This window comes from Borostomias antarcticus (genome assembly GCF_949987555.1).
Source record: "Borostomias antarcticus genome assembly, chromosome: 7".
NCBI lineage: Eukaryota > Metazoa > Chordata > Actinopteri > Stomiiformes > Stomiidae > Borostomias > Borostomias antarcticus.
Window position 1 is genome coordinate 20,640,676 of NC_140240.1, and position 144,179 is coordinate 20,784,854.

At 44.5% G+C, this 144,179-nt stretch overlaps 1 protein-coding gene and 1 long non-coding RNA gene across 2 annotated transcripts; one reads left to right on the forward strand and one right to left on the reverse strand.

The window, feature by feature from the left end:
- Positions 1–11,091: 11,091 nt before the first annotated feature.
- LOC311311029 (signal-induced proliferation-associated 1-like protein 2) lies at positions 11,092–118,197 on the forward strand. The gene is made up of 22 exons (XM_084440643.1): positions 11,092–11,182; positions 46,736–48,449; positions 50,511–50,638; positions 51,422–51,610; positions 54,492–54,666; positions 55,052–55,155; positions 56,866–57,023; positions 57,716–58,295; positions 60,929–61,203; positions 64,679–64,924; positions 80,916–81,047; positions 83,745–83,839; positions 84,520–84,614; positions 86,460–86,851; positions 89,821–90,045; positions 92,716–92,824; positions 94,046–94,253; positions 104,500–104,631; positions 114,364–114,417; positions 115,123–115,240; positions 115,819–115,900; positions 116,355–118,197. Exons 2-22 carry the CDS (start codon positions 47,096–47,098, stop codon positions 116,499–116,501), a joined length of 4,998 nt encoding a protein of 1,665 aa, XP_084296769.1. The 5' UTR covers positions 11,092–11,182; positions 46,736–47,095; the 3' UTR covers positions 116,502–118,197.
- Positions 15,220–16,332, reverse strand: LOC311311032. The gene is made up of 4 exons (XR_014630532.1): positions 16,279–16,332; positions 16,101–16,182; positions 15,784–15,855; positions 15,220–15,358 (listed from the first exon to the last, which is right to left on the reverse strand). It is a non-coding gene; the product is annotated as an uncharacterized lncRNA (long non-coding RNA).
- Positions 118,198–144,179: the final 25,982 nt, after the last annotated feature.

Here is a 144,179-nt window from a genome sequence, read left to right on the forward strand (position 1 = left end):
CATACCATATAGGCCTAGTGCCGTCTGAATAGGCCACGAGTAGGCCTAACGAAGCGCTCCGTTGAATGGCTATAACTTCCAGTCAGGTAAGGGCTTTTTATCGGCCTAGTGATCAAGAGATAGGCCTAATAAATGTTTTGCACTAAATTATATTTGCTGTCGTATAGGCATACAAGCAGCAGCAGTCTGGTGGATGTCTCTGAAATGTGTATCGCCACAAGAGAATATTTTTGTTTGCTATCTCAACTCAACTGAAATTGTATTTATAGAGCACATTTAAAAACGACTGTGGTCGAGCCAAAGTGCTGTATAGGTAGGTGGCAAAGCATACGTTAATACATAATAAATAAATAAATAACATAAAACATTATAAAACGAAATAAAAACAAACAATAGGCCTACAGGTGCAGAATAAAATAGCTTGCAGCAACTACAAGAAAATATTTTTTTTAAAGGATGATGAGCTATGATGATGGCTTATGATAGACCTGCGCATAGTTTACGGTGTGGATTAAGAGCATACGGGAATAGGACTAATGTTGCATATTTCTTGTAAGATAATCAACAAGGCTTCACACAGCACACATCACCAAGGCTAATATTGTTGGCAATAACCCTAGGGTTGGCACAACCCTAGACTTGTTGATTATACCTTACAAGAAATACTGTAGGCCTATAGAGTCTTAATAGGCTAACACCCCCGGAACGGTGAACGGAACGTTCTTTTTCGTTCTTAACCGGTTCAGGAACGCTATGTTGGTGGCGGAACACGAGAACCGAAATGTTAAATATGCTGGTTCTGCTCGGAGCGAACCGATTGAAAAATAATTTCGTTTTTAAGCCCTGTCTGCAACTAACGGTAACGTTGATTCTTGTAACGTTAGCTGTTTTACTGCTAATGTGAGTTTGCGTTCACCTTTGTTTATGCCTGAGAAACAGAAGTTGTACCAACAGCAGCAAAATATCTAACGTTAGAGGAATCAGTGTAAGATTAGCTAACTGCTTTAACCACCGACAGCTACCGGAAGCTACTTATGGAAGCTGCTGCTAGTTGTGAGCTCATGAGCTAACTGGCTATGACAGTCTTATTGTACTGGATTAGCTTTGGAAGCATTGGAACTGATGTGTTCAGGTGACAAGACCTATCTTAATTAAGCAAATGTTAGATTTCATGTCATTTCAGTTCACAGCTATTTCAGTGGCATGGCTAGCTGGTTCCGTCCTACTAACCAGTCCTGAAGAGAAATCAAGCCGGCATCAGCCCATAAGCCAGGCTGGACCTGGTCTAGTTAGAGAACTGCTGTGACTTACAAACACGTGACCAGATGAAACATTACTTTTCACCAGCTATGCAACCAACAAGTTACCAATTGAATATTAACCAATGATTTAAACCAAACACCAAATAAATATATACTGTATATAAATATATATATTTTTGCCCAATATTTTCCACAAAATTACATTGCTAATAAGGTTGACTCAACATGGGTGATCTCTTCAGAACAGTCTAGCATGAGCAAACTTAGTGGTAGATGGTGTTTTATGTCGATTGGAAAAATAGAATCCGCACACCAGATAGGCTCTCATGAACCTTTATTCCCTCGCCTAAGGACAACACTCCAGGCGCAAGCCCTTCTTCAGACATAAAACAGCACAGGCAAACATTTCCTTTACATACATGTATACCCAAATCAGGGTCACCTGAGAGGTCACACATGGTGTTTTATCCAACGGCAGATCACTACTGGGCCAGCGAGCGATGCGGGTTGCGTGGCCAACCCTATGGAGGAATTACTGGGCGTCCTGGAGGACCTCAGTGAAGCGGTGGAGAAAAGAGGACACGCCCTCTTTCAAAGTCCAGACATCCAAGATCTCATGTGCCAGGTACTGTAGGCGTCAGCATGGTGGGATGACACCAGAGACGACGTTTGGTGGTTTTATTGATTCTAATACTAAATCAAATTAAATCAAACTTTATTTATATAGCGAGTTTCATAGACAAAGGCAACACAATGCACTTTACAGAGAGAAAGTGTGGGGGGATGTATATAGATCCTACAGTACACCCATTTGGGCCAATATAGAACTGTAAAAGACTGACTTCTCTCAACAAGACGGTCAAGCAAGCTCCTGGAAAATGTTTAATTGTATTACTATGTCTATATTCTGTTCATGTAAGTCATTTCACACAAATTATAACATGCAGGTTCATTTTCTGCACCACGATTTGGGTTGACAAATGCATATAACTATAGCTGGGGCGGCTGGGGCTCAGTGGTAGAGGGGGTCGTCCAATGATCGTAGGGTCGGCGGTTCGAATCCTGCCTCCTCCTGTCGAAGCTGCCGTGAATGAGAGGCTATTGTAAAGCTCTATATAAGTGCAGTCCATTTACCATTGTGCAAAACTAGCAGATTTTACACCACGGATAAGCTACTGTAGATCATTGACCTAGCTAGCCAGTTTGAAACCTGGCCGTGACGTCTCCTTTCTCTCTCTATCTTTCTCCAACCCTCCCTCTCTGTCTCAGCATTCCACTGTGATGCTTCCCGTCAACCAGCTGCTGTCCAGGTGTGCGGAGCTCAGCATGGACATCCTGGACACGGAGGCAGACATGGCGGTCAGATGCGAGCCTGAGAACTGTGCCCTGGAAGGACTGCAGGAACAACAGGACGCGTTGGAGGTGCTGTGAGCGCGAACCTCCACTGTCTAATTTCTAATGTTTTTCAAACATATTTGTGACATAAGTTAATACAGCGGGGCGGCTGTGGCTCAGGAGCGGGTCGTCCAATGACAGCAGGGACACCGACATCATCACTTCTGTTTGCCAATCCTGCCAGTGAGAGCTGAGGCGGCCAGACTGTAGCTCAAGAGGTAGAGCGGGCCGTCCAATGATCTTAGGGTCATCGGTTTGAATCCCGGCTCCTCCTGTCCACATGTCGAAGTGTCCTTGGGACAAGACACCCCAAATTCCTCCCAAAGAACAGGCTTGCACCTTGCATAAATGTATGTGTGAATGGGTGAATGAGAGGCTATTGTAAAGCGCTTTGGATAAAAGCGCTATATAAAGTGCAGTCCATTTACCATTTACAGTATACGTTGAAGTGCAAATCTCAATATTTTTCAGATTGCTTGGCCTATCAGAAGTTGGATAAAAACAATTTTTCATGGAAGTGGAGAAAATCATGTGTAGGTCTTGAGTGTTTTGACCCATTTCACCTTTTTAGATGGACTATCAGGTGATCAGAGAGAAGGCCGCGGACATGGAGAGACTGGCCTCCAGACGGGCCTCACCTGAGGAGGCCGGGGTTTTGGTGGAGGACGTCCAGACCACCCTGCAGGCCCTGGAGGAGCTTGGCTGGAGCATGGCAGAGAACCAAAGCCGTCTCCGTGAATGTTGTCGCCTGCAAGACTTTTTGAAGACCTATCTGGCCATGATGTAAGTGACACAGATAGAGGCAATTCAAACGAATAGAGCGGTTGGGAAATGAAGCACTTTTATGTGTCTAGTTTTTCATGCTCTGGATGCTCTGTATGTACAGTATTTGTGTATAATATTCTGGACACATTATGAACATTAGATGTTCTCTCTGCACAGTTGTTCTGTTCTATCTACTGTACTCTAACCAACATGCCTCTGAATATTTCATATGAACTAATGTAACGTATACATAATCTACGCAGCTATAATGTAATGTATAGTCAAAGTCAATTTTATTTAGCAAATGTAGCACACAGTGCTTTACAGAATAAGAAAGATAAATAAAAACATAATTTATTGAAGCAATAACTAATGAGAGGGTGTGGTATATGGCCAATAAACCACGGGTTTTGCTGCAGTATAGGCACGAGGCGCAGCTGAGTTGACCAGCACAGTCGTGGTATATAGGCCATGTACCACAGCCCTCGAGTGAATTATTGCTTTTATACAATGGTTACATCATAAGAAAATGTATAAAATGTATATAAATAAGAAAAATGTATTAATAATCTAGCAAGCTATAACTGTGCATTTATGTCTGTGGTGTCTCGATTCCAGTTCCTGGACCGATGAAACTCGGACGTACATTTTCTCTGAGTCCTCAGCTGACCAGCGTGAAGCCACGCCGTCTGAATTAGACCTCAGGATCCAGCAGAAGTTTGAGGACCTTGACAAGTTGGCTGCAGCTGGCCAGAAGCTCATCACAGAATGCCCCCATCTGGCAGATATTGTGAGCTCCTCAGTGGAACATTTCTGATTCAGATTTTTCAGATCTTTATTTGTCACATGTAAACATACAGTGTACAATCACAGTGAAATGTTGCTGCCAGCTCCATTATGTGCTCAATTACACATAGGCCTACACAATTGACAAATTACACAATCAAATTACACATCTATACAATATGAAGCCAATAATAAGATGTAAACAGCAAACAAATAGCACAGTCTACAGGGGGTCTCAAACTCAAATTGGCTTGGGGCCACTGCTGTTATCGTCAACTCATAGGAGGGCCATGTAAACTTCAACTACTACTAACTATAAGAAAGTTAAATATTTCGGAAAATGTCATTTTTCATTTCCATAACTAGACTCACAACTCAGTCTCTAAATGTTGCATAACTATTCCATAACTAACATTTTCATCATACAAATTCAAACCGGTTTCCATTCATTTTAATATATTTTAACAGTTAGTGCTGCAAATCTTTTTTCCTTACTTTTATTTTATCTTGAATAGCCTACATTTGTACTACCGACTATTCTGTTTTAGCTGCAAAATGGATAACTACTGTAAGCCTGCCCTGGACCTGTAGCTACTTCCATTTATTAAAGTTCAAGTTTGTTTCCATTTCTTACCAGACACTTGAATACATGTGTAGGCTACTACTCTATTTCTGGCTAGACACTTATCTTGAAAGACTGAGACGTTAGCCCTCTCAGCTGTGTGCCTCGTTTTTTCCTCTCGTCTCCCTATGACACTCTTCTCCATGTTTAGTAATGAATAGCTCTTGACATTATATTCCTTTAGAACGGCGACTTTGTTCTTGCATATCAGACAGGTAGCATTTCCATTGAACTCTACAAAAATACTGCAATGTCCATCTTTCTTGAAACTGTCTGTGTTCCTAACGTTAGTTAATCATGAAAACAGCCTCTCCGTGGCGAGCTGCATTCCGTTCATAGTTCATAGTCGCGTGCGGATTGATTGCACCTGTGACTGCATCGTTCACAACGAGCGCTGCGCACAATGACAGAATTTCGCCCCACGTTTGAGCGACTTGAATTTCGCATTGTAGGCTTGCCTGCCGGCGCCGTTTACAATAAATTATTTTTCGGGCCGGATTACATTATATTTCTGACATCATGTCGCGGGCCGGATGGAGGGGTGGGGCGGGCCGAGAGTTTGAGACCCCTGGTCTACATGGAGCCGACACGATGACAAGACGACAAGATTTAGTCGCCAAAATCCAGACCAGCTGTGATGTGACTGAATCCTAACATACAATATCCAGACCAGCTGTAATCTGACTGAATCCTAACATACAATATCCAGACCAGCTGTAATCTGACTGAATCCTAACAATATCCAGACCAGCTGTGATCTGTGTGGACTGAATCCTAACATACATTACCTGTAATTATTGCCTAACAAATACCTTGTTAAAGTTATTCAGTGTATATAAATAACATATTTAACAAGGTCTTAAACACACACACATTAATATATATATATATACATGTATATATTCTACAGGTAAAGGAGAGAACTGATGAACTGCAGAGCATGCTGGGATGGATACTGGTGCACTGGAGGGCAAAGAAGGACCAGTTGAATCAACAGAAACAAAACGATTCAATGGACAATACTTCTGTACCAGATGCAACAGTAGTGTCAACATGTCACGCCCAGGTAGAACACTGATTACTTACCCATGAAGTAGCCATTTAAAAAAAAAGTTTAACCATGTTTGATGATTTATGATAGGACTTTGTGAATACAATCTTTGTCTGTTGTCCTTTGCAGAATCTTCAGACTCGGACAGAATCCAAAAGCTTGCTCTCCAAACACAAGCAGGGGACAGCAGAGGTCCGCCTCAAAGAACCAGCATCCCAGCCAGAGAGCGCTCACCCTGGACAGATCAGCTCCGTCTCCGCACCCCAGCGGGGCCCTGCGAACCTGGTCCTAGAGGAGCCACGGACCTCCGTCAACCCGCTGGGCAGCAGCATCAGCCTGGTCCTCAGCTTCGACCAGCACACGCCCACGGCCGCTCAGACACGCGCTTCACTGGAGCAGACACAGCCACAGGAGTCTGTACACAGGGTGAGGAAATGTACATTTTGGAAGTGTACTGTATCCTGTGAATTTTCTTTTTTGAATGATTCGAATGCAATGTTTATTTATTGTAGGATGTGTGGGTAGGTATGTTATTGATTACTCTAGTTAGGCCTGGTCCGGTAGGGAGAACTGATCCTCAAGGAATATTAGCACAGCTGTTTGTAGAGGAATGTACTGCTCTGAGCTCTAAAAGGTCCTACGCGCCAGACTTGGTCTCTCATCAACGTGGCTCACACTCCGTAGATTAGTCATGGTCAAGACATTGTCACTGCAGCAAACCATGTGATTTTAGACACTGACATTTTGGAGAATTGTGCCCATGTTGAGTAGCCTACCACATAAAACATTCACAAGTACAAAAATAGTTGCTCAACGTATGATTGTTGTGAGGAGCACTATTGTGCAGAAAAACTATTGTTTTATAAGATATACATACATACATACATGTTCATATTGTAATATTTTTGTTGCCACTTTTGTTATACCACATTTCTTCATCTGTTAAAGGTAAGCACCTATTTGCAAGTTACAGACGGAAACAAAGCAGAAAGTCTCAAAGAAGTGCCACCGGCGACAGCTGAGCAGATGGCCAGTGCGCCGTCCGCTCCTCAAACCAGCTCCACCACTGCAACTTTCATACCGAAGGTCAGCGCCGTCGTTCTCCCCACCACCGTACCCAGGGCCCACCTGACCTCCACCTCACACCTGAAGGAGACGTCCAGGAGGAGGAAGAAAGTCACACACAGACACACGGTGGCCGGCATGGTCGGAGTGGACAGGCTGGAGAGGGTGTCCGCTGTGCCCGCTGGGGCCACACTCAGGCCCAACACCTGGCCACTCGAGGACAAGCACGGAGGTCATGCAGTACCTAGCAGTCTGGTCAATACAGAGCTTCAGCTGTATATCAAAAATAATTCAGTTGTTACCATTGCAGGTGTGAACTCTTCAGGAACGTCAAATGTTCCTTCCATCCAAGGGCACTGTATTAAACCCTCTAGGAATAACAATGGTCCAGAAAAGAGCCACTACAGTATCCCTCTGGGGTCCATGTTGAGTTTTGACTTACCGAAGAATTGGGAGCATGTTTCACACATCAATCCCAAAGACCTCCCCCTGGGGAACGGGCATCTCAAAATGAATGGGGAGTTTGACAGTCCACAGGGCGAACCACTGAACTCACACGGGTCGCCGTGCTTGATCAATCAGACTAGCGTGTCGGTTGTCGAACCGACCGTCGGTCTGAGTGCGGAGGAAGAACGAGGGGAGAGGAACTCACAGAGGGTCTCAAATCTGTGTCTCCCACCGCCTGAGAAGGACTTCTGTCACAACCAGAACAGGGGAGGGGCAGCTGAGCACGCCGTCAAACGCAGAGACGTTCCCTCCGGTTTTACCGGCTTCAGTGACGACGCTAAGGAAGAATGTTACAGGCCAAAAGTCACGCCAGAATCTCATGAACGATGCACTGAACCTACCTGCTGCCACTCGGTTACGAAACCTGAGCACACTTGCACTGAAACATCGCAAAATCACCACCGATGTTTAAGCGTTCAGACGAAGATATGTGACCTCAACAGCCACTTATACCACCTGTCTCCGAAGAAGACACAGTTGACTCATCAAACCGGCCGCGTTGTCCCAGAGGTCAGAGGCTTCTCACCCAGGACGGAGGGCTCCAGTATGAGTAGATCTGGCCGGGTCATCATCTGCGCCGAGGAGGAGTGTAGCGTCTGCCCTGGACGTCCCCTGCCCAGGAGGACTCTGGGAAAGAACGCTTCAGCGGTGGACAGCTCGTTGGGAAGAGGGCTGGAGGCTGTTCATCCGGACCACTGGCAGTTTGAGGAGGAGGAGGAAGAGCTGGAGGACATCTGGAATGGCGCGGGCCGGGAGAGGACCCTGTGACACCTGCTCAGGAGACCGGAGGTGTGTACTGATAGGAATAAGGCGGGGATGTGCAGTAGCACAGTAGTACTGTGAGCAGCAGCACAAACAGGGATATCTGCTGAAATACAGGGAAGCGAATAGATTGAAGTGCATTTTCTGTGACAGCTGCCGCTTTGTTAACCTTTATTTTACTAGGAAGTAATTTAGTGATGATCACATTTCAAGTATGTTTCGGCCCCGGAAGAACTATAAATATTGACATGCAAATATTGAAACATTTGGAGGGTTGTAGTTATACAATATGTAATTTATACAGATTGGTTTGTAGATAAAGACTATAGGCTACTGAGAGGGGAGTAGGAAAACACAAAGTCTTATTACTGTAATCAATAGCACCACCTGTTGGATATGCTTGTAAAACAGTTGAATGGTAAATAACTTGAAAACCCATATGAGCTTAGCTTCATATATTAGTGCCCAGTGTGTACTGCCCCCATATGCACTCATTGTAATGCATTTACGTGTTTTTCAAGTTTATTCTATTAAATACATCCAATAACAATCAAGTCTTGGAAAGGCAGAGAGATTAGATAGAAACGCTAGAGGGAAAAGTAGCCAACAAATTACCCTTAATGTGATTAAAAGCATTCATTATCATTTATTCATTAAACATTTACAAAATAACAAAGTCACGTACTGTATAATATTATCAAAACTAACACTTAAATCACCACTTTTACAAAGACTTTGAGTTGAGTTTATCATATGTTGCAGGTGTCAAAACAGTTTGAAAATTAGATTAGTGCTACATCAAACATTAAAGTTAGTGTTTCATTGGAAGTTGAATGTTCTGTTTTACTCGACATGTAATTGATAGACTCTTGAAGGGTACTGTGACAATGACAGACACACCTCATGGGAGGTCCATAGCACAATAAAATACAAAATACAGAATACAGAGTTATACCATAGTATTCTTCACCTGTTGCTTGCATGTTGATGTTTTTGCAAGTGACAGAACTGAGAGTTTGCAGCCATTTTCTGCCACAGGTGTGTGCTTTGCATGAGAGCTTATGCTATGTACAGTACAGGCACGTACACACCATAGACGGAATATGAAATGATGGGCCCCTGGGCACAGACACATAAAGCTCCCCCCACCGACCCATTTCATTTATCGCTTTTTTGAATTTGCCCAATGAGACGGCATCCAAATGCAATTTGAAGATAATTAGAGAAATCTCACAATAAAAGCAGCTTTACCCAGCTTTACCCTTCAGGGACCTAGTGGGGAGGACTTGCTCTTTGGATTTCTCAGCTATGGGTCCAAAACAGTTGAAGGGCCCATATTGCAAGGAGTACTCAGCCCCTCTAAAGTACTACAGATAAACACTCATTTAAAAAGTAACATGATAGTTTCTTTCTTGTGACTTGTTATTGACATGAATGACTAAGCCCTTTGACTATACCACAAGAAAGGGCCCCCTGAGCTCTTGGGCCCCTGGGCCTGGGCCCGGTAGGCCGGTTCAGTAATATGTCTTTGGTACACACACTCTAATCTGTATTTCTGTAATCTGTCTCCTACTTTCAGTTAGTGGTGGTCACAATACTTCTCTCTTTCCCCACCAGGTGGCGCTGCAGGCTTTACTTCCACCCTGACTATCCAGCTGGAGAAACACATGCCCTCAAGCAAAGTTCAGCTCTAGAACACATCTTACTGAGTCCATATTGCAACCAATAAAATAAAAAATAAAGACCCACGATCAGTACTCTTAGACAACGCAGCCCTACGCTGCCCTGGGGGACAGACCCTGCCCTGGGGAAAGACACTGCCATGGGGGACAGACACTGCCCTGGGGGACCGACACTGCCCATGCACGCTCTTCACACAGCCGAAGACATTTTGTTATTCCCGTATATATATATATATATATATATATATATATATATATATATATATATATGTAATGAACTGTGCAGTAGTGTACTGTGGGAAAGTCCTGTCCAGTCGACTGTTATGTGACACATTTCTTGACTGGTGCATGTTTGTCTGATGAGAAATTACATTTTCTTAGGCCTAGAGTCACAGATGAACATACACTAATGAGCAAAATGCAAATGTCTTAGATGAAAATTTGACCTATTTGTAAAGGTCTGTGTATGTAATACCAATGAATATATTTGGCTGTCTTGTAGTTCTGTATTGCATGGTAAAGACTGCACATAAAGAATCGCTGCCACCTATTCCAGTTTGCTTTAGTTTACCCTGATCACTTTCCTTTTTTCATGTCAATGCATTAGTCTACTTGTCTGTTATTGTAGGCTAATAAAAAACATCTACTTGACTGACACAAAAGGCCTGTAGGATAATAAACCAACAATACACAACATAGCCTACATCCCCATTTACCCTTGGACTCTTCCTTCAATTCTAGATCCGTAACCAAAGCAACACTAAACCATGCTGCAATGATGTGATTCTACCTTGAAAGGATTATGAGCCCACATTATGCCACCTGGCCTAGCCAAATATGTTACTGTACGTAATATCTGACAACTCTCAGCTGGGATCAACTAGGCTGTGAACTAGTCTATCTAACTGTGAACTAGCCTATCTAAACTCTGATAACTCTCAGCTGGGATCAACAAGGACCATAATTTGGCCTACCTAAAGTCTCGTGTCCTACTGTTAGCGAGAGGTGATTGAAGGGAACAAGTGAACGACCACGTCAGGACGTAGGTTTGTTTAAACCAATCACCGGGTGAAAGAGGCGGGCCTTGTGTCTGGAGAGAGAGAGAGACAGAGAGAGAGACGGAGAGACTGAGACTGGTACATCGGCTGGAATAGGCTACGGCTTTGTTTATTTGCTTTCAGAATAGTGACTGTCTTGCACACTGCAGGCAGTTGTCTCTACAACTAGGATTCTGAAAGTTTAATCGTTTTGGATACCGTGGGATTGGAGGTGGATCTATTTGGAGGTAAGAGATCTCCATAGCCTACTTCAAAAGATCGTCTTGTTTTAGAAGCAGCGTAAGAACAAACTAGCCTAAGTAAAATCTCCCATTGTTGTGTAAAACTTTAAAAAGCGGGTTCCATAGCTCGCTGTTACTTGCTATTAGAACGTATCGAGTTCCAGCATTTCCGTGGCAAATGTATAAAAAGAGATGTTTGTGATCTGAGCTATGAAATATCGTCTATGTTGGCTACAGTGTAGCCAAGCTATAGTAACTTTTCAGTAGAGTAGGGGAGAGCAGGATGTCCATGCGCGTGTTTCGAGGAAAGCATGGATCACAATCCAAACTGATCATGATTTCAAATAGGCAACACGTTGTGTTGATCATCGTCCAAACTGACCTGCAGGATGACGAATAGTGATACAATTTTCACCAAAAAAGCCCATCTGCAAAAGGGAACAGGTTTCCTTACATTATAGCCTACCACTAATTTTGCCAAAACCAAAACAATTGCATTTTTTATAAAGTAGCATTCAAAGTGCCAAATGCATATTTGAGGTCATTATGTGCCAATACATGTAGACCTAATGCATTCTATAGTCTATGGATTAGAGACTGGTATTGACAATTAGTCTTGTTTTCTTTTTACCTTATGTGGCAACCCTGACAGGCCAGCTGTTACCTTCATCAGACCAGTTGGCTGATCGGCTAATCCTTGGTTATTTTTGCAGTACAGAGCGGTGCTTTTGATTTCAGGCTATTGGAGGAATTGCCGACACTTCAAACTCCACGGCGCTGTTCAGATGTCAAACTAAATGAAGACTTATTCAGTGTGCTTCATAAGCAATGGGACATTGAATGTGAAGGATGTGCACAGACACAATGTATGATTTCCCCATCGCAAAAGACGCAAGATCTTAGGCAGCGAGTGCATTACTATTATTCCAACTACAATCTCTAGCTTAGTGTTAGGCCTATTCCACTTTGTCTGTTTCCAGTCCTGCTGGATCATGAACGTATTAGTCATAAAATATAGCCTACTGCAGTAGGGTAACCTTAGGCTACTATAGAGGAACGGTCCTTACTCTCAAAATAGCCCCCCACCCCCCGTCGCAGACATGAGCGGATTGCTCCATACTGGCAAACAGTTTGACCCGCAGGCCTACCCTCCTCATACGTCTAAAATCAATAGCCTAGCCCAGTCTGTGATGCCAATTAAGCGCCAGAGACGACGAGCGGGTGATTTGCTCGGGAAGATTAGCTTCTTTTATCAAAAGTGCCTATCAGCATTGGCCCTCTCAGCGGCACGCCTTCTGTGTTCACACCGGGCGAGAAAATTTTCGCCGCCCAGTTCGCAACAATCTCGCCGCAGGATCAAATGGGTTGCCGCGCGAATCCGGAAAAAATTGAACTTTTGCGAATGTCGCTGCGCGGCGAATCCTGGCCGCCGCCCCGCCGGGTTCGCCTGATTTGTGCCGCCTGCCGCCCAGTTCGCGCGAATTGTATTGACTTTCTATGTAAACTCCCCGCGCGGCCGGAAAAAATCGAGCCCAGTGTGAACACAGCCTCATGCTGTGTTCACACCAGGCTCTGCGAGAAAATTTGCGCCGCCCAGTTAGCCCAATCTCGCCGTGGGATCAATGGGTTGCCGCGCGAATCCGCCGCAGAAAGTAAAAAAAAATTGAACTTCAGTTCAATTTTTGGAACCCGCCCGTGCTGCCCGCCGCCCTACTAACACACGCAGGTTGCGCAAACGTTCTACATACGGCCGCTATAGGTGACGATTCATCTGCGCCGCCATTTACGGAAACGCGAGATCTGCCGTTTAGTAGCCGCTACGTTAGAACGACACGTCATTCAGAAGTTGCGGCCGCGTGCAAAGAACGCACGTGATCACGTGGGCAGGAACCTCCGTTATAAACTCACTTGGCTGACACTAGATTTACAGGTATTTATATGACTTGGTCTGCACGTCTTTTTCGCACGGTGCAAATATGGTGCGGCCGCGTGCAAAAAACGTGGGCAGGAACTTCCGTAATAAACTCACTTGGCTGACAGTAGATTAACAGGTATTTATATGACTTGGTCTGCACGTCTTTTTCGCACGGTGCAAATATGGTCACTTACTGACCACTGGCTATATTTAGCATTTGCAGTACCACTGGCTATATTTAGCATTTGCAGTACCACTGGCTATATTTAGCATTTACCAGTACAAAAATGAATTAATGCTATATGGGGATATAGCAGCAAGCATTATGATACAAACCAATATAAGACTGAACACCATTAACAGTTTAGAACATTTTATTACACAAAGTACATTACAAATTAAAAGTATACATATTTACAAGGATGAGGTTTACGGTCTGTCACATTACGCATAGCCAGAAAAGCAAAAAAAAGCATGTACAAGCTCTGGCTAGCAACCCATTATCTGACAATTGCAAAAGTTCTAAAAACAAAAATGAAACAGTGCGCATTCTGTGGCAGGCAGACCGGGAACAGACCGTTGTATCCCACAAAAAAAAGGTTAAAATTTACAAAAACAATTTACAAAAAAGGCATCCATCCTGGCAGGCTGGAAAGGCAGGTTTAGGGAGACGGGCTGGGGGTCACCCACATCTGAATCGAGGGTCTGGGCAGAAGAGGTCATCCTCATCTGAATACTCCACTGTGGTCAGGGCTGGAGCTGCGGTCAGGGGCTGGGCTGGGGAGGTCAGCTGGGCTGGAGCAGATGCCTAAGGACATAATGAAATGGCTGTAAAAGCAAGTCGCATACATTCATTGGAAGCGTGCCATGTCACTGGATACGAGACAATTAACTGCCTGACATCACATACCTTTTTGCATCGAGCAGGGGCATGTTTCAGCATCTCCTGCAGCTGGGCAGACACCTCCGTCACAGTGGTGCTTGGCTTACAGGCCATAACTGCACCTTTTAACCAAAAAGGGAATGGTTTCAATGCACATGGCATGAAGCAAAGACAATGTATTATTTTGCGAAAATATGAACTATCCCCCTCTTCCCATGGACGCTGTAGACACACCACACTCTGTGTATGGCAATGGCTGACAGCACCCGCCGGACCACATCTGGCAGATCTTTGCCGCCAATGGAACTCAGATATCGTGTCTGCAAAACATAAAGACAATCATTTACTTTTACATTTCCTTAACACTTCCCTGCAAAAATAAGGAACAAAGTTCTGCCCTGAAGTTACTCACCATCTTCCTTTGATGATCCTTGTCCTTCAGCTGCTCCTCCAAGACCAGCAGCTCCTCCTCCGTTTTAGCAGGGTGCAGGTCATCCAGTACTGCTCCCCGATAGCTGTCTGCAGACTCGCCGGACAGTCTCTGATATCTGTCTCTCATATCCCTACATGCAGCATGAAGTAGTTCACAAAATTCAGCATACCAGCATCTGCAGAGCTTGATGGCAACACTGCTGGAGCTGTTGGTCTCACAGGCGATGGCATCAGAGAACTACCTGAAAACCAGAGGATAAAGGGATGAGCAGGAAACTATGGTGCTGGCGGCGTAGTGATTCTGGCATAAGGGGAAGAATCAACTCGACATGAGACATGTCAGACCCTGACCTGGTCTGGCCGGGGTGCTAATCGCTGATGCATGCTGCTCGTGCCTGGACGTCTGAAGGGCTGAAGGGCCTGGGCTCACAGCGCCTTGGCTCAAAGGACCCGGGCGATGAACATCTACTGCCGAGTAGTGAGATGTGAGAATTAGTGAACTGAGTACATGAGTCTTCAGAAAGTCCTGAGTTAACTGTAAGTGTGCAAATATGCATAGACATTTCACCAACACAAACATGCATGGATACCTGCATTGATAACTGGCAGAGCAGGCCTTCCGGCTCTGGCACCTGGCATAGCTGGTCTGGTCTGAGTTCTGCCGACCGGCTGCCTGGGCACTGGAACATATAGTAGAGGTAAATTAGCTCAGATTAGTCAACTCAAGTAGTACTCTTTTGGGACTGTTGAATGCACTTTATTATATTACCTTCGTCACTGGAGTCATAGCGTGTGTTGCGCTGTCTCTTCCTTGTGTCTTGGGAGTTAATCCATTGATGACTGCTGCTCAAACACCTTCGCCAAGGCACTGGCTACTTCATAATGCTCTGTGTGTTCCTCAGCAGAGACAGAGGTTGTCATGGCTCCTCTTGATGTGCTTGTGGAGGTAGATCTGGGAGGTATAGGAGAATGGGCACTCAGAGCAGGAGAACACCCAAGTCTTGCACAACTCTAACATCACAGCTAGGAGAGCGAATGAGAGAGACCATTAAAAAGGATTATCTCACCTGTAGTACAAGTTCAAATATAGAGTGATTATACGTCATTGTAAATGAGAGCTTACTCTCAATTGATTCACGAGGTTAAATAAAGATTGAATGAATATGTAGCTAGTGGGGGGTTACAACCACACAACTGTGGAGAGAGAATGAGACACTTGGTTCCCTCCTCTACTGGTGTTCATGGCCATGGCCACACACCTGGAATACTCCAACCCTGATTTAAAGGCATAAAAGTGGGGAACACATTCTTGAGACGGTTCCTAAAACTGGAGGGAAAAAAAACGGGAAAATGATCTTCCCTCTCCTCATCACTCACTTCTGCATGGGGCTGAGCTCTACCCTGTCAGCAGTGGAAATACATGGGATAGCGGCTCAGCACACAGGAGAACTGCACAGAGAGGAAGGAGGAGAGAGAAAACCAACAACAAAAAAGGCAAGAAGGGTTAATAACTGAGCGAATCTTGCAAGTTTGCACTACAGGGAAGCAATTGCTCAATTTCCCTGATATTGTGGCGTCACTGGCGTCAGTGATGCGTCTTATGAATCTCACATGTCTACCGCTAACATTAACTCAATATCAATATTCCCATTTGTTTATCCCGTCTATGGAAACGTATGTGCATTTGTACTTACGTGTGCCTGCCTATATTGATGATCAGGTGTTTCTCCACCTAAGGGCTGGCCAGACAGAACCATCAGAGACCATTGGGCTGAGCTGAGGAGAGAGCGACATGTTAGAGTGTATGTGTGCATATGTATATGGTGCTCTTCTGTTAATACTCATGAGGGCATTCAACTGAACATGACTCACAGAGCCTGTGGTGCTGTCCCAGGACTGCCCCTGGCCACGCCTGTCCCCGTCTTAGCGCCTCTTCCTGTCCCGCTCACCTGCTTCTTGCTCAGTTCAAACAAGAACTGGGAGGTTGGCAACTGAGAGCATGGGAGGGGAGAGAGGGAGAGAGAGAGAGAGTGGGTGGGTGACCCTCTCGTTGGCTGACATGAACACTCCACAGGACCACGTGATTTCTGACACGTTTAGAGGAACAGGGCAACATGTCTACCACCCTTCACACTCAATAAATAAATAGATTTTGCAAGACACTATATTACTAGTCCACATCATGAGTACCTATTATGCAAAATTTGGATTTGTATGTGAGTGAAAACGTAGTACACAATTCTTTACCCGTTTGACAGCATGAGCAACCATTTCAACAGTTAAGAGTAACATGAAATCACATCCCAAAACAACCAAGATGGCTGCTGTAACCAAAAAAGCCAAGATGGCTGCTATAACAAATCCTGCTAGCTAGCCTTGCTCCGTTGTTGGGGCTTCTAGTATTCTGTTAACGTTAACTTCGTAACAATGAATGCATAAAAACAAACACATACTAACGGTGTCGTGGGTTGATGCGAAATCAATGAGTAAGCTAATTATCGCATTTTATTCCAAGCGATGAAACAGTACGAACGTGCAGGAGCTCGCGCGAGCCTGCTAGACTTGAGAAGACTCCACCATTGCCCGTAATAAGGAAACAATGGCCCAGGACAACACTTCATAAAAGTTATAGTGTACACAACTGAAATATTCTCACGTTGCCAAGCCAACATTATAATTTAAGCTACAATTACACAAAAGCGAACGTTTTAACAATAATTGCGAGAGTAATTTTACGTAGGCTACTTAGCTAGCCATGTACAGAAAAAGGCTAATCACGTTAGCTGGCTAGCTAGTTAGCTAACATTGGAAAGAGAGCATCTGCATATAGATAATCATTACAAAAGGGTAGCTTGCACATAACGTTGGTGTTTTATCTGGGACGATACCAAAATACATAGTATGTATGTATACATACTAATGTATACATTGAAATTGAGATACTTACAGGATCTGTGTTGTCGCGGGGACATAGCGTGTTGGTCTTTCTCAATCGCTTCTGTTTCAAACGGAGCGGAAGTTTCCAAGTGTGTCTTCTTCTTCGCTGGGTTTAGTGGCGGATCGCAAACAACTTTAATGTGCATACAGCCACCTACTGGCACAGAGTGTGTAACTTGTTTGTCTAGTTCTTCAATTGTGTCACCTAAGAAAGTAGCGCAATGCCTTGCATTCTACGTTCACTGCTCAGCGTTCATTGCTCACATTTAGGTTGCAAAATTAGGAGTTTATTCATAGGCATATTTTTTATCATTATTTTTATTAGGCCTAGACTGCAAATCTTTAGTGTTAATATTAACTGTAAATGAGAAATTACACACAAAACAGACATGCAGGATTTCTCCTCATTATTACAATTCTGTAACTGTATGACTTCAAAATTTATTTTAAAACCTAAGTAATTTACAAATGTTCTGACCCACTGTGACACATTTCCAATAAAGTCAGATTGGGACTGTGATGTAACCACATTGTCACGTTATTTAATTACATCGTAGTTACGGATTTAAGCAGCAGTGGCGGCTACGTTCCCTTAGTGTCCTTGAGGACGGCTATTTTGGTTATTTTGCGACTGAAAAGGCAAGTGTCAGCTAGGTCCGCTGCTGGTACCGTCGCAAAGTTACCACAATTACACCAATGTGTCCCGTCAGTTTTACGTACTGTGTTTAAACCCGGTTTTCTGACCCTGGTCTTGGAATGCTAGACAGCTGAGACAAGCCAGGCTGTCCAATAGAGGGGGCGGGAAAGCAAGCATGTTGTGTAGACTACTTTGTGTCCGTGTGACGCTCTCGCCAAGGAGACCCAGTCAGGACCGTGTCAGGGTACCCGCCGGTACCGGTCCTTTCTTATCTGCGTTCCCGCTCTTGCTCCAGGCTGTGCCCGTTCAGAACTCTCTTGCTTACAGTAAGCTTAGTGCTTTGGTAGCCTCCGTTACGTTAGTTGGATCTGTCACTGGCAGGTCAGGTTTCATATTCCAACTAGACGGTAGCTCTTGATTCCCAGGTTATGTAATTACACAGTTGAAGCGTGGTTCGTCGGCATGATTTTATGGCGCGGGAGATCACGTTTGTGTGTGTGTGTGCGTGCGTGTGTGTTATTTGCATGTGGTACATGGTTGTGTATTTCACCTTTCTCAAAACACGAGAGACAAAAAAGCTCCTGCAATGGACTTCTACATGCTCTACGTCTGCAGTCTAAACAAGATCTTTGGCTATTAGGCCTACCTTGCCTCTCTTTAGCCTAGACTACATGGTCTACACAGACACTCCAAATATCTAGATTGTGGGTTTCAACCAAGTCCCCTTAACTTTGCACATCCTTAGGCCTACTCTTGGTTCTGGAGAGCCAAGACACATCCTTACTGTTGGTTCTGGAGGGTTAAAGGACACATCCTTAATATTGGTTCTGGAGGGCTAAAGGACACATCCTTAATATTGGTTCTGGAGGGCTAAAGGACACATCCTTAATGCTGATTCCTGAGGGCTAAAGGACACATCTTAGGTGGCACAGCAGAAAGAAATAGGCCGTGACTGCAGGCAAAAGCGCTTCTGTGCGTCAAACCAACTGTCGAGTGCACATGACTGCTGACTGGCCTTTGAAAGGCTGTGTTCAATCACTTGTCTTTTGAACTCAAAACTCACCTCTTCAAGAAGTACAGTACTACCAGGATCCTCCCTCATCATATTTTTAGTTTGCACTAGATTATGCTCTTAGTTACTTGTTTAGAAGCGAGCACTCTGGCGAGTAGTCATACACTGACTTGAAAATTTTTTCAAATTAAAATCGCAATTATTGTAAGTTGCTTTGGATAAAAGCGTCTGCTAAATGACTGTAATGTAGGCCTAATGTAATGAAGTGTGACAATACTCTTCAGATGGCCAGAGAGAGAGATTGAGTATGGGCTCTGGGATCTGGAATGCCAGAGGAATGTGTGGTTGCAGACTGGGTCATCGGCCTGGGCCATCTGTCTGAGGGACAGTGATAGCCAGGGTCTCGCCCCCCCGGAGGGTCTTTGCTCAAAAGTCCCTCTTGTGCTCCTGCTGCATCTGGCCTGGCCTCAGGTGTATCCATCAGAATGTTTTGCACGGACAAGAAGTGCTAAGCAAGGTTGGTGCCACGGCGGCCTCCAAGACGACCCATGAAGGGTTACGTTGCAGATCGGTGGAGGGTCGGCTCCTTCCTGTTAGCAGCAGACTGACGGCGCCTGAAGAGTGGTTGCCAGGCAGCTGGGGGGGGGGGGGGAGGGGTTGCTCTCAAGGGCACTCCACTGGCTGTGGTGACGTTCGCTTGAGTCGCCTGGTCTTAGCACCCTTCTTCTCTCAGACAGACAGACAGACAGCAGGTCTCGGGGGCTAGCCCTCAAAGAATAAAAAATTAACAGGTTTGACTAGTGTGGACAGCATTACACGGCCTGAGTTGCACATTCAGTTTAGTAGTAGTAGCTGTACAGCCAGGCAGGGCCTACAGTGCTGTCTGGGCAGGCTATGGGAGTGGGAGAGACTGGGCTGGTGTGTGAGCAGCCCTGTCAGTGCAATACAGCATCTAGATCAGCAAGGCTACTGTACAAAGGAATATCACTCAGTACTAGGGCTGCAAAATTCTGTGAATATTCACAAATTTCCCCAAAAATGTATGGGAATGAATGGGAATTAATAGGAATAAATTGGAAATTCATGGGAATTAACAGGAATAAATTCAGTTTCCCAGTTATTCCTGTTAATTCCCATAAATTCCTGTTTATTCCCAAGGGATGTTTGTGAATATTCCCAACACAAGCGTCTAGATCAGTAAGGCTACTGTACCTCGGAAGGAACGGCTACTCAGTACCAGTTCGGAGAGCTCTGCAAAATAAGGCGTACGCATCAACGGAAAAGTCCAAGTGACGATTGAACAGTAAGTTGAAGGTGAATGATCAAGATCGTGACAAGGTCAATGAAGTGGATAGACTTCTTTTAAGTGCTAGGAGATAAACCACTTAAATGCTTTGCAGAGAGTGAACCTCCTGGGTGGTGGCTACACCTCCAGGACTGTGGTGGTTGAGTCACCATGTCATTGCGTTAGCTATAAACTCTCTACAGCTATGACTGTTTAAAGCTATGACTGATATGAGGATCTTGACAAAATATGACATATTTATTCTTATGTCAGGATAAATCTGTACAGCTACATAAATATGAGGTTCTATGTAAAACATCTATTATAGCTACATAAAGATGAGGTTATGTGTGATAAATCTATTATAACTACAGTAGGACCCCACTCATCCGAACTTCAGAGATCCGAACCTCCAGGTCTACCGGACAGGCTTAAAAAACGTTTTCTTTTTTGCCTGCTATCTGGTTACTGGTGGGATTTTCATTACAGTACTGTATCCTACTGTGAAAAAAATAGAACTGTATGTAGACCTACATGTTGCCTGTAGGCTGTAGCCTACTGTCACGTTTCATTTCTTTGTTACTCTAATGTCGAGCGCAAAACGCAAACGAGTCTGCTGCGCGAGAGCTGCATGCCTTGGTAGCCAGAAAGCGCGTCAGCAACCTGAAGCAGCATCGAGTCATTTTTCGTTCCCAGTTAATGGACTTCAGGAACACAGACGTGTTGTGGGCATGTAGATTAGCCTACTAGACCTACTGTATTTGTTAAATAATAGCCTACATCCCACGTTAGCCTACATCGGTTGACTTGGAGACACGACAACTTGTCTGTCATTTCATTTATTTCTTGAATATCATTTGCTCTAATTGTTCTAATGTTGGGTTGTTTTTAGGCTATACCATTTTGTTCTGCGAATACAGTAGCCTATCGATGCAGCGTAGGCCTCATTTGAGAATAAAGTACTGTATTTGATCAAAGCACGCACTCAAGTGGAAATTCGGTTATTTTATTATAGGCTACTGTAGGTCTATTATAGGCTAGGCTATATGAGTTAAGTTGGCTATTTGATTGCAATTTTGATGCATTTTCACAAGTAATTAAGGGTATTTATTGGTCTATTATGAGTCTATATAAAACAAGTATACCACTTATTGAATTTGGTGCATTTTAACATAAGTTTCAGTCATCCGGACATTTCAGAGATACGAACGACCTTCGGTCCCGTTGGGTTCGGATAAGTGGGGTCCTACTGTACATAAAGATTAGGTTCTGTGTGATAAATCTATTATAGCTATAGCCTATACTGTAAAGATGATGTTCTGTGTGATAAATCTATTATAGCTACATAAAGAAGAGGTTCTGTGTCTGTTTCCCAGTCCTTGAATCTATGGATCCTCTGAAATGTTCTCTCCCAGTCACTCTCTACCCAACACTAGTCTCCCAGTCACTCTCTACTCAACACTAGTCTCCCAGTCACTCGCGACTCAACACTACAGTCTCTGTCACTCTCTACTCAACACTAGTCTCCCAGTCACTCTCTACTAGGGCTGGGATAAATGATTATTTTGGTATTCGACTAATCTAACGATTATTTTTTCGATTAGTCACGATCGGTCATTTGTTCCGGTCATGCCTTGAATCTCTGCTTTCTTCCGGCCTCTAGATGGAGTATTCCTTCAATAATTCACTTAATTGGTTATCTTATCTACAATCTACACCATCCATGAATTATGTTTTTAACTTTTAACCATTAAATGCAATATCAATTATTCCTTTTTACTATTTTCAGTCATGATATTTGATATTTATCATGATATTTATTGAAGCCTAATCATTTATTGTGCACTGAGATAACCTGTGCTACAATCTGCTTTTGTTTACTTGGACTAAAAATAGGGAAAGATACAAACAGAAAAATGTATTAAATATCTAAGGTATGCTAGAGTATTCCTTCTATAATTCACTGTGCTGCACTGTACTCTCCTACAATTACTTATCATAGAGAGTCTACCTACATCTTTTCAGCATATGTACATATTTAGTTATATAAAAACGACCACAAATCATCACTATGAATTATGTGAAGTGTCGCCCTGTAAAAATTGCATAGCGATGCCTCGTCATTGTATGAGAATTCCATATTACGGTACCAACGTTCCTGCACATAGGAGTTGGTGAAATGGGAGTTAACGCAGCCCCCCTCCAGGATTCCAAGTCGCAGCGCTATCGTCAAAATTAGCAACTCAGTATAAAACCGACACAACGGTGCTAGATTTGAAAAACTGAATTGTTTAGAGGACACGTTGAGCTACAAAGTAAGCTCAGGTGAGCTTCTTGTCTTTGAAATTGAGAGTTTAACATGTTTTTGAAAGATTTTTCAAGTTGCCCACCCACATCATCCATTGTATGACCAAAACGGTGGTAGATCAATTATCAGACTTTCTCAAAAGTGCTAGTTTTGTCAACATTTTGATCTGAACCATTGTATATGATCATAAGTAACCTTAAAACGGCTAGGCATGCATTTTCCCTTTACTACTCCTTTAACATTAGGTACCTATTTCGCACCAGGTTCCTGCTCTGGTTGACAACCACGTTGCTCCTTGTTGATACTTTCTTCTTCTCGGTCTTAAATTAACAGTTGCGGCAGAATCGAAGCGATACTGCCTCCAGTAGCGGCCTGTGTATTTACAGGTAGCACTACCTAACTAGGTAGCTAATGTGTTGAGCGCCAGTGAAAAAAGGACATGAGAACAGACAAAATGAGGGTGAAGTCTAGTCTCCCAGTCACTCTCTACCCAACACTAGTCTCCCAGTCACTCTACCCAACACTAGTCTCCCAGTCACTCTGTACTCAACATTAGTCTCGCAGTCACTCTCTACCCAACACTAGTCTCCCAGTCACTCTACCCAACACTAGTCTCCCAGCCACTCTCTACTCAACACTACAGTCTCCCAGTCACTTTCTACCCAACACTAGTCTCCCAGTCACTCTAACCAACATTAGTCTCGCAGTCACTCTCTACCCAACACTAGTCTCCACTCTCTACTTAACACTAGTCTCCCAGTCACTCTCTACTCAACACTACAGTCTCCCAGTCACTCTCTACCCAACACTACAGTCTCCCAGTCACTCTCTACCCAACACCAGTCTCCCAGTCACTCTACCCAACACTAGTCTCCCAGTCACTCTGTACTCAACATTAGTCTCGCAGTCACTCTCTACCCAACACTAGTCTCCACTCTCTACTTAACACTAGTCTCCTAGTCACTCTCTACTCAACACTACAGTCTCCCAGTCACTTTCTACCCAACACTAGTCTCCCAGTCACTCTACCCAACACTAGTCTCCCAGTCACTCTGTACTCAACATTAGTCTCGCAGTCACTCTCTACCCAACACTAGTCTCCACTCTCTACTTAACACTAGTCTCCCAGTCACTCTCTACTCAACACTACAGTCTCCCAGTCACTCTCTACCCAACACTACAGTCTCCCAGTCACTCTCTACCCAACACCAGTCTCCCAGTCACTCTACCCAACACTAGTCTCCCAGTCACTCTGTACTCAACATTAGTCTCGCAGTCACTCTCTACCCAACACTAGTCTCCACTCTCTACTTAACACTAGTCTCCTAGTCACTCTCCACTCAACACTGCAGTCTCCCAATGGAGTGGCTCTAGTTTCTGGCAGGACCTCCCTGAACTATGCAGCCATCTGCCCCGACACCTGACACTACAGCCTGCACTTCCACCCCACTGGTGTGTCCATAGAGACACGCGTGTTCCTGATTAACAACCGCCTGAACTGAGGACCAAGCTCTCACAGGCTGGCGTCTTCGTCCATTCAGAAGAACCATACGTGCATTCCTGCCTTTCTGGGTTGAAAATAATCTCAGTTGACAAGCTGTTTAATATTTAACAATGCAAAACTATATGAATGTAGACTGATTGAGCATGCTTGGCTTCTTCTGTGGCTTGGCTCGGGCTTCTCTGAGGCGACCTCCCAGTGCACTGCAAAGTGGACACGTTGCAAATTAGATTTGACAAATGCTGTGTGTGTTTTTTGCAGACACACTACTAATATAATTTAGGACTAAGGCCTGTAAAAAATAGGATTCTCTGACACACAAAGTAGTATCATCTGATGTGTGATAAATGAAAAAAAAAAGTTTTAATGACATTCATATTTGCAATTTTAGTAAAAGAGAGCTGACAGTTGCTACTAACATCCTTGGGATTTTTTTTAACACTCTCTTCCAAATTGATGTAATATGAAGAACAGACAGAAACTGTGAGGAAATTCCTAACTGTTGCTCACTGTTAAACTTGACATTTAACAGAGAGCAGCGCACCGCAGCTTAAAACAAAGCATGTTTCTGTTTAATTAAACCGGTTAATTTCCCAGAGGTTGTGGGTGTTTTCCGGATGTCAGCAAAACCTGCAGGGTATAGAAACATGAAGGAAAGCACCCCTTGACAAGCCTCTAATTGTCAGATAGTCCTTTTCCACCCGGGGAACCACAGAATGACTAATCACACCTGACCAGCTCATGAGGGGAAGCACAATGCACAACTCAACACCTGCCCGAAGGTTGATGAAGCAACGGTGGCTGTTGTCATGGAGGTGAATCCTAGAAGAAAGCAAACAAAGGCTAAGGCGCTGTTATGAGACGTGTTCAGTTCAGGGTTCATCTCAACTGTATTGCAAATATTTTCATGTTGTACCTGAGGCAATAAGCAACAAAAGCAGTGTTATTGTTGTCCACTGAGGAGAGCAGGAACAGACTTGTCTTGACTGGTCAGTGAAAGCCGATCACGTCAGAGCGTCTTGTTTTAGTCATCTGTGGGATCTTGACGGCTGCAGACAGATTCCTTCATTCACCCCGTTTACTTTAGTCCTCGTAACAAACACACAAGACCGAGCAACGCTCATTTGAATAAAGCTTTTAATTAACTGTCCTGCAGTTAAGGGGGCTTTATCTGAAAATCTATTGTCATTATTATTATTATTTTTTATTATTATTATTATTTTTGTTCATTTGAGGTCTCATTTGTTTGTTACAGATGATATTCGTTTTTTGTAAGTAGCCTTGAGAACCAATGATTCTCAGGACATAGGGCAGGAGCATATCCCCTTATTCCTTAGTGTGAGGCAGCTTGATGTACAAGTACACCCCGAGGACATGACGCTGGTATGTCGCAGGGCCCCAATCCAACCCTTAATGCTGAGTGCCAAGTAGAGGTCTTCACGGGTCGGGTAAATCCGAGAGGACCTGAACCGGACCCGAGACCCGTACGGGTCCGGGTCCACATTTCCGCGCTTTTATTATGGTCAATTGGGTTCGGGTGGATCCGATTCTATTACCTCGGGTCCCGGGTCTGTTTTTCATTATGTGTAATACCCGAGAGAAACGCATGACGCGAATTCAGTGAGACCGCGGGTGTGACGGGAGCGGAGACACGGCAGTCACAGTAGGCTACCTTGTGAAAAATAAGATGAAAGAAAATGAATATAAAGAGGTCAAACCTAGCGGCAGCTTTGTGTAGCCTTATTTATTTACGGCCGTTTCATTTCCATGCTGCCACATCACAGCCTGACAAAACAGGGATTTTGGAACTGAACTTTTTTTTTTTTTTTTTTTTTTTTTTTTTACTAACGTTATCAACGGGAGTTACGTGAAATGTAATCACGATTTAGGGTCTGACTGCACATGAGGGCACCACGCCATGTAGTGAAGGCTAATTGGGATGCCAGGAAATTTTAATGACACAGCGGAAGAAAACACAAAAATGAAGCGAGCAAAGCGCAGTCCGGCACGGGACGTTCTTATCAATTAATCGACTATTGTTTAAGGTTAACAGTATCGATTAATGAAATTCCTTGAAATTTGTAACCCTAATCTCAGGGCGGACACTCTAACCACAAGGCCACTGGTCCACTGCTATTCGTTGTATCGCTGCATTTCATTTTCTTTTACAAAGAACATTTGGAACCTTTCAGTTTTGTTATTACAGTGACAGCATGGGAACCATTAGTATTACCATTTATCGTTTTAAGAGCCAGTAACTGTCATGCTAGACTTCCCCACCAATTAAATGTAATGACTGTGAAGACTAATGTTTTGACAATGGAGACCAAAGTATGTTAAATTTCCCCTATGATTGCAGCAAATGAGGATGTCACATGACTGCACGTGTGAATGTTAGTTATACATGCTTGAATAGTCATACATAATCCCCATTTATTATGAGTTTTGATATTGTCTTCATTGTTCCTCTCGTGGTGTTAGGAATGTGAATGTGAAGGGTGTCTTTATTGACTATGTTGATGTTCAGAGTATTTGTACACTGAGGTTGTGGTAGTGTGGGGGGCAGCTCTGACAGTGTACAGTGAAAAACACTGTGACAGTGTCCCTGTTGTTTACGACTCTAATGATAATGATATGCTAATACTGTGCAAGACAGAGATGGATGGCACAGTTTGACCCATAGTAGTGCTCATGGTATGTCAGACAGATGGACTGCTTGTTTTTTGGGGGGGGGTTTTGAGGGGGGTGGGAGGTGTTAAGGTGCAGTTCCTCTAAGGCCCTGGTTACCAAAGCCATTTATCATACCTTTATATCATCTCCCCAGTTTAATAAAAAAAGTATCTGGATTTGTTGATGTGACAGAAAGTTTTATTTTGTCAAAGTACCTGTTGGCTGCTCAACTCATCGCTGTTAAGTCGCTAGTGCTACAATACAATAGCATTGGACCTCCCAATCACTGGGTGTCTTTGCATGAGAAAAGGAGTAAAAGATTAACGCAACAACGAAAGGGACCATGCAAATGTAAGAAAATGTCGGCCTGGGTACACTTTCACTATCAAGCAGATGGAAGTGCAAGTCCTGCTTTCTAGATAGAAGGTCACAAAGGCCGGTCTCCTCCGACCTCTGTGTCCGTAACCTTTCTGGTAAGGCCACAGTTAACTTTCCTCCTCCGAGGCAGCCAGAGCTTTCGGGGGCAGGGTTGGAGAATATGTTGTCTTCCTGTTCTCAGCTCGGAAACCCAGGGTCCCCGTGGTGACGGACCTCGCCGGCCCCTGTTCCCCACACAGGAGATGAAAAGATTAGGGTCCATCGCCGCAGTCCTCCTCCCCGCTGAGGTGAAAGTGACATGTCAATAGGACGGCCTTGAGGCGAGGCTTTGACATTCCAGCACCCCCTGTTATCTGGCTGCTAGTGCGGTTCATGAATCGGATGGGAAGTCGTATTATCAAGTGGTGGAGAGTCAAGCCCAGGGTAACTGGAGGCGGACTTGGAGGGAAGATTATGGGTGTGAGAATCCTGGCAGGAAGTCGTTGACTCTAATTAAAAGGACGAGTTGCAAAATGATTTTCTGTCTCAAGTCACAGGTGAAAACCCACAGTCTGTTTTGGAAGTGAGGTAGTGTGTTTGGGAAGAGTGGGGCGGAACTGTGGACCGGTTCACTCCTGTTTGCTTGCATGTAGGCTCAAAGTTATGCAACTAATTAGAGTGTCTCTGTGTGAAAATACACTGGTTGAAATCCAATTTGATAATCTCACTGATGTTATTGATCGATGTTCAAGTTGGACCGACAGCGGGTGGCTTTGAATGAATATCAAGTTCTGTTTTTGAGTCAACTGTCCTGCAGTTAAGGGGGCTTAATGAGTCTGAAAATCAATTGTCATTATTATTTCAAATTTTTATTATTATTTTTGTACATTTGAGGTCTCATTTGTCTGTTACAGATGCTGTTCTTTGTAAGTAAGTAGCCTTGAGAACCAATGATTATCAGGACATAGGGCAGGAGCCTATTTCCTGATTCCTTAGTGTGAGGCAGCTTGATGTACAAGTACACCCCGAGGACATGACGCTGGTATGTCGCAGGGCCCCAATCCAACCGTGTAATGAGTGCCAAGTACCCAAGCAAGGAGGCATTGGGTACCATTTTTCATAGTCTTTTGTAGGGATGGGACAGCTTGAAATTTTCATATCACGGTTATAGTGACTGGTGATAAGGTACTGAAATGGTGTTGAGAGACTTTAAGATGTAATGCATCATCCCTGACATGGGCGGCAGCAGTGAGTAGGCTAAACAAAGCGGAGAGCGCCGATTCGCCGGTAGAAGAAAACAGTCGATGCGCTGTGGATATAAAACATTTAAGTGTACAAATTTGCCTTTTATTTGAAAGGTGGGGGACTACAAACTGTAGCGACTTAGGAGAAAAGGCTTTCATCTTTCCAACGATGTGTTTACTTTGGTGAGTAACGAAACGGTTTTGTCTGTAGACTCGGACGACCGGGCCGATGAAGTGCTTTCATAGGCAAATTGCATTGAGAGTAACAGGGCGTTATCTGTATAGATATCGCCCTGGACCAGGCCTAGTCTGTCTCGCACTTTGAGACTATCAAATGTAGTGCAAGTCCCAATTCTAATCTGATGGGCACCATTTAAGTTCTTTAGCATAGACGTTGTATTTCCCCCCTTGCAGGAAAAATCTTAGAGCACAAGTTGCATTTCGCCTCCTCCTTTTCTTTCACTTTTGTGAAATGTAACCACGCCTTAGATCGCTTTGTGCGCTCAGCCATTCTCTCCGCCAAAATACATCTCACTTTCTGCCATGCCGCTAGTGTTGTTGTTTTCGCCTGAAGTCTCCGCCTACGCGCTGCTACCTGCAAGCCCGATTTAATGCACGGGCTTACCGGGGCTTGAGCCCCGGGGCCCGACGGCGTAAAGGGCCCCACAGCCCGCTAGGGGCGTCCTGCGTTCCTTGGAGCGGACTCGAAGTGGCTCAAGTTCAAAGCTCCGCTAATATAAGCGCGATTCGATTGCCGATTTGATTGGCTCTGTGACTGGAGTATTTACATACCGTGATTTGATTGGCTCTGTGACTGGAGTATTTACATACCGTGATTTGATTAGCTGGTGATTTGACTGGCTGCTTGAGTGAAGTTTTGTGAGCGACTTCGACTTGAGAGACAACATAATATAGCCAAAGATGTCAATGGAAACTCAAAGAAAAGTGAAAGTGGGTCGACTAAACGTAAAAAAACAAAGAGATAAATTAGAAATGGAAACACATTTACTGACAAAAATCCCAAAGTTAACGGGGTATTTCAAAGTAGCTGCAAGTGCTGGGCCTGAGGACGAAGACCCTGCGTCAACATTGGCCGATGAGTCGCCGGCAGTTAGAGTTGAGGAGACGGGCAACATCAGCCACAAGCAGGCTAGGCCTTTTGCACACCAGATATTTTGAGCTTGTAAACGAGAATGACAAGTTTAATTAATAAGGTTGATTAACGTTCTACTCCATTGTAACAGGGCCGTAATCAAAGCTATTAATTACACCGATGTAGGCTACGCCTACGATGGATGCCCTGTCAAAGTAGCTAGCTACCTGCCTGGCTGTGCAACAGGGCTATGCTCTATAGCTAGCATAGCTTTACTCGTTTTTGAAAATGTAGCGAAAGCTTTAGCTAAATTCAGCTGCTGCAATGCTTCATAAGAAATACCATTCAGATTAATAAGAAAGATGGACCTGTCTTCAGTATTTCCAAACATGGAAGTAGCCTTAAGGATGTACTTAACTCTGCCTGTATCCAATGCCTCTCGAGAGCGCTCCTTTTCAAAACTCAGACCTCAAAAACAGACTGCGCTCTACAATGGGACAAGAAAGACTCGACCACTTGACATTGATGTCTTTGGAAAATGACATTCTGAGAGCCCTTTACTGCTCTAATTAAGAACTTTGCCAGGCGTAAAGCCAGGAAGAAGCCTTTTTAAAGGTAAGAATGCATTGAATGCAAATCAAATTTAAACCTAAGGCATTATTAGCCTACCTGCGCGTTTCTATTGATCAGTAGGCTATCTTATGCTTGCTCTACTTGTGAGTGGACAGAATGATGCGTGCAGCCAGGTTGTATGTGATGAATACATTTTTGTTCTTGATGCTCAGGGCTTGTGTTAGTGAGGGAGGGGGGTTAAAGGGAGCGTGCCTGCGTCATTAGTTCAGAGTGATGTGGCGCTAGTGTGTGGATGTTGAGTTGCTGGACCGGAGTGTGTGCGCCTGGCTTAAGAGTAGAATTGTAAATTTTGACTTATAAATATGAAACTTGGCTCAAATAATAAGCAAATTAATAATACAATATGCTGAGTTGCAGAGATTGTTACAATATAGTGAAATTGTGTGTGTGTTGGTAGCAGTGGCGGGGGTGGTGTTGCTGGTGGTGGTGAGGGTACTGTTACTGGGAGGGGGGGGGGGGGGGGGGGGGGCTAGCCCCGGGGCCCATGGGTGCCTTAATGCGGGCCTGGCTACCTGTGTGCCTTTTCCTCGGAAATTGAACGTGGATGAGGGTCAGAAAGCATTTAGCATGTTTTTCAAAGTCAGACAGCATTTAGTATGATTTTTCAGTGACGTAGTCATACACGGTTATCTTTTTTTTTTATTGTTTTTTTTATTGTTTTTATGCACTGTTATCTAGATAAATGAAAATTTAACCGGTTGTACTGTTTTCACCGCGGTTCACCGTGACACCGGAAACCGTCCCATCCCTAGTCTTTTGTATGACTCGGCCGAGGATTGAACCCCCAACCTCCCAATCTCAGGGCGGACACTCTAACACTCTAACCAAGGCCAGCGAGTGGCTTTGAATGAATATCAAGTTCCATTTTTGAGAAGCCTTGCTGATTGTGGAAGCAAGCTCTATATGTTTTGTATAATGTTTTGTTTTGTGAACACCATCTTTGTACATTTGTACTCTTTTCTCTGATCCAGTTGTTCTTTAACTCCCTGACCTCCAATCACTCCATCAAAGAGAAACAGACCCCAGAGTTACATGGATCTCATCACTGTGCCGCCACCAGACCCCTCAGAGCGCCTCAGTTGTTCAGGAGTGCTGTCCGCTGTCCTAGCCTTGTAGAGATTCCACATACTGTCTATGGACTTTGAATATATCGTGGAGGTGTTTGCCATATTCATATTGCATGCTGCGAAAGAAGCCAGCATTGTTTTATACCTACCTGCGTTGGCATTGGCACTCAGCCTCTCAATAAAAGTCAAACCTATGAACCCGGACGCCATCGATATGTGACCTCAGCCTCGGCCGTAATCACTCCAGTGGCCGTGTAATGACATAGCGCCCTAACGCATGGTGGAAGAGATGGAAAGGGAGAGATCAGTTTTTTGTCGGATGTTGGGGATTGTCCAATCACAAAGGAAGCTGACTAGATTGGTGACGACCCCGGCTTCTCAAGGTTATTTGAAATTATTGTTGTTAATCACGAGCGGAGACTCTCAACAAGATGAATTATTCTGGGTTGTGTGGCAGAGTGGGCAGTAATGAGCACTTCGCAGGAGGAACGGCCTCCCAGTACTCTTATGGCGGTCTGTTTTCCTTCATGCGCATTCTAATGACTGTCAGTCAAATGCAAAGGCAGTTCTACCTACTGTTCATTCATACCCAGTCATGATCAAACCCTGGATCAGAGATAGCTGGGCCCAGTGTTGGATCAAACCAACAGACCAGTCAGTTCTCCTCAGATAGTTAACAAAGATTCAAGATCAATATTCCTTTGTCACATGTAATGTACGGTGTACAGTCACAGTGAAATGTTGCTGCCGACTCCAAAATTATGCTCAATACAGATAAACTCCAATACTTTAGTACTTACAAATTACAAATTCACAGATTACACAATAAATACCATTTATATACAGTATAAATATAAAGGCAAGGTAAGATAGATACCGGTCTGGATGGATTATGTACATGCTACATATGGATATGAATAAATAACCCAGTTGGGTCTTCTCAGATGGCCATTAAAGATCAGTCTGTTCTCCTGCACCCACCCTCTCATTGTCTTAGCCCGTACTACCTCTCTTCATCTGTCTGCTATCTAAACGAACATACCTAACATACTATCTAAACAAAGTGTTGTGAGATCGTTATCGGTACATTTCAGGGGGGTCAAAGGTGAGCGGTCCACAGAGACTCCAGGGAGACTGCTCCAGGGGACCTTACTCCTTTACTCCTCGACCCACACACGCGCGCACACACACACACTTGAGATACCACGTTTACTGTGAGATGTGAAGAGAAAATAAAAACGCTGAATGGTGATAATTCACTCCTGCGTGTGCAGAAAGTTCTCTCCCTGTGTGCGTGTGCGCGCGTGTGTGTGATCTCTCCTGGAAAGAAAACATACTTGAGGGGGGAATTCCAAAAATCCCAATGACTCACTTGACTGTGTCAGCAGCAGTCAGCACCAGCGACGACCCCCCCTACCCACAGATACAGACTCCCCCCCCCAGATACAGACTCCCCCTCACAGATACAGACTTCCCCCCCAGATACAGACTCCCCCCCAGATACAGCCCCCCCCCCCCCCCCCCCAGATACAGACTCCCCCCCAGATACAGATTCCCCCCTCAGATACAGACTCCCCCCCCCCCCCCCTGGATACAGACTCCCCCCCAGATACAGACCGCCCCCCCCCCCCCAGATACAGACTCCCGATACAGACGAGCACTGCCCGGCCTGTCATTAGCATCTAGCCTCCCTCCTCTTCAAGGCCGAGCAGCTGTTTGGACTCAGCGAAGAGGGATGAAGAGATGCTAATTAAAGCTAGCAGCAAGTAAATTGCTTCGTGTATCCCTTGCTCGTGCGAGGTGCCGCCCCCCTGTTTGTGCGCAAGAACTAGGGAGTGGATTAGCTGCTCTAGGTAAACACAGAAATAACATTGGAAACTCAATTCCTTACTTTAGCCATAAAGGGACCAACTCCTCCATACGCATTGGAAGTCATGCAGATAGCCGTGCATTAATTTTGGAAGTTTTGCCAAAGCTTCTTATTCATTCAGATTTGCTGTGTGCGTGTGTGTGTGCGTGTGTGCGTGCGTGCGTGCGTGCGCACGTGTGTGTGTGTAGGTGCAAGTCTGCATTTGTTTGCATTTGCTCGTATAGACCGTTCCTGTGTCCATCAACATCACTCCATACAATTCTCTCTCTCTCTCTCACACACACACACACACATACACACACACACACACACACTCTCCCTTGGGCCCATGTCTGCTGGTGTGACCGACAGAAAGTCGTTTAACTTTTTACTGTCAGGCCCTCATCAGTCAATCAGAAAAGACAGTACAGTAGATGCAGACCGACTACACACACACAAACAAACACATTTTGTGATGTGGAACCCACACGCTGGTTGGGGTCGGGCGCTGTGGCCACACGATGCTTGGAGCAGCACGTCACTCCTCACCATGAGATGAGTCAGGCGTTGGGAACATCTGCCTGGCAGCTGTGCCAAGCCAACCCTCCTCCGCCGTAGTGACACACACACACACCGTTTCGCGCTCGCACACACCCGTCACCAGATGTGCTGTAGCAGCAGCACACTTTAGGCTTGAAAGAGCAAATTACAGTCTGGCCCTTAAAAGTGTTTTCCCAAACAGACCTACAGCCAAAGTAAGGGGCCCATGCGGTCAGTCAAGTCTGGCTAAAGACGCGGTGCTGCTCTCTCAGCTGAGCGCTCGATCGTTGTCACTCAAAGGGTCGTCCAACGGGGTTGGCTGTTGCCTAGTGACGGGGAGGAACACGCACACCTGGGAGCTTCCTCCGCATGGCGGCATGATGTTGGGGAAAAAAACTGACCTCATTATATTTCTTTTCTGCGATGTATGTTAGGGTTGGGTGGTGGAGGCTGGACCCAAAATGCAGGCGGCAGGCAGCGCTGGTTCAAAAGAGGGTTGATTCACAAAAATGGGCAAAGAATAAACAGAAATAAACAGGAACTACAGGAGCAATACACAATGAACCGACAGAGAACAAGGAAACAGGAGAGCATGGCTGCATTCCGAATCGCATATTTCTGCTTCTTACTACCTGTAGCTACTACAGCTGCCCTTAGAAAGTACGCACTTTGCAAGCAGTAGGCATCCAATTGGGACATACTACCTTGTCATAATTGTGCCTTGAAATTTGCCCACATCCGTGGCTGTCCATAACGCGACATTCGTCTACAGCTGTCACGACTCGCACGTATGACGCACATTTCTGCTGCGCACAGGATTGTGGGTCAGAATAGCCAGAAAAGCCTGCTGGCTTGCATACTGTAAAATACGGCCAGATGTAGTAGGACATCCTGGTATTTTTGCCATACTGCATGTAGAATACTATGTATTGGGACATACTACATCCTGTTTTGGCATACTATATAGTAGGGAAGTATGCGATTCGGAACGCAGCCCATATATACTCTGGGAGAACCATCAAGGAACAACATACAGGTGCGCAACAAGACACGAGACACAGGTGCAGACAATCACCCAGACAAGGACATGGAGGGATTCCAACAAGACACCAACACAAGGACAGAGGGAACTAGGACACATGGGAAGGGAACAGGGAACGAGGCTAGGACTGGGAATGGGACTGGGCAGGAAACTAGGGGAAACTAGAGGTGGGAGTGGTGAGGGACTGGTGTCTAGAGCTGGGGCTGGGAGGACACAAACCAACATAGAAGACAAGACGACAAACACAAGGAGGCAGACCAAAACCTAGTGACAATGTGAGCAGTGTACAAAAGTCTCTGGGTGGAGTGCAGGGGCAGTCACTGGGAGTGGAGGTGCTCAGGGTCCAGCAGGGTCCAGGGGGCACAGGAGATCAGGGTCAGGGATCCAGGCCGGGAACAGGGAGTGAGCAGGGCGAACCGGGGGTCTGGGGCGAGGGCGAGGGTCTGGACCGGGAGCAAGGAGCAAGGCGAGGGTCCAGACTGGGAGCAGGGGGCGAACCGGGCCGGACCCGGCCTGAACCATAACAATGTATATATTGCGACAGGAAAAAAAATACAGGAATTGTCACCAGATGGCTGAATAATAAAGAATGATTGTGATTGATGGTTCGCTGGGCATGTAGAGCCTCACTAGTATATCCAAGAACCCTTCAATAATAAACTGTTATCAGAGAGACTTCTCTTGTAGATTAGTCTTGGAAAATGAGAAGTATGTGAGTTCCGTGTCAATCAGCAAAAAGCTGTAGTTGTAGCACGGGAGCAGAGTGTGATGATGTGAACGCGTAACGCAAAAAAAGCGATTGTATTAACACGTGAACCGGGAGCACTTTAGTGTTCATAACGCGCAAGTTACGAACCGCCACATGGACCAGAAGCGAAGGGAACCTCAGGCGATCTGATGTGTGAACTCGGTTCGACTCGGAGGGGTCCGAGTTCGTGCCCTGAGTTCACTTAATACAGCTGAAACAGACCACGTGAAAGCACACAGTCTCACTAGTGCATTTTAAGAAAGGAATTGGGTGGGTTACCATACTTTCCCCTTAAAACTGAGGACATGTTCTGAACATGAATAGCCTGGGTGACAGCTACCTGGCATCATAGGAGAGGGCTAGGCTGAGGTCACTGGATTCAGCTGTTTCTCACACTAGAACATCAAACCAAAAGCCGGTTTGACCAGTTCTGCTAGTCACCCTGCACGCTGTCTGGGCGATGGGTTAGTCAAATAGCGGCCGCCTTGTCAAACAGTCTGGACTCGTCACAGTGTTCACGGTTGGTCTGTAGTTGTGTAAGCAGCCTGTACTGGAGCTGTGGTTTTGGGTTAGGGTCAGGGTCAGCTGTGGTTGGAGGCAAGAGGCGCTTAACCTGGAGGCTTTGTCTCTCTCTCTTTGTCTCGGTCTTTGTCTCTCTCTCCCCCTTTGTGTCCCTGGCTTTTTATTCTCCCATGTCATTCTTTCTCTCCCAAACCCCCAATCTGCCCCCCCCCCACACACACACAAACACACACCCTCTCTAGCACCCCCAACCCCCTAACCCCCCCCCCCCACACACACACACACACACAGACACCCTCTCTAGCAACCCCAACCCTAACCCCCCCCCCCCCCCCACACACACACACACCCTCTCTAGCATTGTTTACCATTCTTTATATCTCTCTTTACCTACACACACTCTTCTCTCTCTCTCTTTCTCTCTCTCACACACACACACACACACACACACTTCGATCATCCAGAGAGGGATATTTTTAAAACACGTGTCTGTTGGACAGTTTTGAATGGCATGTAGGAGAACCACTGATGATCTGTATTAGTCCAGTTGACAATTTCAATTTGAAGCACTCTGACATCACAGGCAGCACTCTGACATCACAGGCAGCACTCTGACATCACAGGCAGCACTCTGACATCACAGGCAGCTGGCATGTTTAAAGTGACTGTTAAGTGAATTCTGAGATTGGTTTCTAAAGACATGTTATGTGTTAGAAAGTAATGCTGAAAATATGTGGAAAGTGTACTGGATTGTGAAGTTAGACTGGCAAACTGTTTTTCAACTTTTTTATTTTCCAGATTTTTAAAATCCGGCCTGATGATGTCATGAGGCCCTACTGTACTTATCATGGTGAGCGTGCATTGTGATGAGTATAGTGATGCGTTGAAACTTTTTGGGCACATCTTTATAAATGGTCTAAACAGCAAAATTAGCTGTTTTTGAACTAAGTTTTCTCATAGTTATGATGTCTCTTTTCCCTCAGATTATTGTGGATGCTTAATACAACACTGAACTTCGATACCATCATATGCAATCTTTATTTATACTCAAACTACGGCTTTTGGAAGTAGGAGGAATGTGCTGAGCTGACAGAATCCCTCATTGTCAACTCCATATTCTCAGAAGTGCTCAGTGTCTATACAGTTAAGAATACTGCAGAATAGAAGAAGGGCTGCTTATTTACTCAGCCTTGTCAGTCTTGCCCGTCTTTGAGGGGCGCTACGTGTTTGTGTGTCCTGGGATTAAGAGAGAGACCATCATGCTTTGTGGCAGGCGTTGATGGGGTTTCTCCATAAATGCTTTATTGTTGAGCCCAGATTATCTCTGCTCAGACTTGGTAATCTACAACCAAAAGACAAAAAAGAAAGGAAGAGCAGACAAATACTCACAAGCACACACACACACACGCACACACACACACACACACACACACACACACACACACACACACACACACACACACTTGCCAGAGTGCCAGACTATGACCTCAGCATGTGTCCACATTGTGATTGATCCCGTCCTCTCCCGCTCTCTGAAGACTCTGTCTCCCCCTCCGTCGCTCTGTCCCGTTCATCTCCTGCTCTACGGTGGGTCGTCAGCGTGCCGGCGCGGCGTATAGAGCTACAGAGCTACAGAACACACCCTGAAGGGGCTGGATCCCTTCGCCTCTTTCTTCATCCTCACAAACTTTGGGGGGTGAAGTTCTTTCATAATTATTATATTATGCCCTGAAAAATGAAAAGGCTTTTCTTAAATCCCCCTGCTCCTCCTCCAAACAGTCTTCCAATCCCTCAGAAGTGTGTGTGTGCGTGTGCGCGTGTGTGCGTGTGTGTTGGGGAGAGGGGGTGTTGCCCTTTTCTCCAAATACACACGTTCCCCATCTCTTGTCTGGTCTGCCGGATGAGGCGAAGCTGTGATCTGTGATACTACTAGTGTCTCTCTCTCTCTCTCTCTCTCTCTCTCTCTCTCTCTCTCTCTCTCTCTCTCTCTCTCTCTCTCCCTCTCTCTCTATGCCTCTCTCTCTCATGTATTCACCATGACACACCTAGAGAAAAGACTCACAAGGCAGGCCCAGTCTTGCTTAGAAAGAACATATTTTTTAAAAGGGAGATCAGTTTCAAATCTTTTTTTTGGTTGGGGGGTAGATATCAGACTGCTGATGCTTAAGGAATTAGAAAGACCTAAATGAGTCCATATGGCAGCTGTGTGACCATCCACATCCACAGGTTGTTTGCAGTCAAGGATTTACGACCAGGCTGTTTGCGTGTTAGCGTGTGTGTGTGTGTGCGTGCGTGCGTGCGTGCGTGCGTGCGTGCGTGCGTGTAGAGGTAGGAGACTACTGGAGGGCGGTCAGGTACAGTAAGACTACTGGAGGGCGGTCAGGTACAGTAGGACTACTGGAGGGAGGTCGGTACAGTAGGACTACTGCAGGGAGGTTGGTACAGTAGGACTACTGGAGGAGGGTCAGGTACAGTAGGACTACTGGAGGGCGGTCAAGTACAGTAGGACTACTGGAGGGAGGTTGGTACAGTAGGACTACTGGAGAGCGGTCAGGTACAGTAGGACTACTGCAGGGAGGTTGGTACAGTAGGACTACTGGAGGAGGGTCAGGTACAGTAGGACTACTGGAGGGCGGTCAAGTACAGTAGGACTACTGGAGGGCGGTCAGGTACAGTAGGACTACTGGAGGGAGGTTGGTACAGTAGGACTACTGGAGGGCGGTTGGTACAGTAGGACTACTGGAGGGCGGTCAGGTACAGTAGGACTACTGGAGGGCAGTCAGGTACAGTAGGACTACTGGAGGGAGGTTGGTACAGTAGGACTACTGGAGGGTGGTCAGGTACAGTAGGACTACTGGAGGGAGTTTGGTACAGTAGGACTACTGGAGGGAGTTTGGTACAGTAGGACTACTGGAGGGCGGTCAGGTACAGTAGGACTACTGGAGGAAGGTTGGTACAGTAGGACTACTGCAGGGAGGTTGGTACAGTAGGACTACTGGAGGGAGGTTGGTACAGGGCCACACTGTTCCATATCAGATTTCCATAGTGTGTGTTGAAGGTCTGCTCGTGTTCGGGCCCTTCCCCTGACATCTTGACATTCTGGTTTTCGCGTCTATATCTCACTGATCAAATCGAGACTGAAGGGAACTGCATAGAACACTGTTTCCCACCATCTTTCCTCCAGTCTAAACCTGTTGTTGTTTTTTCTCTCTCAACTGAACAAAGCCGCTGTAGCTAAGCTATCCAGTTGCCTCATGTGTCTTGCCTGGCTGGGAAGGTGTGTGTGTTTCTCTCTCCGTTGTGTGTGTGTCTTGTCTGTCGGCGGTCGAATGCGTGCGTGGGTATGTTAATGAGGGGGCGAGGTAGGAAGGCGGGGGTCCCGGGCCGCGCTGGGGGGAGTGAGTGACGTCCCTCTCCCGGTTGGGAGCGAGAGTCTCGCTACCTTACTCTGTTGTTCTCTGAGCCCCTCCACCCCCTTTCTCTCACACAACAGATGGTCCATGTTCAGGGAGGAGGGGGTCGTCTCAGTGGGGGCCGGCTAGGTGTTGTTGGGGAGCTTTCGGCTGAAATGGGACGAAGGGTCGACTCCATTCAACCCCGGACCAAGCTCTGCAGGCTCAGCAGCTACCTGCTGTTCTGATGCAGGGGGGACATGAATAGTTTCCTATCCTTCTTTCTTCCTCTCTCTCTCTCTTTCTTCCTCTCTCTCTCTTTCTCTTTCTCCTTCTCTCTCTCTCTCTCTCCCTCTGTCTGTATCTATCTATCTATCTATCTATCTATCTATCTATCTATCTATCTATCTATCTATCTATCTATCTATCTATCTATCTATCTATCTATCTATCTATCTATCTATCTATCTATCTATCTATGTCTGCTACCATTGACCTTGTGGCCTTATTCATGTTTGTGAGTCTACAAGTCTATCCGTGTGTGTGTGTGTGTGTGTGTGTGTGTGTGTGTGTGTAAAACGTGTCTAGTTCTATGTCAAACCTACTGTATGTTGTAAGGTTGCTCCTGACAGGTGGGTACACACACATGCTTTTCTGCCTGAGGGCAAACTGGCAAACGAGTCAAAACAGAGCTGCGTTGTGAGTGGCAACCCTACTGGTGATGTCATCACACCCCAGGAAGCCTGTTGTGTGTTTCGGCCTCTTGTTGCCTAGTGAACGGATGCGCTGCTCCCTCCCAAACAAACACTTTTTCTTTTTCTGGAGGCCAGTGTATTTGGACAAAGTTGGTACTGTATCTGTGTAAGTAGATCAGTGCTGTTTGGTAAACAGAGCCAGATCTACTCTAGGGTGTCTTATCTGACCAGCGGTCTTATCTGGAGCACCTGTCCTTTCCAAACAGTGACTAATCTCCTCAGTCCTCCTCAGCCTCAGGCCTGTCTGAGGGCCCACCGGCCCTCGCTTATCACACACCTGTTTCCACATCTCATAACGGGGTTGTTTTGTTTTTTCAAAGCACTGGTCCCGGAAGGCTCAGGGGCTCAGGGATCCTCCTTCAGTCTGAGCTTCTGAGGACACCGTCAGAACCCGAGAGAGAAGCGACGTGACACAGAACACTGGGCCTCATTCACCAACTAAGTAAAGAAGTTCTTAAGAAGCATTTCTTCTTAAACTGTACTTACGCCATTTCTAAGAAAATTCTGGCATTCACCAATGGTTTCTCATCTGGGATTTGTTCTCAGCTAAGAACAGAATATACGAACACTGAATAGCAGTCGCAAGTAGGCCATTTGAGTGCGGAAATGTAGACTGCTGCAAAATTGGTGATTGCGGTCACCTCAATTCTACAGTTGGATGATATATGATTGAAATACAATTATATTTACATAATTCCCAATAAGTGTTCTAATCATAACCCTAATTTCCATTGTAAACATGTGCGTCAGAATATCTGATATGTCATTGTTTAAATCGTTTGGCTCCAAATTGCTTGTTATTCGTGTTGATCAGTCTTGAAGATGTCGATAAAATATTTAGATTGTGTGTTAATAATTTGTGATTTTGGTGTAAATTAATGAGTGTTGTGTTTTGTTTTAATTCTTTGACCGTTCTGCAAAAGCACCGTGATATTTCGCTGTATAGGCCTACATATAATACCAACAAATCCATGACCATTTCATCAATTGGTTGCTGGTCGAACTCGGACAACGGGGGGCACGCCGGCCCCCCTCCAGTAGCCTGCATATCTCTCCTCAAGATTAAACATTCACGATTCCTTTATTTGTCACATGCAGCCTAATGTCCAGTCACAGTGAAATGTTGCTGCCGGCTCCAAGGTTATGGTCATTACAGATAAACTCTAATACTCAATTTACAAATGACACAATAAGGACCATTTCTATACAGTAGGCCTAGCCTATGTAGATAATATCAGATACGTAGGATACCTCTTTTGTCAACTGCTAGCGTTGACGGCTGTGTAGGCTATATAGACTACATTTTTGTAGACTGTAGGCTTGTATATTGTATTCTATCACGTTGACATTTTGCACTGTTCTGCCTCGCTATGTTTATGCACCAAGGCAAATTCCTCGTTGTAGGAGGCCTACTTGGCTGAATTAAAATCAGATTTTGATTGCCCACGCTGGATTCGACATGCAGTCCTCTGACTTAGAAACGTTCTTAGGAAGAAATTTAAGAACAGAACTTAAGAAGATATTGGTGAATGAGGCCCACTCAGAGCTGAGAGTGTGATGTGATGAGTACAGCCTTGTCGTTCGTGCAGTGGCCCCTTAGAACTATGTTGAGTAGGTACTGTGTGTTGTCCGACCGTGAAGTATGGGAAGGTGTTAGTATGCTCGAGGTTCCAGAGACCTGGAGGGGATTGAGCCTTGTGTGTACTAGCGACACAACAGGCTGCAGATGGAAGACGTTGATTCTTTGCCATCCAGCAGCTATATTTAGTAGGGCTGTGCTGGGGCTTGTGGAAAAGCACAGTCAAGTCAGCCAGCTATAGCCTAGTCTTCTAGCCAAAAAGAGAGCGGCATTCTGTATGCTTAGGGGCACATGGTAGGTATTACTTTTCAAAAGTTTGTGTGTGTGTGTGAGTGGGGGGGTTGTCGAAATTAGAATAACCTAGAATAAACCAAGCCTTAACACACTTAATTGCTCCGAAATTCCATGGCTTCCTGTTGAGGAAAAAGGTGCTCGAGAAGTCCAGATGGAGGTTAACTGAAACGTCCGACCCCTTTTAAAGAAACTAAACCTTCATTCAGAGCCGAGTTATCGAATGTGGGTGTAGAGCTAGACACTAGCCTGCCTTCTGTTTTACCAGTACTATACTGCCCAATAAATTAGACAAACTATTTAAGCTGTTCTCCTAGCTTTATCTAATGTAAACAAACTCTTATCTACCATGTGGCAGCTTTCCTTAAGGTCCGCTGGGGAATTGTTTTGTTGTTCTAGGGTGAGGAGGAGGAGGAGGGGGGGGGGGGAGGATGGGGTCTGGTGACGTCTTGGCTTTGATTTATTTGAACAGCTGATACTGTTCGACACGGCCAAGTCAGTGAATCTTGGCCATCCCCTCGCTTTCAATACAACCTCACAACCAACGGGTTTATTGGCGGCAACCGACATCATCATTTGGGTTTGTGAATCCTGAGAGCTGAGGCAGGCAGACTGTGGCTCAGGAGGTAGAGCGGGTCGTCCAATGATTGCAGGGTCGGCGGATCGAATCCCGGCTCCTCCTGACGACATGTCGAAGTGTCCTTGGGCAAGACACTGAACATTAGGCAGCAATCACCAACGTTAGGTAGCGTGTCACCACCGTTAGACAGTAACGCACCAACACGTGTCGCTGTTATCTACATATGCAGATGTTAGTGGGACATTAGTGTCAACTGTGCTATATGGGCCACTTCACATCCGCATAGAGGATGCATTTGATTTAAAATAAGGCGCATGCCCGATGGATCGCCTTTGGGCTTGGTGGGGCGGGACGGTTTATTTATTTGGTAAACAAAATGGCCAATGGAGGAGGAGAGACCAAATGTTAAAGTCCAGATGCTATATACCTCCCCCTGCAAACATACACACTCCCTGAACAACCCACACGTGGGCGTGCGTCTTCCTAGGGGTGGCCGTCTTTCATCCGGCTCCGGCCTAGACACCTCTCTGTTTACGTTGACTTCCTTGATGCATTTCCTGTCCTTTGTTTATTTACGGCCTCTGTCGATGCCTCCATTTGGTCCTCTTACCCTCCACCACACACACACACACACACACACACGATAGCCTCAAAAAAACAAGCGGTGTTCTCGACCTCCATATTCCTCCACCACCCCTCTCCCTTCACAAGGGAGGAGTCAACCTCATGGAAACACTCAGGATTCAGGCTGTCTACAGAACCAGAGAGATGTTGGCATGTGAGAGAGAGAGAGGGAGAGAGAGACAGAGAGAGAGGGGGAGAGAGAGAGAGACACAGACAGAGAGAGGGAGAGAGAGACACAGAGACCGAGACCAAAGAGAGACCGAGGGGGAGAGAGAGAGGGAGGGAGGGAGAGAGAGAGACCGAGAGGGAGAAGGAGAGAGGGAGAGATAGGGAGAGAGACAGCGGAGAGACACACAGAGAGAGAGAGAGACAGAAAAAGAGAGACTGAGGGGGAGAGAGAGAGAGGGAGGGAGAGAGAGAGAGACAGAGAGGGGAGAGAGACACACAGAGACAGAGAGAGAGGGAGAGAGAGACAGAAAAAGAGAGACTAAAGGGGGAGAGAGAGAAAGGGAGGAAGAGAGAGAGAGACAGAGGGAGAGAGAGGGAGGGAGGGAGAGAGAGACAGGGAGAGGAAGAGAGACAGGGAGAGAGAGAGAGAGGGAGAGAGAGGGAGGGAGAGACGGGGAGGAAGAGAGAGAGCTCAGTGTGAGGACGTCTGCGTATGTGAGCTGATCCCGGTCGGGTCCCGCGTGCCTCGGCCGCCTGGAATAAATCCCAGAGAAATTCCCCTTTGCAGGAAGCATTACAGGGCCCCGGCCGGGGGGGTGTGGGGGTGGACCTCCGTTCCCCCTGGCAGGGAAACATTACAGGGCCCCGGCCGTGGGGGTGGACCTCCGTCTGGGACGCAGGAATGCCAGGGGGCTTAAATCTCGGGCACCTAAGAAGGCAAAGAAATGACAGACAAGTGGAAGCGTGGCGGGGGCCTCCGGGCCGGTTTAGCTCTGTCTTAATGACGCGCCGGTGCCAGTGCTGGCTGCCAGTGGACCCATGTACGGTGTTGTAGCCAGGCCCAAACGATGGCCTGAGGTTTTCGTACACCCCCCCACCCCCACCCCCCACTGACCCACCCATGTCTGGATCCAGGCCCAGTCAACCACGAGAGTCATGTTGATTTTGGGGCTTAGAGGCATTCATGGGCAATCCGCTGGCTTGATTCTTAACCTCTGCCTGAAGTCTGGTCCAGTTACGAACGGGTGAGGAGAATCGCTAAGAAAACATTGTTCAGCTCAAACTCTCTAGATTGACCTAGATATGCCGATGTGATAGAACACCCTGGAGTTCTTGTTCATTGCTGTTGTTCAGGAGAGCTTCCAGCTGTGATACTCCCATATCCCCATGGCTTCCATGTGCCTTGTTGCTTTTATTAGGCTACAGTTTACTGTTGCACTGTCCAAAATCCTGTCAAAAGTGGAAATGGATAAATGTATACTGTTGTACAGTTGGATGGTCCTGATGAGGATGTCAAACAGTCCTGTCATGTCATGTGGTGAGGGATAGGGGTGTGGGATAGGAGTGTATACTGTATCAATAGACAGCTGTATGTAGTTGGATGGCGGTGTATACTGTACCTATAGACACATGTCAAGCAGTCCACAAGACATTACCAGGAAGAAACCCTGGGCCCAAATTTCCCCCACAGGGATTATTAAAGTATATCTTATCTCAAATGTCACCATCAATCCTGTGATGTCATGTGGTTTGGATAAACTGCCCCTTATCCCGACTTTGAACACACAACAGCGTTCTAAACACTGAACAACACACCACAGCATTCTAAATACTGACCCCCTAAACCTAACCTCCCAAAACACTGACCGTTTTCATCATGCTGTTCAAGTCCCTGCAAAGAGATTGACACAGGGAAGACCGTTTCGTGTCAAATTTGAAGTTCTAATGATGAATTAAATGTGAATATGTTGTCAGAGGCGACACCATCGTTTGGAATGTCGGTTGCTTTCCAGCCGCTGGTTAATGATAGTTCTGTTCAGTGTTAAAGTCGGTTCCATGGTTACAGCTGGCCAACCCAGGTATAACGTTAATTGACGGGGCAGTGGGGTATTAAGTGGCAGTCAGAGAGCCGGTGCCACTTGGCCCCGGGCAGGGACAGGGACTGTGAATGGGGACAGACTGGCTCTGTGAAACGGTGCTCTGGTCCTGCTCTGCCAGGGGGGCGGTGTCATGTGTTGTGTATGGGACCGTGTGGTTCTGGTAGAGTTTGAGATCGTGTGCATCATCTGGAAGTGAAGGTCTCATCTGGGTGGGGACGTATCAACCGTGATTGATGTGGTACTTTGTTATCGTTGTTTTTTACATATGGAAGACAGAAAAACAGTAGGTTGGGTATGGAATTATTGTTTTTTGCATTTGCGGATCAGATAAACGGAATGATTGAATCAACCTCTCAATCAGGATTATGCTAGTGCTCTATATGTACTGCAGCTAATGTAAGAGGTTACTACTGTACTATTAATATAAAAACATTATTTATTCTGTTTCGTAGAGCAGATCAATTATTCAAACCTCAGCCATCCCCCTCAAAGGCAGAAACCTTTCAGATTCATGACGAGTATGGGAAAAAAACGTCTTCTGTATAATTCATCTCACACTCTCGTGATCTGTTTGCTCTCAAACGATCAGACATAAAGGCCTTGCATTTAATGAAGGCTATCTCTCTCTCTCTCTCTCTCCCTCTTTCTCTCTCTCTCCCTCCTGACCCTCCTCTCCCCCCTCATTCACCTTTTATTGGTGGCTTCTCAATAATGAATGAGGGCATCGTCTGCCCTCTTGCTCTGTCTGAAGCACTGTACCCTGCCGCTTCCAGTTTTAACATATGGCCGTCTGTAGTTATTGCAAATGGGTTTTTACACCTTCTGTGTCATGAATACTTAATGCTTGTTTTAGCTGGGCTAGGGGGGTTGAATTGACAGTACATTCCTGGAAATCCCACACAGATATGAGATGTGTGCCAGATATGAAAATGATCAGTCTACACTCCGTCATCTTCACACTCCGTCATCTTCACACTATTGTAGTTTGTAGCAGGATTCAGGATCCAGTAAGATGAGAGCTGAAGGTGAAAGTTACCACATAATCTATACAATTACAACATACTCTATATAATAATGTAGCATTGGATAGTGTACTATTCTTAAAAGTTACCACATAATCTACATACAAAAAAAAGTTGTGAAAACACAACACTCTACCATGTTTTTCTTAGCATGGGTGTCTGGTTACATTGCATTGCAACAGTGATCAGATAATGTAGTGTTTCAGAGGGAAATCATTCCCACTTTAGCAGGTAACTGTTAGTGATTCATATTCAGACAGGTGTTTTGAGGCACCCAAAAGAGTCAGTGATTGATTCATCCTCAATAAATGTATTGATCCTTAATAAATGCAAATGCGCGTTGGATTTAAAAGGACTATAGTCTCACCATCTGATGCATATCAAAAGCTGCTGACCAAGCCATTGACGCAAACAGATGTATCAAGTAAGCCTTTTGATAGGATTGCATGGACATCATGTAAGAGTTAATAGATAATATGCTTTATCATTAATTGAAATGGTCCTATACACTATTGATCTGAAATTCCAGTTCTATGTACGTCTGGGATATTTTGGATCCTGATTGAACTGTTTTGCTCTCCGTTTCTTTTCAGATTGTGATAGAGGAATGCACGGACCTGACCCTGAAGGCCTGATGAGGATGAGCAGAGGAGTCGGTTATCTGGGGTTTTAGTGTTTTCCTGTTGCTCTTCGACTAGGATACTGTGTCCATTCGTGGTCGTCTCATGGATTGCGGACCTGGAGACGTCGACAGCCTAGTGTGGATCTCCCGTTTCGAAATCAGAGGTGCGGTCGTCGTGGAACTCTAACAAATGGCATTTTATTGGAGAACGATTGTGAAATGCTGGACCGGAAGGCGTCCGCGCTCAGGATATGAACACGCCTAGCCACGGGACAGAAGACTCCGCCATCTTCCTCCAGAAGCCAGAGATCCCAAGACCTCCCAGTCATTTATGCAGCTGGACAGCCCGTTCGATCAGAAGCTCCGAGCCTTGAAGGGGAGTATGGGCCCACCCACCACCAACAACGCGCAGGGAGCCCCCGCCGTGCCCAAGATGGGGGTCCGGGCGCGGGTGTCGGACTGGCCCCAGCGGAAGGACGGCTGGGAGGGCTACCCTCCGCCCCGGCACGACGGCCCGGCGCCCGCCTTCCCGAACATCCAGTCCGCCCAGGACGAGGGAGCCGTCCTGGAGAAGAGCCGGGAGTTGCTGAGCGCAGGCGGGTTCCCGGGGACCAAGTACCCGCTCTGCGACCTTCTGAGCCATTCCCCCGTGAAGGGCTTCGCCGGGGTGAAGAGGAGCAACAGCGAGGTTACTCTGAGTGACATCGGGGCCGAGGATATAGACCACACCACCCTCAACCCCAACACCGGGGCCACCTTGCGGCGCGAGTACGGGAGCACCTCCTCCCTGGACCGGCAGGGGGCGCTGTCCGGCGAAGGCTTCGCCGCCTCTCCGAGGGGCGCCCAGGCGGACCGTCCGAGCGCGCCGCCAGCGCAGACCTTCCCCGAGCTCCTGCGGTTGGACGCCGCCCTGTCGCCGAGTCTCCGGACGGCGGCGCAGATCGCGCGGGGCGACATCGTCTGCGTCCCGGGCTACGACTACGTGGACAGCTCCCTCCTCTACAGCAGGGAGAGGGAGAGGTCCTTCCTCCAGCGGATGAAGTCGGAGAAGGCCGAGACGTCCATCTTCCGGAGGCTGAGGAGTGGGAGGAGCGAGGGCGGGGCGGAGCATCCTTACCAGGAAGACGGCGGGAGGTCCGGCCGGCCCCTCAGCTTCCAGAAATGCTTCGCGCACCACGACGTCCAGAGCGTCCTCTTCAACATCAGCGAGGCCGTGGCGACCCGCGCCGACCTCGCCCGGAGAAGGAACACCCCCACGGGCGCCTCGGCCGCCTCCCGCTGCCCGGCCTCGGGGGCGGGGGACACGGCGGCTCCGCCCACGCCCGTCTGCGAATCACCGGCGGGCAGCTGGGAGGACCTGGGACACCGGGCGAGCATGGAGGCGGACGAGGGGGACGGGAAGAGCAACAGCCTGGTCCTAAGCTGCCCATACTTCCGCAATGAGACTGGCGGTGAGGGGGAGAGGAAACTGGCTTTGAGCAAGGCCAGTAGCGCCACCTACGGGAGTGGAGGAGAGGGCTATTCAGTTGAATCTACGCTGAGCACTCATTGCACCAATGCAGGCGTGTCAGTGCTGGAGGTGCCTAGGGAGAACCAGGCCTTCGCCCGCGACATGATGAAGCGCTACACCATGGAGCATGTTGACCAAGGGGCATACTACTACCACAAGTACTTTTACAACAAAGGTAGGAACCCCGACGAGCACCCGATTCAAAGTTAACTTTCAAATGATTAAGTATTCAAATATCCAAGAAACTCTTGCAATCATTACACTTTCACCCATGAGGGTTCAGCTGACATGCATATATCTTTTCATGTTCAACTTGAGCATTGCTGAAATATGTGACTTGCTCATTGAAATGACTCACACAGTCCTACTCTGGATTCTGCACACCATATGGGTTTATTGTTATATGACCATGACCTTGAGGCACTTAAAGGCTCTTAAATGTCCCTTATATGTCAAAGTACTGCACTTGAGCCACTGTCACAATGGAAAAAACTCAAGGGTTTTACCCTTTAATGGCTGAACATGTATACACGTTAGCCATATCATGAGCCACAACTAATTGAAGTAGGCGGTAATAGCTTTTCCTGACGTTGTTCATGCTTGAGCCAAAATGAGAAGGGGTATCAATAATACAGAGGGGGTTTGCCATGACAGCAGAAGCGTGCGTGTCATAGAAGTGTGTGCATACACTAAGTGTAGCATTTAGGTAGTTTTCTGTCTTGTGGAATATCTGACAATAGGAGGGGATTTTTTGAAATCCCATCTACTTGGCAGCAGTGTTGAGGTTTGTTAATATCTCCCATGGTTGCTCATTGATCCCTAATTTTCTTTTGATTCGTGTATCCGCCCAGTGATTCTGATCCGCACCAAAATGTAATGTGACCCCTCTACCGAGTTTCATCAAAATTGCTCTGGTAGTTTTTGTATAATCCTGCTATGGGACCAACGAACAAATTAACTAACAAAATAACACACAGGACTGAAAATATACCCTCTGTCAGCGGTCGCTGGGCGGAGCCAATGATACCTCCCTTATAATGCTTTTACCTTCGCCCCCATACACACACACACACACACACACACACACACACACACACACACACGCACCTCCTCAACAGTTTAACCCTTGTGCCAACTTAGTTTTATACTGCTTTGTCATTGATCTCATCCACTGTGCCCCCAGACACATCATGGCATGACTGATATTGATGCTGACATAAACCCTCAGGGCATGAATTTAGCTGTTGGCTGAGCTCGCAGGGGGTGATGGATGTTGGATGTTCAGTCTGCATAATTAAGCAATATCCCAGCTGGATAAGGCATTCATGTTTCATTACTTCTGCATTATGTAACTGGCTGTAGAATTAGGTCTAGATTTGAAATGAATGTAACCTCGTTTCGTTCACATGTCTTGAGGCTATTTTATCAGATAATGTATAATGCGTGTGTGTCTGGAAGTAGACCTGTTTCCCTGCACGTTTGTCCTCAGGCTAGATGTATCAGCGGTCAGTCAGAATGGACTGAAGCCAGGACTGTTCCCGCTGATTGGGGAGATACTGTAGGATAATAACAAACATACACATTATTTGACAGCCAAGTTACATTCATCTAAATTAATTCATTTGAGTGACTTATCAGTTTTTTCCCAGTAGAGAGTTGGCTGGTTTCATCCAATCCCTTTCAGTCCCTGAGGGCAGACACCCATTAGTCCATTGATTGGTAAAATATGTTTAACCACTGAAAAGATGATCCATCCACTCTGATTTATTTGTTTGCTTACTCTTTTTCTAGGGCTCTATATCAGTGGCTCCATCTGTCTGTTTATTTAGTCCTATGAGTCACTGTATTTTATCAATGTTTGAATTGACCATTAACTGTTGAGTAAACGGACATTTAAAATGCAAATGTAGTTAAATTAACAATTAACAAGAACCAAATCAGTTATTCACCTCCTTTTTCTTCTTCTCTTTCTTCTTCTTCTTCTTCACCTATTCTTCTTCTTCACCTCTTTCTTCTCTTCTTCTTCTTCTTCTTCTTCTTCTTCTTCTTCTTCTTCTTCTTCTTCTTCTTCTTCTTCTTCTTCTTCTTCTTCTCTTTCTTTCTCTCTTTCTTCTTCTTCTTCTTCTTCTTCTTTCTTCTTCACCTCTTTCTTCTTCTTCTTCACCTCTTTCTTCTTCTTCTTCACCTCTTTCTTCTTTTTCTTCTTCATCTTCTTCATGCTGTCTTTCCACCTCAGATCATCAAAATTACTTTGGTACGGACGAGAACCTGGGTCCTGTGGCGGTCAGCATTCGTAGGGAGAAGCTGGACGATGCGAAGGAGGGAGCGCAGTACAACTACCGTGTCATCTTCAGAACTAGTGAGGTAAGAACCAGTACTACCGTGTTATCTTCAGAACTAGTGAGGTAAAAACCAGTACAACTACCGTGTCATCTTCAGAACTAGTGAGGTAAGAACCAGTACAACTACCGTGTCATCTTCAGAACTAGTGAGGTAAGAACTAGTACAACTACCGTGTCATCTTCAGAACTAGTGAGGTAAGAACCAGTACAACTACCGTGTCATCTTCAGAACTAGTGAGGTAATAAATAAATAAATAAATAAATAAATAAACACTAAAGTAAAGACACACCCTTGGTCTTGTGTTAATAAGAATTAATGTTGCTAAATTGTTGGAACTCTTGAATTCTTAATAATACATTTGGAATACACAAACAGAACTTTGTACAAAATGCACTTGATTTGAATTTAATATTAAAACTGAATCACGGGTTTAAATGGAACAATTAACTAACTAAAGGGGCACTTTAACTTTGAACCAAAAGTCTTATCCCATGGTTTAAACGTTCACTATATTGAACTGAACTTTAAGTGACTCGCTACTAAAAGCTGAATAATTGATTTGGTTAAGCTGAAAGCCGAAACCCTCCGCTACATAAACCTCTCTCACAGTTGGTTGGACTGATGGTTGAGAGAAGCGCCTAGAATTACAGCAGGTTCCTTGTGCTGCTGTACTCCAGCTGGTAGCTGATAATAGTTTTCTATACTGTTGTGCAACTTTCTTTTTAGTCTTAACTCTGTTAACCTCAACTCTGTTAGCCTCAACTCTGTTAACCTCAACTATCTCTCTTTCTCTCTCGCCCCTAGCTCACCACCCTCCGAGGGTCGATCCTGGAGGACGCCGTGCCGTCCACAGCCAAGCACGGCACCGTCCGGGGCCTGCCACTGAAGGAGGTGCTGGAGTACGTGGTGCCTGAGCTCAATATCCAATGTCTTCGACTGGCCACCAGCTCTCCCAAAGTGCCGGAACAGCTCCTGAAGCTGGACCAGCAAGGGGTGAGTCACGTTTCACCCAGTGTCTGACCTCCAAGCAGCTTCTTTTGTGCTTTCATCAGTACCAGTTAGTGGTACACTCAGCATTGTGATGATCTGGGAGGTATGGCCCAGGACATGGCCAGCAAGTTAGAAGACAGTATCATTAAAGTGGGTCCATGCGCAGGGGGGCAGACTTTTGTGGAATTATTTTCGGCTACAAAAAGTCTTTAAATAGAAGTAATGGACACTCTGGACCAAAGATCCAGCCCAGGACCTGGCCAGGCTTTGTTTGAGAAACCACCCTTCATAGAAGCCATGGATCTGAGTGTAGCTCCTGAGTTGTGATTTCTTAGCCATTGTTCTGGCTCCTCAAGCAGTTTATTAGATGTCCGATCTAATAAGTGTTTCCGTAAGACTCAGAAATGGTGAATCGGTAGGCAGCTGTGTTAGAAGAATGAGCCAGTGATCTAAAAACGTCTGCTCAGATTGATTGCACTAGAGGGTGTTCTCTGACAAAGGCTAAACCTGGCAAGCACACACCAAAGGCTAAACCTGGCAAGCACACACCCAAGCAGGTTTGATGTTTAACTCTGAATTTATCACATCAGAGGTTAATAGTTACCAGAGGGTAACCATGTTTCAATAAAATAAAAAAGTGTTTCAATATGGAACTTCACCCAAAATCCTTTCTGCATTTGGAAAGCAGTAGGCTATTTTGCGAGTGTTTTTTTTGTTTTGTTGTTTGTTTGTTGACAATATCTACAACCAAGATTAGAGCACTTGTTTCCAGAGATACTATACAGGAGTTCAAGGTGCTTTATTTGTCACATGCACAGAGATCCAGAGTAAAACATGCAGGGAAATGAAAAGGGCTCTCAGTCACTGTGCCGAGATTCCAGGGGAAATACAATAACTATAAAGACAGGAGATGAGACATAACAAGGAGATGAAGGGGGATGATGAAAGGAGTAGGTCAAAATAATGCATTCCTAGTAAGAAGAAACTATCTACAGTATACACAAATAACCAGTGACCGATCAGGATCAGCAGTTTGGAATATTTCTTATCAATATGGGGCAGTTTTATCATTTCCAGATGACCGAAAAGCCTCAAAATGCAATATACACATATATATATATATATATATATATATATATATATATATAATATTTAAAATATAATTTTATCTGGGCATTGAATGAACATGGGATTAATTTACCCTTTGATCTGGATTTATTATCTAGTATAAACATATCTCTTTAAAAAAATCAATAGTATTGCCACACAACTGAATGTAGAATGAATGTGAGATGTGCATGGATGTGGATCGATCTCTCTAGCTTGTGACAGCTGTGAAGGAAGTACCACTGGGATGGAATAACCCAGTATTGATGTGGTCCAGTTTCATACCAGTCTCTTTCATTACAGGGAAAAAATGATCGTTTGTAAATCTATGAGTGCAAACTCAAGTGAGACATAAGCGGTAGTTTGGACTCCACAAGAAATATGGAGGTCTACTTAATTATTTAAATTATATCAAATTCGGTTCAGTTTATTGGCAAGACGTTCAGAAAGTAGTCATCTTGATGGATGTTACGCTATGCATGAAGCAACTAAATTGATTTTTGATGTGAGGATAGAATCGTATCTGTTTATATATATAGATAGATAGATAGATAGATAGATAGATAGATAGATAGATAGATAGATAGATATTTTTTATAGCATTTTCTAAGTGCCACAGTCTCTGCTCTCCAATCCAAAATGATATGGTCCTCTTCACCTAAATGTTTGCAGTGTGCTGCCATGACGACCGTGGCGGTGTCACTAGCGGCCCCTCCCCCATGCGGGAGGGAGGGAGGGAGGGAGGGAGGGAGGGAGGGCCGCAAAGAGGTGGTCACCTGCAGCCGCTATAAAATTGAAATTGTGCTCCTCCACAAATCGATTTTACTTCTGGCGGCTAAAATAACCGTTTTCCCCCTTACTCTCCCCAGCCGGAGTCCTGCTTTGCATTCTGCTTTGACCCCTCTGATCTTGGTTGGGGGTGAAATGTGGCCTCCAGCCCCCCCACCACCATTCTGTCTCTTTCCCCAGCATTTCCACATCTCATAAATTATTCAGGACCAACAGTTGGGTGTTGTGTGATGGACACTCGGAATGTAATTACTCCTCTTTTTTGGTTTGGTCTCCCTGTTCAGATTGATAGCACACTTAGTGTGACGGTCTCAGCGCTGGTGTCGTCATGGATATGGATAGTTGAAGATAAAATGCGCTCACTGGTAGGACGGCGCGTCCCCATGCACTTACCCGGTGCTTTAGGCTCATTCAACACTGTGCCAGTCTGTGGATGGATCTGCACTCTCATTTTAGTATTTTTGTACTGACTTTGGGAATAAAACTGTCTCAAAATAGTTTGGGAAATTATGTTCTCTTATTGTTTGGTAACGGGCATGAAGTGAAACAAGCGTTTTCACTCCCCTTATCTGGCCAGTTGTCAGACGTGACTACAGGTGTCATACCGTCCAGATGATGGTAGGCGCTCCACAGGCTTTACATCAGACCAAAATATTTTCCAGCAGTTGGCAAAGTGTCCCGAGTAGAGACAGGAAAGACATAGTCTTGCATAGCCAGACCTCTCTCCACACTTCATTTACCCTGTTCCAGCACTGGAGACAGGTCTGGCTGGACTCATGGGGGGGGGGTTGCTACAGTATATAACATAACCAGTGGGAAAACATGCAAGGACGTACCTATTAGACAGCAAATGTTGTAAACATATTATATATAAACTTGTAATAGCAGTAATAAACAAATAATGAAGCTTGTCCCCAACACCTACATCCGTTGAGTCAAGACTAAGAAAGACACTGCCTCGTCTGCTCTCTCTCTCTCTGTCGTCCAGCTGAGCTTCCAGCATAAGGTGGGCGTTCTGTACTGCCGGGCAGGCCAGAGCACGGAGGAGGAGATGTACAACAACGAGAGCGCCAGCCCCGCCCTGGAGCACTTCCTGGACCTGCTGGGCCAGAGGGTCAGGCTGAAGGGCTTCACCAAGTACCGCGCACAGCTGGACAACAAGAGTAAGAGCTGAGATCAATTTTCCACAGCTCGACAACAAGAGTAGGAGGAGAGGAGATGAGATGAGATAAACTTTATTAATCCCCTGGGGGAAAATGTGGGCATTACAGCATGCAAGAAGAACAAGGCAACCTTAAAGAGCTAGTTTGCTGTAAACCAAAGTTTTCACAAGCTTCCAAAAAGTTTGTAATCCCACTGAGAACAGCGTTTAGGTGTTATCAAGAGCTAAAAACACACGCTGTAATGTTATGTTATTCATTGACCTGTTTCTCCATCTACGGTTCGGTGTCGTCCCTCTCCTGGGGTCTGTTGTCAGACTAGAATATCCATCACACTTTATTGTTCAGTCTAAGTCCGTCTGACCTAAATTCTTTGTTTGGGTGCCAGCGGATTCCACGGGAACCCACTCTCTCCACACCACCTACAAAGACTATGAGCTGATGTTCCACGTGTCCACGCTGCTTCCGTACACCACTAACAACAAACAACAGGTAAACGGATGTGGGATTCCTGATTTCTGATCGAATTTTTGTTGTTTTTTTGTATACTTTCTTTTCATTTGAAGTTATACTAATATTTCCAAGGCCATAATATAAAGCCTGCTGCATATTCCTCTTAATCACAGGACATGCTTTTACAGTATACTCTGTCCATTGTTTAAGATATCCTACAAGCCAACAGATTCAGCCTCTTCCAAGAAGTAGAAGAGGCAGCTGTGAAATTTCTATCCTTTCTCCAAAATAAGGGTGTTTATGGTGTAGTAGGCTAGTAGTAGTAGTAGTAGTAGCAGTAAAACGTAGTGAAGGAGATTAGGAATGAGATGGAGGGGATTTCCAGGAGTAGGAGATGTAAATAGTACAGTCAATCTTATTTTGGGAGCACAACTTACAGTTACCCTAATACCGTATTCACTTACCCTCCCCATAACGTGGTTCCACTTGTGTAATAGCCTGTGCTGCTAAACCATATAACTAACTGTGTATAATTTGGCTGTTCCTATGTACCAAGACTCCAACTTTCTTACTACAGTTAGCTGCTTTATTCTGAGCCTTGGTTTCCTATTTGATTACCTCAAAAGGTAATAGATGAGTGACTATTGATCATATTCTGTGTGCAATACCCCGAATGATGACTCAAATGCCCTGATTATCACTTTTGCTAACATGTCTTATATATATATACAAGTTATGATCGATCACTATTGCTATCATAATTATAAGTTATTATCACTTGCTATCATAATTACCAGTCGTGCTCAGTTGCCTTCCCTTGCTCACAGCAGCCAGCTGGTCATATTGAACCTTAGTCACAGTGTGCTCTCCCTAACCAGGGCCACTCCCCTCCTCATTTTATTGACTAGTACCTACTTTTAGGTACTAGGTACTGCATGTTTGGGTATTTTTAGGTACTGTTTTTATTTACTTGTTTACTACCGTTTTATTTAGAACCACCTCTGTCAGGAGACTGAGGAGACTGAATGCCAGCGCTGTGCAGGCTTGTGTCAGATACACATGACAAATACTGTCAGATACAAATAACAAATACTGTCAGATACACATGACAAATACTGTCAGATACACATGACAAATACTGACCAATACTGTCAGATACACATGACAAATACTGTCAGATACACAACAAATACTGTCAGATACACATAACAAATACTGTCAAATACTGTCAGATACACATGACCAATACTGACAAATACTGTCAGATACACATAACAAATACTGTCAGATACACATGACAAATACTGTCAGATACACATGACAAATACTGTCTAATACTGCCAGATATACCAGTGACACTTGATATGTTTTTTTTTGTATAATTGAATCAGTTGAAAGATTTTAACCCAATCAAGAATTTATGATCAAGAATCAAAAATGCTATTTTACTTCGCACAGCATTTGGGCTAGGTTTCATTTTATATTGGATTTGAGCTTTCTTTGTTTCATATCGGAGAAAAGTGCAAACAGAGAATCCAAGCTGCCCTTCTTTAGATGATAAAGCTTTAATGTGCGCCTGGTTCCCGATAGAATGATTAAAAGCACGGCTACATGTTTCAGCCACACACAGCCTTCGTCAGGGCTAGGCCGATGTCAGACTGTTGGGACCTGATGTGTTTTCCTGTATCATGTGGAAGTATTATCTTGTATTGACTCTAATGTGCTCATTATTCATCCCCACCCACTCAGCTGCTAAGGAAGAGACATATAGGAAATGACATCGTGACGATCATCTTCCAGGAGCCTGGATCTCTTCCCTTCACCCCTAAGAGCATCCGTTCACACTTCCAACACGTCTTCATAATCGTCAGGGTCCACCACCCTGGCACTGACAGCGTTTGCTACAGGTGAGTAAAGACACTCACGTGCGCACACTTTGTCTGATTAACTGGGGGAGGAGACTCAAATCTACTTTGACACTATGGGCTCATTTCAACAAAAGATGTTTTTCAATCCCAATTTATTTGGTTAGATTTTGTCTTTACTCCACATTTTGTTAAATGATGAAGCATGAATCATGCAGTTTCACTCAGTATCCCATTTTAACATTTGGAAAAAGGTTTTGCGTACATGCATATGCATCATGCTTTCAATTTGATTTGAAGCTGGTGGAGGCTCCTCCCACATTCTAACTGTAACAGCCTCTGTAAATATATCTCTTTGCGTTAGCAGAATACTATCTTTTATATTTGATGACTGTGGATTATGATTATGATGATTATTATTATTATTATGGAAACCTCTAATGTGTTACTTCGGAAGGATTATAGGACGATGACCCATTTTAAATTGGAAAATAAACCTTTTATCGCTTTTAAGGCCTATAAATTCTACTAAATAGATTTTATGGTGACAGGTTATTTTAGATTATACTATATGGCAAAGCACATGGCATGATTACGTCATCTGATAATATAACTCATACATAATGATCTCAAAAGGGACAATGTTAGCTATAGAGAGAATTATTCCTTCAGAGTTGCACTGTGTTTGAAGTGGGGATGTGATAGTGTAATTGTCTCCCCCCCCCATCCACCAGCGTTGCAGTCACCAGATCGAAGGACGTCCCCTCCTTTGGTCCCCCCATCCCCCAGGGGGTGCTGTTCCCACAGTCGGCGGTGTTCCGAGACCTCCTCCTCAGCAAGGTGATCAACGGCGAGAACGCGGCACACAAGTCGGACAAGTTTCGCGCCATGGCCATGCGCACGCGGCAGGAGTACCTGAAGGACCTGGCCCACAACTTCGCCAGCACCACCCCGGTGGACGCAGCGGTGCCCAAGTTCAGCTTCATCACCCTGGCCGGCAAGAAGAAGGAACGCAGCCGACCACGCCGCAACGCCCACCTCCAGAGCGCTGGGGCGGTTACCTGGGCTGTGGTGACCCACGACTTTGGCCTGTCGGCGGATGTTGGCTGCCTGTTGGTCGTCTCCAACGAGCTCGTGGTGCTGATTGAGGAGGCGTCGAAGGAGGTGGTGTTCAACTGCTACTGCCGGGACGTGATTGGCTGGAGTGCGGCGTGCGGGGGCGTGAAGCTGTTCTACGAGCGAGGGGAGTGCGTGGCGTTTTCAGTCCAGGAGGCATGCTGGGACGACGGCCAGGAGATCACGCAGCGGATGGAGGTGAGAACGTTGCAGTGAGCCTCTAGAGTTATTGAAGGTGTTGATCAAACAAAAATGCCGGAGATGTCCAATCTAGTCCAAGTCATCAAATATATTGTATGTTGGACAAATTGCACTAACCAGTAGATGGCTCACCATTGCTACAAGGCTTCTGAGGTCAAGGATTTCTCATGTAGTTCAAGTTGGCCTGTGCACAAGGTCTCCAGTTGTTTTCAAGGAGGCTCCCAATGGGGGTGATTCATTCCTAATCTTATTAGGCTAAAGAGTTTAAGATAAAGCATTTACTTTGGGTAAAAACACTGTAGTTGATTACTCAGGAGCCGGGAGCTATATCAAGACATAGCCATTAGTCAGCAGACTAGGATCTAGCCTCATGACATTGACTCCTCAACTATACACAGAAAGTTAATTGTGTGCCGTACGATTTACTTTCTGAGATCAGTGAAGGGAAGGGTTTGTACATTAGTGCAGCTGTTGTGAGAGTCTTTGACTGTTGAGACTGGGAGAGATAAGGGTCATACCTGGATCTGTTCCCTCATGATAGCTGGTCCCTGAAGGCTCAGACTCTCCACTGGTTCATTTTAGATCATGAGATTATCCAAAAGTGTGCATAATCTCTGCCGTTTTTAACCGTCTGGTTTATTTCTGGCAAACTTAATCCACACGCTATTTTGTTTGCTGGCAGATCCTGTGGCCAAGTTTTCTGCACAAAATGAAATAAACACATGCTCTGGATTTTAAGAAAGTACCTTTGGATTCCCACACTATGTGATTAGAAACATACTAACACCCTCCCTTTGCTGAGCTGGAATGCTTTCCTGATGTTCCTCACCGAGTTTATAAACCCAGAAACCGAGTGGGTTGTCTTTCTAAATGGAAAGGGATAAATACTTAATCAGCTTGGGAGTTATTAGATTAGGAACAAGCACACAAGTGCCAATTATAGCCTTTACCTCAGGTGAACCAAGGCAATGGTTCACCTTAGCCAACAACTTTTTCCTGTTGTTAATATAAAAAATGAACCACTGATATTCTGATCTTTATCAATACTATGCGTGTCATGGAGTGGCATTCCTGGATGATGAAACTGGATGTTCACTGACATGTTGACATATTACTGCTTTTTACACACTTTCTCTCTTGGTTCACTTTTTGTGATGTGGTGCTGTTTTTATGCCTCCGCCAGGCGATAGCATTATGGTTTCGGGTTGTCCGTCCGTCCGATGTTTGTTAATGCAATATTTCGGGAACGCATTGACGGAATTTCTTCCCCTTTGGTACAAATGTTCACTGGCACTCAAGGATGAACTCCTTAGATCGTGGGGGTCAAAGGTCAAAATTCAAGGTCACTGTGACCTCACAAAATGTGTTTTTGGCCTGATGAACACAATATCTCAAAGGCTTAATGGAATTTGTTCATATTTGGGTAAAATGTCCAGTTGGACTCAAGGATTAACTGATTACATTGTGGGGGTAAAAGGTCAAGGGTCACTGACCTCACAAAAGGTGTTTTTGACCTGCTGAACACAATATCTCAAGAACGGCTTGACAGAATTTGTACATATTTGGCCAAATGTCCAGTTGGACTTAATTAGATTTATTCGATTTTGGTATTCAAATGTCAAAGGTCAAGGTCATCGTGACATCACAAAAGGCACTTTTGAACGCTAACGCTAGCTAGCTAACGCTAATCCTAATGATAATGCTAGATAGCTAACGCTAATTCTAAATGCATTAGCATTTGAGTTTGCATTAGAGTTAGCAATAGCATTAGTTAGCTAGCATTAGCGTTAGGGTTAGGTTAGCAGTTAGTAAGGGTTAGGGATAGGGTTAGTTAGGTTAACTGTAACTGACATTGTTGGGCGGAGGCATTTAGCCGCTACACGGTTTTTCTAGTTGATAATGTTGTGTTAGGCCTAGGCTATATTTTTCCCTTTTTTTGCACAGGTTGTCTTTACAAATAAGAAAAGTTCTTGAAATTGATTCTTAATTGCTAAATAGATGTTGTGCTCATAAAACTTTCATCTTGGAATGTATATTAATGATTATTTGAACTAGATCATATACTAATAATATGGTATACTGTACAATCTAGAACTATTCCAGATTATCAGATTGTTACAACCTGTTTTTAAGGGCCAACATGTCACATCTGCATTACTGACTAACAAGTGTGTCCTCTGGTGTGCTTCTCTGAGTATCAACCCTGTCCTCCTCTGGTCTGCATTTCTATCAACCCTGTCATCTGGTCTGCTTCTCTGAGTGTCAAGCCTGTCATCTGGTCTGGTTCTCTGTGTATAAACCCTGTCCTCTGGTCTGCATCTCTAATTATCAACCCTGTCGTCTGGTCTGCTTCTCTTAGTATCGACCCTGTCGTTCTCTGGTCTGCATCTCTGAGTATCAACCCTGTTGTCTGGTCTGCATCTCTGAGTATCAACCCTGTTGTCTGGTCTGCATCTCTGAGTATCAACCCTGTTGTCTGGTCTGCTTCTCTGAGTATCAACCCTGTTGTCTGGTCTGCTTCTCTGTGTATCAACCCTGTTGTCTTGTCTGCTTCTCTGTGTATCAAACCTGTCCGCTGGTCTGCTTCTCTGAGTATCAACCCTGTCGTCCTCTGGTCTGCTTGGCCCCAGATTGTCACCCGTGGCTGTGAGACGGTGGAGATCACCCTGCGGAGGAACGGCCTGGGTCAACTGGGTTTCCATGTCAACTTCGAGGGAGTGGTGGCCGACGTGGAGCCCTTTGGCTTCGCCTGGCAGGCCGGCCTCCGTCCAGGCTGCCGATTGGTGGAGATCTGCAAGGTGGCTGTGGCATCGCTGTCTCACGAGCAGATGATCGACCTGCTCCGCACGTCAGCCATGGTCAGCGTGGTCATCGTTCATCCGCACGAGGACGGTACTCCCAGGAGGTGAGTTACAATGTCTGCCAGACATGGTATAATGTACCCTGACATGATGGTACTTGTTTGCCTTTTACTATCTGGACATGTTTCCCTTTAAGTCAATCTCGTGTCAGTGATATTACTGTTGTGAAAGCTCCTTGGCAACAAACCGAAAGTTAAGTGCTACAGTACCATTTTCTTTGAAGGATTTCTTCAATGTGTGTGACCACTTTGATCTCTCAGATTTTACTGTGCAGCCCACGTACTTTCAAAGCTACATTTTCAATTTAACTTTATCTAGTGGCAAACTCCAGTCCCAAAATATGGTGGTGGAGGCTGTAGCTTACGAGGTAGAGCGGGATGTCCAATGATCATAGGGCCGGCGGTTAGAATCCTGACTCCTCCTGTCCACATGTCAAAGTGTCCTTGGGCAAGACACTGAACCCCAAATTGCTCCCAAAGAGCAGGTTGGCACCCTGCATGGCAGCTGCCGCCATTGGTGTGTGAATGGTTAAGTGAGAGGCCTTCATTGTAAAGCGCTTTGGATAAAAGCGCTATATAAGTACAGTCCATTTACCATTTGGTGCTCATTAAGCTTTGTGTATCCTGGAAAATCATCTAACAACCAACAATCTCACAAACAGGCACATCAAATTGCAGAGGGACAGGAGGAAAAACTGTTTTCCATCTAGATTTATAAAAATAAAAATCTTTCTCTAATCTGATATATTATTTTACTATCGTAGTGTAGATAAAGGTTGGAGACAGACAAAACAAACAATAAGGAATAGATATCAGACATTCCCACAGTTTAGTCATTCTGTGTCAGTTGGGGTGTTGTTGATAAACTGTAAATAACGTGACAGAGAATGAGTCACAGGGGTGAACGAAAGGCTGTGAGTCACAGAGACACACGTCACTACAAGACCTGGGTTTTGTTTTTCCGTTTAAAATTGGCACTGGCATTTGAATTTATCTCTGGAGTTGACAGTGTTTGACCCGACCCCACATCTGATCCCAAGTATCTGATCCCTAACTAAGATTCTCCTGTTCTTATCTTGAGAGTAAAGCCTTGGTTAGACTCCCAAGCAGACGCAGACAAGTAGTGTGTGTGGACACCGCAGACAAGTAGTAGTTTTGTTTATACTTCTTTCTGGAGTTGGCTTGGAGGATGCATTCCACACACATGTGCAATAGATCACTACAAATCAAATCAACATTAACCTACTTCTTAGATAACTACCAACAAACATTGCACAGTGCAATATGGTAAATGGACTGCACTTATATAGAACTTTTATCCAAAGCGCTTTACAATGAAGGCCTCTCATTCACCCACTCACACACCAATGCCGGCAGCTGCTACAGTATGCAAGGTGCTATCCTGCTCATTGTGAGCAATTTGGGGTTCAGTGTCTTGCCCAAGGACACTTCAACATGTGGACAGGAGAAGCCAGGATTTAAACCGCCACCCCTACTGTGGGGTTGTTACCACCACTAAAATGGACAGTCTGAGCGGCCAACACTGGTGTAGTGTTGCGTGGGTGGAGAAGGATGGAGGTCCAATGCCAGGTAAGGTGCCCAAAAAAGTGAGGGATTTATTCCACCAGTGTCAAAATACAAAAATAAGAATTAATCAATAATAATTAAAATAGAAGTAATAATATCCGTGTACACAAAGGGCAAAGTCAACTTAGTCAACTAAATTCAACTTATAGCAGAGAATAACACGGCAGAATGCTCCGCAGCCTCTCGGCAAGGTCTGAGGCCATTTATCCCCACATCTCCACGGGACCTGAGAGGAAGAGACCAATAGACCAGAAGAAGAGGGGACATTTCCAGACCAGACAATTAGTGCACCACCATAAATATGGGCGCGTAAAGGCACGCTCCCATTTACCGGACTGACACGACACGGCTCCAAAGTACTATTGTCTCACCGCTCCAAACAAACAATTTCTTCCCACTACACACTCAGAGGTCGAACTGTCGGCAATCCGACTTGGTATAAGAAAGGGTTAGAAGGGACACAATGTGCTTCATGCAACATACAGAGCGCTTCATACATTTCCATAAAATCATACCAAACAGCTAGTCTGCATTATACAGCTGTTCATGCCAGTAAGCGATGCGCTGAACCCGCATTGAATGGCGAGTGCGCCCGCTGACTGACAGCAATGCGGGAATAGTTAACGAGGCACGGGAGAGCCTGTTCACACCTACGATCACTGGATGACTCGCTCTACCACTCCACTACTGAAAAAAGACATGTTGAAGCTCGTTTAAAGTTTGCCAAACAACATTTGGACAAGTCAGTGAACTACTGGGAGCATGTACTCTGGTCAGATGAGACCAAAATTGAACTTTCTGGCCGTCACACAACACACCATGTTTGGAGGAGAAATGGCCCTGCACATCACCTGAATAACACTATACCAACAGTGAAGTTTGGAGGTGGAAGTATCGTGGTGTGGGGCTGTTTCCTGACCCACAGCCGCCCACAGTCACGCGGCTGTCACACCGAGTCAGGCACAGCCGGCCAGTAGAGGTCACTGGTAGACCCGTCTCCAGCCTCTGTGTTTCACATAGCTTATGGCATCAGTCCAAGCTAAAACCTCGTCATCCGTCAGGGATTAGCTGCAGTGACCTCTCTTTAATGACGGCTTTCCGCCAAGGGTGAAGAGCACAGCGAGTTCGTAGCAAACTTGACCTTGTGCACCTGTCCCTGTGGGAGCTTGGGTCAGTGATATTCTACTGTATGACCAGGCTGTTGCTGTTTAGCCTGCAGTAGTGTTTGCTGTACCACCTGTTTATCTGTTTATTTATTTGATTATTTATCTCTCTCACAGAAGTTGGACAGGTTCCTGACTCTTTACCCATGGAGTCAATATCGCAGCTTGTAAATTAATTAATTCCACACCCTGCTAATCCAACCTCAGACATCCGAACCCATCGGGAGTGAGGGTCACTGGGATATCTGAAATGTTCGTAACTCTGAAAGTGATGTCAAAATACAACAAAATAGAATATTTGTTTTGTTTACACTCAGAAAAGATCAATAAATACACTCAGAATAAATCAAAAAATCGAAAAGGCATTGAAATTACAATCAAATAACCAACTTTGCTTTTTGTGCTAACCATCATGTAATATTACAGTAAAATGTTCAATTTGATGACTACTTACGGCTACGTCCGGTTTTCACGCCCGTTTGGTTGAATGGACTGGGGCAGCTGTAGCTCAGGAGGTAGAGTGGGTCGTCCAACGATCATAGGGTCGGCGGTTCAAATCCCAGCTCCTCCTGACGACATGTCGAAGTGTCCTTGGCAAGATGCTGAACCTCGAATTGCTCCCAATGAGCAGGCTGGCACCTTGCATGGCAGCTGCCGCCATTGGTCTGTGAATGTGTGTGGATAAAAATGCTATGTAAGTGCAGTCCATTTACTTTTTGGATGTCTGATGTTTGGATCTCTGATGTTCTGTTGTGTTTGTATCCCCCCAGAAGCTGCTCAGAGCTTTACCATACGCCCGTGGTGGAGTTCAAGCCGGACCACGAGGGTGGTCCAACCCCATTCAGGATGGCTGCCGCGGCCTGGCGCCGTGTCTCTGCCGTGCCTGTTGGGCAGCCACCCTTGACCCGGGCCTCGCCAACCCAGGGACCCAGTCCTGGCCAGCAGATGTTCCAGTACGTCCACGGGACCATCTCACGTAGCACCTCCTTCGACAGGAAGCTCCAGGATGGGACCAGGTAGCCTACTTTTATATTTTACCTCACACTCTTTTTTAGTATTTTTTAAGTAGTTATTTTGATACCTTGCCTGAGCCTGAGCATTCATATTAAGATTGATCAGTCAGCCGTCATGTCCCAGCCTACCTCCCACCACTGCAGTCAACCACACAAACTAGCTGGGACACGCTGTTAGCTTCTAGGTAGGTAGCTAAAGTATCTATAGCATGCTGGGAAGGATCAATTTAGCTAGCTATCTACCCAGCTATTTTGCAGGTATTAGGACCAAAATAATTTAGTCATGCCATGATGGTGAAGATCAACTGCTTTGAATGATCTAGTTATGCTCGTAGCTAGCTAGCTAGATTATTGCTGTTGGTCCTGTGATATTTACTGTAGCTAGCTAGTTAGGTAGCTGAGATAGGCCTACATCAGAGACAGTGTTGCCAGATTGGGCGGGTTCACGCCCAATTGGGCTTCTTTTGATCACGTTTGGCCGGAAAAAATAGCATTGGGCGGTTGGGCTGGAAAAAATAGCATTGGGCGGGCGTTTAAAAATAAAAAAAACTGGCGGGACAGACGGTTCAATTTTATCCAATGATGTTAATAGGGTGGGAGATGTGCACCTGTCTAATAGGGGCGAGGGAGCTCTCCCTGTTCAATGCATTTGATTCACATGGTCAAGGCGAAGGTCGAGGTCGGAGTCAAATCTAGCTCGCTACCCCCGAAGAAACCTAAAGATGCCAACGTGGGGATGTGGGATCAGCAGGTTTCTGTCATGATCACCGCATCGATGCCTTTTGGCTGGAGGTAGAGGCCTTTAAAGATGCCGGAGGAAATCTGTGCTTTCAGGATGTGGCACTTGGCGCAATCATATTGCTCACTCTGCCCATATCAAATGCTCATGTGCCCATATCAAATGCTCATGTGGAGAGAGCATTTTCCCAAGTGACGCTAAAGATGATGGAAGAAATCTCACGGGATTACCGCTGCTTTCTGCCGCATAGACGCGCTCAGTCTAACACGGAGCGGTTTGACGTCTGTTCCACCCTCCCCGACAGCTTTGACTCAACCATCTATTAATACTTGCTAATTAGCAAGTTCACCACATGTACATAGTTTTACATTGACGAGTTACGTTAGAAGTTGGAATGGACTCCTGGCCTGTTCGGCGTGACGGTAAGACATGTTTACTTGATACTATACAGCAGGTGTTTCTGGATGTCGCATCATTGAGTGATTCATTACTTGTGTCTCTGCCTGCTTGCCTGCCTGAGTGTCACACTCCTGACTCGGTTATTGTAGGCGAGCAGGCAGGGTATTCATGGGTGGTTATACAGGTGGTTATATAGGCCTACCATTGGAAGTTGTGTAGCCTAGTCCACTTGTCACATTCTGCGGTTTCTTGTCACCACTAAAGCTTGTTATCTAGCTTGTCATCTTGAGTTGCTCTCTTGTCTATGACCGCAGCTCCGCCGTTCCTCTGTTCATGATATATCCATGCTTCTCATGTGTTATAATTTGTTGCCTGCATTATCATTTCTTTGACTATTTGATGGGATTACGCAACTTTCTCTCTGTCATAGGGTGTGTGTGTGTGACATATGTGTAGGCGTGTGTTGCAGTTTACCACGAGTTATTATTATTTTCGGTATTTCAACTGAAAGGCATTTTTCTTAGCATGCACTGCTATATATTATATACTATAATATTTGGACGGTTTTTTATCACATTCGGCGGATTTTGAGCACTCATTGGGCTGGAAAACATCACACCAATCTGGCAACCCTGATCAGAGAGCAGAGCTGAAGAGCACCCGTTCAGCTGACCCCAGCTGTGTCGAACCCAGCTGCTCATAAACTGCAACGGTGATGCACCACCAGTATGTTTGACATTTGTCACCTCTAAGTACTCTGTCACTGTAGCCTACATTCTGACGACATGCATCTCGCTCTCTGAGTGCCCACAGTTGGGTCAATCAAAAGCCTCATGCTCTACTAGGGCTGTCTTCAACTCAGGATTTTGTGATTCGACTCAGACTAGGTGTTCAAAGCGACGCGTCAATGTGTTTTTTCTCTTTCTCCTGGCTATCAGAAAATCACTTGACATCAAGTTTCCGTGATTATTTTGGTTAGGCCTATATTGGTAGCCTATAGAAACAATCAATTGTTGCCAAGGCACATTTCTGAGTAGGTTAGGCTATTTGAAATCAACGAAAATGACAGTTACATAATTACAGCATTTTAAATAGCTAGAATAGCCTGGCTATCGGTTTGTGGAATAAGATGGAGGGATGCTTTGTTTTGTTCAATCTTTTTCTGAACGAACTTTCGTCCATTTAGGTTATGCTTGAATAGCCTTTATTGGGCTATTTTACCTTGATTGGTGTTTATTATTTTCCGTTGAACAAAAAAGTAGAATAAAGTTTCAAAATAAACTAGGGCTGCGAGCAGCAGTGAGCGGGCCCTCGCACCCCATGCGTGTCGGGGTGCTGCGCCGTTAAAGGCTGTGCTATTTCGGTGTGCAGTACTGAGAGAAACTTCCTGTCACCAATAGGTGGCGCTCTAGGCGTGACAATACCGAAGCATAGATGTGTTCAGGACGGTACCTTGATGAAGCGTGAGAAATGTTGAGTAAATCGGATAACGTATGTAGGAGTTATGAGGACTTCCTGTTTCACCAGTAGGTGGCGCTGTAAGTGTGACTCAATACCGACACATAGATGGGTTCAGAAGGCCACCTTCATGAAGCGTCAGCAATTTGGTGCAAATCGGAGGATGTATGCAGGAGTTATGAGGACTTCCTGTTTCACCAATAGGTGGCGCTATTCGTATGACGCAATACTGACACATAGATGTGTTCAGGACAGAACCGTCATGAAGCGTGAGCTATATCGGACAAATTGGATAATGTATGGAGGAGTAATGAGGACTTCCTGTTTCACCAATAAGTGGCGCTATAAGTATGATGCAATACTGACACATAGATGTGTTCAGGACAGAAGCGTCATGAAGTGTGAGATATATGGGACAAATTGGATAATGTATGGAGGAGTTATGGGGACTTCCTGTTTCACCAATAGGTGGCGCTATAAGTATGATGCAATACTGACACATAGATGTGTTCAGGACAGAACCGTCATGAAGTGTGAGATATATCGGACAAATTGGATAATGTATGTAGGAGTTATGAGGACTTCCTGTTTTACCAATAGGTGGCGCTATAAGTATGACGCAATACTGACACATAGATGTGTTCAGGACAGAACCTTCATGAAGCGTGAGATATATCGGACAAATTGGATAATGTATGGAGGAGTTATGAGGACTTCCTGTTTCACCAATAGGTGGTGCTATAAGTATGATGCAATACTGACACATAGATGTGTTCAGGACAGAACCGTCATGAAGCGTGAGATATATCGGACAAATTGGATAATGTATGTAGGAGTTATGAGGACTTCCTGTTTTACAAATAGGTGGCGCTATAAGTATGACGCAATACTGACACATAGATGTGTTCAGGACAGAACCTTCATGAAGCGTGAGATATATCGGACGAATTGGATAATGTATGGAGGAGTTATGAGGACTTCCTGTTTCACCAATAGGTGGCGCTATAAGTATGACGCAATACTGACACATAGATGTGTTCAGGACAGAACCGTCATGAAGCGTGAGATATATCGGACAAATTGGATAATGTATGTAGGAGTTATGAGGACTTCCTGTTTCACCAATAGGTGGCGCAATAAGTATGATGCAATACTGACACAAAGATGTGTTCAGGACAGAACCGTCATGAAGCGTGAGATATATCGGACAAATTGGATAATGTATGGAGGAGTTATGAGGACTTCCTGTTTCACCAATAGGTGGCGCTATAAGTATGACGCAATACTGACACATAGATGTGTTCAGGACAGAACCGTCATGAAGCGTGAGATATATCGGACAAATTGGATAATGTATGGAGGAGTTATGAGGACTTCCTGTTTCACCAATAGGTGGCGCAATAAGTATGACGCAATACTGACACAAAGATGTGTTCAGGACAGAACCGTCATGAAGCGTGAGATATATCGGACAAATTGGATAATGTATGGAGGAGTTATGAGGACTTCCTGTTTCACCAATAGGTGGCGCTATAAGTATGACGCAATACTGACACATAGATGTGTTCAGGACAGAACCGTCATGAAGCGTGAGATATATCGGACAAATTGGATAATGTATGGAGGAGTTATGAGGACTTCCTGTTTCACCAATAGGTGGCGCAATAAGTATGATGCAATACTGACACAAAGATGTGTTCAGGACAGAACCGTCATGAAGCGTGAGATATATCGGACAAATTGGATAATGTATGGAGGAGTTATGAGGACTTCCTGTTTCACCAATAGGTGGCGCTATAAGTATGACGCAATACTGACACATAGATGTGTTCAGGACAGAAGCGTCATGAAGCGTGAGATATATCGGACAAATTGGATAATGTATGGAGGAGTTATGAGGACTTCGTGTTTTATGGCGAAATGTCAAACTTTGGCGGGGCGCCACGGCAAGGGTGTTTGGTGAAAACTAAATTTTTTTGATAACTTTTGATCACAAAGGTCTTAAGATGAAGCTGACCCGATATGAAGTTGATCGGATGAAATCTGTAGGAGGAGTTCGTCGAAGTACGAGGCATGGAAATGGTAAAAACAAGGACAAAATGGCACATAAAGAGCAAAATGGCGGACTTCCTGTTGCATGTTGGGTATAGCTCCAAGAGACATTTAAGTGTGGCTCGATGAAATACATATGCCCACCAAATTTCGTTCGCCTACATCCAACTGAAAGGTGGGGCTCGCCATTTTAAACTTTCCAGGGGGCGCTCTTGAGCCGTTTTGCCACGCCCATTTCCGTCACCAATGAAATATCCGATTTTCACCAGGACTGATGTATCTGCAAAGTTTCATCCGTTTTCATCGATGTTTAGCCCGCCAAAAAGGCATTTGTTTGGGGAGAAGAAGAAGGTAGGAGAATAATAATCCTTCGAAATACAATAGGGCCTCGCACCGCCAGTGCTCGGGCCCTAATTATTAGCCTTGCTCATAATTTCCGCTCCGCTAAAATCCTCTCCGCTGTCTCCGAATGTGTTTGATAGCTTGTTTCAAGTGCAGCCCATCCCTCTTTCTTACATTGTCCATGGTTTGGACCACTAATAATCGAGATAATTAATAGACAGGTTATCAATATCTTAAACATTTTGTCTTCATATCCATTTTGTGACATCGGGAGATTCGTTCCCCCCCATATGTCTAGGCTGAGGGGAGACCGCCGGAGTCGGGAGAGCTGTGAAACTTTCAACTCAAAATTGCAGGCTGCACAATAAAAGACACCTGTTTTCTTGTTAAACATGAATCATCTAGCATTGTCCATCTATTTCGGATGCTGTGGTGGCTGGACTCGGTTGACCTTTGACATTTGGACACTCACAAAGTACTATTATAACACTTCAGATTGAATTCACCAGTACCTACCACAGGGTTCTCCTCCCAAGGACCAACACAATCACACAACCTTGTCAAATGAGGACGAGAAATACAACAGAGTAGAGTAAAAGAAACATACTTTATTACCTTACAATTGCAGCAAAGGGACGGTTACACAGAGACACAAGGGGTATCTGAGTAAGCGCGCCGACTCAAGTCGGAACGTTCTGTATATACTATTCCACACAATACATTGGCGCGTGACTACATGTGTTAGTACCTGATTGGTTGAAACTCATATCTAATGCTTGTCCTATGAGCTTACTACTTTCGTTTTCCATTCAGCCGATGTGATTAGGGTGTTCTCTGTTAGTTACATTTTACTGCAACACAGACAGGCTTTTCATTGTGAGGTTGTGTGTCCTTGGCAGTCAACTTATCTGCTACTGGAACACAGATAATAACTTTTCATGCGTACTACTGTATGTGTTCTGGAAAAGTACAAAGTGTACAGCAGTATTGAAGCTTAACTAGGCCTAAATAGACAGGCCTTGTATTAAACAACTATAATAGCACTTAATCAAAAATACCTTTCACAATGCCCCCATGTTTTTATACAGTTTCACATATCCTACATTAGGGTTAGTCGATTAGGGATAGTCTCCTCAACTGCGCATTTGAATGCTTGCGCGAATCGGCTCATACGTTGGGCAGCAGTCAACAAGGAAATGTTTTGGCTGTCACTAAAGCATTTTCACAGACGTTAGAGCTCAAGCTGTCTATGGGAGACCCTATTTTTTACCATTGGATATACAAGAAGATTGATTTAGGAAAGCAGTGTGATATTCCATTTGGGAAATGCACGTGATTGCTGGCGCATAGTAGGCTAGGCTAGGCTAGACGCTTAGCGGAGGGGAGAGGGGCTCCCTGCCTTCTTCCCTCTGCTATATCAGTCTTAACTCTTCTTTTACAGCCCAACAAATAGCTACGGTAATAGCCTAGGTCTAAAACGAATAATTGGCCTGTCCTTGATCTTAGTCCAGCTCCTAGTCCTTGACAGTGGAGCAGAAAACGACTGCTCGACTTAAAGAATCTCTGTCGACTTAAGGGTCTCCGACTGATGATTCGACGCGTCGACTTTCAGGGGGCAGCCCTATGCTCTACATTAACATATAAAAGTCAAAAGTGCTCCTCTATTGCAAAAAAAGTCATTTGTTTGCTTGATTGGGTGTTGTATAAGCTGGGTGTGTAATCTCTGATCTTAAAACACACAAGGCCTGTCCCACTTTGTCCAGTGCTGCGTTTTTGTCCAATCAGATGTTAGGTTTGAGACAACCTAAATAAGGGCAGGGAAAGGGAAAACTCAGGCTTTGCCTGATTTCCAACAGTGTCTCCATTAGCTTCCATTGAGTTCTGTCTATTTGTATATTAAAGATTTCCCTATAGAATTCTGGATTTAAAATATCTGTTAAATTTTATAATTCTCCTGATGGACACAATGGGGACCTCTGTCCTTAGTGTACCTCGCGCTATAATTTGCATACCCCTTGAATAATTAGGTCAAGGTTTCTAATGTGATTAGCATAACATTAACATGTGGCTAACACATGACTGGAAAAACAAGTTTGAGTCTGACAGGAAACAAAACAACATAACAGACTGTCAGGTTATATTCCACCACCCCCGCAATAACACAGCAAATCAGGCTCTAGTCCACAGTCCCGATCCTGTACCTACAAGAACATATGTTACGGTCAATGTGAGAAAACGGGGAATGTGAGCTTTTCCCGGTTATTGCACACATTCCCCGACCTCGCGGGGAATGTAGGAGAAACATGTGCGTTTCTCACATCTTCCGGGTAATGTGCACATTCTCCGACCTTGCGGGACATGTGAGAAATTGGTTAGTATTTCTCACATCTCCCGTACGGTCGGAGATTGTGCACATTAACCGGGAAATGCTTACAATTCCCGACCTTGCGGTAAATCTAGGAAAGCGCAAACGTATGCAAAACTTCTGCGCAGCCGGGTGGTGGGAGAGGGCTTATGTGACGCCTCAGGGCGTGCACCATAAGAGGCAACGACGGTAGTTGAGCTAACGTTACTGGCGCACACCTGTGAGAGATTATTCGTCTTTTCGTCTGTCTTTCGGCTAGCTAACGTGTAGGGTTCCTTTGGAGGTTCCCACCTTCCTGTGGTTGCAATTTTCTTTTTGCGTTTGTTAACTTGATCACCAGTGTAGGCCTATCCTCCTAATACTACTTACACTGTGTGCAGCATAGGCTATATTACTGTTCAAGGTAGACCACAGACTGTTACTAACTGTAGGGGAGGACCGGGACGAATGAAACACTTTTTGGTTTGATCAGATTTACACAGAAATTAATAAAGATGGAGACTAAATTTTTTGATGACAAACAACTTGTACATGTCCTTTACTAACCTATTAGTTGTAATTTTCGTTCTGTGGTGTAACAGTTCAATTCAAGACGGCCGAGAACAGAAGATGTGCATTGTTTCTCTTGTCCCTGCCGTGCGGGGCGAGTGAAACAGATGAGTGGGACGAGTGAAACAGTGAGATTGTTTTGCTTATTGTGTTGCGTAGCCTCGCGGCTTGTAGGCTAATTATCTTAACTTTCAACACATGTATAATTAGACCCAATTTAATGTTTCTATTAATGCAATTGATGCTATGTATTCGAAAACCATGGGCAAAATGTCTAGCGCTCTCTCGTTCTAAGCGCACGAGCCCTCTCCCACCACCCGGCTGCGCAGAGGTTTTGCATACGGTTGGACTTTGCTAGATTTACCGCAAGGTCGAGAATTGTAAGCATTTCCCGGTTAATGTGCACAATCCCCGACCTTGCGGGAGATGTGAGAAATACTAACCAATTTCTCACATCTCCCGCAAGGTCGGGGAATGTGCACATTACCCGGGAGATGTGAGAAACGCACATGTTTCTCCTACATTCCCCGCGAGGTCGGGGAATGTGCGCAATAACCGGGAAAAGCTCACATTCCCCGTTTTCTCACATTGACCGTAACACATGTTACGATTGACCGTAACACATATGTGGTTAGAATAGATATTATAATTTTTTATTTAACCTTTAATTAACCAGGAAGTCCCATTGAGATGAAGAATTACTTTTCCGTGTCTCCTCACGTAAAAAGCGCCCCGCCGATCACCATGCCTCCATTTCACGGTCCCCTTCTCCCAACAGTAAACGCTGCCGACTGTCTCCCTCAGCTCTCCCCGGCTCCTCTCTCACTACACCGGCTACTAGTGCAGACACGACTAACGTTAGCCTAGCCAGCGCTAGCCATCCACCCCCTCTCGCAGCGACAAATGCCAGCCTTTCAATTTTCTCAACTCCTCCAGAATACATCCTCGTGGGTGATTCCATAGTTAGATCTGTTCCGATCCCCAAGGGCATTGCAATTTCATTTGCAGGTGCTAAAATCCTCGACTTAGTTGAATCGTGGAAAAATATCTGTCTGCTCACACTGTGATTGTCCACGTAGGCATAAACGATATCAGGTGCAGTCAATCAAAGAAAGAACGCAATACCTACGGGTACCCCAAAATCACAGAGGACTTTGAAGTTCTTGCAACAGCGATTGCCAACCTAGGCAAAAACTGCATATTCTCAGGTCTAATTCCCACCTACCGAGGGAACTCAGCCACTTCATCAGCCACTTCGACTATTTCTGGACTGAGAAACGTCTTTACAAGTTTGACAATCTCCACCCCAACATCAACGGGGTATCAGTCCTGGCGAAGAATTTCAGATGCCATATTTCCTCGCTCGAAGATTGACGTCACCAATGCCCCACTCAGTACGAGAATAGGCCTACAGTAGAAATATATTACACCGCAGGCATCCCCCCCATTTCACTTACTGCCGTCCCAATTACAGTCCACCTGCCCGTGTTGTGACGGTAGCAGCCTTTCCACGCGATAGCTCCCCCCTCCCTCTCATCCCAGTTATAGTAAATGATAGGAGTCCACATGTATATCCCCATCATGTGCGGATGTCTGACAGACTACACCTCCGCCCGTTATCTCTGGCCCCCTCTGTTGACAACACCGTCACGCCCACCCCCCATGAAACTGGCCCTTCTTTTTCCACAACCCAAGATGACCCATTTGATCATTTCAACAAAAAAGGCTTGCATATCATCCATTTGAATGTACGTAGCCTGCTACCAAAACTACCTGAAGTGCAATTACTAGCAACAAATACAAAGGCATCTGTGATTGCAATAACGGACAGCTAGCTAGCTTGATGATACGGTTCAACAACGAAATTCAAATACCTGGTTTTGTTGTGACTAGGAATGACCGAAACAGAGAAGGAGGAGGGGTCTGTATGTACATCCGTGCCAATATTGAATTCAACCCCAGAAATGACCTACATAGAGATGACTTGGACACGGTCTGGGTTGATGTGCTGTTACCAAAATCACGCCCTATTCTGGTGGGTTGTTGCTATCGACCCCTAAAATGCTCAAACTTTTTTCATCTCCTAGAAGAATCCTGCGCATATATTGAAATTTTTTTGGATCAAGAGGTTATTGTCACTGGTGATTTTAACTGTAATGTCCACCCAGCTAGTCACATAAACAATGGTCTTTTTGCAGATTTTATGAACTTTTGCTCAGTCTTTGATTTTACACAATTGATTGATGATTTTACGAGTCACTAAAAACAGTAGAACTACAATTGACCTGATATTGACATCGGAAAAATCAGTCAGTATGGGTGATACCTATAGGAATCAGTGATCACTTTGTACTGCACATACTGCACAAGAAATATCGGTCGCAGACAGATAGGAAACCACAGCACGGTCAGGATCAGGTCAATGAAAAATTACAACCTGGAAAATTTCCAACAACTGCTGCAATTGGAAGACTGGAGTGAGGTAACAGAGTGTGACGAAGCTGAGGAAGCTTGGATCACAGTGAAAGATACAGTACAATCCTATCAGTTTTAGACAAAGCTTGCCTCACCAGGCTAATCGGAGTCAAACAACGCTCTGAACACTGGATAGACTCGGACATCTTGAAAGTAATTAGGTTAAGAGACAAAACTCTGGCTACCTTTAGAAAATGCAGGGATAGTGCCTTATTTGATGAGTATCGACACATGCAAAATAAAGTAACCAACCGGGTGAAAAAGGCCAAAATGGAATACTACAAAACAAAAATCCAAGAATTTAAAAACTCCCCCAGCTTCATCAAGGATTGGTTTGGTCATTCACAAAGAATTTTGCCCTGACAGTGCAAGAGTGGCTCAAAAATGTAATGATTTCTTCACCACAGTAGCTTCAACTCTGGTGGAGAAGCTACCTCAACCCACCGGTGAGTTTGGCAGAAAATGTGTTACATTTTTATTCAGATAAGGTTGCACAGGATTCCTTCAAATTACAACCAGTTGACAAGGCTCTGTGAAAACTATCAATACCCTTAGCAAGGAAAAAGCCACAGGAATAGATGGCCTACCAGCGAGGTTTATCATGGACGGCGCAAACCAGATTAGTGAACCTCTAACACATATCATTAATCTATCACTGAAGCAAGGTATTGTACCCGATGACCTAAAATGTGCTCAAGTTGTTCCATTGCACAAAAAAGGAGATGGGACAAATGAGGGTAACTATCGCCCAGTTTCCATTCTCAGCGTCATCTCAAAAATACTTGAGAAGATCATTTTTAATCAGTTATCAGACTTCCTGAATCAGACTGACCTCCTTTATCAGTTCCAGTCTGGTTTTCGACCTGGATACTCCACCGATGCTTGCCTGATTGAACTCACGGACCATATTAGAACCCAGATGGATAGCGGTAAACAAACTGTTATGGTTCTGATTGACCATCAGGAAGCTTTTGATACTGTTGACCATCAGATCCTGCATGAGAAACTTGAGGCCTGCGGAATGGACAATGGGTCAGTGAAATGGTTCAGGTCATATCTGACGGGAAGGACCCAGGTCGTGAGCATAAAGGGTCTTGTATCCCCATACAATCAAATCACATGCGGGGTGCCGCAGCATCCTCGCTCCATTGCTCTTCTCCCTGTACGTCAATGACATGGTGTCTGCAGTATCCTGCAGACTCCTACTGTACGCTGACGACTCTGCACTTCTGGTATCAGGAGACGACCCTGTAGTAATTCAAGCCGATCTCAGTAGACTAAATACATGGCTAGTTGATAACAAACTATCGATTCACCTGGGTAAAACTGAGTCTATTCTATTCAGCTCAAAACACAAATTAAAGGAATGCTCCCAACTCGAGATCAGCTGTAATGGCACCAGTGTGGTGTCTAGAGACTGTGTTAAATACCTAGGTGCAGACCTCGGCCAAACACTCTCAGGGAGAACTATGGCCCTAAAGTTGATAAAAAAAAGTGAATACCAGGGTAAAATGTCTGCACCGAAAAAATATGTTTTTATCACTGGAGACAAAGAAATTGCTTGCCAACTGCATGATCCTTAGCCAATATGATTATGCTTGTACATATTGGTATAGTGGTATTACAGCAAAAAGTAAACACATGCTACAAACTAGTCAATAAGACTATACGTCTGGTCTTAAATTTGCCACCTCGAACCCACATTGAGCCATCTCATTTCAATGAGTTAGGATGGCTCCCTGTGGAGCAGAGGGTCTCCTATTTGAAACTAAGGCATATGTATAGTATGATTAATGGAGCCGCCCCCAGCTACCTATGCTCTCGTATTGTGCTGCGTGGCCAGGTCCACGGACGACAACTTCGTTCTGGGCAGCTCTCAGTCATGAACCTAGAAAGAGCCCCAACTCCCAGAGCGGCTTTCTCACTCTCTGCCCAGGGCCATCCAAAACTCCCCCACTACCGCTGGCTTCAAGAGGAGTGTGAAGCGTCATCTGCAACACCAGGCTGCAGTGGGTGCTTCATAATCACTCTTGAGGAATTAGAATATGCATTTGTCCAAGGCTTCAATGTAAGTTATGCTCTCCTAGAATCATGTATTTTCTATTTTATCTATGTGTTTTATTTTATTTTATTAATTGTTTATCTTACTTATTGTATTCTTATTTATTGTATTTTTGGGACCACATTGGAAACAAGTCAATTGACTTTCATGTGTTATCCTTGTATAAATGTTCTTTGTACTAAATAAAATCAATCAATCAATCAATCAAGGGAGACCTAGCCAGGACAGGCAGGAGCATCATTAAAAACACACAGTTACGGACAGACGGCACCAGTGGAAACTCATTCAAAAGTACCAAAAAAAAAAAAAAAAGTATATGGGAACTCAAATTTCAAGAGATATTTTCAGAGTCCGTTTCGCAACCAGGTGAATTAAAAGCATGTCAGGTGGGATGAAGCCAATATAAAGCCTCTATAGCCCATTTTCCATTAAGAAGATAATTCACTCAAAAGAGATGCATATCTAAAAGTTACTGAGACATGACTGATGGGAAAAGAATGACATTGATTAAACACCAATTTTGACACGCTAGTTTAATACGATCGCTAGGGGTGGATTAGAGTTGATTCGACATTCATGTGGTGTAAAAAGGTTGGTAAGATATAAGACTGAAATGCTCAAAATGCGTGAAATGATTTATGTCCCCCGCATACCAAGGACGTTCACCTCAATAGATTGCCGCATGCCCAATAGGTAATATTTATACTCCATTCGCTACATTGTTGTTGTAAAATGCTTTAGCGAGCTGCTAAAATGCACATCAACATGGAGCATTATGACGTCGAGTTAACTCACTAGAATCATTCTGTTAATGGAAAACCCCTGCCTCTTACATAGATTTAGGTGTTAATTCACTTGAAAATCTTATGGAAAAAGGCCTTGTGAGGAGGAGTTGCCCTATGAGTGGCTGCTATGTGAAGCTGCTGTTACTTTTTCGTTGGTAGCGGTGCGGGTGATGGGGTCAGCTAGCCCGGCTTATTGTCGTGTGAATTATTGAACTGTTGTATCAAGGCTCTCTCCTCTGCAGTCCCTCCCGCTCTCCCGCTGAGGACTGTCCTCAATCTCTCTCTCTCTCTCTCTCTCTCTCTCTCTCTCTCTCTCTCTCTCTCTCTCTCTGTCTCTCTCTCTGTCTCCCTCTCTCTCACACACACACACACACACACACACACACAGACCTGTGAGCTGGGAGACGCTTCTCCAGTATGGTAGTGTTCTGTTACATGTCACCTGTGTGAGGGAGGGTGTGTCAGGTTGGGTGAGGTGTGCGTGTGTGTGTGTGTGTCCCCGCGCGTGTCCTAACAGTAGTGCGTAGTATGCACTCATATGTGCAGATGCAAGAAGCCTATGGGGGTATTTGTGGTTGAGTGGGAGTGTTAATGTGTGTTTATGTGTGTTTGTGTGTGAGAGACGTTTGACCTTCATAGAAAGCATAGCGCTGCCTGCTTGCTGCTGTCTTTTTTCCTTGTTGTGGTTTGACTGAGATGAAGTGCCCTGCTCCTGGCCAATGCCTCCACAGGACATTTTGGCATTGATTGCTCTTCCATGAAAAGACAAGTCTATTTTCAGACAGGTGTCATCCCTGAACTGTGTCTCTGAATGTCTGTGAAAGACCAAACGGAACATGAAAGCTGGTGGGATCTAAAGCCACATCCGTTGGGCCTGTAGCACTAGCCTGGTGAGGTAGCATGGTCCTGTAGCACTAGCCTGGTGAGGTAGCATGGTCCTGTAGCACTAGCCTGGTTCTGTAGCTCTAGCCTGGTGAGGTAGCATGGTCCTGTAGCACTAGCCTGGTGAGGTAGCATGGTCCTGTAGCACTAGCCTGGTGAGGTAGCATGGTTCTGTAGCTCTAGCCTGGTGAGCTAGCCTGGTCTTGTAGCACTAGCCTGGTGAGCTAGCCTGGTCTTGTAGCGCTAGCCTGGTCCTGTTGCACTAGCCTGGTGAGCTAGCCTGCTCTCACACACTCGCTTTCTTTTTTCACGGTTGGTTTTGGCCTCTGTCCTATAGACGGCAGACACATGGCTCTCTCTCTCTGGTTCACATCATGTGATTCATTGTTCTGATTCATTGGAGGTTGATCCAGTTGTCTGTGATTACATTCTTGCGACGGCCATTTGGTCACACCCCAGCATGATATTGATCTCTGTGGGAGAGAAGAGGCTGATCAGTCAGTCTTAATGAAGAAAGTGACATGCGTCTACAAAGCTTGGTCTTTGTACACAAAAGAGAAACATTTACCTCATCCTAATAGTAATTCCACATTCATATGAAACATTTCAACATTTTCCCTCCCCCTTTTGAGTGACAATAACATAACAAACACATACAGTATTTCACAGAACACAAAAAAATTGACATCTCTAAGTAATTTCCCCTGTTTTTTCCCTGCTATTATCTGTTGTTACGGGTTCATGAAACTAACCACAGAACTTTTCCAGCGCTGGCCTTGACAGTCTGTGGTTTGGGTTACAACTGCTTCTCATTAGCAATGTTGAGTGCACTGAGAGTGACCACACTATTAACAGCAGGAAATATAAAAACCAGCAGGGGTGAGAATCATTCCCTTATACACTTGTGTCTCCTTTTCTGGGGGGGAAACGATGGATTGGTAGATGGAACGGTGGGCCTGTGAGAGGTAGGTAATAATACCCTTGGAAACACTGACTACGTTCATTGTTTGAGGTTCTCTGAAGCCCTCATTGTGGTTCAGACTCCCCCTGTGTCACACTTGGTCTCGCCAGGCTGCTAATTGGCTGACTCAGTTCACAGCTGCCAAGGCGTCACCAGTCTCCATCTCCACAGCTGCTGAATATGCAGTGTTTCCCGGCCCGTTTGGAGAGATCTCATCCTCTTCTCACACCTCATCCTTCCCTCCCCATCTTCCTCTCCAGTCCTGTCTTCCCCCAAAGCACCTCTCAGATCTGGCCTGGGTTCTTCCATGCGATGGCGCTTCTCAGACGCTCTGCGTTCTTCTTGGGCCAACGGTAGCATTAGGTTTCTCACCAGGAGATTTAGTATCTCGGCCTACGGCGGCTTGGAGACCACGGCCACTTTCGTCTGAGAATAGAGACTGCCTCAGTGCTTGCAGCATGCAGCCTGTCCCCGAGTGTGTCCCTGACTCCCTATTCAGAACAGGGGAGGGTGGGAGGCGCTCATTCCCCCTCTATTTTTAACCACAGATCAGTCATAGACCCACAATTTATAGTAGAAATTCAAACTATAGTACACACACCTAAACTACAGACCTGAGAACTAAACACGAGGCTGCAAAGAGGTTTTTTTGTGTTGTCAGTTGTCTGGTTTCTGAAGGACAGTGTGACAACGTAACAGTGATCTTAACTACATTGTTTATTTCTTTCTTTCTTTTCTTCTCTTTCTTTCTCTTCAAGAACATCATATATTTAGGTCATCTTTACAGAATGTGATATTGTGTTCAGATGTGTTGTTATTGTTTTAAAACACTCTGGACATGCACTCCAAAGAATCCATCCCTCATTATGACCAGTTTGCAGTAAATAGGTCAGTAAGTAACTTCCCCCTGTTGGTCTGTTTCCAGGCCCATTCAGGACTATGAGATCTCTCCCAGAGGAGACCCGGGCCAGCTCTACTGCAGCTCCCCTAGTAACCAGTCCACCTCCAGCGACCCGGGGCCGGGGGCAGCCTGGGCCCAGAAAGTAGCCTTTAGTGGGTAAGGATATCACAAACTCATAACAATCTCTATTATAATATTACATTCTATTTTATTTATTGTATCATAATAATTATATTATAATTATTACATTCTATTGTATTTATTGTATTATACTAAATATATTATAATTAACACACTATTTTATTTATTGTATTATAATATTAATTACAGTTATAATTTTTATTTATTTATTGTATTCATTAAGCTCCTTTTGTACTTTCCTTGGCGTTGTATTTCCCAAGGTGATGGCTGTTTCTTCTTCCTGGTTTTACCATTTTTCCCTTTGCTCTGAGGAAGATGTGATATGACACAATGCAGTGAAAAAAGCTGGCTAATCCAATCAGTGATCATCTCATGAATGAGGGAAGGGAAAGGCAAGAAGTAAGGAGGTGTTTGAACAGGTACCAGGGGCCTCATTTATAAACATTGCGTAGAATCCACGTAACTAAGTTAGCTTAGCTAAGTGATTACTAAAATATACGCACAAAAAATCTCCGATTTATAAAACGCTGCGTATCACAACCCATGTTCACTCAGGCACGCCTACGCCAGCTGCCCTTTATAAATCACAATCAACACTTAACTTGGCGCACGTGAACGCGCGTTCTGATCACACCCCAATTAACGCCCACAATTGCCTATAAATGGTCAGTGATACGCCTATACATATGCAACGACAATGGAGCCGAGTGCAAAAGGCAGAAAGAGAAAGATACATTTTACCGATGCGAGGTGGAGGTATTGGTCAACGAGGTAGAGACGCCGCAAAAGTATCTTTTCGGAACGATGATTTCACATGTGCACGACTGATAAGAGCACCTGTTAGGCCTGAGTGGTCTGTTAGATAATGAATTATCTATCATGCAGGCTATATTGGCATTCGTTTAGTGCGGTAGGCCTTATATAGGTGGCTGCTTATATCCAAACTGATAATCATTATAAGCCTATAGTGTTGTTGCATGGGTAATGGGGTTTGGATCTATATTGCACGTAATCTAATGCTTCACAGGGTGGCCCATGAATAAAATGCCTAACTTATCAACGTATAAACGGGTCAATTTACAATGACATCCATAACAATGCAAACATGTAGGCCTATAGTGACTACTTAAGGCAAGTATCCCCAATTTAACTGTACGACAGATCTGAGGGTTCTTTGCAGCAGCCAATTTGTGTATTTTCCGGGATATCATGCATTTTACATACTTTCTCAAAACATTCTGTAGGCATATAGAAGCTGCGTGTTCTAATGGATGTTGCGGGATAGCCAAGCACAAATTAGAACATCTGTGCCAAGTACCGGCATATCCAAGGCCCCGTGCGTCATGGCCTACTATAATCCAGCTATATCAGTGCCTGTATCGAGGTCTTGTAAATATATGGGGTCCATGGATGAGTTTCATGTGATTCTATAAAGCGTAATTATAGCTACACACATGACGATTCGTCATTCAAATTAATAATCTAACTTGCTCCCTTGTGTTCTTACAACTTGGAGACGCATCACCTATGCGCTGTTTTGCGCACAGCTAATTCTACCAAAGCGGCATGTGAGCATTGGGATGACATGCGTTTTTAGGCCCACATTCCTCGTATGCCTGCTACATGACAATCATAAGACAATATGAGGATATATGATGATGTACAATATAACCTAATGTAGCCTACAGTTGCCTCAAGTAGGACATTTCCATTCACCGCTCAACATCATTGTAATTGCTGCTTGCCTCAGTGGTCATTCGGGTTTACATAAAAGCCTAATCAAATATAGGCTATAAATACATAAATACATTAACGAATGAATAGGTGGATAATTAAACATACGAATAATTAACTAAATAAATGATTAACTGAATAAATATACTTCAACGCCGAATGCAACATTTGTTTGGTGCGGTATAGGCCTTATAGTTGTAGGCTAACGACATACGGAATCATTACTATGATAAGCTATAGGCTCGTGTCGTGTTGTGTTATCAACGTAATGTGGCTTTTATTCATAGGCTACTGCCCGTGATGCTTCTCGGGATAGCCTATAAATGAATAGGCCTACAACATAACATTATATTATGACACAAATGGGTAAATTCACAGACACATCCAAAGCAATGCCGACATTATTTCGTGATAAGGCTACGGTGGCGATTGATTCCGTTTAAACTGTGTGACACATTGGAGGGTTTCTTGCAGCGACCGATGTATTTATTATTCAATATGTCATGTGTTTCGCAGACTTTCCCGAGTTTCATCCCTCTGCCATCGGAGTCGCGTTTTCCCCTTTCTCCAGAAACGTGCTTATCGTAGTTAAAGGAGGGTCGAAGTGTGCGTAGAGTTACGCACACCTTCCGCCAACTTATCGCTCAGCTTGTTTTTTATAAATACCGAAAGTTGCGTAGAAAGTTGCTCAGCATGGGTTACGCACGCTTTTGTACTTACGCAACGTTTATAAATGAGGCCCCAGGTACTTTAGAGGCCTGAGAGTGGTATTACATTAACATTTATCAACAGGATCATCCAGTCATCTAAAATCTCACTGTTCAGTAAGGATTACAACAGCCGTTTTAATAGCGAAGCCTCCCGACGTCCTTCATTCACCTCTAATCTAACGTCTCTGGATGTTCGTCCTGAAGGACAGAAACTGTCGTTCCTGGGTTTTCTGTGTAACAGAGGAAATCCCCGCTCTTCTGCCAACAGACCGCCGTCCCCGGCACTCCTGGACCCAGCGGACGAGAAGGACGGAGTGGCTGGGAGAGAGCGGGAGCCCAAGGTGGAGAGGACCAGGTCTGCAGGTACGGCTTCACCCCAGCGTCATCTATATCCTCTACTAAAGAACTTGGCGACCGTCTTCATCGTCTACTAATTCTGCATTCCAGTCGTGTCAGGGGCTGGGATTTTCATAGTTCGTCATAAAGAATGTCCATGTTAACTCGTACTTGCTTCTGTCTTATTTGTGTCTCGTTAAATCAGCTGTACACACCTTATTGTCCAACTTCTATCAATGGACAATGTTGCTACGGTGTTCATACAGTATGTGCAAAATGGCGTATAGTTATCAGCTGGTTTTCGAACAATGCCTAACTTAGCTAGAACAACAAACATGAGGCTTAAGTGGTGGTTTTTCACCTTTTGTCTCTGGAACCCAGTGACTTCAAGTGTGATGTCAATCCCAACAACAAACTCCTACTTCCCAGGCAACTGGAAGAACCTGATTACTATCTTCATCCTCCTCAACTAAAGAATGGAAGGCTGTTTAAAGACAGTAAAAAATGCATGTTGCAATGCTAACTAGGTCATATTTAATTCTAACATTGTGTACAGTTTTAGTCCTGAAAGAAGAAGCCCTCTGAGACTCAAGCTGACCTCAGTGCAGTTTGACATATGACAGACACTGCCACAAGAATGTTAATGTGAAAATGATATCTCAATGAAAACAAAACAAGCATCAAAATGGCTTCCTCTTATTCCGCAGAGGCCAAGTGGCACCATCCCTCCACTAAGATCCTGAACGCCAGAGAGAGAAGCCAGACAAGGCACGGAGCCAAGGACTCCTCCAAGTTCCAACGCGTGAGTAGTAGAGTTTCTGTTCTTTTTTTTTCACTTCTAATGAGAAAATGTTGGTGTTTAGAAATGCTGTCATTTACAAAAACAACATCATACTTTTATCTCCCACTGCTTGGCTGTAGACAGGATGTTATCTAGTAAACGAGATTCATAGTTTTGTTACAGTAATTATACTGGCTGTGGTTGATACTACAGGTTACATACATATTTCGTTGATTATGTTTCAGTCTATATTCCTCATGCTGGTCTCGTGTCGGCTAGACTAGGCTTGTAATCCAGTTTTAGGATCCAACATTTCAGTTAAAATATTGATTAAAAAAGGTCAAATCAATTATTCAAGGAAACCAGCCAGTGCCAATATCCAGGTCCATCAAGTGAAAGTGTCCCCTGGGAGTCGCTCCGTAACTCGATGAAGGTTCCTTCAGAACCAAGAACTGTCGTACTTGCAGAGTGCCTCGTTCCCTATTACACGCATCAGGGACATTTAGGACACATCCACAGCCGTCGTCTCTGGGCCGCAATGTGATCCGCTCGGCAGATGGGATCATTACCTTACGTATGAGTCACCCGATCCGTTACCCAGCTGGGTGTCGCGTTTACCACAGGGGACATCTAACGGGGGCCTGCGAAGAGAGAGGCCCCGCCCACATCCAGTCAGGGAGACGTACGGCTGATAGGTCAGACTAGGAAAGGTTTGGCTTCCCTGGTACCCTGTGTTCTGACAACAGCAAGTAGTCACTTCATATTTATTCAGATATACTATTGTTCCTTTTAAGGTGGATTTCCATTACATTACATTATATTCATTCATCCAAAGCGACTTACAAAACTGCATTTAACGTAGGGAAAGTCAGTGTACTACTACTCGCCAGAACTCACAAGTGCATCTTCTTTCATAAGAGCATAATATAGTGCTGAAGGCAAAATGAAGAACGGCAAACTAAAAATACAATAGGTGCTTAAGAGGGAGGATCCTGGTAGCACTTCTTGAAGAGGTGAGTTTTGAGCATGTGGCGAAAGATGGGGGCCAGGACAGAGAAGAGCTACAGGGCCAGGACAGAGAAGAGCCGTGACCGTGTCTATCGACCGCAGGGGCGTCGTAGTACGGGGCGACCAGTCTCCCCGAGGATGTAGCAGAGCGTAGCAGTCGGGAGGGGGTGTAGGGTTTGACCATGGCCTGGAAGTAGCAGGGAGCTGTTCCTTTCGTTGCCCTGGAGGCTAAAACATTTTTATTGGTGAAATCTATCAGACACTGAGTTAGGTATTGTTAGTTATCTTTTACAACGTCAAATGTGCGAGGCTGTTCAAATGTTAGTTCTCCATCATTATGAATAAAGTAGCATTGCCAGTGTATACAAAACATAGAAATATAGTAGAAGTAGAAGAAAATGTATTAGTGTTCCTAATCCCTATGCAGAATGCTTTCAACTTTCATTATGCCTGTCATCCATTCAGAAAGGCTTGCTTATGTATTTAAAAAAAAAAAAATTGAACCTCAGTTTATTCATTTGAAGACTGTGTAGTTTAAATGGGCCCCCAGGTTGTCTCTATAAATTAGATGAATATGTCTGATGTCTGAATAGCAATATTGAAGTAATAATACAACACAACCCTCTTAGACAGTTGTGTATCTGGACTAGGACTAGAGCTTTTTACGTACTGTATTAGGGGACTTTGCTTATGACTTTACTGAACAACACAATCCATGACTGAAGTTAAAACCCTAGTCATCTTTGCATGGGATATTTGCTTAGCCGAGTCTTTCATAGTGTAGCAGAAATGGGAAACTGGAGAGCGTCTCTGCTAACCTGGCCTCCCTCCCGTCAACCCTGTCAGCCTGGTGAGCAGGGCGGCTCCGGCCACTGCTCCAGCCACTCCGGCAGCAACACGCTGTCCAGCAACACCTCCAGCAGCGCCAGCAGCGACAACGACAAGCGATTCGGCTCCGGGGACCCCATGGACCCCGAGTCGCTGGGCCTCACCTACATCAAGGGGGCGTCCACTGACAGCGGCATCGACACGGCGCCCTGCATGCTGGCCCCGCCCCCACCGCCACCGCCGCTCCCGGGGGCCGGCGTCCACCGTGGGGCGGAGTCGTGGGCGTTGGAGTACCCAGGGGGGTACCACGGGGCACCCATCCCCGACGGAGGCTCGTCCCAGGACTTCACCCAGGCCACCTCGGCCGGGAACGTGACGGACGGGAGTCTGGGAGATCTGAGCGAGATTTCCTCCATGTCCAGGTAAGATTCTTCTCCTTTTCTGTTCTATTCTATTCTTCTATTTTATTCTATTCTTCTATTCTATTCTATTCGATTCTTCTATTCTATTTTATTTATTGATTTTTATTTAAACCTTTATTTTGACTCGAGGATTTCGGAGGTTTCCCTCATTTACAGAACTGACGAGTGAACAAACAGGGGATGTACAGAGATACAAAAAATTAATTAGCTAATGCCGGGTGCAGACTAGAGGATTTTCAAATCTTAACCGATTCTATAAATGTGGGAGACCACAGACATAACGATCATCTTAACCGACTCCACGATACAGTCAAGACGCAGGACCGCACACTACACGATTTCAGAGTGGCGATTAATTCCAGGGAAATGCGATCTCATTGGCTATTGTGGGTTTCCGCTCAGCATTCCATCGCTGTCCCAAGGATAAATATCAAACATGTTTGATATTTACAATTCAAAATTGGACTCCGATCAGTCGGGAACGTTAAGATTAGGTCGGTAAACATCTCACATTACAGGATAATTTAGGCAGATAATCGGTTCCGACAAGCCTTGATTCGGGAACGCCCCCCCGATTGTCAAGAGGGGTGAATCAGAGCTAAAATCGGGCTTAAAATCCTCGAGTCTGCACCCAGCATAAAACAGTTACAATTTGAAACACAATAGTCAGATAAAACACGTTTAAAATCAGCTAAGGAATGAAGGGTCTCCATCTTTAAAGAATGCTGAAGAACATTCCAAGAATTAGGGGCAGTAATGGAGAATGTTGATTTCCCAAGCTCAGAGGAAACATAAGGGGCCTTTAGCAACAACAATACATTGGATCGAGTCATGTATGTTCTAGAGAGCCTTCTAACATGGAGGAAATATAAAATGGCTGCTTGCCACTTGAGGGTATTTACATCCAAATCAGGTGAACGTTGTAGGAACTACAATTTTATACATGCTACCCCCCCCCCCCACCCCGTTTAAGGGACCACAAGTACAGTATTTGTACAGTTGTCTGCGCAGCTGTTCCATGGCCAAGTGTGTGTTATCCCCTCGTTATTTCATTTACAAGGGGCAGATAAAAGGTCTAGAGTTCATTTCAAGTGTGGTATATGTATTTGGAATCTGTTGCTGTCAACTCTCAATATGAAATCCAAAGAGCTGTCACTATCAGTGAAGCAAGCCATCATTAGGCTGAGAAATCAAAACAAACCCATCAGAGAGATAGAGGAAATATTAGGTTTGGCAAATCAACTGTTTGGTACATTCTTAAAAACACAGAATGCACTGGTGAGCTCAGCAACACCTACAGTAAGTCTGTGGCAAAGTCAACAAGCAAGAGAAGACTTCACCAGAGTAAATACAGAGGGTTCACCACAAGATGTAAACCATTGGTGAGCCTCAAAAACAGGAAGACCAGATTAGAGTTTGCCAAAACACATCTAAAAAGCCTGTACAGTTCTGGAACAACATTCTGTGGACAGATGAGACAAAGATCAACTTGTACCAATGATGCGAAGAGAAGAGTATGGAGAAGGGAAGGAACTGCTTATGATCCACCTCATCAGTGAAGCATGATGGTGGTAGTGTTATAATGTGGGCATGTATGGCTGCCAATGGAACCCGTTCCCTTGTATTTATTGATGATGTGAATGCTGACAAAAGCAGCTGGATGAATTCTGAAGTGTTTTGGGCAATATTATCTCTTCATATCCAGCCAAATGCGTCAGAACTCATTGGACGGCGTTTCACAGTGCAGAGAGACAATGACCCAAAGCATACTGCGAAAGCAATCAAAGAATTTTTCAAGGCAAAGAAGGGGAATGTTTTTCAATGGCCAAGTCAATCACCTGACCTGAACCCAATTGAGCATGCATTTCACTTGCTGAAGACAAGACTGAAGGGAAACTGCCCAAAGAACAAGTAGGAACTGAAGACAGATGCAGCAGAAGCCTGGCAGAGCATCACCAAGGATGAAACCCAGCGTCTGGTGATGTCTTTGGGTTCCAGACTCTGGATTTGCAGCCAAATATAAAAAATGACTTTGATTTATTATTATATTAGTTTATCCAATTAATTTTGGTCCTTTAAAAAGAGTGGCACCACATATAACATTTGTTGTAGTTCCTACATTGTTCCCCTGATTTGGATGAAATACCCTCTAATTAAAGCCGAAAGTCTGCACTTAAAGGACATGTTGAATGTTTCATTTCAAGTCTATTGTGGTGGTGTAGAGCCAAAATGATGAAAATTGTGTCAATGTTCAAATATTTATGGACCTGACTCTAAGTGAGAGAGAGTGAATGTAAACCAGGTCATTGTGGCCTGGCTGTGCCTGAAAAATAAATTTTTGGAGTCAAATGTGCTCTGGCATTCACATTTACTCTGGATTAGGCTTGTAGGTGCTTCAAACTATCAAATAGAGTCATTTGGTAACGACCAGTTAGTTTGGTGGAGCAGTCCATTGCAGCTCCAAACCCACCCCGGGCAACTAGAATCGAGTTTTGCATCAACAATCTGATTCTGTGCTGTTATGCCTCAGTGGATATCCATACAACACCACCAGCGATGGCGTAGCCTTCTTATAGCTACAGAGCTAATCCATTTCCCCTTTTGCTCCATTGCAGCCCTCAGCGTCAACCATCAGCCATCTGACGCTGAGGGAACGTGTCCACTGTAATTAAGAACAGCAGCTCCGCTGTAGCCTTTGCGTCACGTTCGATGCCAGCATCAAAGTTATAGAATCGCAGAGGTTGTTGGCGGTAGAATGTGAGAAATGACGACAGCTGGATGACACCAGCGGCTGCCGTGGAGCCGTGCTGTTAGCCAGCAACCCCCCCCCCCCTGCCCTGAAAGGGCACATTGAACTACATCACAAAGGGGACACACTTTTTATTATTATTAACATAATTCTGTGGTAATTGGTCAACTTTGATCATGACATGTCCTGTACCCCGCCCCCGCCCCGTCTTCTGTCCCAGTGGCTCCCGGCACTCCGGAAGCCCCTCCGAGCGCGGGATGAAGACCACCACCTCCATCGACTCTTCCAAGGTCTTCATCATCTCCCCGGGCAGCACAGCATCTGGGGCAGGGCTTAACGGTGCCACCCATACCCCCCACTCACCAGGGAAAGAGGATCTGATGGACTGGAAGAAAACAGAGAACGGTTCTTTAGTTGAGGAACCAGAGAGGCCAAAAGACCTGCCGTGAGTAAACCCATGGCCTTTCTTTCCCCTCAATATTTTTTTTTTTTTTTTAAGGAGCAATCAACATGACATAGTATAAGACACTAGACATTTACACAAAAACAACAACAAAAAATAAAGATAATATTGGCTTAACAAAAAAGACAGAATTCAGTGCATGTGAGAAAGGCACTATATACATTGAGGGATCCGTTTTTATACACAACCCCAAAAAACGCAGTTGTATTGCTGTTGAAGAAGCTCTTTTTTATTGATGTAACGTTGCAAAGTTTACCCTCAGCCTTTCTTTGTCTGAGGTCTATGGGAAGGTTTATGAATGCACCTTCTCAAAAAGGTACCATACTAAATGCCCATTCCAATGTTTGGTTTTCTACTCTATGGTATCTAATGGTAATCGTCAAACTCAGTCTTATCTGTTTGAAATGCCATGTGACAATATAGTTTAGTGAACTAGACTCAGGATAGTAGAAGTGTTCTGGAAGGAAAACTTGAGTGCTGGTTGAGAAGGTGACAGGTTTAACTGCCAGGCTACAGGCCCAATCAGAAGTGGACAGCCATGTTAAATATGAACTCAGGGACATTTAGAGAGAGTACATTTGGCACCTGTCCTGTCTTATGAGTACTGCCATACCGGAGTCCGAACAAGACAGTAGCAATACTCCATACCAACTTACTACAGGGTAGAATTATTACACATACTAGTCTGGTATGAGGCCTGGTATGCTAGTCTGAATTATTACACATACTAGTCTGGTATGAGGCCTGGTATGCTAGTCTGAATTATTACACATACTAGTCTGGTATGAGGCCTGGTATGCTAGTCTGAATTATTACACATACTAGTCTGGTATGAGGCCTGGTATGCTAGTCTGAATTATTACACATACTAGTCTGGTATGAGGCCTAGTGTATGTAATATTGAATGTGCCTATTTTTCCTACTCATACATAAACACATTGCTATTATTGCAAATATATCACTATTATTTTCCTCCTTCTTCCTGTTGGGTTTCGTACGTCAGTGGAGCGGAGAGCGTGTTGTCTTTTCTGCTTCAGAGTCTGACGCTGAGAGCCAGGTATCGGAACGTTATTGTTCACCGCTTTATTTCACAGTCCCAGTGCGCTGTTTACCTGGACTTTACAGTCCCAGTACGAGTATACACCCAATCACATCATTGTTTTGTTTTTGGTAAGTATGAAGTAGTACCAGCATCCGCCATTTGGTGCTGATACTAATACTACCACTAGTACTGTACTACACATACGGTATTGAAATTCAAGTAGTCATTGTTATCACACACTTCCTGGGTAAGTACCAGGTAAATATCAGTCAAAAGGAGGACAGTGAAATAAAGAGTTACCCACTGTGGAGAATTCACTGGCACCGTGTCAGTGCAAATACCCCCCTCCTCCCAGACTGTCACACCTATTGTCACTCCCATAACTACACTTCCCTACTCAAGAACCAGAGTCATGGTTCAGTCCGTGTGTTCAGAGATTATGGCTGGTTTCATTATGGCCAAATGAAAACCGCATACGGGTGTATAAGTGCACTATTTCCGTGGCTCTGGTCAGAAACTGTGTGCTGTATGATTATGAGGTCGGTTATGTCAGTGTCTGTTCTCTGTCCATCTCAAAATGTTTCTGACAAATCATGTGGCATGGCTGGCTTTACTAGAACACTGAGGGGCATGCACGCGTACACACACACACACACACACACATTACCTTACATTTACATTACAGTCATTTAGCAGACACTTTTATCCAAAGCGACTTACACTCATTGCATTTAGCGTAGGAAGTCAGGGTACAACTACTTGCCAAATCTTTCTAAACAAGTGACTGAGAGCACAATCTAGTGCTGAAGGCAAAGTGCAAGATTGGCAATCTAAAATACAATAGGTGCTTAAGAGGGAGAATCCTGGTAGTACTTCTTGAAGAGGTGAGTTTTGAGCCTGCGACGAAAGATGGGCAGCGACTCTGCTGTCCTGATGTCTGTGGTCAGTTCATTCCACCACTGCGGGGCCAAGACAGAGAAGAGCCGTGACCAGCCGTGATCGGCAACCAGTCGCCCCCCGAGGTACATGTAGCAGAGCGTAGCAGTGAGGAGGGGGTATAGGGTTTGACCATGGCCTGGAGGTAGGAGGGAGCTGTTCCTTTCATTGCCCCCCTACACACTCCCACTCATGGATTTCTGGATTGAAGCAGACAGATATTAGGCTGGAGGCCATGCGTACACCAATACAGTGATTTTAGATTAAGACGAGGTGTAGTCAGCCAAGTGCACATTTTGTCAACAGATGTATGTTCCTGTAGGTCTGTTGTTCTATGTGTAGTGACTGACCCCCACCTGCCCCTGTGTGAAAGCTGACCTGTCACCTAGAGCTGTGACGTCTCCTCTCCTCGCCTCTTTTTCCAATCTTTCTGCCTCTCTCTCTCCTCCTCCCTCTGTCTATCCCTAAATACACATCCCTCTCCCTAACCCCCCACTCTCCTCTTCTCTCCATTTCTCTCTCCTCCTCCCTCTGTGTGTGTCCCTAACCCCCCACCCCCCTCTCCCTAACCCCCCCCTCTCTCCTTAACCCCCCCTTCCTAACCCTCCCCTCTCCCTAACCCCACCCCACTCTCCTCTTCTCTCCATCTCTCTCTCTCTCTCTCCCTGGTGCAGGCTGCGAGCCGTGCTGCGTCCAGACGTCCAGCTCCAGCTCCATCCCGGTCTGACCAGCAGGGAGGGCTTCCCGCCCCACAGCCCCAGCGGGGAGAGCAGCCGAGGGAAGGTGAGACTCCACCGTGCCCCGGTGGAACCACTCTCCCAGCCCGGGGCCCGTGTGTCTGTCCACGCACCGCCGTGTTGGGGAGGATGGCCGGCCGTGGCTCAGGAGGCAGAGCTGGTCGTCCAATGCGGTTCGAATCCCGCCTCCTCCTGTCCACATGTCGAAGTGTCCTTGGGCAAAGACACTGAACCCCAAATTGCTTCCAATGAGCAGGCTAGTACTTTGCATGGCAGCTGGCCGCCATTGGTGTGTGAGTGTGTGTGTGAATGGGTGAATGAGAGGCCTTCATTGTAAAGCGCTTTGGATAAAAGCGCTATATAAGTGCAGTCCATTTACTATCTAATAGATATGGAGGAGAAGGAGAATCATTGGATTCGTCTCGGCCCACTGAATCCGAGACATTATAGGCACTGAATATTTGAACTGGTAGTTGTACAGTACACTACTATGAGCTCTGTCAGTCTGAAAAGAGCTACTAAACACCTCAAGCTCTTACCTCTGTGGATTTAGAAAGTAGACGGGCTCCTGAGTAGAATAGGCAATTATATTTACTGAGACATCAAGCATAGTTTTTTTTAATGTACAAAACAAAATGTACTTGGCAATGGGACAAATGTATTGTGCTGAGCGCCCCCAGATGGTGGGCTCTGGTATATACTGTATGTGTGACGGACAAACGAACTAACGTCCTCCCCCCCTCCCCCATTTCATTGGGTGGACAATGAAGACGAACATGATTAGGTGCCACTTTTTGACAAGTGGTAGGCTTTTACCAGAGTGAGAGAGCCATGGTCATCTGACTAAAAATGTGTGATCGGTCATGTTTCTATCGTCATTATTTTCTCTTAATTTAATCCAAAGAGCCTCTTTGGCAATGACAATATGTCCCGCGAGGGAATATCTCCCTGGCTCTATCACTTTGTCTCTATCTCTGGCTCTACCTCTCTGTCTCTCTCTCTCTCTGTCTTTTGGGTTTATGTTTTACGTTCCCCCTTTTTTTTCTTTTTTTTTTATCATACATGCACTCCCCATCACTCACACAACACTCTCTCTCCCTCTACACCACCTCCTTCCCCCCTCCTGTACCCCCTCCCTCCATCCCCTCCCTCCCTCCATCCCTCCCCTCCCTCCATCCCACCCCTCCCTCCTCTCCCTCCCCCCCCTCCCTCCCTCCCTCCCTCCCCTCCTCTCCCACCCCTCCCTCCCTCCTCTCCTTCCCTCCAGAGTTTGACCACTGGTCCCGTCCTCCTCCCCATGTCTACACGGCGCTCCCTCTACCGGACTCTGTCTGACGAGAGCCTGAGCAGCCACCGCTGGCGGACCCTCTCGCTGGCCTCCCTCCTGGACCAGGCGCTGCCCACCCACGCAGCGCCCTGCCACAGCACCCTGCCCCTGGGCTCCCGCCCCCGCCTAGGACCGGCCCTGCACAGGAGTGAGTCCGTCCTTCAGCCCTGCTATTACCTACAGAGCATCTCATATATATGTTCTATTACCTACAGTATAGAGCATGTCATATATATGTTCTATTACCTACAGTATAGAGCATGTCATATATATGCTCTGCTACCTATAGTATACAGCAGGGGTAATCAAGTAAAGTTCTAAGAGGTCCATTTTGACAAAGTGGCCTCAAGCCAGGGTCCGGTGGTGATGCATGCGTTTTTTATGCCCTCAACACAGATTTGTTTCCTTGCATATTCCTATCAAATTATTGTATAGCAGCAGTTATGTTACTGTGAAATACGCATGGAAGTTAAAATATTGTTCACTTCAGTTGTATGGGCCATTATTATATATACTATATTCACGAATGATTTGCCCTTGTGTGTAAAAGATGTGAATACTGTTATGTATGCCGATGATACAACTCTTTACTCGACCGCCACCTCTGAGCAGTCTGTTACTGAGACTCTAAGCAGAGCTCTGACAGAGTTCAACACAACTGGGTTCAACACAACCAGTTGGTTTTAAACATCGCCAAGACTAAGTCCATTGTGTTTGGATCTAGATACATGCTTGCTAACAACAGTACTAAATGTGTCCATTAACAATATTAACATCAAACAAATGAATAGTATTAAACTCTTGAGATTAACCATCGACAAGTCATTATCCTGGTCTAATCACATAAAGAATATGGTGAGCAAAATAGGAAAGGGAATTGGTATGACCAGAAAATGTTCTACATTTGTCACTCCTGCAATTATCAAATCAGTTATTCACTCATTGGTTTTATCTCATCTTGAATACTGTTCTGTAATCTGGTCCTCTGCCTTAAAATCGGATATTAAAAAGTTACAGGTTGCTCAAAACAAAGCGGCCCGTCTAGTGCTTGGTTGTTTCTTTAGAACAAATACAGCATACAGGCATAAACAACTTAACTGGCTTACAGTAGAGCAGAAAGGGTCATTGCATCTTTTGATGTTACTAAGGAGTGTCATCAATACCAACAACCCGTTCAGCTTTGCCCACCAGTTACAGCTGACTGCCACGCACGGCTATAGTACAAGAGGGGCTTGGGTAGAGTCAAGAATGTTGTTATGGAAACGAAATACACTTTGCGAGAGCCGCATCTCTTTTTCAACACAAAATCCGCTCTGGGTAATTTATCCGCTACATAAAATATCCGCAGTGTGCACACCCATATACTACAAAGGCTGCGCAGGCTCAAACTAGTTGCCTACGCTCCGTCAAAAGGGAGAAGTTCTCATTGATTTATCGGGTTATAGACGCGGTCCGGATTGGATGGCTTCTGGGTCTGGATCCGGACCGCGGTCCGCCTGTTGGTGATGGCTGGTATACAGCATTTCATATATATGTTCTGTTACCTACAGTATAGAGCATGTCATATACATGTTCTATTACCTACAGAGTATGTCCTACATATATTTCAGCAATTGACCACGAGAGGCAGTGGGTTACACAGGATTTTACCACAGCTACGGGGCGTTGTTAGGCCCGACGCGATAGCGGTAGTAATATTCATCACTCATCATTTATTTACTGATCATTCTTATCATTTTAGTATTTACAAAATCTTCTGCGATAGGCTATAGTTCTGAATTAAATGGTTGCCAGGCAACATAGGCTATCTCGCCTATTTGGGTTGGCCTTGTTCACATAAGCCATAAGGGTGATTCACGTTTATTTGAATATTTCCAGCTATGGTGCAGTTATTAAAACAGTTCTCCAGAGCACTCGTTTTTGCTGGTAAGGGTGTGGAAGTGTTGGAGTCGGACTGATGAGTGCGTTTTTGTAATAGGATATGAAAAAGGCGAGGTTGCTGCGAGTGGTTGCTACGCAAAGCATAGCCTACCGCTTGATCTTATCAATGTCCATCAATGAGATTGACGGTGCATTAATACTAATTGTTATGGGTTACAGAGTATTTTACCATGGCTGCTAGCCAATCAGAATCAAGTATCCAAACTCTCCGTTGTAGAAATGTTCTATTAGCTACAGTACAGAGTATGTCATATATGTTCTATTAGCTACAGAGTATGTCCTACATATGTACTATTATTATGTTCTATTATTCTATTATCTACTGTACAGATTGTCCTACATGTGTGTTGTTGCGAACAGTGTAAGCACCGACCACTCAATCATAGTATTACAAGTAGTAAAAAATAAGTGTGTCTTGGTAGGGTCAGATGTGTTAGACGGGTTTGCTTCGAACTAGATATAAAATAAATCTGTATTCTATTTAGCTTTGATGAATGTATCTAGTATGTTACAAAAATATGCGAGGCATTGAGAACAGCCCTACTAACACACGCAGGTTGCGCAAACGTTCTACATACGGCCGCTATAGGTGACGATTCATCTGCGCCGCGTGCGGAAATTACGCGGCCATTTACGGAAACGCGAGATCTGCCGATTAGTAGACGCTACGTTAGAACGACACGTCATTCAGAAGTTGCGGCCGCGTGCAAAGAACGCACGTGATCACGTGGGCAGGAACCTCCGTTATAAACTCACTTGGCTCACACTAGATTTACAGGTATTTATATGACTTGGTCTGCACGTCTTTTTCGCACGGTGCAAATATGGTGCGGCCGCGTGCAAAAAACATGGGCAGGAACTTCCGTAATAAGCTGACTTGGCTGACACTAGATTTACAGGTATTTATATGACTTGGTCTGCACGTCTTTTTCGCACGGTGCAAATATGGTCACTTACTGACCACTGGCTATATTTAGCATTTGCAGTACCACTGGCTATATTTAGCATTTGCAGTACCACTGGCTATATTTAGCATTTACCAGTACAAAAACGAATTAATGCTATATGGGGATATAGCAGCAAGCATTATGATACAAACCAATATAAGACTGAACACCATTAACAGTTTAGAACACACAAAGTACATTAAAAGTATACATATTTACAAGGATGAGGTTTACGGTCTGTCACATTACGCATAGCCAGAAAAGCAAAAAAAAAGGCATGTACAAGCTCTGGCTAGCAACCCATTATCTGACAATTGCAAAAGTTCTAAAAACAAAAATGAAACAGTGCGCATTCTGTGGCAGGCAGACCGGGAACAGACCGTTGTATCCCACAAAAAAAAGGTTAAGATTTACAAAAACTATTTACAAAAAAGGCATCCATCCTGGCAGGTTGGAAAGGCAGGTTTAGGGAGACGGGCTGGTGGTCACCCACATCTGAATCGAGGGTCTGGGCAGAAGAGGTCATCCTCATCTGAATACTCCACTGTGGTCAGGGCTGGAGCTGCGGTCAGGGGCTGGGCTGGGGAGGTCAGCTGGGCTGGAGCAGATGCCTAAGGACATAATGAAATGGCTGTAAAAGCAAGTCGCATACGTTCATTGGAAGCGTGCCATGTCACTGGATACGAGAAAATTAACTGCCTGACATCACATACCTTTTTGAATCGAGCAGGGGCATGTTTCTCCTGCAGCTGGGCAGACACCTCCGTCACAGTGGTGCTTGGCTTACAGGCCATAACTGGACCTTTTAACCAAAAAGGGAATGGTTTCAATGCACATGGCATGAAGCAAAGACAATGTATTATTTTGCGAAAATATGAACAATCCCTTACGTAATATGACATTGTAGAGGGTCATATTCTTCAGAGGCTTCTTCCCCCTCTTCCCATGGACGCTGTAGACACACTCTGTGTATGGCAATGGCTGACAGCACCCGCCGGACCACATCTGGCAGATCTTTGCCGCCAATGGAACTCAGATATCGTGTCTGCAAAACATAAAGACAATCATTTACTTTTACATTTCCTTAACACTTCCCTGCAAAAATAAGGAACAAAGTTCTGCCCTGAAGTTACTCACCATCTTCCTTTGATGATCCTTGTCCTTCAGCTGCTCCTCCAAGACCAGCAGCTCCTCCTCCGTTTGAGCAGGGTGCAGGTCATCCAGTACTGCTCCCCGATAGCTGTCTGCAGACTCGCCGGACAGTCTCTGCTCCAGCCTCATCATTGTCTGTGCCATCTCCCTCAGACTCTGCATGACGCTGGAGAACTGCTGACACATCATCCTCTGGAAGTCTGGATATTAAACACAGATGTGGCTATAAGTAATTGTACGGTCCCATAATGGATATTCAGCTCAAAGTATATCCCTACATGCAGCATGAAGTAGTTCACAAAATTCAGCATACCAGCATCTGCAGAGCTTGATGGCAACACTGCTGGAGCTGTTGGTCTCACAGGCGATGGCATCAGAGAACTACCTGAAAACCAGAGGATAAAGGGATGAGCAGGAAACTATGGTGCTGGCGGCGTAGTGATTCTGGCATAAGGGGAAGAATCAACTCGACATGAGACATGTCAGACCCTGACCTGGTCTGGCCGGGGTGCTAATCGCTGATGCATGCTGCTCGTGCCTGGACGTCTGAAGGGCTGAAGGGCCTGGGCTCACAGCGCCTTGGCTCAAAGGACCCGGGCGATGAATATCTACTGCCGAGTAGTGAGATGTGAGATGAGCGAATTAGTGAACTGAGTACATGAGTCTTCAGAAAGTCCTGAGTTAACTAAGTGTGCAAATATGCATAGACATTTCACCAACACAAACATGCATGGATACCTGCATTGATAACTGGCAGAGCAGGCCTTCCGGCTCTGACACCTGGCATAGCTGGTCTGGTCTGAGTTCTGCCGACCGGCTGCCTGGGCACTGGAACATATTGTAGAGGTAAATTAGCTCAGATTAGTCAACTCAAGTAGTACTCTTTTGGGACTGTTGAATGCACTTTATTATATTACCTTCGTCACTGGAGTCATAGCGTGTGTTGCGCTGTCTCTTCCTTGTGTCTTGGGAGTTAATCCATTGATGACAGCTGCTCAAACACCTTCGCCAAGGTTGCTCTTGATGTGCTTGTGGAGGTAGATCTGGGAGGTATAGGAGAATGGGCACTCAGAGCAGGAGAACACCCAAGTCTTGCACAACTCTAACATCACAGCTAGGAGAGCGAATGAGAGAGACCATTAAAAAGGATTATCTCACCTGTAGTACAAGTTCAAATATAGAGTGATTATACGTCATTGTAAATGAGAGCTTACTCTCAATTGATTCACGAGGTTAAATAAAGATTGAATGAATATGTAGCTAGTGGGGGGTTACAACCACACAACTGTGGAGAGAGAATGAGACACTTGGTTCCCTCCTCTACTGGTGTTCATGGCCATGGCCACACACCTTACTCCAACCCTGATTTAAAGGCATAAAAGTGGGGAACACATTCTTGAGACGGTTCCTAAAACTGGAGGGGAAAAAAACGGGAAAATGATCTTCCCTCTCCTCATCACTCACTTCTGCATGGGGCTGAGCTCTACCCTGTCAGCAGTGGCAATACATGGGATAGCGGCTCAGCACACAGGAGAACTGCACAGAGAGGAAGGAGGAGAGAGAAAACCAAGAACAAAAAAGGCAAGAAGGGTTAATAACTGAGCGAATCTTGCAAGTTTGCACTACAGGGAAGCAATTGCTCAATTTCCCTGATATTGTGGCGTCACTGGCGTCAGTGATGCGTCTTATGAATCTCACATGTCTACCGCTAACATTAACTCAATATCAATATCCCCATTTGTTTATCCCGTCTATGGAAACGTATGTGCATTTGTACTTACGTGTGCCTGCCTTTATTGATGATCAGGTGTTTCTCCACCTAAGGGCTGGCCAGACAGAACCATCAGAGACCATTGGGCTGAGCTGAGGAGAGAGCGACATGTTAGAGTGTATGTGTGCATATGTATATGGTGCTCTTCTGTTAATACTCATGAGGGCATTCAACTGAACAAGACTCACAGAGCCTGTGGTGCTGTCCCAGGACTGCCCCTGGCCACGCCTGTCCCCGTCTTAGCGCCTCTTCCTGTCCCGCTCACCTGCTTCTTGCTCAGTTCAAACAAGAACTGGGAGGTTGGCAACTGAGAGCATGGGAGGGGAGAGAGGGAGAGAGAGAGAGAGTGGGTGGGTGACCCTCTCGTTGGCTGACATGAACACTCCACAGGACCACGTGATTTCTGACACGTTTAGAGGAACAGGGCAACATGTCTACCACCCTTCACACTCAATAAATAAATAGATTTTGCAAGACACTATATTAGTAGTCCACATCATGAGTACCTATTATGCAAAATTTGGATTTGTATGTGAGTGAAAACGTAGTACACAATTCTTTACCCGTTTGACAGCATGAGCAACCATTTCAACAGTTAAGAGTAACATGAAATCCACCAAGATGGCTGCTGTAACCAAATGAGCCAAGATGGCTGCTATAACAAATCCTGCTAGCTAGCCTAGCTCCGTTGTTGGGGCTTCTAGTATTCTGTTAACGTTTACTTCGGAAAAATGAATGCCTAAAAACAAACACATACTAACGGTGTCGTGGGTTAATGCGAAATCAATGAGTAAGCTAATTATCCCATTTTATTCCAAGCGATGAAACAGTACGAACGCGCAGGAGCTCGCGCGAGCCTGCTAGACTTGAGAAGACTCCACCATTGCCCGTAATTAGGAAACAATGGCCCACGACAACACTTCACCAAAGTTATAGTGTACACAACTGAAATATTCTCAAGTTGCCAAGCCAACATTATAATTTAAGCTACAATTACACAAAAGCTAGTTATAACAATAATTGCGAGAGTAATTTTACGTAGGCTACTTAGCTAGCCATGATGTACAGAAAAAGGCTAATCACGTTAGCTGGCTAGCTAGTTAGCTAACATTGGAAAGAGAGCATCTCCATATAGATAATCATTACAAAAGGGTAGCTTGCACATAACGTTGGTGTTTTATCTGGGACGATACCAAAATACATAGTATGTATGTATACATACTAATGTATACATTGAAATTGAGATACTTACAGGATCTGTGTTGTCGCGGAGATAAAGACAGCGTGTTGGTCTTTCTCAATCGCTTCTGTTTCAAACGGGGCGGAAGTTTACCCGTCCTCGTTCTTCTTCTTCTTCGCTGGGTTTAGTGGCGGATCGCAAACAACTTTAATGTGCATACAGCCACCTACTGTACCAGAGTGTGTAACTTGTTTGTCTAGTTCTTCAATTGTGTCACCTAAGAAAGTAGCCCAATGCCTTGCATTCTACGTTCACTGCTCAGCGTTCATTGCTCACATTTAGGTTGCAAAATTAGGAGTTTATTCATAGGCATATTTTTTATCATTATTTTTATTAGGCCTAGACTGCAAATCTTTAGTGTTAATATTAACTGTAAATGAGAAATTACACACAAAACAGACATGCAGGATTTCTCCTCATTATTACAATTCTGTACAGTAACTGTATGACTTCAAAATTTATTTTAAAACCTAAGTAATTTACAAATGTTCTGACCCACTGTGACACATTTCCAATAAAGTCAGATTGGGACTGTGATGTAACCACATTGTCACGTTATTTAATTACATCGTAGTTACGGATTTAAGCAGCAGTGGCGGCTACGTTCCCTTACAGTGTACTTGAGGACGGCTATTTTGGTTATTTTGCGACTGAAAAGGCAAGTGTCAGCTAGGTGTCAGCTAGGTCCGCTGCTGGTGACGTCGCAAAGTTACCACAATTACACCAATGTGTCCCGTCAGTTTTACGTACTGTGTTAGTAGGGAGTGTTTTTTGTTTTTACAGGAAGTGTATTTTCAATTGGATTATGTTTGTACTCAAGTTTTGCACAAAAAAAAATGTTGGTGTTTTGATTATGTAGGTTATCGGCTGTGTGAACCCTGGTTTAATACACATGGTTTAAACAACCGATAACAACTGTAAAGCATTCAATTATGAATGAACACACGTTACGATGTCAGTCCTTTAGGTCAGTGTGCGACTCTAAAGCCCAGTTCACATACAGGATTCGCAATGCGCCGAAACCGTTTTAGAATGTTGCAGAGGAAAATTGCAGCGGTGTGAATTACCCCGTCACAGGTCAGCTGAAGCCGGCTGATTGAGTCTCAAGAGATTCGACTTGTCCAATTGCAAGCAACAAGTTTTAGAACGTCACATAATATCAGGGCCATTGTTAGGATTTTCTAACCAATCAGCGACTGAACAATTTGTGCCCGTGTGCTTGCACGAGCGTGTACACAACAATATGTCAGGCTCTCTGGGTTCATGCGAGGGCTAGTAGGCTACCGGTTAGTAACCAGTAACGGCTAGTTCACGTTAACGAGAGGCTACTGTAGGCTACATTGATTTTAGAACAGAAAATGCAGCCGATTGCGGAATAGACTAAACAAATGCGGGCAAAATATAATAGCATTTAACAGTAGATATAACAGCATATAACAGTAGAGCTAATTGATACAAAATAACGGTTAGCTGGATAAGGAAATAGGTTCAGTGACAAGAGCCGTTGTTATGGAAACGGTAAACGGTCTCCGCTCGTTGCTTTGGTGTGAATAGTTCGGTTTTAGAATGTTGCAAAGCACAGTTTTGGGTTACTGTTGCAGGTGGTTGCACGTTGCAATCAGTCTCATTGCGAATCTTGTATGTGAACAGGGCTTAAAACAGTTCTGGAGGGCTGTTACCAAGGAAATGGTGTAGAAACTGCTGGAGTTTCACATGGAAAGCCCTTCTGAATGACAAACTGTAGATCTGTAATAGCTAACTGTGACCTCATCGCTATAGTGAATGCATACGCCCAAACCACACTTGTGCCTCATATTACAGGGGTTGCTCATAAAACGTGGAAACCACGGTCTTTCTGTTCCCACTTCATGAGGCGAGTGTGCGCTGATACTAAATTGGTGTCAACCTCACACAAAAAGAGCTGCGGTTTCCTGAGGAGCATTGAGGTGTAGGACCATTCTTAACGACGAGCACCTGTGCGAACGTGATCCTCGAAGGCTTTCACTCCATTTCTAAATCTAAACCGTGGCGATCCTGTTTGAAGTTTGGAAAAAGAGACCAAATATTTTAACGGGTTATTAAACTTCCAGCTGTCGCTGGCCGCTCGTTATCCCAAGGCTTTAGAAGAAAGAAAGAAAGAAAGAAAGAAAGAAAGAAAGAAAGAAAGAAAGAAAGAAAGAAAGAAAGAAAGAAAGAAAGAAAGAAAGAAAGAAAGAAAAAGATGGTGCATTTCTTATTCAAATCACTCTTAGCTTGGCAAGCTCTAATTGAAGATTGCTCAGGGTCAGGTAGCCAAATTGAAGATGAAACTGTGAAAAACCACTGAACGTATCTTCCCCAAACTCTGACCCCGAGCTTGATGATCCCTCAACTCAGGTTAATGGTTTGTCTGGCCAAGAGAAGGTCCTGTTCATTTCTCCATGCCCATTTTTGCTCATTTTATCAGCTTTTCGGTAGCAGGACTGTAGACTGCAGCAGACTCCGACATGGGGTATGAAAGCAGCTGGGTTCTTGGCAACGCGCCTGCCATTTGAGTGCAATTGTTTCACTCATTCTTTCCCTCATGTCTTGCCAGTATAAATCTATAGACAATTGTAAGCATCGTCTTACTAATACGAAGGCAGTGACGAGAATTAGCTTTGTGTGGATTACACTCATCTTCCATTTCTATTGAAATCATTTTGATATACCAGCTTAATTCATCAACCTTAATGTTTACTCCCCACACACACAAGACAACTACAGTAGTAGTGATCTTATACAACGTATGCATGACTATTGCAATATTATATGCACTGTATCATCCTTAAATAGTCATCATTTAAGGATAATCAGTGTTTTATAATTCAGAGAACGTTTAATGTTGTCCAACAAAGTACATTTGATTGATGCCTCAGACAGTGCAGTTGCAGTGATCTCCAAACATCCGTGTGAATTTAGCCCAGGTTAGTCTGGAGTGGAGTGCTGATGTGAATTTAGCCCAGGTTAGTCTGGATTGGATGGTTGATGTGCATTTAACCCAGGTTAGTCTGGAGTGGATGGTGTGAATTTAGTCCAGGATAGTCTGGAGTGGATGGCTGATGTGCATTTAGCCCAGATTAGTCTGGAGTGTATGGTGTGAAGTTAGCCCAGGTTAGTCTGGATTTAGCTCAAGTTAGTCTGAAGTGGATGGTGTGAACTTAGCTCAGATCTGGAGTGGATAACTGGTGTGAACTAATACTGTTGTTGTCTGTAGACGTGAGGAAGAGAAGGATAGAAGGAGTGAGAGAACGCAGTCGGTTGATTTTCTTCAGACATTGTTGGGGAGCTAATGTCACTGACCTGAAAGGACCTGTCTCCACAGATGAGCTGTGGTTCTCTGACGGCTCACTGGCCGAGCGGGCCAAAATGGCTGATGGGAGCCTGATTCCCCTCCCGGATGCCACCTCCGGCCTGGACTGGTCTCATCTGGTGGACGCCGCGCGAGCTTTCGAAGGTGAGCCTAACAATTCGCCTGATACTGCACAAGGTTATTATAGTATAAAACATAATAGTTGAAATATAATAATAACTGAAATAAAATTCAAAACTAGGCTTTACAAAAAATGATAACTAACTAAAGCTGTATTGTGTGTTTACAAAACTAACTAAAATGAAATAAAATTATAGAGGAAAATGTATTTAGTTTCAGTCTTTTTCATTTCATACACAAGCCTAGTATTTTTGGTGGATATGAAATCTATCCTCCATTTTTTATTAGCTGTGCCCATGCGCAGAAGTAACCTGATATGCGCCAGATGGTTTGTTTCCCACGGAGTGAAACAACGTGAGCTTGCGAGATCAGGATAGTCTCACGAGGCTAGCGCAGAAGGAAAAAAACTAAAACTAATATTGAAACTCAAAAACTAAACTAAAACTAAACATTTTCAAAAAATAAAAACTGAACTAGTAAAACCGCTTTAAAAACTAATGAAAAAGCAAAACTATTATAACCTTAAAACTGTATGACGTGAAATGAATGCTTGTTGATTGATTGATTGATTGATTGGTTGATTGATTAATTTATTGCCTGATGGTCCTTTTTGTGTTGCCAGTGTTGATGATCGCCCGTTTAACAAGAACTGCTTTTCCATGAGCGGGGCCGTGTCCGAATGTCCATACTATGTATGTAGTACTGTACATACTATATAGTACGCCAGATGCAGCATGGTACATCAGGATTGTCCCTGCTACATCTGGCGTACTATATAGTATGTACTTCATATTCCCAAAATTACCCCAAAAATGTAGCAGGCATCGAGAGGATGATATTCCGGAAACAATATGGCGATTTGAGTGAAACGCGGCACGTCACCGTACAGTTTCCGGTTTGTTAAAATTGGTGGAAGTTGAGGCGACAGTAATTCGCCAACCTGGCATAAATGTTCGTGGACATTATAGCTAAATCTGTCGTCGGAAAAACTTTCTTTTTTAGCAGCTGTCTTAGTTACATCAAAATTAAGCTAACTATTGGCATCGGTGTGCTTATCGGTGTCATATTTATTCAGTTTGAGTAATTTACGATCGAGCAAGCTAACTATCTTTAGCTCAATTGGCTCAGTTGCTGGTTAGCGATGAGAGGCGGAGTCCCAGCCCAGTTGATAACCATCCGTTGCGGGTTGGGGGGATGCAACGGTCGGCTGGGATCCTGCCTCTCATAGCTAACCAGCAACTGGTTAGTGGACTGTACCAGGCAGCCTACGTTATGTCTGAATAACGTTATCAAACAAGCTTGGGAATTAGCTGACTAGCATCATTTAAGCATAACAATCCAAGGGCTAACTCCCCCATTTATTGCACAAGCTTCACACCAACCCCAATAATAATAATAATAAGCACAAGCTACCAAGGCTCCGAACGGGTTCAAGGAACTGAAACGAAAAACGAAAACGAACGGTATTTTACGAGGAACAGAAACAGGAACGAAAACGAAATGGTCTTTAATTGTTCCAGAACAGAAACGTTAATCTTTAAAACCGGTTAATAACCTTATTTTTTCGTTCTTTGTAGTAGGCCTATATAACTTAAAAATTATTTTAAAAAAGAAGAAAGCTGAGCCTTTTATGGCCGAATAGGCTAAATTAAATTTATTAAATTTGTAGCCTACATCTTGTCCTGTTTTTGTAATGTAGCCTAGGCCCCTAAATCTGTTATTTCACAGTCAGGATCTTAAATGCTTGCTTAGCGAAATGAAGAGATTTAGATATTACAACAACACACACTAGCCTAGTTCAGACCGGGATGTGCGCAGCGACTATGTTCACTGACGACTAGACGGTGGTTTTGTAACCGATTACATGACTAGTCTAAAAACAGGATTCCCAAGTTTCTACAACAAGTGCTATTTAGAAAAATTGAGGATGTTTCTCAAACTCTGCAAGTTAAGATGCATGACTATTCTTGATGTTTCCCAACCACTCAGCGGCAGCCAATTTGCACGCGTTGCGCAGGGCTGTCACACACACTCTCCTTTGTTTGCCAGTGCAAAACAGTAGTTCAGCCTGTCCTTACAGCTTATTACTTAGCAAAGATATCAATGTGATTAATTTTGTTTAATTGAAGAAGAGTAGGCTAGCCTATAGCCTGTAATGTTTCAGTAGGCTAAAACTAGATTTCACATAAAGACCGCGGATGTCAGAGTGGGCAATAACGTTCGAAGGCAAATTTATTCCAACATTGGTCCACAAAGAATGATGCAAATAATAAAGTGAAAGAAATAATAGCCTACTGTGCAAATATAATGTTTTATATGGACCTGCGTGTCTGCAATAAAGTTCCTCTATCTTTATAACCAACATTCAGCGGAAGCCAATTTTCACTCGTTGCGCATCTCGCTCCAAGTATGGTTTGGCTATTTAAAACACGGAGTACTTTGTGACAGTTGCTTGGATGTATACTAGTATGCATAAACCTATGTTTTGCGAATTTAAAGGTCTGCCTCCTTCAGAGTTCTACTCGGCAATTAGGCTGTGAAAGCGAGCGCGCCTCTTGGAATCTAGTCATAGCCTATTGTTGCACAGATTTCCGTCACGTCTTGACTTTCACAAACCAAATGATTAGGCTACATTAATTAATATGAGCACACTTTAGTGACAATGTGCCGTGCAACCCTGATCATTGAATAGCATAAGTTAAATTACTATAATATTAAAGACCGCGGATGCCAGACGATAGGCTACGTATTAGGCGTATAGGCGCCAAATCCGGAGCTCCCATACAAAAGGAACGCAGCATAAACAATAGGGATTGCGCAGATGAATGAATGAGGTGACTAATTATTTATAAATAACATAAAACGAAATAAAAACAAACAGTAGGCCTACAGGCGCAGAATAAAATAGCTTGCAGCAACAGTACAAGAAAATATTTTAAAAAGGATGAGCTATGATGATGACTTAAGATAGACCTGTGCATAGTTTACGGTGTGGATTAAGGGCATAGGAATGGGACTAATGTTGCGTATTTCTTGTAAAATAATCAACAAGGCTACACTACAGCACACATCACCAAGGCTAATATTGTTGGCAATAAGGCCACCACAACCCTAGACTTGTTGATTAGGTTCTAACCTACCTTTCAAGAAATACTGTAGGCCTATAGAGTCTTATGGTGCATTCGTTTATAACTGGGAGGTGGCAAATTGCGACTTGCTACTAGGAATTATTAAATAAAACACTGCATGAACTCGCACTTCCTCGTCGCAAATTCGGATATGTTTCTCAGCCCCCAGTTGCTCGAATGCACTAGATATAACTAGGTAACTGTGATATAATGGTATATAGCTCGAATGCACACAGGTCGGAGGTAGGTATTTTGCCACTTGCGACTTGCCACCTCCGACCACAAACGAACGCACCATTAATAGGCTAACACCCCCGGAACGATGAACAGAACGTTATTTTTCGTTCTTAACCGGTTCAGGAACGCTATTTTGGTGGCGGAACACGAGAACGGAAACGTTAAATATGCTGGTTCTGCTCGGAGCGAACCGATTTAAAAATAATTTCGTTTTTAAGTCCTGCAAGCTACTGAGTGCAACGTTAGCCCTGCTAACGGAGAGAATGAATTTGGAGGAGAGTGTTGCAGCTGGTGCTAAACGAGGCAAAGGAAGAACATTTTGTGGATTATTATCACAGCCATTCCACAGTTTGGATTATACAGAAAGGTGAGGATCGAGCCTGTTGGATGACCAACTCAAATGCCTGGCTAGCTCAATATTGTTGTAAGTTTAACATGAACCGTATGCTAGCCGGAGCCCGTCACTTTCACTGGATGACTCGAGTAGCATGCTACATTTATCTTGCATACTAAACATGTTTTCGTGGATTAGTATGTACTAAATTGCATGTATTATGCAAGTTGCAGTATGTACTATATAGTATGCAGCATGTAGTATGGACATTCGGACACGGCCTAGGACATTACTTGGAGATGCTATTTGGTTGTCAAGAGTATGTTCCTGACAACATTGCAGTATGTTCCTGACGTTGCAGTATGACTGCAGTATGACTGCAACGTTGTCAGGAACATATTCTTGACAACAAATTGTTTCAGCATAATGTTCTCTCTGCGCATTAACTCAGTGTATTATAATTGGAGATCTCCAGAAGTCTATAATAACCTTGAAGCTGTGTCTGTTTGATTGATTGTCTGACTGTTGTTATTGCTGTTTCCCTTCTTTTGTTTTCCCCGGGCTGATGTAAAATTTTGATGATGGGGCGCATTACAAATAAAAATAACATAGCATCCTTATTATCCACAGTAATGGATAATTATTGCTCGCCCATTCCTTTTCATTCAATTTAGGTATTTCAAAGTATGAAAAGCCCATTTAAGATTTATCTCTGTCCAAAAGTGGAATCATTGTCCCTAGCTTATCTTTTCCTAGCTAATCTAAGTCGAGGCTGAAATCATTCTCTGAGTACTGGTTGTACTTGAACTGAATGACGTTTGATCCAACTGTCTTTCTCCTGTTTTCTCTGTCTGCTTCAAGCCAGACTACCTCACGGTGATAATTGGAAACCAAAGAGAGAGAGAGAGAGGGGGGGGGGGCGTATTTTGCAAAAATGAGAAGTAAAGTCATTATCACTATGCGAGCACAGCAAGGAACTACATTGCAAAATGACTAAACGGCACCTCATGCTGTAATTGCACCTTGCTCACACACTTTGTCTTAGGCAATTATAGCCTATTTTTAATGCATTTTAACCATGTCCTGAGGAAGTTGGCGATTCTGGTTAGCTGGCACAGTGCAGCGTGTGGGTTCTGGTGTAAGGAAGGCTCCAGATGTCTCCTTGTGATTTATTTTGGCACTTGCATTCGGTGGGGGAGGCAAAGCAGTCCCCGGGTGGCAATACTGGTTCTGAGAGTGGTGGGGGTGCTAACTACAGTACTAGCTGGTCATGTGGTTGTAGTTCTCAGAGAGGTCGAGTGGTTGTAGTTCTCAGAACGATCGTGTGGTTGTAGTTCTCAGAGTGGTCGTGTGGTTGTAGTTTTGTTGTAGTTCTAGTGTCTCTCTCTGAAAACATGCATGCTAGAACACATTAGCATCCCAGGAGCTGGGAGGGGTGGGGAGGGGGCCGTTATACACTGGAGCAATCCCTCACTATCTTAATGACCAACCAGGTTTTAGTCTTTGATTTAATACGACAAATTTAATGTAAGGAAAATACTTGTTTATAAGTGTCTCACAATAATAAGCTTTGGTCTGTAACCCTTCCATTTTGATATAACAATACAATGGTCCTCATTCCTGAACATTTTCTTAAGTGTCTTCTTAAATGTCTTTTTACGAACTTCGTAAGACCAACCCTAAGAAAGATCCCCGCCGGATTCATGAACACGTGGAAATGTGTTCTTAAACCGCCAAAGTGTTCTCAGCTGTGCTCCCCTTCTTAAGTTGAATGTGCGTTCTCGTACACCTGAATTTGCATACACAAACGCCCCTACTACAGGGTCGTGTGCACACAGAATCCCCAGACAGAGCGGAAAAAGTTGAGACGTTCCCAATTGACATGCCCAATTGATGTTCAAGGTCACGTGCAAATTCGACGTTTTATTCGTCACATGCAACATACCAGTAAAATGAGCAGTGAGATGTTTCTCCGCTGGCTCTTATAACGTGCACACTAAGCTTAAGCAAGGTGGAAAAAACTATACAAAATAACTATAGAAAACAAGACGGTAGGGCCTATATGAACTTTTAATACAAAATGCTAAATATATAGCCTACATGAAAGGGATGGGACGTGCTGAGAGCAGATGATTAAAGTGTACAGTTTAGTTAAATGCAAGAGTAGGCTACTTGTGGATCCTGATATGCCCTATCTATATTATGTAGGCCTATATCGTAGTTATGGATATTCACGTTTATTTACAGAATGTAGATGTGTCCATTCTGACGACTATAGAATATAAGGTGCTGTTGTGCTGAGTCTGAGTATAGCGACTGAGTTTTGTGCTTATTTATTCATTCACTGCCATTTGCAGTGTCTGTGTAGGGCTTTTATTTATTTTAGCCAAGATGCCTCGTAGAATCATGACTATAAATGAAACGTAATTGGAAATTATACAAATATTCTCGTATTTATTATTATTATTTCAAGCCTAGGATGTCTGTAGAATTGATGTGAACGCAATCACCTCGGATTTCTCATAAATTCAGCCCTTGCGAACGGGCGCACTCCAATCTGGCCTACCTACGACTGCATTTCCGCGTTCTTAAATCCTGTTCTTAGATAAGAACAAATCCGAGATAAGAAACCATTCAGGAATGCCAGAATTGTCCCTGGAACTTCGTAAGTGGAGTTAAGAAGAAATTTCTTCTTAACTTCTTAACTGCGTTCAGGAATGAGGTCCATTGTTGGAATGCTGTTTGAGTTGCCTGAGCACAATGTTGTGTAGGTGCTTCAGGAAAGGGATTATCACTCTCTCTCTCTCTCTCTCTCTCTCTCTCAATTCAATTCAAAGGGCTTTATTTGCATGGGAAATATACGTTTACATTGCCAAAGCAAACATCACAAGAAGTGTTATTGTCTCTCTCTCTCTCTCTCTCTCTCTCTCTCTCTCTCCTTCTGTCTCTCTGTCCTCTTCCTCCCCCCTTGTTTTCTAGTGTCACCATCACCTTGTCTGTGATTTACTGTCAACGACAATCTGTGTCTGACAATTAAAACACAGAGTGGTCATTTACAGAGGGGGGGACAGGGAAGTGGCAGAGAGAGTGGTGTAATCATGGGTGAAATCTTCACAGCTGCAGTCCACCCCCCCAAAGCCAACACCAGTCAGACCCTGTGCTATCTTGGAGGATGTCCTCTCTTGTCTCTCTCTTCCCTTTCTCTTCTCTCTTTTCTCCATCCCTCTCTTTTCTCTGAATCTCTGCCTTCCAAAGTCCCATCGCCTCTCCAAACTGTTAGAGCGTGGCCAGGCCTAACAGCAGGTGGAGGGAACTGCCCCTCCCACTCTGCGCTTGACCCCAATTTCCTCCCTAATTCTCGGGCTTCCAAAATGGATATGTCCAAATGGTCATCTGGCCACAGGTGTCTGCCAGGCCCTTCGGACTTCTTAACCCTCTGATAGTGTTAGGGTCACCTGCGACCCACCGTTTCAAATTAAGATAATGTGATGAATACCATATTGTTTTGTTTTTTATTGGAAAAAAAAGCGTAATATTAAAAAAAGCTATATAAACACAACAAAACCAATTATCACTATTTTAGTCAATTCTGAAGGTATCTGTGGTGTTATGGATCAAATATGACCCAGGCAGAGAATAGTGGCTGTTGATAGTACGGCATGCATTACTGTATGGTTATGAATGCATAATACTGTAAGTTAGTTATGGGGTACAAATTGTTTTTGGAGTGTTTTGGGCAGAGTTAAATCATGGGTCAGATTTGACCCGCTAAAACAGCAAGGGTGAGCATCTTTCTAACAAGTCAGGAGGTTCAAATGCTCTCCCTTTCTCATTTTTCTCTCCATTCAGAATTGTCCTGTGCGCTTTTTCTAGAAGGTAACCAGACTCCGCTGTGCTGTGTTTATCAGGCTGCTTCTACTGTAACCTCACCAAGCCTCAGGGCATAACTGTAACCTCACCAACACAGGCCATACCTGTAACCTCACCAACACTGAGGCCATACCTGTAACCTCACCAACACTGAGGCCATACCTGTAACCTCACCAACACTGAGGCAATACCTGTAACCTCACCAACACTGAGGCCATACCTGTAACCTCACCAACACTGAGGCCATACCTGTAACCTCACCAACATTGAGGCCATAACCGCGTGAAATTGATTTCTCACTCTCATTTGCAACCGTCCATACCTGCACTCTGTTTACCAGCTGAGAAAGTGTCTGTGACTGTGTTGAAGCTCCGTACATTCATAGTACATCCTGGATATTTGAAAATAGAAAATAGAAGAGAGCAGTTGATATCAATCTATTTAAACTGTTCAGGTCAGATTCATTCTGGAGGCTTGGATGCTAGTTGCTTATCACAAATTAAATAAATTATATGTCTGATATACAGTACAATGTGCATAATATAATATACCAGGTGGACTGATTTCACTATATATTCCATAACACAATATACCAGGTGGACTGATTTCACTATATATTTCATAACACAATATACCAGGTGGAATGATTTCACAATATAGTTCATAACACAGTATACCAGGTGGACAGATTTCACTATATACTTCATATAGCATAGTATACCAGGTGGACTTATTTCCTACTTAGTGTTTGGATAGCGAACCCTAAGTAAAGTAAATGACCAAAACAATTTCATCGCACTCCTGTGTTTCTGTAGGACCTCCTCTCTGCCTGGACATGCACTGTCTCAACTGAACACGTCTCTATAGTGCTAGTGATTTGTAATCATAATGACATTACCTGTAAAATAAAATAAAATGGTGTGTACCACTAGCTGTGCCCACGAGAAAAGGCCTGATACAAACTAGGGATGTTAACAGTTAATCGACTATCGCCGATAAGAATTTACTCAAGTAAGATTTGATTACTCGATTAACTGCTTGTTAATGGTACAGAACTGTTTTTTACGTTCTTATTATTATTTTACGTCTGACTGCACCTGAAGACGCCACGCCATGTAGTGAAGGCTAATTGAGATGCCGGGAAATTTCAACGACAGCGGAAGAAGACACAAAAATGAAGCGAGCAAAGCGCAGTCCAGTGTGGGACGTTCTTATCAATTAATCGACTATTGTTTGTTAAGGTTAACAGTTATTAATTAATGAAATTCCTTGAAATTTGCAACCCTAGTACAAACCTCTCCAAACGGGAGGAATTCTAACGCTCTCCACTCCTAACCTTCCTTACTGACATTGGCTTTTGGAGTCTTTGGAACTACATTTATAGTACTGTTTTAAAGCTGCAGTATCTCAAATTTTATAGAACATACTTATATTGCTATGGTTAATCGAAAGGGATAAGTGATTGAGCTCCTCTGTGAAAGCCGTGTCTTTGTAGTCTCTGCTACTGCAATTATAATACGTATTCATGTTATTTAATTTGGTTTTGGGTCAACACCAGAGCATTAAAAAAATAGCTTGGAGCTGAGGGTGCCTCCTCCCTTAGGCGTGGCCACAACTGGTTCAAAGCGAGTCCTTGCTGCCATTGTTTTCACGTTTGGAAATAGATGGATGTTAACGCAGCCAACTGTCACGATCGCTCAATCACTTGCATGTATTTCAAAACGCGAAAAACAACGGCAGTGAAAAACAGTCCGGTGAGGATGAGTGTGTAATTCAGATAGTGTGTCCTGCCTGTTATTTTTAATATTTGCTTCAAGTGGTATTTTCATAGCAATTTTTTTTACATTGAAGTGAACGGGGACTTCCGCATTCTCCCAACCAGACTACCGCTGTGGCGCTTGTGTAATTAAAGCAATTGCTGTGCGCATGCTGAGATTCAGTCAGCAATGCGGGACTATTCCTCCATGATCTCATTTGGGCGCGTGGGCGCACCCGAACCCACAACACGTAGGCCTACAGTAAATGTGAAGCACACAGAATTTACCCAGGCAGGTGGAGTTTCCCCTCCCTTGCTAGCTCGTGGCTAATGGCTCGTAACGCTAAAGTTACATGCGGTGGTTTAATACTGTAGTATTTCCTCTGAAAGGCTGAATCTGTTAATAAAAGTTGTCTTTTCTCCTCGTTCAGGTCTGGAGCTAGACAAGGAGGCCAGTCGCTTGTGTCTAAATAAAGACCCTCTAGGTGACTGAAACATTTAATTCCCGGAGTGCATTTGGTGTTTCAAACGATATTCAACTTTCTACCTCGAGCCACCAATGAGGCTGTTTCTACCTCGCTGCTGTCTCAGTAGCATTTGCTACTTCCTGTCTTCTCAAACTACTTCAGCTTTCTCACCTTGTTCCTTGCACTGTTACGTTCAGTGCTAACAGCTACAGTACCGTAGTTTTACCGTCACGACTACAATTCTGATTCTGCTGACTGCGTACCATCTGCTAGAAGCTCTACCTCTCCTACTGTAGCTGCCTGCTGATGTCACTGCCGCTAGCGCCTCGAAACTCACTTCACGCTGTCTTCTGCCTCTAAACTCAGTCATCTGCCTCTAAACTCAGTCATCTGCCTCTAAAATCACTGTCATCTCTGCCTCTAAGCTCTGTCATCTGACTCTAAACTCACCTCACTCACTGTCTTCTGTGACTCTACTAATCTGTAGCTACTTCAGCGTACTATGTTTGAGCACTCGTGCGTGTGTGAGAGAGAGGTGTGTGCATATTTGTGTCTTAAGGTATTTGCGACTCTGCACTCAAGTCGGTTTTGTGCATCGTGTGTGTGTGTGTGTGTGTGTGTACGTACTATATGTGCGTGTGCTTGCACGTGTATTTACAACTGAACAGAAATAACACTGTAACAACGTAATAACAGCTTCTCTTTGTATGTCTTGTGTCGTAGCGGACCAGACGTCGCTGTGCTCCATGACGGATGCGGAGCAGGCCCAGCAGGCTCTGGAGCTTTCCCAGGAGCTGAGTAGGCGAGCAGCTGCGGCCGAGAGCGCCGCCCTGGGGGCAGGGTAGGTTACTGCAAATTTGAGTTTCTCAACAAAGTGCGTCAAATTATTTGCAATGGAACAGATCAATAGAAATGAGGGGTTAGCAAACAAATAAAAGTTTCATGAAAAGGTCTTATGAATGTACAGTATGTACCACACTGCTACGCACTGTATACACCAAGAAGCATTATTGCACAGAATAACCGACAGTGAAACTAGATAGTATTTATTTCTGTTGAGATTCCATTTCAGGACTCATAATAGTACTGACACATCACCTATCGACCGCTCAAAAAGCCATGTCATTGTTAAAGGTCACACTGATGCTTGTGATTTTGAGTGTCTTAAAAAACCCTGTCTGTCCGTCTCTCTCTCTGTCACTCTGTTTCCCTCCCTCTCTCTCTGGCCCTGCCTCTCTCTCTCCCTCTCTCCCCTCCCTCTCCCCCTCTCTCTCCCTCCCTCTGTCTCTCTCTCCCTCTCTTCCTTCCTCCTCCCTCTCTCTGTCTGTCTCTCCCTCTCTGTCTCCCTTTCTCTCTCCCTCTCTCTCTCTTCCTCTCTCTCCCTTCCTCCTTCATCTCTCTCTCTCTCTCCTTGTGTAGGGAAAGCTCTCCTGCTCTGCTCACCGGCAAAGTCAACCAGCTGGAAGAGATCCTCATGCAGCTTCAGTACGACCTCAGAAAGGTAATGTTATCTCCCTGGCGCGTGTCCATGATTCACTGAACCCAACTGCACACAGCAACGCTGGAGACGTAGAAGTCTGATGCTGAGGCAACACTCCCAACCCAGGCGGACGCCTGCAGGCCTTCAAAAGGACGTCTGTATAACTTAATACCAACGCTGTCGGTTTTGTATACGCCATTAATGTCAAATGTAATGGGGAAAATGTGAGTGGTCTAATTTGTTGAGGTGTAAGACATGCTGAGATTATTTGGTACAGAATTCGCATTTCACATTTAAAAAAAACATTTCAGAATTCCTTCCATTCATGTGGCGCGTTGCGTGTTCAAACTGCAACGTGTGCAATTTGCAGTGTGTGCCTCACACAGCTGTTGTAGCCTAAAATACCGTCGTAATGCAATAGTCTCTAGACACAAAGACTAACCCGTGTGTTTGTGTGCGCGCGCCGTCTCCGCAGGAGCAAGAGGACAAGGCCATGCTGCAGGAGCAGGTCCAACACTTGCGTCAGGACAACCAGCGTCTACACGAGGAGAGCCAGACGGCAGCTGCCCAGCTCAGGAAGTTCACAGACTGGTTCCTTCACTCGGTGGACAAGAAGCCCTGAGCTAGACAACATCACACACACACACACACAGACAGACAGACAGACAGACAGACAGACACGTAGGCTACTGTGACATGGCTTTCACCACACTATCTGAGCCAGAGTCCATGTCCGCGGTATTCTTAGTTTTGTATATTTTGAAAGCCGATGCTAATAGTCTTTGTTTTGAGAGAGAGAGAAGCAGTGAACTGCCATGCAAATGCAACTAGCTGTGGTTTGAAAGCAAAAAAACACATCATGAATCGTTAGCTGAAACACTAGTTCATTTATGACATCATGAATTGTTAGTTGAAACATTAATTCATTTATAACATCCTGAATCATTAGCTGAAATGCTAGTTTATTCATAACATCATGAATCGTTAGCTGAAACGCTAATTTATTGTTTATTGGTGAGTTAGTAATAGTCACTGCTAACACTCCTGCGATGACATGACAAACTCATGACACGTGGTTAGCACAGAGCGAAACTAAAGGGAGTTTATGGAATACTATGGAGAGGAAAGGAAGAATGTACAGACCTCATGCTTTGGGCTATTTGCATCTTTAAGAAGGAACAAGTGAATTAAAACTAATGAATGTAACTTATGTGTAATCATATTCTTTGCCAGATAGGGCAAATGTCACATTGATTGGTTGAATAAAAAAAAATTATATATTATTCAACTTCAACATTATTCTGCTGGTGTTCTTCCCCCGTAAGATACAGTATCACTGCACTGTAGACCAGGACCTAGCCATGGTGCTTTAAGGACCTTTCTGTTGGAATAACATCCATTCTTGTACTGTCAATTTTTGTAAGTTCTCTACTGTAAAACAAAAAAAAGAAGAAAAAAAGTCCTTGCATTAAATATGGTGATATGGTGATAGTCACAAAACTGTTATTTATGGTTAGCACTGGTTGATGGTGTGGTCGAGATGTGGTTGTATTGGACTTATTAGGACATATTTATTTTTGCAGGGACAATATGTGCCTGACTTAACCAGTGGTGTTAATATCTATAATCTATTTTATTGTTGTTATGGCGCCTCCTTTTTCTACCCTCACACCTTGTCCATAGATCACCAGAATTGTCGAACAGGAAGTTGTTGATTTCTGGGTGACACCTAACTACAAGCTAGGTAAAACAGATTGCATAATTAGGTGTCATAAATCATGTCATAAGCAGGTTAAGCATTATGATTTTCTTAGTAAGGAGATCCAGAGTTATAATTGGTAAGTTTTAATATTGTCACTTTGTGTATTATGATGATGATTAATCATCACTAATGCAGTATGCCTTTGGCTTAAAGTTGTTACTGTACTTGTTTTCATGTTGCCACGGAGAATCCTATTTGTATGCAGTTGACCCAGAACACAATGTACCCAAGGGAACCTAAGTCTAGAAAACCACTTCTTTTTTAATTTGTATCAATGCCAAAATGTGTTTGATGGTCTTTGTACAGTACTTCAGAAACATTGTCTTGTATTTAACACTCTTATTTAAACCTAGATACTGTAGCCCCCTAAATTGTTTATTTTAACAACAGTATTTTGTTCCTTTCTGCACTAAAAAGATGAATAGCTCAAATATGTGTATAGCTGGCGAGATAAAGATATAAATATATATACATATTAGAGGGGGTTATTTCTGGGAAGTCCAACATTTGGAAGCTGCTAGAGGACAGCGTGTTGTTTTGTATGCCTTTCTTTCTTTCTTTGTAAAATGTTTTGGTAATGATGGGACAAAAAAAGGTTTGCTTTTTTTTTTTTTTTTTTATAAATGTAGGATGTTGGAAAACAACCTTGCTCGACTGAGTCATTTCATTCTCACCAGTGTCCTCTCTATTTATCTGTTTTCATCATAGTTTACGTGATAATATTATTACTTGGGAGTATTATTTTCTCTTGTTTGGTTTTCCTTTAATTGACATCACATTTAGACCTACTGCTACTGTACCAGTGGGTGTGAACACTTGCCACCTTCATACCCATCACAATCCAAATCATCACAATGATCATTGTGGTCTTAAAAAATGGAATGCAAAAGACTGTTACAGTATATATCTATGGTATCTCTGTCTAAACAAGGTTACTTATTATTCGGTTGTCCCTGTGGTAGAAAAAGGTTCTGTTTTTAGTTCTGGCTGGTAGAGTTGGTGAAACAATCAACAATGCCGCTCATTGCTTGGTACTGTAAGTGCACCATGTTGTTCAGAGTATTGGATATCATCACACTCTCTGACAGAAACTCAGTTTCTCCATCTCTAGTCTCAGCCCCTGTATCAAAGTGTCTTAGTACACTGTGAAGCTTGGTGTCGTCAACTTCAATTAATCTCACTGGGCCTTCCAAAAGACTGCACTTGTCCACGAGTGTCACTTATCTTTTATCTGATTAAAAGAGCTTGAAAGAGACTTTCAAGTATAATATTCTGAACTGGAGATCATCCAGCGTCTGATGTGGGGTAAGCCCGACCCGTCTCAACCACCCTACTGCCAAACATAAACCTCCTGTACCCACGGTTCGGGCTACACCAGCTCCATCTCACCAGCGCTCCATCACCATAGACCTGGATTCCCTGCCCCTCACCGAGACCTGGCATAGCGACGTTTATATTTCTATAAAGAAATTTTTGCCCACCTGAATATGCCATTCAGCGAATTATCTCCCGTCGCACCCCGATTACCATAAGGAAACAATCAGGTGGATCTAATATGAAAAACCTGATATCCGTTCCAGTGAATATACCATCCAGGCCTACTAGTCAGGCGAGCCAGCACTTTTCTCCGGAAGCTATTTCAATGGCGATCCTGAATGTCAGGTCCCTACCAAGCAAAACTTTTCTCATTAATGATCTTATATGTGAACGTAAATTAGACTGTATGTTCCTAACTGAAACCTGGCTAAATATAAATGGACCAGCAGCCCTCATTGAAGCCTCTCCTCCTAACTACAGCTTTTTTCAATCTATCAGAAGCGGGAAAAAAGGTGGAGGGACAGCCACCATAGCTACAGATGCCCTCAGCTGCAGGACCATCTCCTTTGATGATTTTACCTCTTTTGAATACCACGCTATTGTCTTAAAATGCCAGCCCCCAGTTCTGGCAGTAACCATGTATAGGCTTCCCAAACAATGCCCTGCCTTCTCTACAGAATTTTCAGAACTCCTGTCCATCATCCATACAAATTATAAGATTATCATCATTGGAGATTTCAACATACACGTGGACACTGAGGCGGACTCGAAAGCCAGGGACTTTATCAACCTCCTAAACTCCATGGATTTTACCCAACATATCACTGAGCCAACCCACAACCGCGGCCACACCCTTGACCTCGCTCTCTCTGACCATTTCTGTATCTTCTTCACTGCATTGGTTCCTAAAGTCAAAAGTAGTACTGGGCGCTTTATCAAGAAACGTTATCTTACCTCCGCAGTAGCCGATAGTTTTAGAGAAATAATGACCACAAACAATTTATCAACTCCAGAAGTGGGGCCGTTAGGAACTATTGAAGACTTAGCAACCACCTTTAACACCAGAGTAAGGGCAGCCTTGGATTCTGTAGCACCTATTAAACTGAAAAGGATCACAGCCAATCATAAAGCTCCATGGCGAAATGAGGAAACAAATCAACTAAAGAGAACCTGCAGAAGATCTGAGCGTATATGGCGAAAAACCAAGCTACAGGTCCACCATGATATTCTCAAAGAACATCTCTCTGCCTTTAATAAAGCAATAAGAAATGCAAGGAAAGACCACTTCTCAAAATTGATATCTATCAACCAAAATAATTCAAGAGTGCTCTTCTCAACAATTGATAGCCTAATAAACCCTGCCATAAAACATCTGATAACTTGCTCTCTACCTCCAAATGTGAGGAATTTGCAGCTTACTTCAGAGATAAGATTATGAATATTAGGAGGAATATCACCCAGGAAAGGCCATGCATCCCGTTCACAGTTCCTCTCCCTCCATGTAATGGACATATGAGCTTGTTTACACTGATGGACACAGAAATGTTGAGAAAAGTAGTATCCAAACTCAAATCCTCCACATGCCTGCTGGATCCCATCCCCACCAATTTTTTCAAAACTATTTTTGACTCTGTATCCTATGACATTTTATCCATTGTTAATGACTCCCTATCTACAGGTGTCTTCCCACCAATACTTAAAACTGCTTTGGTGAGACCCGTGCTGAAGAAAAACAACTTAGACACTTCAGTTCTTAGCAATTTTAGACCAATCTCCAACCTTCCCTTTTTGAGTAAAATTCTGGAAAAATTTGTTTTCAAACAGATTAATGATTTCCTAGCTACAAGTTGACCCTTGACCTTTTCCAGTCCGGCTTTCGTGCCCATCATAGCACAGAGACGGTATTAGTCAAAGTTGTAAATGACCTCAGAATTAATGCTGACTCCAAGAGCTCTCTGTTCTCGTCCTCCTGGACCTGAGTGCAGCCTTTGATACCATAGATCATGCAATCCTCATCAAAAGACTGGAGAAGTGGGTTGGCTTCTCTGGTCCAGTCCTAAATTGGCTTAGGACCTATCTAACCGGTCGTGATTTCTTCGTTGCCCTCGGTGAACATAGCTCAGGAAAGATCCCTATGACCTGTGGGGTGCCCCAAGGATTGATCCTAGGACCTCTACTCTTCAGCCTGTACATGCTGCCCCTTGGCAGTGTCATCAGGAGGCACAACATTAGCTACCATAGCTACGCAGATGATACCCAACTTTATATTTCTGTAACACCCAGTAACTACAGCTTGGTTGACTGCCTTGTCAAGTGTATTACGGATATAAATGTATGGATGTCACAATTTCCTCCAACTAAACCAGGACAAAACAGAAGTATTGATCATTGGAGAAAAAGCTGAAAGAGAGAAACTATCAGCACACTTAAAAACTCTGGAAATTGACACCAATTGCCAGGCTAAAAACCTAGGTGTCATACTTGACTCAGATTAATTTCGAAAACCACATCAAGAATATTACAAAGACATCTTTTTACCACCTAAGGAACATTGCCAAGGTGCAACCCTTTCTCTCTCAGGCTGACACCGAAAGATTAATGCATTCTTTCATCACAAGCAGGCTGGACTACTGCAATGCTCTACTATCAGGCCTACCAAAGAAAGCAATCTCTAAGCTACAAATGATAGAGAATGCTGCAGCACGAGTCCTCACTAAGACTAGACGAAGGGCACACATCACACCAGCCTTAAAGGATTAACATGGTAATTTTCACTTTTTTTGAGTTTGAACGTGCTATTTGCACAATAGGACATTGAAGAAACACAATAAAAACATTAAATATATCCGTTTTGTCGTTTTTGAGAAACTGGAAGCGTAACATTTTCAGTCCAATTTGACTCGGGGTAAAAATACTCCAAATTCGTGACGTTTTTCCCTTTGTTGACGTCACCCTAAAGTTTGAAAATCCCGCCTCCACTCCCCTGCACCGCCTCCAACAGAAATCTGTCTGCCTCCCGCACCTGCTGTCTTTGCGCCGTTTCACCATCTATCCAACATGGTAAGGCAGCTCTGAACCCTTTCTCATCTTGAGAATAATTGAATAGTTGCAGTCTCTTAATTGTATATAATTTGTACGTTTTATAGGCCTAATTGTATTTGTGGTTGTCATACATATTGGGAAGTTTTTACCATGATCTCCGTGTCTGAGTAGCCAACCTAGCTAATGTTAGATAAACGAACCATAACGTTAGCTGTAATTGGCAACAGTTTTTAAAAAGCTGTCTGATCCAGCTAGCTATTTGTCTTTATCCAGCATGTTGACGTTAGCTAGCCTAATGTTTGGAATGTCAGCTAGCTGTGTTAATTATCCTAGCATGCTAACGTTAGCTCTCAATGCATTTGCATTTGGTAACGTTAGCCCTCCAGTGCAATGGCAGAGACACAGCGCATCATACTGTACTCTTCCCTGGCATAAAATCTACTTGCACCAGGTGCAAACTGTGCTGTAAGGTTTCCGGAGCGATAGCCTACCAGAACTGTTGTGAGCGTGCTTTGTTGTATAGGCCAATACAATAGGCAACGTTACGAAGTCAAAGTTGGATATAAGTCAGTTTGTCTCCACAAGAATCTCCCGATTATCTCTCGCTCAAACTTAATTCGATATAATGTAGACTTACTGATAAATAGCCTATTGTTGTAATTTATGCTGTTTTGCATATGCAAAATAACGATGCTATTACTAATCGCTTTTATAATTTGCCCCCTTTTCTTGTAGCCAGATCACTACATTTCCAATACTGGGACTCGGGAGGTCCAGGTCCCGCGCTTCAGGGCTCTGGAGGTGTGCAGGTCCTGGAGGACAGGTTGCAGCCAATGTCACCTAATGATATTATAAATGTTACAACACCGCCCTGTTTTATGAGAAAGTAGCCTATGTCTTAATTTAATGTCATGTTGTATGCGCAACAATTACTTAGGAAAATAAAGACGTAGTCCTACCCGTGCGGGTTTTTGTCATTTATTTATTCTCACATTGAGATCTTAACTTGATCAAACACACCTGCTGTGTACTGAATCGTTTGTCCTAAGGTCTTGTATTGCAGCGTTGTGATGCGCATAGGCTACTGTGCTAAAATGATGACTACATTTCAGGGTGGGTGGAGGTGAAGATATATAAGTCAAGTTATGTTCCTTTCATAATTTATAACTCCAAATAATTGTAATTCTGCAAAACATTCTGAAAGTTGTGTAAGGCTTATCATCACTGTGGCATCTGCTCCACATAATGTTGATCATCCCAGCACCTCGATCCGACCCAACTTCAGGAAGCATTGCGCATTTTGGGATTAAACAGCTCCAGTAGCGATATTCTATTATAACCAGAGGGCATTACAATAACATTCAAAACGAGATCTATTGACTGCATGACCTGTTAGTCTCCAGACTCCAGAGTAGGCTATACCCCTTGACCGCTGCGCTCACGGAGTCGTGGTGCACGGCCCTCTGTCTCCAAACTCATCGATTATGTTGAATCGCTGCGCTACGCATGCAGTCTGCCACATATTAGTAGGATCAGTAGGCTAGCCTATATGTAGGCTACATCCCCAGCCCCTTTCTGCAAAATGTATTGTGTTGCCTTTGTATGTGAAATGAGCTATAATGATTTAATTGATCTGACCAATAATCAGTTATTGCAGTGGTATTCCGCTCGATTCCTTACATCAGCACAACTGACAGATGTTGAACCCAGAACAGTAACGTTTCAGTGTTCAACTGGCTTTGTTGGACACCTACTAAGATAAATAACGTTAGACTGGTGAACAATGCGGATGTTATGTCGGTTTCACAGCGCAAATGATCTGTCTTCTGGCAAGACCCACAATTGCAATTATTTGACTAAATAGGTACTGTTCGTAGCTGGCTGAAAGCTATAACGTTAGTCTAATAGCCCAAGCCTCCAAGCTTGCGTGGCCGGCTGCTTTTTCCTCTGTGTCGTGGGGGAGACGTGTCGTCGTTATACTTTTATCGTACTTTTCCCAAATAGGCCTAATGCAAATTCGAGGATACGGCCTGTTAGGTAGCGTGTATCTTTATAATGTTTGGGGGTTAATATAATATTAAGGACTTTGTAAATGCCCCTGGTTAGCAGCTAGAAAAATGGCTATTGATCTGGGGCCTCATTTATCATTGAGGTACGCCTTCTTTTACACGGTCTTTTCCGCGATTTCAGGCGTACGCCATTTCCCCCCCCCCCCCACATTGCGATTTATCAAGCCGAAAGGGCGAAAATTTAGTCGCCTTTCTACGCGCTTTTGTAGGACACCTCTCAACTTGTCCTACCGATTTACACGGTGTTCTACGCCCTTTTTGAGGGGGAACTGGCGACGCAGGTGGTGCGTCGGTGAATTACTATGGCCGTGTCCGAAATGCATACTACCTGCTACTTGCTATATAGTAGGCACTATATAGTATGCATACTGCATACTATATAGTACCTACTGTTCCACAAAACGCGTGTAGTATGCGAGAAAATACAGCATGCTACTCGAGTCATCCAGCGGAAGTGACGGGATACGATACTGTTTACTCCCGCGAAGCTGTGGTACAATTATCCGTGTTTTCTGTGATCATTTTGTGTATTATCCACAAAAATGTAGCCTGGCATGGGATGTGCGGCTGCCGCTGCCGCCAGGAGAAGACGTGTTAACGCTGCAAGGAGAAGAGCCGTCATGAGATCTTCTCGACATGCTTGTAGTTGAGGTAAATATTGAACGTTAGCTTGCTAGCTACGCTAGTTAGCTAGGTTAGTTGATAGCCCCGCATGTGCTGGCTTGGGGCTAGCTATACTGTTACATTTGTTCCAGGGATGTTATATTAAATAGATTCTGAGAGACAGGTAAGCAAAACAATAAAACTCAACTCATTTTAAAGAGGTGGGTAAACTGAGTTTACCTGGGTTTACTCATCACTACACGCCTGCTTTGTAATGTTACATTTTAGCTCTACAGATAATGACATCTATCTATTATCATATTGTAAAGACAAGTATATGCCATACGCACAAATGAGTTAAAGTTTGCCCTAATAATCCCCCTGTAGGCTCACATGGAAGACAGAGGTCCTCACCAAGTCAACCTCCACGTCCCTGCTGAGGACCTATTTTGACAGCGCGGACACAAGGAGGGACTTCAGATTGTCAAAATCGACACAGAGGAACCTTGGTGATGGTCAGGAGGATGGGACAAGACCATGGAGGTGCTAATAATAGCAATAACAATAATAATAATAATAATTCATTGCATTTAGAGCTTTTCTCAGTACTCACCCTTTACAATGGTCTTGTCATTCACACACAGGTGCTAGTCTTTGGAGGTAGCATTACATCAGTCATTTAGCAGACACTTTTGTCCAGCATTACCTTAGTCATTTATTTAGCAGACACTTTTGTGTGTCTGCTAAGCGACTTACAGTAGGCCTAATTGCATTTAACCATTTAAAGGTTGAAGACCTTGATGGTGGCCATGGTCCTGCTGCTGCAGATCATCCCAACCCTGGAGATGGCCTCAGAAAGTGTCTCGCAGCATCAGCACCAGCACAAGCTGCCTGGATCGCAGCTCTTGGTGAGCACGACTACCCCCATCCTGCCATAAGTAGTCAGTCTATCAGTTCATGAGTGTGCTTTGCCTTGTTCCTTATAGACAGCCTTGAGGCTTTAAACACCGATCAGTTGGTTATAGGCAGCCTTGAGGCATTTGTTTAAATGTATTTGTATTTAAATTTATGTGTAACACTGTACATAGTAATCAGTTTAAGTATTTTAGGGGGAGACAACAGATCAGCGTTATCCTGTCAGTACCTTTTGCAAGGAAAGCTAATGATCTGACCAAATATAAACAAGTCAAAAGTATATTTGAAGACCATTGTGTAATAAAAATATCCAAGAAATGTTTATGGTTGTGTTTCTTCCATTATACATGTAAAGGTTACTTCTTGATGTATTAACATTTCAACAAAGTGTAATATCTACACATCAGACACATTGTCTTGATATGTCTACAGGTCATGTACAGTAACTTGGAAGGTCTTAACACAACACGCAGAGCGCTTTGGACATGTAACTCCCTTATCAAGTAGTCGTTAGTCAGACACATTAAACAGTGAAGCTTTCATAACCGTCTCTGAATAATTCCAATGAAGCATTGTGAACCAACATGTGTGTTCCGTCTTTTATGCCTAATTGCAAACTACAATGTCCATTAGGAATGTTCTTTTACTCTAATGACTGGTTTTAGGTATAGTGACATTTGTTCTTTGATTGGGAATACATTACAAGGAATGACACACAAACACCAATTTAATTCAAGAAAATACATTTAATAAAAAATAACAAAAACAATAATGGAACAAGATAAAACAGTTTTTTTTGACTGAGGCTTCTAGAAGCAACATCAGCCGGTCCTCCCTCTCCTTAAACAACCCCCTTTCCTCCCTCCACTCAGCCTTCATCTCTGCCTTCTCTCTCCCCCATTCAACATCAGCCGGTCCTCCCTCTGGAGGACGGCCAACTCTTCCCTGTTTACGGGGAAGAGAAACACCACGCTGAAAGGCTTGGAGTAAGTTAACTAACGTATGCATTGTTGTTCAGAAGCAATCCAGCGGTCTTTTTACTTTGAATATTGATTTATGTAGGACCTACATCTTAGAAGCTGGGCTGCAGGGGACGACGGAGACAGCCTGGATAAAGCACACAGAGAACCTTGTAGCCATGTACAAGGTGATTTTGATCTACAGGCTACATGATAGCAAATATATTGATAGGGACTCACAGTTTGTATGACACTAGAAAACTGTTATCTAACCTCATAGGACCTAAAGAGCCCCAGAACTGGGGTCAGCACAGAGGGAGGGGAGGCCACAGCCGCTTCGTGGAAGTGGTACGGGGTCTTGGAAGAGGCGATGGGGGCCACCCATGCAGCCGTCCTCCAGAGGATCATCGTCCCTGGTGTGGTCGTCAGTCCCTGTAATACATCCAGAAGTATTATGGGACAATGAATACTAATATATGAACATAATGATATATGAACAGTTGAACTCGTTTAAATCACGGAATGAACAGACAATTGTTTAAACAACGTCAAGTAACGTTAGGCTCGGTGGCTTAGGTTAGCCATTTAACAACTCATCACAATTTCGACATTTCTTATATATTTCTTAAGCAATCATGGTCATATTACATGGAAATGTTACTCTGTTTGTCTTGATTCTAGCTATAATAACACGTCTGAACACCTGTAACGTTAGCAGCCTATTAACGTTAGCTGGGCTAGCTAGCTAACGTAACGTCCACCACAGAGATCAATGCAAGCAGCTAGCTATCATGACGTTCTTTTTCGAAATGTCATTTCTACCCCACCTATATACACAAAACTGCATTTGTAGCTCTGTGTCGTTATAACTAAGATATCTGTCCGAAAAAATAATTTTTCCATCGACAAATTAAGTCAATACTTACATTTGAAAACTCCCGCTGCGGTCCCGGAGATCTCTTCGTTCGCCATCTTTTTTTATTTTTCTCACTGCCCAGTGACGTCTCACGTCTCGACTTCCGGAACAGTATGCTCTGGACTATGCTACATTTACGCCCATTTTTTCGCCGATTTCGCCTACTATATAGTACCTACTATATAGTAGGCGAAATACAGTATGCACAGTTTTGATGCAGCATGCTGCATCTCGCCTACTATATAGCAAGTAGTATGCAATTCGGACACGGCCTATGTTTGACGGAGAGAATAAGAGCGACAGTTCATGAACGCACAATCATGTAGGCTAATAGCCCAATTCAGCACCAACATATATCGCAATGCAAGATTAGACGTGTCCTCTAACCGGCTCATTCATGGTCCGATATGGATTTGTTCCCCAAACTGAACCTATGCGCTGTCCCAAACCTTTCCGCGCTATATGTCACACACCTAATGCCATCAAACGGCAATAATTGACCAATTAGATTGTCAGTAATATGTGATCATGTGGACCTGTTTGCTGTTTGGTAAGCATATAAATGACAGTCCTCCTGTGCGTAATGCGAGCCTAAATGAATCCGGCGCTACTCGGCCTACTGGCCGAGATAGAACTCCAAAGAGGTGACGGCGATGGCGACTGCACCCACATAAGGGCACCATCAGTGAATGAATACGTCTATGTGAATCGCTAAAATGTGCACACTATAAATACCCAAATCATATGTGAAGCCGACATGCTCATCACAAGTGTAGTGGCACGGTGGCCTGGCTCCACGCATGACTCATTCATCCTGGCGCACAGCATGGTAGGGCTAGACTGGAGGCAGGCGCTGCGCGTGACGGCTGGCTTGTTGGTGTGTGCATAGCCAAGATACATATTCTTTGTCTTATTTACTTTAATCTTTATTAGCATTTTCCATCCATACAACGACAATACAATAAAACATAAAAACTTACAATAACAGCTTATGGGTACTTCCATCCATGCAGTTTTTTTTTCTTACTCAAATATGACAATTTTAATATTAGTGGTATCATCACACTTCCTTCTATAATCCATCCATTTTCCCATCTCCCTTCAAACTTTCCTTCCTGCATAAATAAATCTCATAAATCTCCTCCACAACACCCACCACTGCTCCTTGGTTGGGGGTTCCACCTTATACCAAGCCCTCATTATTGTCTTTTTACTAGCAACCATTAGTACTTTCACTAGGTATCTGTCCCCTCCTTGTACATCATTCTGTTATGTTTGCCAAGATGTATATTCAAAGCTGATAAGAATGAGAACCAGTCAAGACCCCACCACAAAATGAGGACCCAAGCCCTCAGCCCCCTCCCCGTCATGAGGTTTACCAGCGGGGCCAAAGGGCCCACACTGAGGTCATGCACCAGCTATGAAGACACAAACAAGTAAGGTTCACATTTCTACCATTTTATTGTCTGTTGGTGGGTGACTGTGTGAGGTGTGTGAGTGCGTTTGTGAGTGAATGTGTGAGGTCCGTGAGTGTGGTAGTGAGTGACTGTGTGAGGTCCTTGAGTGTGGTAGTGAGTGACAGTGTGAGGTCCGTGACAGCATGTGTGAGGGAATGAAGTGCAGTGAGGATGTCCTGTTGGCTCTGGTGGTGTAGTGTGGTGACCTCCACCAACTGCTGCACAACTGCCCCACAACTGCCCCAATCCCTTCTGCCATTTCCCTCTGGGCCTCTAGGGTCATGAGCCTCCAGCACAGCGTCTGATAGGAAGCCCAGCCCTCAGGGACCCTTGAGGCAGGGACGCTGGCAGCCGGAGGTGGAGGCGTGGGCGGTGGAGACGGAGGCGCTGGAGATGGCACTGGAGGTGGAGGCCGGTGCGCTGGAGGTGGAGGCACTGGAGGTCGTGGCGCTGGATGTAGAGGCTGCAACCGGCGGGGGCACGACCGTCAGGTCAAGGACCACTGCAGACTCCCCCTCCTCTGAGTCCCACCCCACGTCAGAGTCTGGAGAAACAATTTCAGTCATTTTCTTTGAGTTTGTCTGTTATCTTGATTATGCATTAAACATTTTATTGTGTAGCCATATTCAATTGATATGTTTTTCTGTTGCCAGCCAAATAAATGCTTAAGTGTGATTTACCGGGTGATTTAGATGAGAGTCTAAATTTCCCAGAGGGGAAAATGTTTCATGTGGTCTAACATTATGAAGTGGTCATCTGTGTTATCGTTCCCTGTTTTTGGTCCTAAATCAATCATAGCCTACCACAGAATGTGTGGAATGTTTGCTTTCCTCACAGCCACATAATACAGCATGTCCGTGTAGCCTACGCCACATACAGGATGCACGAAACGTACAGTAGGCTACCTAAACTGGAGGAGCAATCAGACAAATGTAGGCTCGTACAAATAGCTTACCTTCCGAAGATGATTTTCTTTCCTCGCGTGGACCTCACCAACAAGCACATGCACCTCCGTCTCCGAAAAGTTTCTCTTCTTTCCGCGTTTTTCCATAAACGTCTTTGTCTGTCCTAATGCTCCACGCTATATTATGTCGGTTCCTTCCGGGGTATCCACGTTGTGCGCTGTCATAGTTTTGACCATATATGGTTGGATTTGGGCGTGGAGAGGGCGGAACACGGGGCGCGTGCGCGTACGCTCTCTTCCCCGCCAGTCTCGGATTTCTCGTGCAGGAAATGGCGTACGACTTTTTTGATAGATCCGAAAAGCGTGTAAATATTCTCGTCGTACGCTACATTTCGCATTTTCCGCGTTTTCGTCGTACGCCCTCTTTTACACCTGAATTTACACGCTCTTTGATAAATGAGGCCCCTGGCTGTTGTGCGATCTAGCTCGTGTTGTCTAGCTCGGAGCGGTGGTAGCTATGGTAACGGGACACACGTCTGTCAATCATAATGATTCCAGTTGGTCATTTGCTCAGAGAACTGTCAATCAGTTGTAATGAATCACGCCCAGTTTTGAGTGAGTGAACTTTTTGAGTGTCAGATTCAGACCTATAAAAACATATTTTAAAAGAATTTTTATGGATGAATTCTGAAATAGTTAAACACATTTGTTTTGTTGTTGCCTAAAGATATCTGGAAAGTGTTATATTGAATTACCATGTTAATCCTTTAAAATCACTACACTGGTTACCTGTCAACTCTAGAATAGACTTTAAAATACTATTACTAGTCTATAAATCTCTCCACAGTCACTCACCAGAATATATTTCAGACATGCTTGTTAGGTACATGCACAACAGACCACTCAGATACTGAACTTTTAACAGTTCCAAAAGCCAGGACCAAGAAACACGGAGAAGCAGTTTTTTAGTTTTTTTTAAGTTTCTATGCCCCCAACCTCTAGACAACCCTACCGGAGTGCCTAAGAAGGGCCGAAACAACGGAGGTCTTCAAGCGAGATCTCAAGACGTACCTTTTCGACCTAGCCTACAATCACTAGCCAGGACCTTGAGACACAGAAAGGCAGCCTCAAACCTACCTGTGAATCCTCTGTATACATTGGTATTTATCCTGCTATGCACTGTATGTATATCAAGTAGTGTACAGAAGCTGGTTACCCTGAAACAGGCTTGTTCTGTTCTGACAGCTGTGTTGTTTCAATGGCTCAGTGTGCTACTTACCGTTTTCTGCCTCCCCTAGTGCCTCTCTCTCTCCCTCCTACCTTCTAACCAGGTCCAGTGGATAACCCACTGTCGCCCGCAGACCACCCTGAGTCCGATAGATACCCCCCGTGTCAGCTGTGGATGTCGTAGTATTTAGTACACACACACACGTACACACAGACACACATCAGTCCACATCCGGCTTAGGCCTGGACCTGATGCTCTTAGCCTTTCTTGCTCTGAAAATGTAATTTAATGTTATTTATTGCTCTATAAATGTTCTTAGCCATTAGACAAATATATTCCAAGAGCCTGCTCCGGGTTGCCTGTTTTAAATATCTGTGTGGTTTTTATGGCTCTGTGTGCTTCTAACCCTGTTCTGCCTTCCCTCTCCCTAGTGCCTCTCTCTCTCCCTCCTATCTTCTAACCAGGTCCAGTGGATGCCCCACTGTCACCAGCAGACCTCCCGGAGTCCGATAGATACCTGTGGATGTCGTAGCATTTAGTTAACACACACACGTACACACAGACATACACCAGCCCACTTCCTAGGCCTGGGCCATAGCAAACACACACCAGTATTTGCCATGTCTCTCCTATGATGCTTTTTTAGCCTATCTTACTCTGAAATGTAATTTAATGTAATGTATTGCTTTATAAATGTTCTTAGCCGGTAGACAAACATACTCCTGGAGCTTGCTCGATCGCCTTGTTGAGGGGTCAGGGAAGAATTTTTACAGCTCACTTATCTGGCCACCGGGTGATTACTATTTTTTTGCTTCCCTCTGGAATATGTAGAGAGTGGGTCGTATGTCCACCTCCCTTGTTTTCTGTAAAGCGCATTGTGTTGCCTCAGGGTATGAAATGTGCTATACAAATAAAGCTTTGATTGATTGATTGATTGATTGATTGATTGATTGATTGATTGATTGATTGATGGAGTCAGCCGTGTAATATTCTGATCTGGAGTCAGCTGTGTAATATTCTGATCTGGAGTCAGCTGTGTTGTCTGATCTGGAGTCAGCTGTGTAATATTCTGATCTGGAGTCAGCAGTGCATCATTGAGTTATAATTGACATGAAGATAGCAACATGATGGTAATGATGTGGAATATGCACTGCTTTCAGCATTCATTATTAAACTTAATGGTTTGTCTTCACGAACAAAAGAGATCACATAGTGAATTGACTAAACAGAAGTCTAGAAGCCATGAATGTCAACCTATATCTCATGTTTAAATAGACTAGGTTTTTGTGTAGCCTATGAACAAAGCGTTATGACAGAAAACATTCTCATGCTTTGGGGAATGTTGGTCTGTGGCTTGTTGAAGCTGAGGATGGTGGGTGGGAGGAGGTGGGACTTTTTCCAAGATGGCTGCGAGCTCAAACCAGTCATTTTGGGATCCCATTACCTCAGCTCCCTCCCATATGGTTTGACCACAGTGGAGGAGCCAGAAGTGAGAATGTGACACATGTGGAGCACTGGATTGGTTACGTCGAGAGTGGCCAGGAGAGTCACAAGAAGATCTTTCAAGATATGTTTGTCACAAGACTCTAAAGACTAGAAGAGAGAGATTAAGTGGGATAGCAGAGAGAAATCTGTTAACGAGTGTCTGAAAAGGGATCGTGACACTAAGGATTGGTTTCCTAAAGTCTAGGAAATAAGAGAAAAGTTGGACCGGTGACGGGTCGCAGAGAAGTGAAGTCTTGGGTATCGTCGACACAACTTTGCCTCACGTTTCACCTTTTGTTTCAAACCCCCGGCCTCCTCCCCAGTCAGCTGAGCCAGCCAATCACAAAGGGCTTTAATTATTGATTGAGCACTCTGGAGATCATGTGGAGAACATATGGTGCACCTGTGCATGACTAAGTGCTTTTACCCAGAGAGCCACAACCGGAGCGAAAGTGTGACACAAAAGACGACATCCCCGTGTATGGAACCAAGAGTTGACTTAATGGATGCACACTTCGCAAAGATGCTTGCAGAGCACACCAGATCCAAACAGCAGGGTTTCCCAAGCAGAATGATACTTTCCAAGCATACAGTACTGTCAGTTTTTGGAAGAGAAAGTACCAGAAATTATCATAAAGGTAATCAATAATTTACCCAATGACCTGAATTTACCAAAATGCATCAAAGTTTGCCTGTGTTCTACTGGGGACAGTAGGGTTAGGGTTTAAGTAAGGGATACAGAGAAAATATCTGAGGCTTTAAGCACTTACAATTGAGGTAACTACCACACAACATTCAAATCAGTAGCACTTCAATGTTTCAAAATAATGTTTGGCAGAGTACCCAGAACTAGAATATTAATATGATGGTACACTCTTAGAAAAATGTTATTTTAAGGACACTATAACACAGCCTGTGCTGTTTTTAACACATCTGTTCTAAGAGCATGTAATTAGATGTGCAAACACAATTTAAACTAGGGCTGCAAGCAGCAGTGAGTGGGCCCTCGCACCCCACGCGTTTTGGGGGTGTGGCGCCATTAAAGGGTGTGCTATTTTGGTGTCCAGTACTGAGAGAAACTTCCTGTCACCAGTAGGTGGCACTCTAATCGTGACTCAATACCGATGCATAGATGTGTTCAGGACGGTACCTTGATGTAGCGTGAGAAATGTTGTGTAAATCGGACAATGTATGTAGGAGTTATGATGACTTCCTGCTTGACCTGAAGGCGGCGCTATAAGTATGACTCAATACTGACCGAGAGTTGTGTTCAGGATGAGGCCTTCGTCAAGCGTGAGCAATTTGGGGTAAATTGGATAATGTATGTAGGAGTTATGAGGACTTCCTGTAAGCAGTAGGTGGCGCTATAAGTATGACTCAATGCTGATGCATAGGTGTGTTCAGGATGCAACCTTCATCAAGTGTGAGCAATTAGGCATAAATCGGATAATGTAGGAATTATGAGGACTTCCTGTAAGCAGTAGGTGGCTCTATAAGTATGACTCAATGCTGACGCACAGATGTGTTCAGGATGCGACCTTCATCAACCCTGAGCAATTTGGAGTAAATGGGATAACGTATGTAGGAGTTATGAGGACTTCCTGTTTCACTATTAGGTGGCGCTGTAGGTATGACGCAATACTGACTTACAGATGTGTTCAAGATGCGACCTTCATCAAGCATGAGCAATGTGGAGTAAATCGGATAACGTATGTAGGAGTTACGAGTACTTCCTGTTCACCAGTAGGTGGCGCTGTAAGTGTGACTCAATACCGACACATAGATGTGTTCAGAATGCGACCTTCATGAAGCATCAGCAATTTGGTGCAAATCGGATAATGTATGTAGGAGTTATGAGTACTTCCTGTTTCAGCAGTAGGTGGTGCTGTAAGTGTGACTCAATACCGACGCATAGATATGTTCAGACTGTCACCTTCATGAAGCATCAGCAATTTGGTGCAAATCGGATAATGTATGTAGTAGGAGTTTTGAGGACTTCCTGTTACACCAATAGGTGGCGCTATAAGTATGACGCAATACTGACAAATAGATGTGTTCAGGACAAAACCTTCATGAAGGGTGAGAAATATCGGACACATTGGATAATGTATGGAGGAGTTATGAGGACTTCCTGTTTTATGATGAAATGTCCAAATTTGGCAGGGCGCCACGTTAAGGGTGTTTGGTAAAAACTATTTTTTTTTTTTTATAACTTTTGATCACAAAGGTCTTAAGATGAAGCTGTTCAGCTGAAGGAGTTTGTTAAAGTACGAGGCATGGAAAAGGTAAAAACAAGGGGAAGATGGCACATTAAGAGCAAAATGGCTGACTTCCTGTTGGATGTTGGGTAGAGCTCCAAGAGACATTTTAGTGCGTCTTGATGATCTACACATGCCCACCGAATTTTGTTCGCCTACATCAAACTGAAAGGTGGGGCTCGCCATTTTAAATTCTCCAGGGGGCGCTCTTGAGCCGTTTTGCCACGACCATTTCCGTCACCCATGAAATATCACATTTTTTACCGGACTGACGTATCTGTATCAAGTTTCATTCGTTTTCATCGATGTTTAGGCCGCCAAAAAGGCATTTGTTTGGGGAGAAGAAGAAGGTAGACGGAGAATAATTATCCTTACAATTTTAACAGGGCCTCGCACTGCCAGTGCTCGGGCCCGAATAATAATAATCCTTACAATTTCAATAGGGCCTCGCACCGCCAGTGCTCGGGCCCTAATGATGCTTGAAGAGCACAGACCTCCGCCCATGAATGGATTTCGTGGCTCTGTATGTGCGTGCGAGCAGGACATGTTTGGTATTGCTGCATTCGTTAGGTAAAGAGTTTTATGTCAGTCCAGTGATTCAGATTCGATCCATAATATAATGGATTCTAAGTTGGCCCATGCTACACCCCTCCACTGAGTTTCATGAAAGGTCTGATAGTTTTTGTGTAATCCTGCTAAAGACCAATCCACTCAACCAACCAAACAACCAACCAACTAACACACACCACCGAAAAACATTACCCTGCTGTCGCTGGGGCGGAAATATTCTGAGTACCCAGAAACTCACACTACAGCAAGAACTTCTGGGAACAAGCTATGATATTTGTGGACACCAATGAAAATCCAATCAGATTTTGTTTCACAATAGTGGGCTGTGCAGAGAGGCTGATTGGTCACTGACTGCAGATTTCCACTTTTCCACTATTTAATCTACACTCTTGCAAGCAGTCTGTACTGCCCTTGCAGCGCGTTACTATGCAGAGCTAGACAGGTAGCTAACAACTTGACATCTCCCAATATCACAAGGCTTGACTTTTCTTGAAGTTTAATTAAAGAGTCTCGTTGTAAAACTGAAATACAATACAGAAATCAAATACACATTCATTAGTACACAAACACAATTACTGATATGCGAACACACTGATTACACAATTGAAATGTTGTTAATCTCACTGAGAAATCCAATTACCAAATACAATCAAATTTCCCATATATATAAATCCACATGAAAATAATCTTCAGGAAAAGGTATGTTCAACAGGCTAAACAACATTCCCTCATGTTCAACTAAATTATGTCTATACCAATACATACAACATACATGCATACAACTGTGACTAGCAACAAACTAATGATAAACAGTTAGCCTGGTCTACTGAACAGATAGCATCAAAAGGCTGGCTAGCGTAGCTAGAGCATGTTCAAACAAACATTGTTTCTTACAGAGAAAATGGCTCTAACGCATGTTTTCTACAAAAAGGTAAACATTAGACTACTTATCTACAAGATTCGTGTACTTACAGACAAATAGTATCCAAGGCAGAAGCGTAACAAGAAAATAACGCTGCAACACATGAGCTCTGATGCGTGACTCGTTCTCAACTGAAGAAATGTGCAGAATTCCTGCAAATACTCTTGGTACCAAACTATCCACTAGGTGGCAGTGTAACACTAAACACCTAAAATAATCAACTCAACTATTTCAACTTAAAAACTAAAATGCATTTCTAATGCAAGGCAGCACACTCCCCGCTTGGGAATAATACTTTTAACCCACTAACCATTTAACTAAATCATAAAAGAAAAGTCCTTTGGCTATAAGCATTTTTAATCCTTTCTGCAGGTTTCCTCTGAAAGCAGGACCACAATCTCTGAGACTGGCCTCAGAAATACCTTGGCTGTCCCTCCCTTGACTATCTTCACCTCCACCTTACGGACTCTTTTGTCACTGCTTGGCAAAGTTTTCACAATCAGTCCCACTGGCCATTCATTTCTGTGCACTTGGCTGTCTTTCAGCAAGACAACATCTCTGTATTGACATTTGGCTTCTCCTCTGTCCATTTTCTGCGACTCTGTAGTGTGACAGATATTCTCCTCTCCATCTTTTCCAAAAAGTGTCCGCAAGACACTGGACCTGTTTCCATTGCTTTCCATGCAGTACATTCATGTCAAAGTTTCCAGAGGAGGCGGAAACAGCACTCATCTTCTGAGTAAGTAGCATCGCTGGGGTGAGGACTGCTGGCATGTCGCGGTCAGTTGATACTGGCACCAAGGGTCTCGCATTCATGATTGCCATGACTTCGGCCATCAGCGTACTCAAGATCTCATGAGTGAAACGAGTAGGTCCTGTCTGAAGCAGCATACCGTCCAGAATACGCCTAGCTAACCCAATGAGCCTCTCCCATGCACCACCCATATGGGATGAGTGAGGGGGATTAAACACCCATGTGCAGTCTCTCTCCTGAAGGAAGTTTGTCACTGCTGCAATGTTCTCATTGATGCCCAGCTCCTTACAAGCGCCAACAAAGTTAGTCCCTCTGTCAGAGTGTAGAAGCTTTGCTGGACCACGGATCGAGAAAAACCTCCTCAGAGCATTGATAAAGCTGTCTGTTGACATGAACTCAATCAGCTCAATGTGCACAGCTCTGGTAGCCATGCATGTAAAAAGTACAGCCCATCGTTTGTTGTCCGCACTACCTCCTCTTGTGCGACGTATAATGACGGTCCATGGGCCAAAGACGTCGAGCCAAACATTGGTGAATGGTGGCTCAGGAGTGAGTCTGTCTGCTGGCATGTTTGCCATCTTCTGGCCTTCTAACCGCCCTCGTAGCCTGCGACAGATCACACTTGAAAATCATAGAGGAAACCAGACGCTTGCTGCCAATGATCCAGTATCCTGCAGCTCGGATGGCTCCTTCCGTGATGTGTCGTCCTTGGTGTGCCACTTTCTACTATCACATGATAGTATCTCACCAGCAGTGTAGCAACATGATGAGTCCGTGGGATGATCACAGGGTGTTTTTCTTCTTTTGACAGGTCTACAGATGCTAAGCGACCTCCAACCCGAAGTAGACCATCTTCATCTTGAACAGGGTTTAGTTTCCTGAGTGGGCTTTGTCTGGGGACTGACTTCTCCAGACATTGTAATTCCTCATTGAAGACATCATGCTGGACAGACTGAATGATCACAGCTTTGGCCTGTGAAAGTTCTCCTGTGCTGACTCCATCGTTGAAACATTTCCAGCCTTTGCATTCAGCATCCTCTGCACTCTCATGGAAAGTGGCAACAAGGATGAGCCGGGCCATAATCCGACGGAGTGTGATCCAGCTTGAGAATCGTTCGAAGCGTTGAGAACCCAGCTGAGACTCTGAGGCTTTGGTAACCAGGGCTGTAACATCAGGTCGAATCTCAGCATCAGCTTCCGGCTCCACCAGAGTGAAGAGACTTGACTCTTGACTTGGTGCCTCCTCTGCATTGTCTTGAGACAGGAAGGCCGGGCCTGAGAACCAAGCACTGCGTTGCAGGTGAGCTGCTGGTAGAGACCTAGTGGCAAGGTCTGCTAGGTTCAGGTATGTGGAGACGTAGCTCCACCGGTCAGGGTGTGTGGATTTTCTGATACGCGTCACCCGGTTGGATACATACACATAAAACCGTCTTGTGGAGTTGTGGATGTAGCCAAGCACAATCTTGCTGTCTGTGAAGAACCTGACAGCATTCACATCCAGATCGATCTCATCTCGGATCAGCTCGTACAGTTCAACAGCCAGAACTGCTGCACACAGCTCGAGATGTGGAATGGTGTGAGCAGGTCGAGGGGCTAGTTTGGACTTCCCCATGACAAATCCAACATGGTATTGTCCTTCAGTGTCATCAGCTCTCAAGTAGGCCACAGCTCTTATTGCTACTGTGGACGCATCTGAAAAAATGCACTGTTCCCTTCTCTGGGTTGTAGACAGCGAGACTGGAATGTAGCACCTTTGGATGTGCAGGTCTTCGAGAGCCCTCAAAGAGTTTTTCCAGAGGTTCCATTCAGCTTCTTTTTCTGGGAGGAGTGGCGCATCCCACTCGCTATGGTCAGATGAGAGTTCCCTGAGTAGCGCCTTTCCTTGCATTGTTATGGGTGCCACAAACCCAAGAGGGTCGTACAAGCTATTGACTGTGGACAAGAGACCTCTCCGTGTGAATGGTTTCTCCTCATGGAACACCTGGAATGTGAAGCTGTCTGTTTCCAGGTCCCAGGAGAGCCCCAGGCTACGCTGAAGAGGAAGAGGATCAACTCCAAGGTCCAAGTCCTTCAGGTCTTTAGCACGATCCTCTGCAGGGAAAGCTTCCATCACTTGTTCAATGTTAGATGCTACCTTGTGTAGCCACACATTTGACTCTGCCAACATCTCTCTGGTTCTTGTCAGGACGTCTATGGCTTCCTCAGGAGTTGTGAATGAGGCAAGACCATCTTCAACGTAGAACTGTCTCTCTACAAACTGCTTTGCATCAGATCCGTGTTCTCGCTCTCCTTCTTGAGCAGCTCGCCTCATGCAGTAAATGGCCACCGCAGGTGAAGGGCTGTTTCCGAAAACGTGCACCTTCATCCTGTACTCCACCACATTCTTGCTAATGTCGTTATCCTCATACCAGAGATACCTGAGGTAATCTCGATGATCTTCTTGCACGACAAAGCAATAAAAAAACATTTGCTGTACATCTACTGTCAGGGCTACAGGTTCTTTCCGGAACCGCAGGAGAACACCCAACAAGGTGTTGTTCAAGTCTGGGCCGCTAAGGAGCACACTATTCAGAGACACTCTGTCACATTCCGCACTTGAATCAAACACAATCATGATCTGGTCGGGCTTTTATGGGTGATAAACACCAAATATCGGAAGGTACCAGTGTTCTTTACCTTCCTCCAGAGGTGCTGCAGGCTCTGCTTGATCATTATCCAGCATCTTCTGCATGAACTTGATGTAGTGACACTGCATTTCTGGTTTTCTCTCCAGAGTTCTCCGCAGTGAGCAGAGACGCTTCATGGCCTGCTCTCTGTTACTAGGAAGGCGGCGGCTAGGAGAGCGGAATGGCAAAGGTGCCACCCAGTGGTTTCTGTCATCCTGGTAAACCTGTTCATCCATGATGCTCAGGAAGGCTTTGTCCTCCATGGAGAGTGCTGGTTTGTCATCATCCTTAGACTTTTCAAAAACAGAGCATCCCAAGTTATCTGTACTCACAGTGGGGGCGGTATCCTCCTCAAAAGTGGAAGAGACTGACCTATGTTGCTGTGTCGTGCCACCATAGTCTTCTTTCACCAGGATACTGTTTGCACATGGGCTGAGGAAGGATGTGCGACCGTTGTGCAGCACGTTTGCTTTGTAGACATTGACCTCTGCAGGTTTGTGAACCGTTCCCAAACAGGCTTCACCAACTATGACCCATCCCAAATCAAGCCGCTGCACATACAGAGCATTGTGAGGCCCGTTGATTTGCTCACGCACCTTGTGCACCCTTAAGATGTCTCTTCCTAAGAGCAGGAGGATTGGAGCATCTGGGTCTACAGCTGCGATCTTGTCAGCAATTGGCAGTAGGTGAGGGTGATGGCGTGCAACCTCTTGGGAGGGAATCTCTGTTCGATCATCTGGCATCATGTCACACTCAATCAAGGTGGGGAGCGGAAGCTGAAGTTTTCCATCCATAGACTCTATCATGAAGTTAACAGCTCTCCTTCCTGAAGTCTCCATCTTTCCTGCACACGTTTTCAGTGTGTATGGAGTGGAGCTTGCCTGGACTTCAAAGAGATTGAAGAACTCTGTCTTCGCGAGAGATTTGTTGCTTTGTTCATCAAGCACTGCATACATCCTGATCGCTTTCTCCTTCCTGCTTGCAGGATATGCCTTGACCAAACAGATTTTGGCACATGAGCGTGGAGCATCTGCATTTCCACAGACCTCTGTACACTTTGAGGTGACTGAAGACGCATTCTCGCTTTGTTCCTGACTCTCCTCTTTGTCAACCATAACACTTTCTGTGGTCCAAGGAGAAGGGCCTGGATGCAGGGCTGTGATGTGTCTTTCACTGTTGCACTCAAGGCACTTGATTGCCGCTTTGCAGTCTTTTGCTACATGCCGAGTCGACCCACAACATCTGTAGCATATGCGATTCTCTTTCAGGTATGATTTTCGCTCTTCTATAGACTTGCCTCTGAAGTTTCGGCACTTCTTGAGTGGGTGTGGCTTGTTGTGTATTGGACATTGACGATCGGGGTCATCCACTTTCTTCTCAGCAGGACCAGGTTGGTTGTCTGGGGATTCTGGTGAGACCTCTGTTTTGTGCACACTTACAGAGGCTCTGTAGCTGTTCTTGACATGTTTCTCTGTTTTGGACAGGGCATGGCTGCTTGAGTTGGTTAGAGTGAAAGATGGATCGTTCCTGATCTTTGCTTGACGTCGTACAAAGGTGGTGAAGACAGAGAACGGGGGAAATGCCACTCTGTGGTCCTCCTTGTACTGGGATCCATGAGCCATCCATCTCTCCTGGAGGTTGTGGGGGAGCTTTTCTACTATTGGATTCACTCCACGAGCCGTATCCAAATATGAGAGACCTGTAAGATACCCATCTTCCTTAGCACCCTCCAGCTCGAGGAGAATGTCACCCAGTTCTCATAGCTTGGCATTGTCTTTGTTGGTTAACTTCAGAAAGTCTTCAATCTTCTTGAGTAGAGCGTGTTCAATGACCTCCGGTGCCCCGTAGCGTTCTTCAAGACGTTGCCAAACCATGTTGAGTCCTGTTCTGGGATTGAGGACATATACTGAGCGAATCCTTTTCACCTGTTCTGCTGACTCCGAGCCAAGCCATTTTATCATCAGGTCCAGCTCCTCTCTATATGACAGGTTCAAATCCTTCGTAGCACTCACAAAAGATGCTTTCCATGACCAATAGTTTTCAGGTCTATCATCAAATTGCAGAAGACCTGAACTCACCATCTCACGGCGAATGAGGTACCTTGCGAGGTCTGGTGCACCTTGTGGCTCAGGTGAGTACTCTGTTGATTTCTTTTCTGTCATTTCTTGTCTTGTAGGCACAGTGTCTCTGAAACCAGGCTGTTTGTTACTGTGTACTCTCTGATGACTAGCTGGTCCAGTGCTGAAAACTTCCAAATGCTTCTTGGATGACTTTTGTGGCTCTCTTGGATTTTCCCTCGATGGAGATTCCTTGATGAACAGCTGGGAGTGTTGTTGGATGTACTCTACTCACTAGTACGTTGTACGTTGCTGAGTGCCGGTTCTAGAGTAGGCATTGATTTATAGCTGTGCTCCCCGCTTTCAAGCTCCTCAGCTTCCTCATATGCTGCAGCTTCAGCTGAAGCAGCAGCAGCGTCCTTCTGGCTTTGCAGAATGTAGAGATTGGCCTCTAGGTCCGCTTTCTGCTTCATCAAAACAGCCTCTTTCTCAGCAAAGGCCAGTTTAGCATGGGCAGCTTTTGCCTTAGCATGTGCTTTGGCGGCTGAAGACGATGATGACCGTCTGCTGGAGCGCCGAGATGACCTAGACTGATTTTCGATATCATTGTCATGCTCCTCTAATAGCTGCTCCTTTTCGTCCACTTTTTGTTCTTCAGTGGCTTGTTGCTCTTTTGCTTGTGGCTGCGTAGCAGAGTGACTATCCTTCAGATATCCTTTTCCTGACCGTAGACTCATGCTTATTGAGTGTTCTCTTCTTGTGCCTGAGCCCGCTGTGCTCTTGTCTTTTTACTGTACTGCCCTTGCAGCGCGTTACTATGCAGAGCTAGACTGGTAGCTAACAACTTGACATCTCCCAATATCACAAGGCTTGACTTTTCTTGAAGTTTAATGAAAGAGTCTCGTTGTAAAACTGAAATACAATACAGAAATCAAATACACATTCATTAGTACACAAACACAATTACTGATATGCGAACACACTGATTACACAATTGAAATGTTGTTAATCTCACTGAGAAATCCAATTACCAAATACAATCAAATTTCCCATATATATATAGTCAAATCCACATGAAAATAATCTTCAGGAAAAGGTATGTTCAACAGGCTAAACAACATTCCCTCATGTTCAACTAAATTATGTCTATACCAATACATACAACATACATGCATACAACTGTGACTAGCAACAAACTAATGATAAACAGTTAGCCTGGTCTACTGAACAGCTAGCATCAAAAGGCTGGCTAGTGTAGCTAGAGCATGTTCAAACAAACATTGTTTCTTACAGAGAAAATGGCTCAAACGCATGTTTTCTACAAAAAGTTAAACATTAGACTACTTATCTACAAGATTTGTGTACTTACAGACAAATAGTATCCAAGGCAGAAGCGTAACAAGAAAATAACGCTGCAACACATGAGCTCTGATGCGTGACTCGTTCTCAACTGAAGAAATGTGCAGAATTCCTGCAAATACTCTAGGTACCAAACTATCCACTAGGTGGCAGTGTAACACTAAACACCTAAAATAATCAACTCAACTATTTCAATTTAAAAACTAAAATGCATTTCTAATGAAAGGCAGCACACAGTCGATAGCATATTAGGCACACATGGTGCGATTTCCTTGGACTTTCTTCCATGTTAACTCTCACTTCACATAGGTTTCTATTACACAAACGGCAATGTGTATTCCCTAAATTAGTTTTTCATTTAATCCCAATTATGGCTATGGTTCTGGCCAGGTCCGCCTGGCTCGCCCCCTGCTCCCAGTCCGGACCCTCGCCCCTGCCCTGGACCCCTGGTTCACTCTGCTCGCCCCCTGCTCCCAGAAAGGGGCCCTCACCCATGCCCTGGACCCCTGGTTCACTCTGCTCGCCCCCTGCTCCCAGTCTGGGCCCTCACCCCTGCCCTGGACCCCTGGTTCACTCTGCTCGCCCCCTGCTCCCGGTCCAGAACCTTGCTCCAGCCCCAGACCCCTGGTTCACTCTGCTCGCCCCCTGCTCCTGGTCCAGAACCTCACCCCTTCCCCGGATCCCGTTTGCCCTGTTCCCGGCCTGGATCCCTGCTCCGGTGCCTCCTGGACCCTCCTGGACCCTGAGAGCCTCCCCTCCCAGTGACTGCCCCTGCACTCCACCCAGAGACTTTTGCACACATGGTTCACATTGTCACCAGGTTTTGTTCTGCCTCCTTGTGTCTTGTGGCTCAGTGGTAGAGCGGGTCATCCAATTGTCGTAGGGTCCTTGGTTCGAATCCCGCCTCCTCCTGTACACATGTCGAAGTCCCCTTCTGGTCTGCCCTTGTTTCTGGTCCAGTCCCATTTCCAGTCCCAGCCTCGTTTCCTGTTCTCTTCCCTTGTGTTGGTGTCTTGTTTGGAATCCCTCCATGTCATTGTCTGGGTGATTGTCTGCA

Bases quoted from the DNA above. Each gene is read 5' to 3' on its own strand.
- LOC311311029 (XM_084440643.1), top strand. From the start codon at position 47,096: ATGCAGCTGGACAGCCCGTTCGATCAGAAGCTCCGAGCCTTGAAGGGG. The intron at 86,852-89,820 runs GTAAGATTCTTC...CTTCTGTCCCAG, and splicing joins GAGATTTCCTCCATGTCCAG to TGGCTCCCGGCACTCCGGAA. The intron at 104,632-114,363 runs GTGAGCCTAACA...CTCCTCGTTCAG, and splicing joins CGCCGCGCGAGCTTTCGAAG to GTCTGGAGCTAGACAAGGAG.